Source organism: Panicum virgatum, chromosome 9N, assembly GCF_016808335.1.
Source record: "Panicum virgatum strain AP13 chromosome 9N, P.virgatum_v5, whole genome shotgun sequence".
Lineage (NCBI taxonomy): Eukaryota > Viridiplantae > Streptophyta > Magnoliopsida > Poales > Poaceae > Panicum > Panicum virgatum.
The window spans coordinates 63,783,956-63,914,376 of record NC_053153.1 but is presented as its reverse complement, the minus strand read 5'-3'; the positions used below and the strand labels follow the sequence as shown (position 1 = coordinate 63,914,376).

The following is a 130,421-nucleotide window of genomic DNA, read 5'->3' as shown; positions in this document are numbered from 1 at the left end:
CGCAGGATTTCTGTCACGTTCCAGAGTCATGTTACGGGTTCGGGCACGTTCCTAGTCTATCACTCTTCTACTGTACTCCTTCCATCCTAAAATATAAAATATCTTTTTATTCTAAGTAGTAAACCAAATTTGATTTAATTTATAAAGAATAATATTAACATCTAACACATCGAATAAATAAATTATGAATATATATTCTCATTTAACATTCTACACGTTATTTTTTCTATAAAATTAATTAACTTAGAACAATTTGATTTAGGATAAATCAAAGTATCTTACATTTCAAAACAGGTAGGAAGTAGTCATATTAAAAAAATGCTGCCCAAACGTAAACTTGGCGCTGAAAATTGAGCTCCGTTGTTGATGAGCGATCCCGGCATGGGTGGATTAGATAGAGCTGTGTTTGAAAATTGAGCTCGAATTTCTAGCTCGGAGCCAATAGGTTAGACTGATTCGAGATCTTGGAATTAGTGGCAAATGGCTCCAGCAACGCGGGTTCGGCACGAGCAGTTTTTGTTAGGTCGTGTCGCCTGTGATTTCTTGACCTGTTCTTCGTGAGCACAGCAGCCTGCTCGTGTTGTTAGATTGTCGGGTACCACAATTAGAGACACCCTAATTGGGGAACTCAGACCACTTCAAAACGCAAACACATGTTAAGGCAACTGGGCCCACGAAGGCCCACGGCCTCCTTCCAAATCTGGAAGAAAGAAAAGGACTCAAAGAAGCCCAGCATGTGGACCATTCGCACCCCTCTCAGGCCCGCCGGACAATCTCCGCCTCGCTCGAGGGTAGCGGATCTACCCTCGAGCGGGTCACTCATCTCCGCCTCGCTCGAGGGCTTCCCTCGGGAACCTCGACCGCGCAACGCGTCTCCGCCTCGCTCGAGGGTAGCGAATCTACCCTCGAGCGGGTCAGTCATCTCCGCCTCGCTCGAGGCCACCCCTCGGCACAAGGGACGAATGGCTCCGCCGCACAACCGCTCGCCATACGGAGGCATTGAATGCCCATCACTCCTCCACAGTGCTCAGGACAGGCGGCGTCAGGCCGCCATTCCCACAGTAGCTGTGACAGGAGTCCCATCCATCACCTCCGGTCACTGCTCCGCCATCCCGGACGCTGTGGCGGCACTGTGGAACCTGCGACGCGGGACAAGATAGGCTCGGCACTATTCCCGTCACTATTCTGCCAACTCCGGCCGTCCGGACTCTACCTCATCATACGTACGGCCCCGGGTCCACCTTCTGCTGGGGAGGAGGTCCGGTGTCGCCACGGACCCCTCGAAGAGGGATGCCCGTCACCCACGGCCGGAGCCCCGGACCCCCCTCGAGGGGTCCGAGACTTCCACGTGCCTCTCGGACCTCCTAATGTGCACGCCAGTACTCCGACCAGGGGGTCCGGGACCGCCGCGTGCCCCGCTACTGCTGGTGCACACAAGACTTTGACCTGCGGGGCCCGCAGAATGCCACCGCTGGAGCACGCCGGACCCTGACCTGCGGGGCCCACGAAATGCCGTCACGCCACTTGCAGGGGCTGGCAGAACGCCGGCGCGATCTCTGCAAGACCAAGGACGATATCCAGGACGACTGCCACGCCTGACGCCATGCCCACAGTGTACTTCCTACAGTATTTGGCCACTGTACCCCGTGATTCGGGGGAAAACGACGACTTCCACTCATGTACGCCGCGCCCTCCTTGTGACTATAAAAGGAGGAGGCGGGCTTCCTTTAGACTCTCTCGCTCTCTCGCTTCTGAGGACGTTCAGACACTTCTGGGGCTCAGCTACTACGGTCACCTACGTTCACAATCATCGCCATACCCGACTCCTCTTCTAGCAGAGACCTGGGAGTTTCCCTCCCTCTCTCGCCTCGCTTGTACCCCCTACTACAAGCACATCGGGTGCAAGATAATACAGTGCCCTCGCACACCCACTTCGCTGGACGTACGGCCCCGCGGCCGGAACCAGGATAAACCGTGCGTTACTGTGTTGTCTCTTGCATCATCATCTGGGACGAGGAAACATGCGGCATTCACTAGTTGGGATCCAGCCCCCGGGTCGGGACACCGACAGTTGGCGCGCCAGGTAGGGGGTCGCTGCGTGACATTTTTTCTCTCTTGTTCCCAATTTGATTTCCAGGGATGGCGGGCAGATCCAACCCATACCCTATGGGTGTTTCGGATCCGCTCCCAGCGGGACACATGATCCGGTTCGGGAGCCTCGAGTTCAGAGCAACCGGCAACGGTTACCTCATGTAGCTCCTCTCGCCCGGACGCAACCCCGTCACCCCGACTTCACCAGCCCGGCGCAACAGGCGCTCGGGTCAGCGTTCGCGAAAAGCACGCGCGGGGCGGCGTCATGCGGCACGCCACAGCTCCCCCACATGGGTCGAAGCTGGCATGTCGCAACTCAGCATCACAGCCGACGGGGCCACCGCTTCGTCATCACGTGCCTCGGCGTCATCTGCGCCGGCACCGTCACCTGCTGCAGCACCAGTGTCTCCCAGGGGGGGCTCGACCTCGCCGTCGCCCTTCCCTTTCGGGATGCGCAACGCTGCCACCCACGCGTCGTCAACCAGCGCTAACTTCACCAAGTATGAGGACCTGCCGGGTCATCATCTCCTGTCGATCCGCAGCCTCATCGCATCGTCTCCTGACGAATCCTACCCCGAGACGGCGAGCTCAATCGCCGACGACATCAACTTCTTCATGAACAACTTCACGGCCGAGGAGGCCGAGGACTACTCCGGGGTCCGCGACCCCGACGCTCTCTGCTCGTTCCAGCTGGCGACGGCTTACTGCCTCACCTGCTCCGAAGACTCAGTGAGGGGGATTACGATCCTGCCCGGGAGTGCTTCATGGTCCAGCTCGCGGACGGGCAAGACGACAACGCTCCGGGTGATGACGGGAACAGCGGGGCAGACGCGCAGGTGATCCAACCGGTGGTCCCGCCTGCAGCCCCCTCTTCTTCGTCAAGCTCGGCGGCGTGGCAAGCACAGCTGGCACAGCTCAAGGAGCTTCAAACCAAGCTCGACGAGCAGCGTCAGCAAACCCAGGAGCTGCGCACCGCACTCGAGCAGCAGCGTACCGCGCGTGGTGCACATGCCCAGGCGGCGGGACGTGTTGCCCGGGGGCGCATCCTGGCCAACGACAACGTCGACAAACCTCCGGAACTGAAGACGGCCGGCGAAAAACTCGTCGCTGCGGCCTATCTACTCCAAGCAATGCACCGAGCTCCCTAGCATCACCCACGTCGAGGTCATCAACGCTTTCCTCGAGGGTACAACGTGCAGGAACCTGGTGCACGAGCTTGCGAGAAGCCGACCCGTCAACACCAATGAGTTGTTCGACGCCGCGACCAACTACGCCGCCGGCGAGGAGGCTGTTGGTGCCATGTTCGACGACAAGTCGAGCAAGCGCAAGGACGATGCGCCCGCGGAGGGCAGCAACGTCAAGCCCAACGCCCCCGCCAAGAAACAGAAGCGGGGGAGGAAGGGAAAGAAGCCGGTCCCACCGAACCAGCGCGGGTCGGGGCAGGCAGAGGACTCTGAGGAGGCCTTCGCTGCCGCCCCGGACCGCCAAGGACCTCGAGGCCCCCCTCGAGGCGGTGGTGGCCAGTTCGACGACATGCTTAAGAAGCCGTGCCCTTACCACAAGGGTCCGGTCAATCATACTCTCGAGCAGTGCGAAATGCTCAAGAAATACTACAACCGCATCGCGCATCGCGACGAAGACAAGAAGAAGGATGCTGGCGACAAAGGTGGAGATGACAATTTCCCCCCAGTGGAGAACGCCTTCTTCATCTTTGGAGGGGCAACGACGAACATGACTTCTCGGCAACGCAAGCGTGAGCGCCGGGAAGTCTTCTCCGTCACCATGGCCATGCCATCCTACCTCGATTGGTCGAAGGATACCATCTCCTTTGACCGCGAGGACCACCCCGACTACGTCCCGCATCCGGGACGGTATCCGCTCGTTGTCGATCCCGTCATCGGCAACACCCGCTTCTCCAAGGTGCTCATGGACGGAGGCAGTAGACTCAACATCATGTACGCCCACACCTTGGAGCTCATGGGGATCGGACTGGACAAGCTTCGCCCCAGCAAGTCGCCATTCCATGGCGTTGCGCCGGGGAAGCGTGTCCAACCCCTCGGCCAGATCGATCTGCCTGTATGCTTCGGCTCGGCAGCCAACTTCCGCAAGGAGGTACTCACTTTTGAGGTGGTGGGGTTTCGAGGATCCTATCATGCCATCCTTGGACATCCTTGCTACGCCAAGTTCATGGCCATCCCCAACTACACCTAACTCAAGCTGAAGATGCCGGGTCCAAAGGGCGTCATCACCATCGGCTCTTCGTTCGAGCACGCCTACGACTGCGACGTTGAGCGCGCGGAGGCTCAAGCGGAGGACGAGGCCCTCGCAGCCACCCTCGACAAAATGGCAAGCGAGGCCTTGGACTCCACGCACCGACACGTCGGGAGCTTCGAACCCGCCGAGGGTATCAAGAAGGTGCCCCTTGACCCAAGCCACCCCGACGACAAGGCGTTGCAGATCAGCGCCACCCTCGACGGCAAATAGGAAGTGGTGCTCGTCGATTTTCTCCGCGTCAACGCTGACATCTTCGCGTGGAGCCCCTCGGATATGCCTGGCATACCGAGGGAGATCGCCGAGCACTCCCTTGATGTCCGACCCAACACTAAGCCGGTGAAGCAGCGTCTGCGACGCTTCGACGAGCTCAAGCGCCGGGCGATCGGCGAGGAGTTGCAGAAACTTCTAGCGGACGGATTCATCAAAGAGGTATTCCATCCCGAGTGGCTAGCTAATCCAGTATTAGTGAAGAAAAAGACTGGAAACTGGAGGATGTGTGTAGATTACACTAGTTTAAATAAGACACGTCCGAAGGTTCCCTTTCCTTTGCCACGAATTGATCAGATTGTAGATTCTACTGCGGGGTGTGAACTTTTGTCCTTCCTTGATGCTTACTCCGGTTACCACCAAATCAAGATGAAAGAGTCCGACCAGCTCGCGACTTCTTTTATCACACCTTTCGGCATGTACTGCTACGTTACGATGCCCTTTGGCCTCAGAAACGCCGGAGCCACATACCAGCAGTGTATGCTCCACGTTTTCGGAGACCATCTCGGGCGCAGCGTAGAGGCATATGTCGACGATATCGTTGTAAAATTCAGGAAGACGGATGACCTGGTTACCGATCTCTAGATCGCATTCGATTGCCTACGGGCCAAAGGGGTAAAACTCAACCCCGAGAAGTGCGTGTTCGGGGTGCCTCGAGCCATGCTCTTGGGTTTCATTGTCTCCCAGCGGGGCATCGAGCCCAACCCTGAAAAAGTCTCGGCCATCACTCGGATGGGACCGATCCAAGACCTAAAGGGGGTACAAAGGGTCATGGGATGCCTAGCGTCCCTCAGCCGGTTCATCTCGCATCTCGGCGAGAAAGGCTTACCCCTGTATCGACTCTTGAGGAAAACCGAGCGCTTCACGTGGACCCCCGAAGCCCAAGAAGCCCTCGAAAGGCTGAAGGCGTCGCTCACTCGCACCCCCATTCTCACACCACCCACGGACGGCGAGCACCTCTATCTGTACGTAGCTGCGACGACCCAAGTGGTCAGCGCGGTGATCGTGGTCGAAAGACAAGAGGAGGGCCATGCTCTGCCCGTCCAACGGCCGGTGTACTACATCAGCGAGGTGTTGTCTGAAACTAAGACACGCTATCCGCAGATTCAGAAGCTGCTCTACGCAATGGTTTTGGCTCGGCGCAAGCTGCGCCACTACTTCGAGGCCCATCCCGTCACCGTGGTCTCGTCTTTCCCTTTGGGAGAGATAGTCCGCAACCGGGAAGCCGAGGGTAGGATTGCCAAATGGTCCATGGAGCTGATGGGAGAAACTCTTACCTATGCCCCCCGCAAAGTGATCAAGTCCCAAATCTTGGCCGACTTCGTGGCTGAATGGACGGACATTCAGCTGCCCCCACCACAAATCCAGGGCGAATGCTGGACTATGTACTTCGACGGGTCGGTGATGAAAACCGGCGCCGGTGCCGGCCTCCTCTTCATCTCACCCCTCGGAGAACACATGCGATACGTGATACGCTTGCATTTCCCTGCGTCGAACAACATGGCGGAGTACGAGGCCCTCCTCAGTGGCCTCCGCATCGCCATCGAGCTCGGCGTCAAGCGCCTCGACATGCGCGGTGACTCTCAACTCGTCGTCGATCAAGTAATGAAGGAGTCTAGCTGTCACGACCCGAAGATGGAGGCATACTGCAATGCAGTCCGCTGCCTCGAAGACAAGTTCGACGGCCTAGAGCTCAACCATGTCCCACGCAAGTACAACGAGGATTCCGACGAATTAGCCAAGATCGCGTCGGGGCGGACCACCGTCCCCCCGAACATCTTCGCTCGCGACATCACCAAGCCCTCCGCCGAATTCAAGGATCCGGCGGAGCCGGGGCCCTCGTCCACCGGGTCCCCCGGCGGACGGGGTCGAGCCCATGAACATTGACTTCGAGACCACCTCTGCGGACGAGGCCGAGGCAATGGAAGTTGACGAGGCCCCCACTTCGCAAGATTGGCACGTCCAGTACCTCGACTGGATGATTCGAGGGATCCTACCCTCGAACCGCGCCCAGGCGCGGTGCCTCGCTAGGCGGGCCAAGTCCTTCGTTCTAATAGACAACGTGCTATACAAGCGCAGTCCCTCGGGCGTCATGCAGCGATGCATCCCCGCCCCCCGAGAGCAAGGAGCTGATCCGCGACATCCACGCCGGCATTTGCGGCCATCACGCTACGCCGCGCACCCTCGTGGGTAACGCGTTTCGGCAAGGTTTTTACTGGCCCACCGCGGTCGCCGACGCCACTGACGTCGTGCGGACCTGCGAGGGTTGCCAGTTCTACGCTCGAAAGATACACCTCCCGGCCCATGTTCTGCCGACCATCCCCATCACGTGGCCGTTTGCCGTGTGGGGACTGGACCTCGTCGGTCCGCTGCAGAAGGCGCCCGGGGGCTTCACCCACTTGCTGGTGGCAGTCAACAAATTCTCCAAGTGGATCGAGGCTCGACCCATCGGTAAGATCAAATCCGAGCAAGCAGTTCTATTCTTCACCGATATCATCTTCAGGTTCGGGGTCCCGAACTCGATCATTACCGACAACGGCACCCAGTTCACAGGCAAGAAGTTCTAGGCGTTCTGCGACAGTTTCCACATACGTGTGAACTGGTCGGCTGTGGCACACCCACAGACGAACGTACAAGTGGAGCGAGTCAATGGCATGATCCTCCAAGGTCTGAAGCCGAGAATCTTCAACAAGCTGAACAAATTTGGCCAGAGGTGGCTCACGGAGCTACCCTCGGCCATCTGGAGCCTGAGGACGACCCCAAGCAGAGCCACGGGCTTTACCCCGTTCCTCCTCGTCTATGGCGCCGAGGCCATACTCCCCACTGACTTGGAGTACGGGTCGCCAAGGCATACCAAGAGCAACAAAACCAGCGAGCTCGTGAAGACTCGCTGGATCAAGTGGACGAGGCTCGAGATATGGCACTCCCACACTCTGCGCGCTACCAGCAGTCCCTACGAAGGTATCAAGCGCAAAGGGTCCGGCGCCGAGACCTCAACGAAGGGGACTTGGTGCTTAGGCTTCGACAGGACAGCAGGGGCCGCCACAAGCTCTCACCACCATGGGAAGGACCGTACATAATCGCCGAGGTGCTCAAACCCGGCACGTACAAGCTGGCAAACGACAAAGGCGAAGTCCTCACCAACGCTTGGAACATACAACAGCTACGTCGCTTCTATCCTTAGAATTTCGAGCTATTTGTACATCGTTTGTACTCGCATTTTCAATTTCCCGAAATAATAAAGAAGTACGCTTTACTTGTTTATTTTTGGGAACCTTCCGGACCCTCGAAGGCTCGGATGCGCACGAACACTGAGGTACGCCTGGCTTTACCCTCGGCAAAGCCACGCCTCCCTTAGGGGCTACTACGGGGGGAACCCCCGAACGTCCCCAAAAATTTCCAATGTTTTTCGAAATATTTCCGTCTCGCCCCTAAGTTTCTCGAATCCTTGGAAAAAACGGGCACGAGGTGTAAGCAGCTACGGTACGGGGCCGGCCGAGTCATGGGGCCGCCTACGCCTCCAGGATACAGCACCCCCCTCACCACCCCACGCCTACGTTGCTTATGAACGCGAAATTCCTCGCAGACGTTTATCTAAGTCGCATACGAGAACATGGAAATAAAGTAAAGAAAACATAGGCTCGAACACAACAGGCCTGCATGGGCCACACAGTTGATTTAACGAAAATAAATCTCTTATATTCATAAGATGCGATTACAAAGCGCGACTATGATAAACACTAATCTATTACATGGGCTTCGAGGCCCAGATTTCCTACAGGCTACCATCCCCCCTTGCGGGTCTTCAGGGACGTCGAATTCAGCAATGGGAGGGATATCGGCTTCAAGCTTCTCGGCAAGGATCGTGGCGAACTCCTCCGCGGCTGCGTCGGCTTCGTCCATGATGGCCGACGCGGCGTCCGCATCAGCATCATCGGGAATGACGTACCCCGACGACACCCTCTGGAGATCCATGAGGTAGTGTGTCGAGGCCACGGCGAGGGCCCGCAGGACACCGAGATGGAAGGTGCTCTAGGCGTGTTCGGCAATCCGACCGCCCAGCGCGCGTAGGCGGCTGATCACCGAACTGCCCGAGACAGCACCCTCTCCCTCGAGCTCTTGACACACGCTCACGGCGGTTTGCTCCAGCTCAGCAAACTCCATTTGCGCCACCGTGAGTAAGGTGTGGACTGCTTCCTTCGCCGCGGACTCGTCCGCCACCTTCTGCCTCAGCTCTGGGCAAAGGAAATCAACGTAAGCTATGAAAGGAAACAAATCGACGAAAACTCGAAGGTACTCACCCGTGATGTTCTTCTGTGCCTCCTCCCTCTAGGCTCGGGCGGCCTCTTCGATCGAGGACAAGGAGGCTTCCTTCTCCCTAAGGGCGGCCCCCACGTTCTGGAGGGCAACCTCCTTCCCCTCGAGGGCCTCGCCCATTTCCCGGAGGGTCCCGGTGAGCGCAGCTATGGCCACCTCCTTGTGGAGGAGCTCGGTCTTTTGCTGCTCGAGCAATATCCCGAGGCGCTGTAGCTCGGCGCTCTGCGCCTCGGCTTCCCGAGCCTTCTCCCCGAGCGCCGTCCGGAGGCGTTGCAGCTCGGCAGCTTGCGCCTCGGCCTCCCGGGCCTTCTGCTCCGCTGCCGCCTTCTGGACGTCCCGCTCACCGGTAACCCGCGCCAGTTCCTCCTCCAGCGCCTGCTGACGCGCTCCCCGATCCGCCATTTTTGTGTTGGCTTCGATGTTCTTGAGCACCAGCTCGGCGTTGTGCTGCCCGAGCTGGCTCATCCGGGAGTACATCCGGGTCATCTCGGCGCTCTTTTCGCGCGAGATGTCCCTCAGCCACTGCAGGTGGGAGGGCGTGGGAAAAAACATGTTAAGGACGAATCGAATCCGAGCAATTTTCAGGGGAAAGCATTTACCTGGCTAACCTGGTAATCCGCCCCCTGATGAAGCTGGAACGCGCGTTCGAGAGCTTGTAGGATCTCGCGGCCGACGCCAAGCTGCGTGTTCCAGGCTTCCTCCTCCTCTTGCTCCTTGCGGAGGAACTCCGAGGGGAGCCCGGACGGGACGATCACCCCAAGATGACGCCCCTCGGACGTCCCCGCCTCGAGCACGTCCGCGCTGGCCGACGCGAAATCGGCAATATGCGCGGCGGCGCTAGCCGCAGCAGTGGGGTCGATGTCCATCGAGTCCCCGTACTCCTCGTTGCTGTCCGGCAGCTCCACCACCGCCACCCCGCTCCCTTGCGCCGTTGGAGCGGGCACTACCACGATGATACCCTCGTCCCGGGCCGCGGTGGGCTCCGAGATTGGGGCTCCTTCCACCACTGGCGCCTCTAGCACCGTCTCCTCTGCGACACCCTCGACCTCAGCCCTCAGGGGCTCGAGGACGTGGGCCTCCTCCTCCACATGGTCGGCGGGGCGCTCCTGCGCCCCCACCAGTTTCTCCTCCTGTATCCAGCCGGGCGGCGCTAGCCGCACTGCCCTGGCCGGCCTCAACTTCAATGACTGCCCGGGCGGCGCCGTCCGCGCCGCCCCGGCCGGTCTCCTCGGCGTCGTCAGCCTGAGCGGCTGCTTCAACACCGCTCTGGCCGGCGTCGCCATCCTCCTCCTGTGCTCGAGCTCGCTGGGCCGCCTGGGCCCCTCGAGCCACGGCCTCCCGCAGCTTCGCGGCCTCCACCACGAGGTCCACGGCAGGCAGGGGCTGCGGCGCTGTGTGCGGTGTGCTGCGTGCCCCGGTCTTGAGGGCCTTAGCTGGGGCAAGGTGCACCGCATCCTTGGCAACGGCCCCGGGGCTGGAAATCGAGGAACACAAGTTGAGAACAACAGGATCAGGAAATCGACCAAACACGCAACATAAACGAAACCCAAGTTTACTTACCCGGATCGAGCACTCATGCTCCGCTTCCTCATGGCGCTTCTTTGGGCCCGAGGCACCGTGCCGCCCCGAGGGCGCCCCCCTCGTGTCGGCCTGGTGACTCGAGGCTGCCAACACGGACAACTCCGCGCCCGCCGCAGCCTCGTCGCCACGGATCAGCACCTGGGGCGCGGGCGTCTCATCACCGACTGCCTGAGGCGACGACTCCCGCTCCGCACCCTCGAGGGATGGGCGCGCCGATGACTCTGCCATGGCCCTTGTCTCTTCCGGCGCCGCCGGCGCCCCTCGTCATCCTCCCACTGGTAGGTCGGCGGGGGGGGGGGGCTCGCACCCGCTGCCGTCCCGTCGCCCCCCAGAGCGTGGTCCTCGGCATCCGAGGTCTCCTCCTCCTCGTCCGTGGACTTAGGCGTGGCAGGCCGCGGCTTCCCCTCCAAGCGTGCAATCTTGCACGCCTTGTCGTGCCTCGCCTTTCTCTTCCTCTTCCTCTCGACCTTTGCCTCTGTCGCGTCCTTCCGCCTTTTCATCTTCTCCGCATGGAGGCGGTTGATTTGGCGTTCTTCCGGGACCGAGGGCTTCGAGGAGCCGCACCTCAACCCCTGCAAGGCATGCCCGAGTTAGAGTCAGGAAAGCGGCTACACAAAACACAGCGGATTCGAAATCAAAACTTACCAGAGAAATGTACCCCGTCTCGGGGCGCATCTTGATCCTCCAAAGATCCTCGAGATCGTGGGGGAAGTCCGCCACCGCATACTTTGCCCTCCGGGCGGCGGTGGTGCGGGAAAGCAGCTTGTACGACGTCCTCGAGCCTTCAACCTGGCTCCCGGGGGTGAGCTGGAAGATCGGCATGGCCCTTTCCACGAGAGGGGTCACCCTCTGCCGGTGGAAGTTTGCGATGACGGCCGCTGCCGTCAACCCCTTCTTCGCCAGGTGCGCCAGCGCATCGGTGAGGACTTCGAGCTTGTCTTGTTGCGCTGGGGGCGACACCCCCCAGTCCCACTTCGGCGGTCGCTCCCGGAGAACTCTGTTGGTGAACGCCGGGAGCGCGCCACGGTAGTTCCGAAGGTAGAACCACCCTCGGCTCCACCCGGCGTTGTTTGTCGTCATCCTGCTCGGGATGTAGAGGTTCTTCCGGGCGTGACGCACGTGGAACATCAGGCCACCAGCTCGCGCGAATCGCCTCTATTGGCCCCGCGCGCTCTCGACGAAGAGTTCGCTGCGGAACAGGTGGATCCAGAGATCCCAGTGCACCTCTATCCCAAGGTACCCCTCGCAGACGGCGACGAAGACCGCCGCTGCGAGATGGAGTTGGGGCTGAAGTTGTGCAGCTCCGCTCTGTAATAATCGCACAACGCCCGCATAAACCTGCTGACGGGGACGCTGAAGTCTCGCTCGTGAAGGCGCATGAAGCTCACGACGTAGCCCTGCGGGGGCTTCGGCTCGGTCTCCTCTGGCCGCGGGGAAATCCACGCCGGCGCCCCTGAGTCGGAGATCCGCGGCAGCAGCCGATCGGCGACCAATTGCTCCAGAACCGCCACGGTGGCGGAGGATTTCCCCCACGGCAATAGCTCCTGGATGTCCGACATCTCTGCGAGTCGAGGGGGGATGCGGAGTTGAAGGCTCCGAAATGGCTAAGGTGCTCTTTCTCTCTCTCTCTTTCTCTCTCTCTCTCTCCTTCCTCTTCCTCCTTTCGCTCTTGGCTGCGGGCTCAGGATGCAGGGGAGGCGGAGAAGGCAAAGCGAGATGAAGGCAAACAGCCAGGTGAGCCCAAACACCCCCTTTCTCTTCGTTTTTATTCAACGTGACGGGCGGAGCCGCAGCCACAGCCCGAATCTAATTTCGCTGTCGCTGACGGCTGGGCCCAACGACCGCGGAGTCTCCCACGCGCGCACGCAGCAATAACTGCGGCACGGTAACCGGCAGGCGCGGCGCGACTGTTGCGCATCCCATCCGTCAGCCGCCGCCCACGCCGCTTCGTCTGCCCGAGCCTGCCGCCTGAAAAGACGCGCCCGCACCGCACCGCACGAATCGGGCCACGTCGCCCACCACCAGCGGAAGACCCGCGCGCGTGTCTCGCGACTCTGCGTCGTTTTCGAATCAAGACGGAATACTCCTTCGGGGTCCCTTTACCCTCGAAGGAATCTCATTTCGCGGCCTTACTGATTAGGGGTTCGAAGCCTGGCCCTTCGGAGGTTCGACAGGCACCCCAGATCACTAGAGTCAGGGACTGCAGGGATGTGCCGTACAAGCCACCCTCGAACACGGAGTTCGAGACATCCTACGCAGTGTTCAAGGCCAGTCGAGGGTGCCTAGAAGGGGGATCCCATCGAGGGAGAGCATCGATCCCTCGGACCCTATCGAATGGGTCCAAGCCCCGCCTAGCGAACCCTCGCGAGCGCTTTATGAGACGTGTCCATGGACCACGAGCCGACCCTTATCGAACTGGGGCACGGACGTCCGCTTGAACAACCCGCTAACAGCTCACCGAAGCAGCCATAGCTCGCGGTCCGGGCATGGGTAGCATGGTGCGCTTCACCCCTCCTCCCTGCGGAAGGGCGACGAGGGTCATAATCAAAGTCGAGAGTTCCCCTGAACGCCTTCACACGGGCCTGGGCTCGGGGGCTCCTCGCACACCACGGTTCCGATCGTACCCTCGAATAAGTCAACGACCGTCAACTACGAAACTCCACGTGCGTAACCAAATCCTCCGCTATTTACGTGCGCTCTCCTGACGGTTAAGCTGAACGCCGGGTCGTTGTACCAGCACGGAGAATGCCGAGGGCGGCTGAAAGAGTGCCGTTGCCGGCTGAAAAAGACGCTGGACGACCATCCCGGTGAGACAACCCAGTGGGGCAACGTTTATAGACCTTGGACGAGCACAAATTCTCCTCCAAGGCCTCAGGGGCTACACCCGCGGGTGCGCTGACGCGCCCCCGCGAAGGAGACTTCACACATATTCGAGGACTGTAACCCTCTGTACGCCCCAATATCCTCGATCATACTTCCCGTAAAAAAGAAAGGGGATTTTATTGCTCAATGCAAATAAGGATTACAAAGGGTTACCGGCGCGAAGCCGTCGAAAGATACAAACACGTTGCCACCTACGTGGCAATTTTCCCTGTCTTGGGGAGAAGCGAGCAACGAAGAAAGGCACCGAGCCCCTGGCTGATGCAACGGCCAGGCTGCTAGGGATGCGACGAACAGCCCCCAGGCCGCACGGGTCCAACGGGATGCTCTCCTCGCAAGCTTTCTTCTAGCGTCTCCTCCACCGAAGACTACCCGGGGGGTCGAGCTGGCGGATAGCGCCCTCCGCACCGTCTCCCTGAGAGCAACCTTGTTGCCGGGGGGGGTGATGCGAAAAACAGCCGCCAGACTTGGCGCCAGCGCCACGGTCAGGCGTCTCCATCCCCCTTCAGGCTAGGGGACATCGCAGGAGCAGGACCCCACGGGCCCAATGCTCTTCTGCTGATCCCACTTAAGCTGAGGGATGGTGCGCACGCCCACTCCGGTCTTCCCCCACCGCTCGCAAGCATTCTTCTAGCGCCAAAGCCTAAAAAAGCCAGACCACCCCATCTGGGGGCCGGTCACGAAAGGCAAAGGAAAACATTACGAGGCTTAGGCAGTGTTGGAAGAAAGGGCAGGGAGGTTGGAAAAGAAAGGGAACCCTACGACCCCTATTTATAGCTGCGTCGGGCGCCAAGCTTCGGCCCTGCCGAAGGGCGGAGGCTTGGACCGCCCGTGATGGCACGGCGCTCCACAAGCAAAGGATGCCCTCGGTCACCGCGCCGAGACGCGACTGAACAAAATAAAGCGAAGCTGAGCCCCTAGACGCTAGGCGGCACAGCATCGGCCCAGGCCGACTGCCCTCGAACGGCGTGCCGCAAGGCAACCAGGGAATGCGGGGCCAAGGCCCTGAGTGCAGGACAGCACGACGAAAGCACCAGCTGCCAAGCAGCGGGCGCCATCGTCGCCCTGGCCCCCCCTCAGCGCGCGGGCACGTCTTGTCCTTGAAACAAACAAACAAAGAGGCGCGCGCCTCGAAGTACTCCCCCCGCGGGCGCACTACCCCGACCGGTGTGTTGTCACATCCGCCGGGCTGGCGCTCAGGCGCGTCTGGCGGGTGCGCGGCATTTGATTGATCACGTCAAGGGGGAAATCGCCGAATCACCCTTTGGTCGAATCCTTTGACTCGACCAAATCCTCGGGGGCTACTGTCGGGTACCACAATTAGGGACACCCTAATTGGGGAACTCTGACCGCTTCAAAACGCTAACACATGTTAAGGCAACTGGACCCACGAAGGCCCACGGCCTCCTTCCAAATCTGGAAGAAAGGAAAGGATTCAAAGAAGCCCAGCATGTGGACCATTCGCACCCCTCTCAGGCCCGCCGGACAATCTCCGCCTCGCTCGAGGGTAGCGGATCTACCCTCGAGCGGGTCACTCATCTCCGCCTCGCTCGAGGGCTCCCCTCAGGACCCTCGACCGCGCAACGCGTCTCCGCCTCGCTCGAGGGTAGCGAATCTACCCTCGAGCGGGTCAGTCATCTCCGCCTCGCTCGAGGCCACCCCTCGGCACAAGGGATGAACGGCTCCGCCGCCCAACCGTTCGCCGTACGGAGGCATCGAATGCCCATCACTCCTCCACAGTGCTCAGGACAGGTGGCGTCAGGCCGCCATTCCCACAGTAGCTGTGACAGGAGTCCCATCCATCACCTCCGGTCACTGCTCTGCCATCCCGGACGCTGTGGCGGCACTGTGGAACCTGCGACGCGGGACAAGATAGGCTCGGCACTATTCCCGTCACTATTCTGCCAACTCCGGCCGTCCGGACTCTACCTCATCATACGTACGGCCCCGGGCCCACCTTCCGCTGGGGAGGAGGTCCGGTGTCACCACGGACCCCTCGAAGAGGGATGCCCGTCACCCACGGCCGGAGCCCCGGACCCCCCTCGAGGGGTCCGGGACTTCCACGTGCCTCCCGGACCTCCTAATGTGCACGCCAGTACTCCGACCAGGGGGTCCGGGACTGCCGCGTGCCCCGCTACTGCTGGTGCACACAAGACTTTGACTTGCGGGGCCCGCAGAATGCCACCGCTGGAGCACGCCGGTCCCTAACCTGCCGAGCCCACGAAATGCCGTCACGCCACTTGCAGGGGCTGGCAGAACGCCGGCGCGATCTCCGCAAGACCAAGAACGATATCCGGGACGACTGCCACGCCTGACGCCATGCCCCACAGTGTACTTCCTACAGTATTCGGCCACTGTACCCCGCGATTCGGGGGAAAACGACGACTTCCACTCATGTACGCCGCCCCTCCTTGTGACTATAAAAGGAGGAGGCGGGCTTCCTTTAGACTCTCTCGCTTCTGAGGACGTTCGGACGCTTCTGGGCCTCAGCTACTGCGGCCACCTACGTTCACAATCATCGCCATACCCGACTCCTCTTCTAGCAGAGACCTGGAAGTTTCCCTCCCTCTCTCGCCTCGCTTGTACCCCTACTACAAGCACATCGGGTGCAAGATAATACAGTGCCCTCGCACACCCCCTTCGCTGGACGTACGGCCCCGCGGCCGGAACCAGGATAAACCGTGTGTTACTGTGTTGTCTCTTGCATCATCATCTGGGACGAGGAAACACGCGGCATTCACTAGTTGGGATCCGGCCCCCGGGTCGGGACACCGACATAGATCTTTCTCGCTTACTGTTACACAAGTTTTCCTATTTTGTTTTAAGAATGCAAGATTTTAACCATTCATATAATAAGCGTACCTGTTTCCTACAGAAGTCGTTCGATCAGTAACTTGAAAATGCAAATTTATGCGCATTCCAGGACGGTGATCTGGGCACTCCCGTGCACGTCTGCGACTTGCGACCATGCGAACCAGCTGATCGAAGGTGTCCATCAACGCATGTGCCCTTGTGCATACCATCTCGTAGTCACCCTCTTAATTTATGGCAATTTGAATAAAAAATCTGAACAAAAACGAGAAAGGCTGCAGTGAGCGTTGGCATCTTAGAGTTCAAGCACAAAGCCTACCCAAACTTTAATGCAAAACTACCCTAAACGTTCAAACAAATTGACAAAGAAAAACATATGTAATGTACATCACCGTACAAAATTAAGATAAAACCAAAGGAAAAATTGAGCAATGCCGTAGGATAATCTTTACGCTTTCCACCATGGCTCAGGGACCAGATAATAACCATCATAGTTTCCCACAAACGAAAAGGTTTAATCATCAGTGGCATTTTCATTTAAAAAAAAAGAAGTTTTACTTGTGTCGCTCATTACACACAAGATGGGCCGACAAACGTGAGATCCAGTGAGTGAAACGATAATCCTTCCACGGTTCTCCAGATCTTGTAGTATGTGCAAGCAGCCAACACCAAACTGTTCCAGTGTTCCGAAAACTTCTGATGCAGAACAGTACAAATTCCGGGCCACCTCAAACACAAACCACTTTATATGCACTGCGCCACCTTCTGATACAAATCCTGCGGCCAATTCCGGCTCATGTTGTTTGCTACTTGGTTTGCAATCTGCAAAATTAGAAATGGAAATGCAGTAGAAAGTGAGTATTGCATTTATGTATAGCTAGATGACATTTTAACGTCAAGTGTATCAGCAGAAGAAAATTTTTAAATATGCATAGTTTACACTTTCTTTAAAGCAATATAGTTAACACGACAAATGAACAATGTTGAAGGAAACATATGATACTGGAAAAAAAAAGTATCTATAACAATAGTAAGCATTGAGCAGTGCCATGCCCAGAATAACTTTCGGCAAATGACTCTTTCTGGCTGCTGCTGGTGGGGAGAATGTGTGTTTGCCATCAAGGAGAGTGCCCTATGAACTATTCCTACTTCACACAGTTCAATGCCACATTTTTTTAATCCTAGGAGTGTGCTTACATGTTTATGACCCTAGTCTGTTGACAAACGAATGGAACACAAGCAATACCTTGGACTTGACAGCACGCAAGGTCCCATCAGTGTCCCTAACATTGTCAATGCAATTCAGAGCAACCTTCAGGAGATCTGGTACGCAAGCTTGAACATAGGGTGATAAATTCCTGAAAATATCAACAATCACATTTGGAGACTGAGGATCCAAATGAAGGAAGGGGAGCCTGATGGTTTCCATCAAAGCATCTACAGTCTGTTCAGCTCGAGCTAGCCTATAAATATGGAGAATGGCTTCAAGCTGTCTCAGTACAGTTTGTTGCTCAGAAATGAGATCCTTGTCTTGAATGCTGCAAGCAAGTTTCCACAAGGCAAACAATTAAAATAAATTGGAACAGGACAAGAACTGGCATTCCACCTGTGCTAGGGTAAGAGAGGGAAATAACCTGGCTTCAGAAGAATATCTGGCTGTCTCCAAAATCTCATTGCCAGAATGGATTAGGGCTGTAGCCTGACTCTCACCATCTAACCTATTGTGTGCCATGGCACACACAGCATCAGACAGGCACTTGTTTATTATCTGAAGTGCCATGGCAAAAGATCCTACCCTTTTATGAATTTCCACTGCCTGTCATGCGAACGTGGACAAAATTGAATTAATGCAGATCAGTACAGCAAAAAATTTCCACTAAATTAATGCCTGTCATAATAGGTTGTATCTACTGGTTACTCTTTACACATCAATTTCCACATGAGGGAAAGAAACAGTAAGATATAGATAGTAATCAAAAGTGGAGTGCAGAAAATGGACACATCATATTCGATCAGCTAAGCATAATTTAGTTGTGTAGCTCTATAATACTTTAGCAACATGACAGCGCATGCATGCAAGAAACTAAAAAAATACATGACTGTAAACATAATTCATTCGAAGTTGATTGGCCATGTCTCCTGCATGGCAGCATTGAAGCAACATTAATTAGGATTATACACAAGCCATTCTATAGCAAGGCAATGGTGGGACTGATGAGTGATGAGTAGCTAGGATAAATCAGATGGTGTTCTGAGAAACCAAGGCTCAGTTTGGGATTCACGTGTGATGATTTGGAATGTGGTCTGTAACAAGGATGTTTAATAACACGATATATTTACGTCCAAGGCTAAAAAAAAGTTGCTTTCAACTACCTGTTCCATGATTAAACATTAGCAGAAAAAAATTATGTGCTTTTGAAAAGCTGCTACTATGCCAAGCAGCACTAAGGTTGATTCTTTCAATCAATACTAAGCAGGCAGACAAAAGATTTCAGAAGAAATATAATCTTATCATGAATATATAGCACTAATCTACAGAGCAATAAAGATGAATCAATTCTGCTGCCTTCTGCATATGTTATTTTCGAAGTGAGCGCACAAAATTAATTTGAAAGTACAAGAGAAAAATAAAAACACCAAGTTCCTAAAACAGTTTTACTTACTTTGTCATAGAGCCCTGCCTCTTGACATCGATGGGATGCTTCAAGTAAAAATTGCTGCCTGCTTCTCCAATCCATCATATATTTTTTTAGTCCCCCTTCTTCCCCCATTCCACTTGGACCTAGCAGAAGTTGTATACCACCTTCCCTTAGCAATATCTCCGTCAGGAGTTGCTTCAACATCAAACTTCGTTGTCGCTGCTGATCAGCATTCCCTTGACCAATCCATGATACCTCTCCTCCACCCATCGCAGCAGCAGCTTGCGCATAATACTGTAAGGCTAAATCAATATTGCCATTACGCAAGTACATTGAGCCATACTGCCGTATTATGCTGGCAGCCTCTGCACAAGCATCCATAACACCTATCTTCTGGCCTGATCCAACACCATCAGGGAGAACACCATGATCAGCTAAAGCAATTGAAATATGCACAGCATCAACATGGTATCCCTCCTCTCCAACTTCTTTGGACAGATAAAGAATTGCTGGAAGTAATTGGATGCTTAAGAACAGAACATAGGGGTAGATTAAGGGATCTTTTCCACTCTTCGTATAATATGATGGCTCAAATTTGTTCAAGTAACTTTGCAGATCATCCAGTGTATAAGGCACCAAGCCTTCATTCAAAACATTAGAAGATGCATTGTTGTGTTCCCGCAGAGCTGACAACTTAAACCACAAGAAATCCTCTATAGTGTTAAAAATTGTTGGCAGATCTTTTAGCAGCCTTTCAATTTGCCGTCGACAACCACAAATTATGGCATACAGTAGCAACTTCTTTCTATCAAAACCAGGACGTCCTGGTCGATCACCCATTCTTAGCATTTTATCACATTCCTCAGAAGCAGCCAGAGCAGTCTCTTGCGATACAGCACCATTAGTAGAAATCCAGTCTGCAAGCTGTGGAAGAATATATTTATCGGTAAGTCCCCTATCACGAACAATGATCCATCACAAATTCATGATTTAGAAAGCTTACCAGTGGGGCAAAGTTGTGGGCAGCACGAGATGATAAGGCAACTTGTCTTGCTTCATCATAATATCCGGTTCTCAAGCAGAAATAAATCTGCAAAGATGGCAATAAGTACAGGTTCAAATCAAAGATACGTGCACGGTAGTTCAAAAGTTCTACCAAATTGAACAGTGAAATTACATGGATTTTCAACTGAAGGATTAATTCAACAAAGCTAACAGACCCAAGCACAAGCCAATTTTTCTAGCAGCAGCCCTCTAAATTGAGCCTACAAGGTTGAATGTAAGACATTACATAAAGGAACCAGATGCACCTTATATTATAAACAAGAATTCACACTTAGATGAAGATTGCAGTAAGTCTAGAAATAACCCATTGACAACCGCTGTCGTTTTACATTAAGCTGCAGTTGTAGCTAAAATAACCTATCTAATTGTGGGATTCAACATGCCATTAAAATATTAAATGATGGGAATATTGATGTTAACTACAAAGTTTTTCTTTCAATTTTATAAGTGTGCAAACAAAACCAAACCTGTTGCCAGGTTGTATCCACTGGAGGCTGTCTGCGTAGGTCAGTTGCGTCAAAATCTAGCACACCTTGATCCCGCAGCCGTACCTGTCAGGTCATATGGTCATATGGACAAAAAATCCATTGGAGTGCAAATATTAGCACCAAACCAACTGCAACAGTACAGAATAACATTAAACTTGGAACCAACCCGCATGAACGCCCGAATCTTCTGAAGATTGCCAACAGATCCACCAAGAGCAGCCTAAAACAACAAATCAGAGCATGATTGATTATCAGGCAATGCAACAGGTGAAGCATTTGCATGAATAGAGAACAGAAAAAAAAAACAATCCAAAAATGGAAAACATGAGAACATCATATGGTAAAATGTAAATTATTATAAGAACTAATTGTGGTGGATACTTCATGGTTTAGATGTTGAAAGATGAACAAATAAAGTTTGAAGCAACTCATGATATCAGTAAGGCAATAAGAGAGTGAATTGTGCCTTAACTTCTGAGCATACATACCAAGCAAGTGATATGCTCATGATCCAGGACATCACTAAATACTGAAGTAAAGAAAATGCCATAAATTGCAATATTTCACAAGCTGAGTAGGCCATGCCAGGATCCAGAATTTATAACTAAACACCTAGTAAAAAATGTCCCATGGATATGCACTGTGGGTGTGCGAGCGGGCGCGTGCCAAATTTAGTTTTGTATGGAAAATCAACAGTAAAGCAGGATACCACAATAGTGAGAGCAAACTGAATAACTGCCATCGTCACTTACATATATGCACCAAAATCATCACTACAAACCTTACATTATTGCATTTGAACAGCAAACTAAAATTCCGTAAGAAAACAAACTTGTGAAGAAAGTAATCGGCACTGTTCGCCTAAACGGTCGTTTAGCCCGTTTACACACCGTTTAAACGCTAAACAGTGGCACACCGTTTCCGTTTAATCCGTTATTTTGACCGTTTAAACGGCCGTTTTGCCCGTTTAAACACCCGTTTTGCCCGAATAATGGGCTAAACGGAAGATGACTGACTGTTTACCGTTTAGGATAACACTGGTAATCGGCTAAAGAAAAAGAGAAATCAGAAATACTTACGAGAGCTGGATGGCTGTTGATGGTCTCAATTATGTACTTTTCATGACCCCACTCGAGATGGCGTCTTGCACCTATCACTAGTGACATTTTTCTTGAAACATTTCGATGAGTCAACCCTTCCCCAACTAATGCCTGAATTAGATAAACAGCAGAAATTAAGTAGCAGTATTTTAAGGAACAAATGCTACATGGTGGAAGTTGCCAGTGCACAATATTGTTCATCTTCCAAAAGTGTATTGAAATGTAAGTAAAGATGAACAAAAATGGTTTAAAATTATGAAGTAAACATTATTATTACCTGAATTAGATGCCACATTTTTTGCATCGTCACTGATTTTGTGCCAACAGCATCAACAGATAATGACTCATAAGCAGCCCTGAAAGCTGTAGCAGGCTAAGCAAAATACAACATTAACAAGCAGAAGTGGAATTAAGATGGTGCATCACAAGGATTTTTTTATGGTTTGATGATAACATCAAAGGTTATACAAGAGAAGAACTTGAGCTAGTAATCAAACTTTGATAAATTGGAGAATGAATTGCAGGTGGTACGATATTTCTAATCTAGAAACTCCTTACAGGTTATAGCTGATAATATGTTGAATCTTGAGTTCTTGACATAGATGTAAAGGGGCTTACATTAAAAGGTAGACTGCGTCCTCTAGCATCATTGAGGTCCCTCACAACCCCAGCATAAACTGAAGATTTATTTTCAATAATAGTTTTGTTAGGTATAGGCATGATCCCTGCAGAGGGCAGGCCTGATGAAGCCTGAGGACTCGAAGTTGATGGTGGCATCAAAGCAGGGCGAGCCAATCCACTGGTTGAGATATTAATGTTTCTCTTGGATAATGTAGAAAACAGGCTTAGACTCTGCAAGAAGTCTCTCTTCTCTTTCTGCCAGTCATCCTACAGCAGACATATAATACAGTTATAAAAATCAGGGGCACTAAGAAGCAGTCTAAAGTTAAATGACCAATGAAAAATGGGGAAAATGACAAAATGTTAACTCCCTGAATGGTGAAACTGAACCATTATTAACAAGAAATCAGGCCACAGAACCATTATAACCAAGGCAGCAAGGCTATTGCCAGAAAGGTAAAGTAAAAGCTGTCCAATCACAAATAAAATTCTAATCATCAAAAAACTTGAACTAATGAAACATACACCAATGATGACCCAGGAAAGTGTCATCTAGAAGGCATTTGCAGCAGCTACTAGCCCTGGTCAAACACAAATAGAGAACACAATAGAAGGAAGAAGCAAACCAACCTCAAGAACTTGCATCATGTAGTTGTTGAAACTCCTTAAATTGTCCTTTTGAGCTTCTTGGATGGACGAAACTATAGCAACTTCATGAAGCTGAAAACATATACTATGTTTATACTCCATGAAACTCAGGTGACTATAAACTAAGAGGAACATTTAAGTGCTCACCTGCTGCAGGTATTCCTCAACAGAGGTTGCTTCAGATGGGAAAACATCCTCAAAGGTTGTCTGCAAACATAATGTTTAGACAATAAATTTACAAGCATTAGCAGTCCAGCAAGTGATATTCAACAGCCACAGAAGCACATATAGGAACATCGCTGAAAATGGTACTAAGGTTTTATTCTGATCAATTAGGCATCTGTTTGGGGGAATTTGCCACATCAAGTGCCTACAAGTTAAAGCTAAAAACTTAAATTGGAATCAAATCATATTCTGTATGATAAGGGATGAAAGTTGAATATGACTTCTTATTGTAAAAAAAATGAGGGAATATGTGATATTCATTCTCAAACTAGTTCATTATCAGCATGTTTCACAAATAAACAAGATAACACTCCAGGATACTAGATAGCAGCTTCCTGCACAACTAGATAGCAATGTAAATGATAGTAATGCTTCTGTAAACTCCATCCACCATTCTGCTTCCAACAGACCTATCCTCTTAAACCACCTCAAGATGTTTTTTGAATCGCTACATTAAACTTGGCATATCAGTGTATGATACAGGGCCTTAAATGCACTGTTCCCAGCTCACTCAACACGCCCATCCATTACCTTGAGTTCGAATGACTTGAGGTCCCTGGCAAGCTGCTCCGCATTGATACCCTCGCGAGCCAGCAACCTGCAGAAGTACAAGCGAAACCCTAAGTCCCCCAAAAAAACTTCAGAAGCTGCAGTTGCAATCAGACGAAACAGAGACTGCACACGGAGGCTCCCAAGGCTAATCAAGTGGGCTCCAGAGATCTATCTACCTGGTGGCGGAAAGCGACTGAGACGGCGCCTCGGCGCGGACGGTTTTGGCCTTGAGCTTGGTGGAGAGCGCCTTGAGCTGGTCCAGGTTCCTCTGCGCGAGCCGGAAACGAACCCGTCAGGGGCGGAGGCAAACACGTGTAACCTGCGTCGGCGGCGAGCGAGGGAGAAGAAGCGGTGCGGGAGGAAAAGGAGCGCATCGTCCGGGCGCGCACCTGAAGAGGAGGGAAGTGCGGGGTGGGCGCGGCCTGCTCGAGGATCTTGGTGGAGGAGTGGAGGAGCCCTGTCCACCCTCCCATCTCCGTGTCACCCCCGCCTCCGCCGCCGCTACTGCCGACGCCGGCCATCGCCGCCGGGGGAGGAGGTTTCGCTCGTGGTTTCGGGGGCGGAGGCTTCCGGCGCGGCGCTGGAGCTTGTGGGGTTTTTGGAGTGCGGACTGCGGAGGAGGGGAGAAGCGGTGGCGTTCTGTGAAATGTCTGCTGGGCTGGGCTCACGCGTCTGTTTTTTTTTTCTTTTGCGACTGCTGGGCTGGGATGGGGTGATGGCGGGAGAGCGAGATGGATTGTTGGGTTTGACGTAAGCCCATTTTAGGCGTCTTTTTTATTTTAATATTTTTCAAAAACATTTTTTACAGAAATATATTTTCGATTTCACAATTTACAGTTTTATACCCCTACCGCCCGGCAGGGGGGCGGCAGGGACTTATATGTAAATAAAAATAATTTTTATTTTCGCGGAGGCCCTTGGCGGGAGCCTGCCGGGCGGCAGGCCCCTGTGGTCCTGAGCCCTACTCTCCCGGCAAACGGCCCCGGACCCGCACCACGTTTGGGGAGGGTCCGGTGACGCCACGTATCCCGGAGGAGGTAGCCCTCAGCCAAAACAGCTGGGGGCCCCGGACCTCCCAGGGAGTTTCGGACCCCCGTCGGGTCCCGGACCCCATATACTATCCGAAACCCTCAGCAGGGAGCAACCGACACCCCGCCTGTGGCAGGTCCGGAGCCGCCACATGTCAGTGAGTGCGGCCACGCGCGCAGGACCGCGTGGCTTCCCCTGGAAGACTCGTCTACCAACCGCATTCAATACGGTAGGCGGAGCAGAGCCCGAGGCGGTTTTTGCTCGGTTGCACGGTTGGTCGCGTGTTACCAAGGCGCACAGTGCAGTCGTTGGCGCCGCCCACGCCGCGTATGTCAGTCTACAATGCCAGTTGGACACGACGGCTCGGTTTCGCCCATTATGACGCCTACACGGTAGCCTCGACAGACTACGCCGCAAGCTACACTACCTCAACGGGCGCCTCGCCGATGGGACAGGAGCAGACCCCTCTCGGTCAGAGAGTCTACAAGACGATGAAGAGTATCCAGCAAGAGATTCTCTATCACTATACCACCATTAGTATCTATCTAGTATAATATACATCATTGTTGGGCCCACCTGTCGGGGTCCAACGCATGTGTACGCGTCCTCCTTGCTCTATAAAAGGGAGACGCCCGCTAGAGAAGAACTCAAGCCCGGCTGGGCAGAGGATAGACCCATTCATACTAAGAGCAATACATCACACAGTGGATGTAGGGTATTACGCCCCGGCGGCCCGAACCACTCTAAACCCGAGTGTTCTTGCGTTCTTGCCCCCAAGCTAGATAGGCCTAATCGCTTAGCGCTTTCCCAAGTACTCCCCCTCGGGGATTAGGCGGGTGCATTCCGCCACCCGGCTGTGGGTACCCTAAAAAGCCCACGATATTTGGCTCCGTCCGTGGGGATGGTGCAAGCGTTGGCTAGATCTCCAAGCTTCTGAGGCTGAGCTCATCCTCTGCAACGGCGACGAGAAGGTGAAGATAGGCATGGCGGCACCTACGCCGCATGCCACAGCACCAAGACGACGATGCCCTCGGTGTGGCGGCGCACGGCAGCGGCGCCTGCTGTGCGTCGCCACAGCGACACCTCAGAGCCGGCGTGGCGGCGCGCATTGGAAACAAACGATGTGCGTCACCCTACAATACCTCTGCGTCGGCTCAAGGTTTTCTCTCGAGCAACCACCAGGGTTCCCCTGCGGCGGCATGGCGTCGGCTCAAGGCTTTCTCTCAATATGAAGCCTGGAGCCGACCGCTGTGGCCCGGAGGAAGTCGACCGTCGTCTCCTCCCTCGCCAGGACCGAGTCTCTCTCGGTGCTGCTGCAGACAGGACCCCGCCACCAGGCGCGGGGGCCCAACGCCAGCACCAAGGTCGAGCCGGTGAACAACTGCCCTTCTCCACGCTCCGTGCTCATCCAACCGAGCACCCAGCTCATGACGAGCGGTCATCGGGCTGGCTTCCGACGACAGACGAAGACGGCTGGGCCACTCCCATTCAAAGCCAAAGAATTTGTCCTCATGCTATCTGAGCATGGGGACAATTCTTGTGCTGGGAAGAGCCCTGCGAGCTCCCGAGATGATGCTAGATGATGCTGTATAAGCACACCCAGGACGCCTTCGCCTCCGACGATCATGAAGAACCCCCAAGGTGGCTGTTCCACTTCGGCCGGGAAGTGCATGCCTTACGAATGGCAGCTGTAGGTTACTCCTAGATAGGGTAGAGAGAGTTTCTCCTTTGTAATAATGTGGTGCCTATGTGTGGTCCAGAGCGGTAGAGGTCCGCCCTTGTAAACCCGACCTCTGGCTTCATCGCACAAACAGGCGACACCAGCAAGTGGTCTAGAGCGGTAGAGGTCCGCCCTCGTAATCCCGACCTCTGATGTACACCACAATAACCACAGTAAAGGAGAATTGCTTTCTCTGTCTTATCTGAACTTTACCTTGATTACTCTTATCCGCTTTGGTTTAAACTGTGTTTTTCTTCCAAACGGAGTCCTTTCTTTAGTTACTAACGATCCAAGTTGAGTTGCTGGCTTGTGGTCAGGTGGGGACACCCCTTCTAGCTGAAAGGCAGGTCGGACCCCTAGGGACCTTCTTAGGAGAAGTGGTGCATGTATCCTGGGGTAGAGAAGCTCCGCGTAGCTTAGCCTGGTAATGTACCCTAAGCCTACGTACTTCACTGCTCTGTTACGAATCCCCTAGTATCCGAGATTGCTGTCCCTAGAGGTCCCGGGCTCCTTTCTAGTATAAGGCATGGTTTCCTACACCTTGCTGCAAGGTCCGGTGGCGTAATTCATGGGATCGTCAGCAATGACTCAAGTCCACTCCGGTGGCCCGCTCCGGCGGAGACCGCTCACCAAGATCGACTCAAGTCCACTCCGGTGGCCCGCTCCGCGCGGAGACCGCTCGCCACGGTCGACTCAAGTCCACTCCGGTGGTCCGCTCCGGCGGAGACCGCTCGCCACGGTCGCCTCAAGTCCACTCCGGTGGCCCTCTCCGGCGCAGACCGCTCGCCACGGTCGACTCAAGTCCACTCCGGTGGCCCGCTGCGGCGGAGACCGCTCGCCACGGTCGGCTCAAGTCCACTCCGGTGGCCCGCTCCGGCGGAGACCGCTAGCCACGGTCGACTCAAGTCCACTCCGGTGGCCCGCTCAAGCGGAGACCGCCCGCCACGGTCGCTCAAAAGTCCACTCCGGTGGCCCGATCCGGCGGAGACCGCCCGCCACGGTCGCCACTGCAAGGTCCGGGGAAGTTTCTCACCCCCTGAGCGGTCCGAGGTCCGTGTAGCCGCTTGGCTTGGTTCCATACCCCAAGCCTACACCTTCGCCGCCCTAAGGAAAGCGCTCTAGTACCTGAACCTGGCAACATGTGTTCCGGCCTCCAAGGGGTCCGGAGCACCCGCTCTTGACATGAGCACACCGACACAGCCAAGTTACGTGTAAACACATCACAATAGTGGCCCCACCCGCCGGTTCGTACCTCTCCCGAGGTGGGCCCGGGGGCCACTGTCGGTACCCCAGGACTGGGGTACCCCCTCTTGCTGTGTCTAGGCAAGAGTCTCATAGTTATCCTTAACTACGCCCTGACGGCCGAGCAGCCGGACCCCTGTGGTCCTGAGCCCTACTCTCCCGGCAAACGGCCCCGGACCCGCTCCCCGCTTGGGGAGGGTCCGGTGACGCCACGTATCCCGGAGGAGGTAGCCCTCAGCCAAAACAGCTGGGGGCCCCGGACCTCCCAGGGAGTTCCGGACCCCCGCCGGGTCCCGGACCCCATATACTATCCGGACCCCTCAGAGGGAGGAACCGACACCCCGCCTGGGGCAGGTCCGGAGCCGCCACATGTCAGTGAGTGCGGCCACGCGCGCAGGACCGCGTGGCTTCCCCTGGAAGACTCGTCTACCAACCGCATTCAATACGGTAGGCGGAGCAGAGCCCGAGGCGGTTTTTGCTCGGTTGCACTATTGGTCGCGTGTTACCAAGGCGCACAGTGCAGTCGCTGGCGCCGCCCACGCCGCGTATGTCAGTCTACAATGCCAGTTGGACACGACGGCTCAGGTTTCGCCCATTATGACGCCTACACGGTAGCCTCGACAGACTACGCCGCAAGCTACACTACCTCAACGGGCGCCTCGCCGATGGGACAGGAGCAGACCCCCCTCGGTCAGAGAGTCTACAAGACGATGAAGAGTATCCGGCAAGTGATTCTCTATCACTATACCACCATTAGTATCTATCTAGTATAATATACATCATTGTTGGGCCCACCTGTCGGGGTCCAACGCCTGTGTACGCATCCTCCTTGCTCTATAAAAGGGAGACGCCCGCTAGAGAAGGACTCAAGCCCGGCTAGGCAGAGGATAGACCCATTCATACTAAGAGCAATACATCACACAGTGGATGTAGGGTATTACGCTCCGGCGGCCCGAACCACTCTAAACCCGAGTGTTCTTGCGTTCTTACCCCCAAGCTAAATCGGCCTAATCGCTTAGCGCTTTCCCGAGTACTCCCCCTCGGGGATTAGGCGGGTGCATTCCGCCACCCGGCTGTGGGTACCCTAAAAAGCCCATGACAGGTGCCCAGGTGATATGTCGTCGGATTATGTTTCTTAGAATACGTTTGTTTTGTATACGTTTTGTACATAATGTACTTACCTTTGATCATTCTAGTTTTCAGGTTGAGTGAGGCTGGTCTTCTTACTATATGTCGTCTTGCTGAGAGTGGTTTAGTAAAGCTGGACAGGTCCCTATTGACGGCTCTGGTTGATAGATGGAGGCCTGAGACACACACCTTCCACCTCCCTTGTGGGGAGATGACACCGACCCTACAGGACGTTGCGATGCAGCTGGGTCTTCCTATCAGTGGGGATGCCGTAGGGCCTCGCGTTGTCCCGCCTACGTGGTTGGACGATCTAGAAGAGCGTTTTGCAAATATTGACATCGCGATTGAGGTAGAGGAGCACCCAAAAGCAACAGGGCCTGCCAAGTCATGGATCCTGCAGTTCTAGGTACATACCTTGTTTTGTTACGATTAATGTTAGAGTTATGCTTTTGACTAGTGCAGTTATGGTTTTATTTTATAATTGATCTCGTACTCATAAATGTTCATCTTTTCTATGCAGCCCGACAATTTGGCACATGATGCTGATGAGGATAGCGTCACTCGATCCCTTGAGGCATACCTGTTGTGGTTGTTTGGATACATAATGTTCAACAACTCACACGGGGCCTATGTGGATAGGGTGCTTGTGCCTTACGCACAGGAGATCGCAGAGGCAGATGTGGAGGAAATGCCTCAATACAGTTGGGGATCAGCAGTACTTGCAGCCACGTACCAGTGGCCTCTGCAAGGCATCGGTGCAAAATAAGCACAATGCAATTCTTACAGGATGTCCGATTCTGCTACAGCTTTGGTCGTACGAGAGGATAACAATTGGTCGACCACTCACCGTATGAGCTGGATATGTATGGTGACACCGAGGATGATAGGCCCACCATGGGGACTCTCTGGTACGCTCGTCAGGTACGGAAATGACTGCTACTCGTACTATTCTGTTGGCAATTCTGTTGCTTTGTTTGACCATCTTTGTATTTCTTATTGGTACATATTATTGTTAATTTTGTGCAGAAGAGTTGGGCCCACGTACAGTCTCGTCGGGCCTATCCTGAATTTGTGGCTGATTTTGATCAGTTGACACCTGAAGACGTCGTGTGGGAGCCCTACTCTGAGTTGGCTATAAACACTCGTGCACCGATCGGGATATCTTTGGTTTGCTTTCAGGACCAGGCCTTTTGGATGACAACTACAGCGTTGGTGTATGACGTTTACATTGAGGCTCACTGCCCGAACAGAGTCAGGAGACAGTTCGGTCAAAGGCAGTTGTATCCTGTGCCGTCAGCATTGAATCGGGTCGAACGTCATGACCACAGGTAACAATTCATATGTCATTTCAGTGACTATGCATTGTATAGTTAACTAATAATATTTGACTAAATTGTTTTCAATATTTAGTTTGTCGAGGACTGGTCAACCCTTCTCCAACATGTGGGTGACAAGGGTGCAGCCTTGGGTCGATGGCTGGGACCAGGCAGAGGAGAACGTGGCGCTTGCGACCCCTGCACACACGGAGGCTTCGTACAGGGCGTACCTGAGCTGGAACCAGCCTCAGACTCGTTGCCGCTTGATATATGCTGACATGCAACCACAGCCGCATGTTGCGACACCACAGGATGGCTACGCACGACATAGGGATGAGGCATTAGCTGGGACGGTGAGTCAAAGTTATCATCGTTTTTCAAATACTTTGGATTACAGTGTTAATGTCTTTCTTTTTCTTGCTTGCAGTTTGAAATGTGCAGGTTGATGGACGTAGATGCCAGGGCGAATTTGATGAGGATTCGAGCGGGATCTATGATGGATAGGAATGAGCAAGAGTCGGCCTGGACCCGAGTTTCACAAATAGCCCATTCCATGCTTGAAGCCTTTGGTAGCCGGACATCGTACGAGGACTCGTACGGTTCGTCTCAAGCCTCGACCTCGTTTCCTTGTGATCCCACACAGCAGCAGCCTTCCCAAGCACCTTATTGGTCTCAGCAGCATTATCCAGGTTCTTGAGGATACTTACTGACTTCCTACTTTGAAGCCAACAATTAATTTTCAGTCCATACAGGTGATGCACACCCACCTTATCAACCTCACGGAGGGACTCAGTTTAGTACCATGGCACCAGCTGTAGGGATGTCATTTCAACCAACACAGGCACCACCACGACCTTTCGGTAGACATATAGTCCATATCTTAATTTCAATTAATTGTGCTATGAAGTCTAATTCCTTTTGTATTTACATATAGTATCACAACAGTTATATGATGCTGGACCTTCTTCGTATTATCCTACGACGACAGCAGAAGAAACGCAAGGTAAATACCTATTATGTAGCCCGAATTTTCATGTGCTTTTTATTTCTATGAATATTTTAAATAATTTGAACGGTTTACAGGATCGCACCACCAGCTTCCTGATATGGGTCATTCTTCGTATCCACCACCAACAGGTACGTATGATGAATATGTACCCAAATATATGACTTATAAGACGATGATTAAGATATCTTAATTGCTATTGTATAGGGCCCACACAGGATACCTTTGAGGCGAACTTCGAAGATTGGAGTCGGTTATTTTCTACACCTAACCAGCAGGCCGGTCCTACCTTCCAGACACCTGTGGCCACCGGACGTCCAGGTAGAGACGTAGGGCCTCCAGAGCGACACACCTACTCTACAGACCACGTCCACGCTCAGCGTAAAAGAGGTCGACATGGCCGGGGTGGTTAGGAGGTGCTTCTAGCTGTTTCTGTATTTTTGTTATGGACATGTCGTCATGTTATACTTATTTCGTTCTTATGCATCACATATTTCGTTCTCATTTGCGTATGTGTATGAATTGATAACTTATACTTTTCATATTCATGTACTTTACTAATGGTTTTTATTTGTATCCAAAATATCTAAAACCACATCTAATAGCCCACTGCTGTAATTTTGGGGGGAGGGGGAGCCTGCCGCCCGGCAGGCTCCCGCCAAGAGCCTCCGTGCAAATAAAAATTATTTTTATTTACATATAAGTCCCTGCCGCCCCCTGCCGGGCGGTAGGGGTATAAAACTGTAAATTGTGAAATCGAAAATATATTTATATAAAATTTTTTTTTGAAAAATATAAAAATAAAAAAGAAGCCCCATTTTAGCCCAGTCGACCGGGAGAAGCTTGCAAGGGCTCGAATGTACTTTTCTTTTGTTTCAAGGATGGCTTTGTAAGTGTTGGGTTGTAAACCATCAGACTTTTTTGTGAAATATAAACCCGGTTTCTCAAAAAAAATGTCAAGCTCGTTTCAAAAAGGAAAAAAAATACAGGCGCAAAATTTTGCATTTTTCAATTAGTCTCGGTGCTTTGGTTAGAGAGAATGTGATAAAGTTTCGGATATTCAAAGTAGCTGCGTTGGGCTGTAACTTGGAGGACTGACTTGTATTTATTTACGTGTTGGTAGCCAATATTTGATTGGGTTCATGACCCTTAAGTTAAGGACTTTACTATTTCTTTATTTTTTTCAAAAAGCCCTTACATGAGTTATGAGAATAATTGTATAAAACTCGAGGTATGATGATCACATGATTTGATATTTCACGCATTCACTGTTTTTCAGGAGCACAACCTTTAAGGTGTCACTGTAATACTGTATATATTTTAGCTAAGCAGATTTTACAGATCAAAAGCCGAACAAATTGCAGCGAGTCACCAAAGTTCTAGAATTTTAACATCACCATTTTCACAACTATGCTCAAGCTGGTGTCATCTGCAAGATCAACCGACATGACGAATTTCAATTTTAATCTCCCCAGGTACATTACAGGTAGGTATTCAAACAAACTCAACGTAATCGATTCCAAATTCAATCTCCCACAAACAACGGCTGAAAATTTCCATTGAATTGATAAGAACCGATGATTATATAAGGTAAACAATGTTACAATGTAATGAGGGTGTACCAAAATGCTAGAGATCTAAAGCTTCCACTCAAATGAATCTAACATCAAACACAGCTGCTTCATGAGCAGGAAAGAGAACCTAATATACAGAAGTACCTACTTCAACTGCCTTCCCAGCCTATACAACGATGTCAAAAAATTCCTCACATGACAAGTAACCGAAACTAATTATCGTTGCATGCCTCGTTGCAAAACTGCGTGCAGGTACCACCATGGAGTTCTCCATATTGAAGTTTCTTTACCTACAAATGTCGATCCTTAGGATCTTACCGAGCACGGGCAGTGGCTGGTTGCTTCGATGAGTGCCCTGACTTGTGCTTCCGCTTTTGGTTCGCCATTACAGCAGGATCAGCCAATGGCCCAGACCAAGTGGGCACTGTTCCTTTCTCATAAGTGAACACAGTGCTGAAGGAAGACGGGTCTGGGGGTTCGTATAATGGGTCCATATGATTTGAAGAATCCAAAGGGACGCCAACCGCGCCATCTTGATGTGGGGGAGGGAACTTTTCACTCTTACTTTTAGCAGTTGCATGAGTGATGAACCTTCTTTTCTGTAAAAAGAAAAGGAATAAGCACAAGTCAGCAATACTGCAAAGTATTATGTTCTAGGATAGTATGGTTGCCTTTTTGGACCATGGCTAATAAAAAGCAGAGGACCTATCACGAGAAATAAAGTTAGTCTACTAGGATGTAGGATATAATTTACAAATGTAGAGTTTATGTGAAAGGACTCAGACTGGACAAGTGGTTGCACCACCTCAGAACATTGAACAACTCTATCCTAAGTTTATTTTATTAACCTCCAGGGAAACCAAGTCATAGAAACAAATTGTAATGAGTATAAGTTCATTCAACATACATCAATATTCACTTGAAGTTCAGCATTTGCCTCTGGAGCTGGAACTGCCTTAGGCCGATCACGTGTTCTTGTCTTGGATCCATCGCCATTAGCTCTACCACCAGCAGCTCTTAAACTGTTGATCAAGGTGGATGAGTGAGATAGCATCATAGTAGTGTCAGAAGTACTCAACTAACTCATACGAGACCATGAACAGGGTAGTGCAAGGATATTTGGCTAGTTGCAGATATTAAAACATGTAATCAGTGAAAACTCAGTCAGAAACAGGAAACAGTAGTTGTCTTTTGACTCAATTATGAGGTCTACAAAACATACTCGACAAGTTACCAGAAATCCAGGGCCTTTGGTGCCATTACAAACACTGCTGCTTTTAACGCAATTATGCCACTTAAATTTTGACCACAATTAGTACTTAAAGTTAACCAAAATGGCTTTTGACAATAAATACCTAATACTTTTGTAGCATAAACTAGTACTGTGGTTGTTTGTTTCAGCCACTAGACAAAGCTAGTGGTCGCAAAACCTTCTGATAATGTGCACGCATGTCTTTTTCTTCTTGATAGTAAGCACTCACAAAGCCTGGGACCCTACTCTAATATTATACTCATTAATTCTGAATACAAAATATCATATATGGATAATTCAAAATATCGAGCATGCAAATATGCATATTTAGAGGCAACTATAGATGGAAAAACTGTGGTTTCCGATTACAAGAAAACCAAAGAACAAATAGGCAGCCCTGGTCCATAACAGGTAATTGATCTAGCTCATTTATGATTTTGTGCTTATGTAAGGATAGCACCATTACCCCACAGATCATACATATAGGCTGCAGTTGCAATGCTTATTGTGTGCACTTGTATATCAGCAAAATTGTGTTACTGTACTATCAATGGAAATAAATCTATGGCACTGAAGATCATCATTCATAAAAACTGAAACAGGTGTCAAGGTGACAAACCGTCTGGCTTCTTCGTCTCTTCGTTTTGCATCTATTTCTTTGCTTGGAGGATATTTTGGGAGACTCGACGGTTCGCATGCAAAAGGTTCAGTTGTAAAGAACTGCATGCAGAGAAAGTTAACAGAAGGCATTAATACGCTACGCCAAAAATTATGCTACAAAAACCTAATGTGTGACAAGGATAGAAATCTGGATTGCTATCATATCAGGAGCTTGAAACCCCAACTACCTCAGCTACCCTATATTCATGTTGGATTATGGTGTTTCTGGAATAACCATATGATACTTTAGACCCAATAGAATCATGAGAATCTGAGTTTCCTCATATTGCACAAAGAATTGATCGAGTTGTTTTTGTGATATGCAATACAAAGCCAGCACATTAACAGAGGCTACGGATGCCTGCAAGTTCAGGTATTGAACCAAGATTTAGACCAACAGATACCATTATGCTGGCAAAAGGGATATTCTCATTTATTTGTTAAGAATTAAAATACTGAATTTATGAAAGTTAGTAATAACTTTAACGCAAATAGAATTTCAAATGTTTTGTACCAGCAAATAGGGATAGCCGGATAGGAACTTACATCACTTCTTAATGCAGCCGTCGCTGTTAACCGATCAGCTGGATCAATTGCAAGTAGTGTCTCAATCAACTGCAATGCTGATTGTGGAAAATCTTTAAACGTCTCCCTTATTTGCCTTTTGTATGGCTGCTGAGGCTTAAATATTGTCGCGTGAGGCAGCTTTGACTTTTTCCAATATTCTTCTGTTGGGGAGCCGCATAACTTAAAAATTTTATGCAGCTGTTCCACCTAAAAGAGTCAGGACTGACTAGATCAGTGAAACGTGAAAGATTAATGCAGTTACTACCCACCAGGTTGGGTGGTATGGACAACATTAAGTGCACAAACAGTGTTACAGGTCATAATTGATTCGGATGCAGAGATTGAATGCAACCGCAAACTGAAAGAAAGCATGGAAGTTCTCAAAATAAAGGGATACAAAACATAGGAAATGAATGTTGAGTCGTGGCAATAGAATCAGACTTTCAAGGTTGATTAGTGTTTTCACGAGAAGAGTGGCTGGGAAAAAAAATTCTATGCTGGCATGATTCAGTTAGAGGGGCTAGTTACATAGAAGAAACTAAAAGACAAGGAAATACAAAATGATTAAAAATGAAACTTCATACTGTGATTTCTTCTGAGCCCTCACAAGTCACAATACTATGATGAACAAGGTTGTTTTCAGTTTTCACCTAGGTCAGGATTCAGGAACAAGAAGCAAACATGTGGTCTAACCAGCTCAGTGCAGTCCCATTACCAATGGTGCCAGAACAGGCAAAAAATTGAAAACTTTCTCGAAATCTATGACAGAACTACACTCAGTCCTCAACTGAGCCCTAGTTTAGCTGGAATTCGACCAAATGCAAGACATATCCAATTGATATATTGGACAGTTAAAAGTATTATGCTAACCTCTGTTCGTCCTGGCATAATTGGCCTCCCAGCCAGCAACTCAGCCAGGATACACCCTGCGCTCCACAGGTCTACGCCCACACCGTAATCTGTCGCACCTAGAAGCAGCTCTGGCGGCCGGTACCATAGGGTCACCACCCGGCTCGTCATCGGCTGCTTACGGTCTGGGTCAAAGAATGATGCCAGACCAAAATCCGCAATCTTCAGCATGCCATTGTTGTCCAAAAGCAGGTTCGAACCCTTGATATCGCGGTGCAGCACCCCTCGGTCGTGGCAGTGCTCCAGACCCGACAGCAATTGATGTATATAGCACTTAACCTGCATTTTATTCATACGCTGTGAGTGCGTGGAGCCGATGGCACCAAAGGATGCAATGATGGTGCGGGGATCACGGAGCTGACCTGTGGCTCAGTGAACTTGATATCCGGGCTGGCGGCGAGGCCGGCCAGGTCGTGCTCCATGTACTCGAATACGAGGTAGAGGCTGCAGGACATGCGGGATGTGACGAGTCCGTGGAGCTTGACGACGTTGGGGTGGTCGAGGCGGCGGAGGATGAGGATCTCGCGCGCCATGAAGCGGACGCTCTCCGGCTCGAGGTTGTCGAAGCGCACCTTCTTGAGCGCCACGATCTTGCCGCTCACCGTGTCGCGCGCCTTGTACACGTTGCTGTACGTGCCCTGCCCGATCTGCCCAGCACGGCCCACGAAAAGATGCAAGCTTTCGTCGGTTCCATTACTAACGCCAATGGCGGCCGCCGGACGCCACAGAGCGGGGCGTGGTGGAATGAACGGGAGAGCGGGGGGCGAAAGCAAGCAAGCGCGCGTACCTTGTCGATCTTCTCGAAGGAGTCGGCGCGGCGCGGGGTCCAGCCGTCGATGGCCTCGCCGGCGACGGCGGAGAGCCAGGCGGGCCAGCCGGCGGCGACCTGCTCCCCGCGCGCCCTGTTGGCGAAGCTCCCGCCGACGGGGGCGGGGCGCGACGAGCGGGAGCGCCTCTGCCGCCGCGCCGGCTTCTCCGCGGGCTGCTCCGCCTTCCCGGCAGCCTCCTGCGGCGGCGCGGCGGGGGCCGGCTCTGGCGGCGGCGGCGGGCGGTCGGGGCTGGACGCGGAGGGGCGGCCGTGGACGCAGCCCATGCGGTGCGGGGTTGTTGGTCACCGGCGGCGGCGGCGGCGCATGGGGGTGGGGGCTGGGGAGTGAAGTGGAGGGGAGCGAGCGCGCGTGAGGACCGCACCGTCCGGGAGGGAGGGGGGACCGAGCTGGCTGTGCTGGGGGTTTTTACATTTTTACCATTATAACGAATTGTACACTCATTAGATTGTCATTCTTAAAATGCCACCTACATCTATAGCAGCGGTGAGAAATTTAACTTACATATTTGCCACTTCTGTGCATGTGGCAGCCACGGTGGCATACCACGTGAGCGCCGAGTCAGCAGGACCCCTACGCCGTGCTCCCGCCGTTACTGCGCGCTGGCCCAACCTGCTCATGCCCCGCGACGCCATCGCATCGAGTCGCTCGCTCCCCAGCTCCCCGAATCTGGCGACGCCATGGCCGGCACGTGCGCCCATGTCGAGTTCCTCTGCGCGCAGCCCGCCTCGGCGCTGGCGCTGGCCGCCGTGGGCCTACTCATGGCCGTCCGCGCCGCCATCCGCCTCGCGCTCTGGGTCTACGCCGGGTTCCTCCGCCCCGGCAAGCCCCTCCGCCGCCGCTACGGCGCCTGGGCCGTCGTCACCGGCGCCACCGATGGCATCAGCCGCGGCCGCACGAGGCCTCCTCCCTCGTGCTTCCTCTCCCCACGCCGGCTCCCTTCTCCCTCCCTCCATGGCCGGGGCTGGTGGGGCACGCGCGCGCGACGCGGCCGTGCTCGCCGCCGGCGTGGCGGCGGCCGCGGCCGTGCTCGCGCTCTGGAGCTCGGCGTCCATCCTCGAGTGCGGCGGGCGAGCGCGAGCATGGGAGGCGGGCAGGGATGACCGGAGCGAAGGCCCGCGCGATGGAGGTTTGGCTCCGGCTTCAGGCGGCGGAGCTCCCGGCGGCGGCCGGACCCGAGGGCGAGGGCGGCGAGCGAGCAGAGCACAGCGGGCGTTGCTGCGGGCGCGGGAATGGAGGGAGGCTAGCGCGGAGAAGAGCGCCCCAAGGGCGGGCTCCGGGACGGGCGCCGCGTGCGGGCTCTTCTCCAGCAGGAAGACGGCCGCGGCGAAGGCGTGCTTGAGGCCAAGCCGCTGGTGCGCGGTCGCCGCGCCGGCGAGGTGGGAGACGAGCACGGCGGCGGCTTGGGGCGAGGGCGGGCTGGAGGACGCGGCCAGGGACTTGAACACGATCCACGCGTCGTCCGAGCGGTCCTCGGCGACGACGGCGAGGAGGTCGGACTCGAGCGCGGCGGCGTCCGCGACGGGGAGCGTCTTTCTGGGGGCGGGTCATGGGCCGGGGGTGGAGGCGGCGGTGGCGGTTGGGGCCTCGGACGCGGCGCGAAAACGGGGTGCTGGAGGAAAGAGGAGGAGGAGAAGACCCGCGCGGCGAGGGGCAGAGGTAGCCGGCGCCGGAGGCGGAGTAGGGCGCGCATTTGGCAGCGGTGTTTTTGCTGTCGAGGTGTTCTGTCGGAGGGTCGGGCGTACCCAGGTGGGAGTCGGGCCCAGCGTGCAGTAACGGCGGGAGCACGACGTTGGCACACTGCTGACTCGGCGCTCGCGTGGCCTGCTGCCGTGGCTACCACATCAGCAAATATGGTAAACAAGTAACTTAAACTTCTCTCCGCTGGTATAGATGTAGGTGTCATTCTAAGAGTGATAATCTGATGAGCGCCATCCGTTATAATGGTAAAAATGTAAAAACCCCGCTGTGCTTTGCTGTGCTCCGGAGGGAGGGTTTGACTCCGCAGCCGATGGGTCTCTCTCGTCTCACGCTCTCCGGTTTGTCTCGGTGCCCGGATCATGTCACGCATGGATGTGGATGTGCTCATGCCATGTGACGGCGATATGGCGATACCCATACGCTCTCCGGTTTGTCTCGGTGCCCGGATCATGTCACGCATGAACGGGACCACACTTTTTGCCTGCAACGGAAGGATCACCTTTTACCCGTATTTTACTTGCTTAAAAAATGGCTCATTGGTTTTGATGGGTTGGACTTTGGTTTGGTAGCTTATCTATGTGCTCCATGCGTGGCTTTTTTTTTTTGTGACTTACTCCATGCATGGCTTTGTCCGTGATCTTAGCTTGACTTTTCATTCACTCTGTTTTTTTTTACAAAGCAAGCTTATGCTTTTTTAGGTTAAGACTGTGATAAATAATTACTACTTTGTTATGATTATGGAGAAGAGTTTTTAATATGGATCCAATAATTTCAATTTCATATCATATATACTTCTATTCCAAAATGCAAGAATTCCTAGCTTTATCAATCCAATCATCTTCCCTTTAATTAAGCTTATGGAAAAGATGACAAGATGACAACATTTACGGTATCAAGTTGGTACCACTGGATCCACACGAAATAAGTTTTCTATTTAATTCAAAGAAAACTTAACTAAGGCGAAATAAGGAGTGTTTCTGTTTTTGAACAGGGACAGCGGCGGATCCAACAGCCGGGCTGGGGGCTCCAGCCCCCCTAGAGCAGCAAATCTTTCATGCAAATCACTGTAGCAAGATCCTAAAATCACCATTAAATTTTCATGCAAATCAATATCTATATTGTTTTAGCCCTCCCTTGTCCCCCATCCTGCATCCGCCACTGAACAGGGAATACTAGTAAAGGAGTTTTGTAATTAGGCTTGGCCAGACAAAATGAAATGGCAAAATAGTCATTTTCATCCTTAAAACTTTCTCTCGAGACTCAGTTTCATCCTTCAACTATCAAAACGGACGTTTCAGTCCTCAAACTTCTCCCAATAGTTTAATTTCATCCTTCGTTCTACATATATGCCTTGTTGGCATGCCCCATCAGCATCCAGCCATCCATGGTTCCAAGTGGGTTTGAGTTAACCTTTTACCTCCTTTTATTTCCCTACTATATTGCATTATATTTATTATGAACAACCATCTTTCAACATTATAAGGGATATTGATATGTTTTCTTCGGATGTTCAAGAAAACAATCCCATCAATTTTGTTTTAGATCCTCTTTCCAGCACAACCGATGCTATCATTTGCATCCTTTTCCAACAGTTGACAGCAAAACACCTCACCTCTCTTAGACCTTTAACAAAGTAACCATCAATCTCAATCACTTTGACATATCCATTTACAAATTAGATTAAGGGATTAAAATGAGCCTCAGTGAAAAGTTGGAGGACGTAATGGCTATTCTGCCAAATGAAATAAGTTTCGTTAGTTTTAAACAGAAAAGAGTACTTTGGAGTGGCATAGAGAGGCTTCCCAAGAGGCCTGCTACCAGTTCCCAAAAAAAAGGGGGGCCTGGTACCACTACCACCTTTCATTTGCTTGCAAGAGCGATTGCTTGCTCGGTGAAGCGTCTCCTCATAAGAGAAAATTTAAATGTGATATAATATTAGTTTTAGGAGGCTAATAACACATTTATTACATCAGATGGTACATCACCGTACAACTCTACGCGGTAATGGGCAATGAAGCGCCACTATCGCGAGGATAACAACTAAAACTCACACAACGACATTAACTACGAAGAGGTCATTAGAGTCTTGCGCCATACGGAGCTTCCTGCGGGTGACCCTATCCACAAGCAAGGTTGGGTGCAGGACGGAACCTCTACTCAATGTCTTCGGGAACATAGTCTAGATCTTCCTCTGTAAAAATTAAGAATGGGGTGAGTACAAACGTACTCAGCAAGTCCAATCACACCCACGGAGGGGGTGTAAACAGAATATCATGCACAGGGTAAATCAAGGGTAAGTCTAGTGTTTAATTTGCGGAAATCTAATCTTTATGCATGGGTTTATTTGAAAGAAAGGAGTTTTCAAAAGCTCATTATCTTGCACTGAGTAACACGTAGGGTTGATCCACACACGATCCTAATTTTAAATTGCTACCGGTATCCTCGTCCGCCGTAGCACACGGCACAGTTGCTGGACACTTTTCCAAAACAACTCACGCCAATCCATCCCTTCCCAGAAGAAACACTAGTTGTGTGACCAAATCGTAACTCGCCCAGTACCGTGGGCACGGCTATTCGAATAGGTTTTAACTCTGCAGATGTGTGCAACTTTACCCACAAGTGGGGTACCACAGCACGATCACCTTAGTGTCGGTGCAGATCCCAACAAAACCATTACCCACCTTAGCTAGACCTGACTAGCCACCACGGGATTCACCAAGGGGCCACTGACCTATCACTGAGGTTTAACCAGGGCATAAGTCACACAGAGCTTATCCCTTCTCCTTGATCACCCGTTGCTCTCAGCTCTCCTAATGGCTATCAGACTAACTAGTGGGATTTATGCTAAGCCGTTGCCCATACAACGGTCGAGTGATTTGCACGATAGTGGAGTTAGGCAAGATGACACACCAACTCGGTCCTTAATTGTGACAAGATGGATATCTCCCTTCCTCGCTCAACCACACATGTACGAGCACACCATTCGGCAATTCACACAGAAATGTCATCCATCCCGTCTAAACCCATCTTTCGAAAATTCCACATTTTCCCTTCCCACACACACTCACACATTTTCTTTTTATAAAACAAGTGGTACCGAGTTCAAGGTCCTAAGCGTTATAGCAGCGATTAACGTCCAAACAAATCACATTCAGACATTAATCTAGGTGGTCAAGGGATGGTTATAACAAATCAAACGGTGGCTATCCAACCATGTTTTCAGCAGACAAAACATATACAGTTTTATAAAATAGGCCAATAGGTTGTGTTTATAAAAACTGGGACAAAACATGCATCAAAGAGCGGGATTGAACTTGCCGTTCTCAAAGCCTTCCGGGAATTCCTGATCGAGGTACTGTCCTTCGGGTTCGGGGTCGCGAAACTGGTCCTCGTTCACTTGCTCGCAGTACTGCTCATCGACGGGTTCTCCTTGTTCACACCGTGATCTACGACGCACACAAGCAAGCACACAATCAAGAAAAAGAAATAAAGGTTTTATCGCTGAGCTCGAATCGGAAATAATTAAGATATGGAGATAGAAGTAATATTTCTGGGCGGTTTTCTAATGGCATGGCCAAAATTATATTAAGAAGGGCGTGGTAAAGTTTCAGGTCGATCGGAGATTGTTTGGCGCATGAAATGATAGGTTACAGGGAGGTTTAGGGGTTAAACCGGGATCAGGGGCCTATTTGTAAATATTTTTGAGAGGGAAAGGGCTTGATTGCAATTTTGGAAAATATTTGGGCTACTCTGGAAAAGGCAGGGGCATATTTATAAGTAGGTTTATATGGTGGAAGGGTTTGTTTTGGAATATAAGAATAGGAAGGGTCTCTTTTGTAAAAGAGCTAGAGAGGTGGGAGGACTCTTTAGAAAATAGGAGGGGCAGCGGGTTATGGGCAAAATTGCCCCTTTCTCCCCCCCCCCCCCCCCCTCTTCCAGCAGAACAGGGGAGGAGGCTGGCGCGCCGGCGCCGGCCCTGGGCCGACGGCCTGGGAGCTCGTCGTCGCTCGGGGAGTGGGGGAAAAGGGATAGGGCGACACGGGGAGTTGATTCCCAGCCGCAGCTCGAGCGGGGGTGGCCCGTGGGAGCTTGGCCACGGCGGCGGGCGCGCGGCGACCGTGGAGGCGGCGCTGCAAGGCTCGACGGCGGCCCGGAGCTGGGGGGGAAAGGGGGAGGGGACCTCGGGGATTCTATTGCGCCCCTTACCTTGGGCAGAGGTGGCGCAAGGAGGCGGCTCCGCGGTGGCCGGCGGGGCTCGGCGGCTATGGCGGGCGGTGGCGGCGTTGGGAGCTCGGGGAGGAGGCGGGCGGTGGCTGAGGTGGCTGTCGTGCTCGGAGGCGAGATGGAGGGCCCTTTTATAGGCGTGGCAAGGCGGTGGAGCGGTGGCCGCGTTGGTGGCGGCTGGCGAGCTCGGCGGAGCGCCTTTAATGGCGTGGGGGCGGGCTGCTGTGCTCATCGGTGTCGCGGAGCGGTGGCGCGGGCGGCGAGGCGGCCACAGGTCAGGCAACGAGGAGGCGGTGCTGTGCAGGGGCGAGCGGCGCGACGAGTTCTCCGGGCACGCGGAGCGCGTGGGGGCGGCCGGCGGCGAAGGCGGGGCACGCACGTGGCTATGCTTGCTGGCGGACGCGGGAGCTCGGGCGTCGAGGTAGGCGAGCGGCGCGGCGGCTCAGCGAGGCGGGGTGGCAGGGGACGGCCGGTGTCGAGCGGCGGGTGGCTCGGCCGCGTGGTGCGCGTGGGGCGCGTGCCGCGCGTGGGGTCAGCCGGGAGCAGGGGTGCGCGCGTGCGCGTGGACAGGAGCGGGGAGCGGCCGGGGTGAGGGCGGTGGGCGGCGAGCGGCGCGTGTCGCGCGGGCGGGAGCGCGGCAGAGGAGAGGAAGGAGAGAGAGGGAGGGAAAAGAAAAGGAAAAGGAAAAAGAAAAAATGGAGAAAAAGAAAAGAGAGAGAGACGGCGGAAATCGCGGCGGCGACTGCGGCCGGACGCGCACGCGTACCGGTCGGGCGTGACGCGCGGGACGAGAGCTAACAGGGAGACGGGACAGCGATGGATTCGGATGTCGGGACCGGTTTTTCCGGAGATCGGACGGGAAAGGTCTAAGCTCAACGATAAAAAAGTTTTGAGAATTATTTTTAGCGCGCGATTTATTTTGGTAAATTTTTCGGGATGTCACACTCGGCAAAAAAAAAAATCGCTTGCCATGGCTATCAGCTGATCTGAGCGGATCATCGCTTTGACCACGAGCATCCGTCTCCCTTTCTTGACGCGAAACCAGGAGCATCTAGTTACCTCACCGTTCGTTCGTTGCTGTCACCGGATCTTTGCTTTTCCCGGCGGACAGCAACCAGCTGATGCAACCTTGTTCGGACCAACTGCCGCTGTGCTGCACCAGGGAAAAGGCACCGTTCTGAGCTGGTCCTGGGGTACGGAGCAGGGATTCCTGCGAAATTAATCTCAAAAGAGTGTACCGCACGAATTATTCACGTAATCAACAATGGTGTCGGGTTTAATGGTGTAGTGGATGGTTGTTTTCCAACTTTTCTTTGGTTGATGATTCCAATCGACCGCACGTTGGAGTTTAGCTAGATGGTTTTCGAACACCAAAACGATATAATTTGAGATGGAGGGAGTATGTGTTTAATAGCACATGAAATACAATGTTCTACTCCGATGGAACAAGGGTGGCAGATAACTACCGGTCAAGCAGCTGGGGACCAAAGGTTCTCGCATACAGCTTATTCCTCCAGCCTTCAAGCCATGTAATAGAAAACCTTCGCCTCCCCAGCATACTACCAACGTTCAGATCTGATGGGGTGCGCAAACGCTCTGTACAAGCACAGTAGCGTCAAGTAAGGATCTTTCAACAGCCCAGTTGGCAACCTACCATCCTCTGTTCAGAAAGGGTAAACAGTAACAGTGATTTACGTGGCCGCGACAGCAAAAATTCAATTTTCATCAATCGTCTTGATCTGGCAAGTACTTGAATACAAGCTGGGTTCCAAAAAAAAACTAATCTCAACATGGTTACTAGCCTGTAATATTCATTCTACAAAACAGGGAGTCCCAGCCTTCGTCTTCTTGGCTCTCCCTTACCAATAAATACCTCACTCATCATCGGCGTGCTTTTTCTTCTTTTTCTTCTTATCTTTCTTGCCCGGCTCCTCGGTTTGCATTGCAACATCCTCACCATCTGCGTCAGATTTCTTCTTTTTTTTCTTCTTCTCTCCTTCTGCAGCGGCCACAGCAGGCTCCTCCTCGCTCTCCTTAGATTTCTTTTTCTTCTCACCATCAGCGTCAGCCGCAGGAGTCTCCTCAGTTTCCTTGGACTTCTTCTTTTTCTTCCTTTCCTGGTCACCATCCTCCTCGATTGCTTCTGCTGTAGGCTTTGTTGGCGGTGCAGCCTCCGCATCATGATGTTTCCTCTTCTTTGAAGCCAATTCTGACTTCTTTGGTGTCTCTTCAGTGGATTGCCCCAGTACAACATCCGCAGCAGCGTTGTAGGTCTAAATCAAACGCACATCAGTCAAAAATGAGTTCCCACAAAAAAAAGAACATACTTCAACAAAAAGGGTGTTCAGATAAGGATACTTCAAGTAAAACCCATGGGATCTTATTTCGCTAACTAGATGAAGCATCAGGTACTAGAACAGTCAATACTTGCCCAAACTATTGCCCGAAGCATTTACAAAGTTGGAAGTGAAGAGTGAGCAACAATGTTTTTCCCAGCCATTCCATTATGCAAAAGGAATCATAATATTTTTCAAGAAACACAAACATGACACTGCTTACCTTAGCAGGGGTGATTAAAGCCCCAGCACCCTTCTTCCTGTCCTTTTCATACGCTTCTATCTTGGGCTTTCCCTTAGCGGAACCAGCAGATTTCCCAAATTCTGTTTTCTCAAGAACTTGAAGCCGTGTCTCAAGCTGTTCAATTGTCACATGTCAGAAGACAATTTATTGTTCTTAAAGACAATTTATTGTTCTTATTATAGAGACTTAAATTGTTTCCGCAGTGCAGATACCTTGAGTCGACTCTCCGTGCCAATGGAGTTGTCCTCACCATCACCAAGGGCATCATACCGGATGGCAAGAGCAGTTTTCGCAGCGAGAGAACGAGATATCTTTCCCTTGTGCTTTTGAGATGCCTTGCCAATTAAGGATGCATGGTAGATGAGGCCGTACTTTGGTGTAGAATGCTTCGTCTTTAGAGCTCTAAATAAAGCCTGGAGAGAAATACAACCTTCAGTGGCTTAGTGGAGAAAACAATTCTGGAAGATAACATAAAAAAATAGTCCACATTCATGGCATCAATTGATGTCACTACAAATTAGGTAACATAAAAAAAAGAGGCCAAGCATTCGTGCATCTTACTTATCTCCTGTGTGTTGACACAAATATAGAAGAACAGGATCACATATAGAAAACGGACAAGAAATGAAAAAAAAGTTTTGGAAAAACAATAGAAAAGTACACACCTTCTCTGCACCAAGTATCTGAATTGTGCTGCCAGGCTGCTTGGCTAAATTTAGCAAACTGCCACCATGCGCAATAAGGCGAGCACCAACTAATTCACCCACCAGTGCGGTCAGATTTGGAGCAATAGTGTTCATCCTGCTTTTTAAATACTCGTACAGCTGCGCTCTGTACTCAGAAAGAGCCAATACTTGATCACATAGCTCTCTGATATTTAACAGGTCAAGGTCATTAACTTCTGTTCCCATGGATATTACTGCTGCCTCCTTTAGCTGTGTTTCTACATCTTCATCTGACAGTATCTGTAAACAGCATAGCTTATTTCTAAGCACATTCCCTCGTAGACATGTAAATAACATTTATAAAATGTCAATAACTAACCTCAGAGAAATCAAGCTTGACTGCATTAGCTCTGTTGCCCATCATCTTCACAACTTTTGCATACTGTATATTATCTGTGACTATCTTAGTGAGCTCTGGAAAGTGCCAACCATACCATTCACGAACCCTCATGGCATACGTGTTAAGCTCTTTGTCAAGATCATCCAATAAGCCAATGGCCTGAATGATCATGGTATCAACCTGTGGAACAAAAACAATGCTGGTCATCTCACTTAAACGAGTCAAAATGGGTAATTTACAAACACAAACCCTAACTAGCCAACACACAAGATGTCAAATATTATGAATGTTGCAAGATAAATTAGATAAATAGCAGCATCAGAGTGCAACAAAAGGGCAAAATGCACAAATACAGTATGTTTATGTGAAGCAACAAGTGATGGAATAATGAAAAGGCAGAAATTTAGGCCATGTTCACGAAAATTTTTGGATTTTGGTACTGTACCACTTTCATTGTTATTTGGCAATTAATGTCCAATCATGGACTAATTAGGCTTAAGATTCATCTCGTCATTTACAGTTAAATGTGTAATTAGTTATTTTTTCAACTGCATTTAATGCTCCATGCATGTGTCCTAAGATTCGATGTGATGGGAACTGTAGAAAATTTTTTGGGAACTAAACATGCCCCTAGCAAAAAGCGAAATAGCAATGACATCAGACTCACCTTCTCAGGACTGAACTTCAGCTTATACCTAGACAGGCTGTGTGACAGTCCCAAGCTCATCGGACCAAGGTCTTGTGCACCCAACCCAGTTATAAGCTCAGTGAGCTGATTTCTCAGCCCTCTCATCAGCTCCATCACAGCACTGTTGTGAAGGCAGTCAATTTTCTGCAAGAACGTAAAACTACTGTAAGGAGTGCCAGTCACTCTACAAACATATAAAACCCATGAAGTGCCACTGACCAGCTTTTCCTTTATAGCATTGCCAAGCTTAGAATCAGCAACAGCTAATGTTTCACCCTCACAATGCTTCTGCAAGAACTTGCGCAGACTCTTGCTAGGCTTGCTATCAATAATTAGGGTCGCAGCAGAGAGAGCATCAGATGTGTTCTCAAACTTGTTGAAAGCCTTCAGCTCAACCACCTACACAAAGTTCATTATTTCCAGTCAGAAAAGATAACTAAATGTACAGAAGCAAAGCATATAACTGTAAGACAATATCATAATTATCATAAAAGCTGATAAAATATTTCGCATTTTGAACAAAAAGATCTTTGTGTTGGTAGGTGCACGGAAAAACGATCTTCTGGGGATGCTGTTAGTGGTGATCTGCACCATTACCACCTTCACCCATGAATATAACTTGTATCAGCAGGAAATTTATTGACCGAGGGAGAAAGGCTGGAATACAAGAACTATCAGGCAATTTCCGGTCTAAAGTTTATATGTTCAAAATAGCTAACAAAAAATGCATTGTGGAACGTATTCAGCTAGCAACCCATATTGCTCGCATTCTGCTGGCAAGTCCGCAGTCTTCAACACTTCCACTGGGGTAAAAGAGTTACATTGACATCATTAATTTAAAAACACACGCGCAGAATAATGTGCTAGATCATGCAGTGGAACTTCATAAAAGGAAAACTCTTTTGTCCTTTGAATGTTAACAGAATCACATACCCTTCTCGCCGATTCCGATGTCGTGAACTCCTTCCATAGATCCTACAAGCACGAACACAGGACATAGCACATTAGCACGTTGAATTCAATAAACAAGCGCGAAACAGGCCAAATTTAACGAGTCCAATGAAAACCAAACTTAGAAATTGAAGCAGCGGCAGCAGCGACCACTCACCTCGACCTTGTCTAGCTTCCCCTCGTCGAGCACCTTGAAGAGGGCGAACCCCGCGGGGGTCTCGAACAGCACCAACATCTCGTTAGCAGCCGACTATCTCCGCTGAAACAAACCAAATAAGCCCCCGCCCTTGACCTGCATCAAACACGCGCCCACGGAACCAAAATCAGACCGGGAAACGCACGCGTGAACCCAATCGGGCAGCTGAGGCGCCAGAATACGTCGAACCTAGGGGAGATTGGGCGTTGGAGAGGGCAAGGCGAAGAGGGGTGCGCCGGCCGGCGAGACGGAGAGGGGGTGGCGCAGGTGGGGAAAGGAGAGGCAGCCGCCGCAGGCCCGCAGGGGTTTTAGCGCTAGGGTTTGGAGTGGGAGAAACTTATACTAGGGAGGAGGAAAGGGCTCGATGTCCCATCTCGCCGTTGGTTCGGCGGGACCGGGGTGTTCGGCCGTTGGATGGACTGTCTGGGGTTTTAGGTCAGTGGTTGGAGTTAACGAGACCATGTTCTGTCAACTTTTTGCATCCCAGCAACTCAATTTTGAAAATTAGATTAGAATTTTTAGGAGTTTCAGAACAGACTAAGGATCACGGGAAAAGGTACCTATAGACTTGGCAAATGCTACTAGTAATCATTTTGCAAGTCTAATTGCACGCATGCAAATTTTCATGACTGATTAAATGTAGGTGCTGATGATTACCGATTGACAAGAAGACTATAAATGATCAAATTCGTAGAAAAATTTTAAGCACTGCAAATACTCGCATTCGTGGACATGTAAACTATTGTATAATAAGAATAACTGTTTATATTTAATGTGAAAATACTATAACTCAGTTAACTTTGTTCATCTCATTCTCTGTTACATTATTTTGATTAATTAAAACTAGGGTTATCATATTAGTTGTACCAAATAGATAGTTTTTTTAAAAAAAACATAGTGAATGCATTAACGCTCAAATTAACATTTGCACACATATTCCTAAGGACACTCGAATACCTTATCCTTTTAACAACTAGGGTCACCAAGGAAGCGATGGTGTAGTGTTAGTAAGAGCGGTGGGCGAACGAGCCTCTAGTTGACTTGGTTAGATGGCTCTAGTAGTACTTCTCAGGTTGTGAGTTCGACTTCTAATGGGAGCGAATCTCAGTCTGAGGTTTAAAAAAATCCTCATTGGCTAGAAAATCCAGGGTTCGGGAGGTTTTCTCGGGCGGAAAGCAGAAGTCGCTTCTTTTTAATAAAAAAACGGCGGGTGTCATAACTCCTCCAATCGAGTTTTTACTTTTTAGTAAGAGCGGTGGACTTGGCGACCAGAGCAGAGAACCACCAAGAGGCAAGAGCCGGTGGTGTGGACGAGAGGAGCACCTAGAACGGAGAAGAAAAGTGATACGTAGGAATTAGGAGGAATGATGTCTGTCGATTGGAGCCAAGAGGTACAGCGCATACCTAAAGAAGTCCTGCCTCAGCGAGGCTACCTACTTCCTATGAGGCCGCGATGGATACATGCATATACTTCCTTTTGCTTGCAAGAGCGATTGCTTGGGCTGCTCCGCACAAACCATTGCTTGCCATGGCTATCAGCTGAGACGAGCGGGCCATTGTTTGTTGACGCACCAGGAGCATCTATATCTGACCGTTTGCTTTCCCACGGACAGAAAGACCAAACTGCCGCTGTGCTGCACCAGAAAAAGCCAGATGAGTTCCAACACCGTATGTCCGTATGACAAAGGGAACCGCGGGTTGCATTTCCTGTTCCAGCGTTGCCATCGCATGGCCTGGTCCAGTCCTGAAAAAAGTCCAACCTCAATGCCTTTTGTTTCTGGCCTGACACGATAAACATGGTGGTTTAGATTTAATGATCAACACAAAGAAAATATTAGACAGTGAAGCCCCCTCTTCCATTAGTATAAAATTCAGGGTTTTAACTGATCACAAGACAGGACAAACGAAACAAAGGAGAAAAATGAACTATCATCGAGCAGCAGAAGACTCGAGGCTCTTCCTGCAAATCTAGTATACACTAGGTAAATTGCGCGCTACGCTACGCTCATTTGAAAATATAGAGCAAAATAATTGATGCGTTGATGGTTACGTATGCGTTGATTATTACGTATAGGCCGAATTCATGTCCCGCGTCGGGCTTTCTCTCTCCAGGACACGAATGGGCTGATTGTTGCGTATGGGCCGAATCCATGCCCTGCGTCGGGCTTCCTCTCTCCAGGACACGTGTCGCAGCCACAACGTCCAGGCACTCTCATCCCTCCCTTTCCATGGCGTATAAGAGTAAGAGTATGTTCCAGTCTTGCAGGGATGCCAGGTAATAGAAACGTGCATCTCTCCAGCATGCCACCAGCGCGATCATAACTGATGGGGTGCACAAACAGTGTATGTCTCAGCTGCCTAATTACCAATCTCAGTTCTGAAAGGATCAACAATAATGGTAACTTATGCGACTGCACCAGCAAAAATTAATCTTCTTCAACGGTCCAGATCGAGTACTTGGGTTCAAAAAAAAAAACTAAACTCAACCTGGTTACTAGCATGTAATATCCATTCTACAGAACAGCGAGCCCCAACCTTCATCACCATGGCTCTCCCGTCACCAAGTGAAATCCTCACTCATCATCAGCATGCTTTTTCTTCTTTTTCTTCTTATCTTTCTTACCAGACTCCTCAGTTTGCACTGTGTCAGATTTCTTCTTTTTCTTCTTCCCGCCTTCAGCAGTTGACACAGCAGGCTCCTCCTCTTTCTCCTTAGACTTCTTTTTCTTTTTCTTCTCACCATCAGCATCAGCCACAGGTGTCTCCTCAGTTTCCTTAGACTTCTTTTTCTTCCTCTCCAGGTCACCATCCTCCTGGATTGCTTCAGCAGCAGGCTCTGTTGGCGGGGCAGTCTCCGCATCATGATGTTTCCTCTTCTTTGAAGCCAATTCAGACTTCTTCGGTGTTTCTTCAGTGGATTTGCCTAGAAAAACATCAGCAGCAGGATTGTATGCCTAAAACAAAATCAAAACATCAGTCAGAATGAGATCCACCCTAAAAAGGAACAAATTCCACCAAAAACGGGTGCTCACAAAAGAATGCTTCAAGAAAAACCCATGGGATCTTTTTTTCACTAAATAGATGAAGCATCAGGTACTAGAACAGTCTATAGTTACGGAAATACTGTTCTTTCAATGCTTTTAAGTATTGATGACAAAGTTGGCAGTGAAGTGAGCAACAATATTGCCCCTGCCCCATTATAAAAAATATTTCTTATAATATTTTTCAAGAAACACAACAATGACACTGCTTACCTTAGCAGGAGTAATTAAAGCCCCAGCACCCTTCTTCCTGTCCTTTTCATACGCTTCTATCTTGGGCTTTCCTTTTGCGGAACCAGCAGATTTCCCAAATTCTGTTTTCTCAAGAACTTGAAGCCGTGTCTCAAGCTGTTCAATTGTCACATGTCAGAAGACAATTTATTGTTTGAATTTAGAAACTAAAATTCTTTCCGCAGTGCAGATACCTTGAGTCGACTCTCCGTGCCAATGGAGTTGTCCTCACCATCACCAAGGGCATCATACCGGATGGCAAGAGCAGTTTTCGCAGCGAGAGAACGAGAGATCTTTCCCTTGTGCTTTTGAGATGCCTTGCCAATTAAGGATGCATGGTAGATGAGGCCGTACTTAGGTGTAGAATGCTTTGTCTTTAGAGCTCTGAATAAAGCCTGGAGAGAAATACAACCTTCAGTGGCTTATTGGAGAAACAAATTCTAGAAGATAACATAAAAAAATAGTCCACATTCATGGCATCAATTGATGTCACTACAAATTAGGTAACATAAAAAAAAAGAGGCCAAGCCTTCGTGCATCTTACTTCTCTCCTGTGTGTTGACACACATATAGAAGAACAGGATCACATAAAGAAAACAGACAAGAAATGAAAAAAAATGTTTTGGAAAAACAATAGAAAAGTACACACCTTCTCTGCACCAAGTATCTGAATTGTGCTGCCAGGCTGCTTGGCTAAATTTAGCAAACTGCCACCATGCGCAATAAGGCGAGCACCAACTAATTCACCCACCAGTGCGGTCAGATTTGGAGCAATAGTGTTCATCCTGCTTTTTAAATACTCGTACAGCTGCGCTCTGTACTCAGAAAGAGCCAATACTTGATCACATAGCTCTCTGATATTTAACAGGTCAAGGTCATTAACTTCTGTTCCCATGGATATTACTGCTGCCTCCTTTAGCTGTGTTTCTACATCTTCATCTGACAGTATCTGTAAACAGCATAGCTTATTTCTAAGCACATTCCCTCGTAGACATGTAAATAACATTTATAAAATGTCAATAACTAACCTCAGAGAAATCAAGCTTGACTGCATTAGCTCTGTTGCCCATCATCTTCACAACTTTTGCATACTGTATATTATCTGTGACTATCTTAGTGAGCTCTGGAAAGTGCCAACCATACCATTCACGAACCCTCATGGCATACGTGTTAAGCTCTTTGTCAAGATCATCCAATAAGCCAATGGCCTGAATGATCATGGTATCAACCTGTGGAGCAAAAACAATGCTGGTCATCTCACTTAAACGAATTAAAATGGGTAATTTACAAATACAAATCCTAACTAGCCAACACACAAGATGTCCAATATTATGAATGTTGCAATATAAGTTAGATATATAGCAGCATCAGAGTGCAACAGAAGTGAAAAATGCACAAATACAGTATTGGAGCTGAATAAATATGTTTATGTGAAGCAACAAGTGATGAGATAATGAAAAGGCAGAAATTTAGAAGAAAAAAAACGAAATAGCAATGGCATCAAACTCACCTTCTCAGGGCTGAACTTCAGCTTATACCTAGACAGGCTGTGTGACAATCCCAAGCTCATCGGACCAAGGTCTTGTGCACCCAACCCAGTTATAAGCTCAGTGAGCTGATTTCTCAGCCCTCTCATCAGCTCCATCACAGCAATGTTGTGAAGGCAGTCAATTTTCTGCAAGAACGTAAAGCTACTGTGACGAGTGCCAGTCACTCTACAAACATACAAAACCCAAGAAGTGCCACTGACCAGCTTTTCTTTTATAGCATTGCCAAGCTTAGAATCAGCAACAGCTAATGTTTCACCCTCACAGTGCTTCTGCAAGAACTTGCGCAGACCCTTGCTAGGCTTGCTATCAATAATTAGGGTCGCAGCAGAGAGAGCGTCAGATGTGTTCTCAAACTTGTTGAAAGCCTTCAGCTCAACCACCTACACGAAGTTCATTATCACTAGTTAGAAAAGACTACTGAATGTAAAGAAACAAAGAATATAACTAAGGACACGATACCAGAACTATCATAAAAGCCTGTTAAAGGTGATATGCATCATTACCACTTTCACCCATTATATGCATTTGACATATCTCAGCAGGAAATAGTATTTCCCCTAGCGGGAAAGGGTATGAATACATGTATTTTCTAGGCACTTTGCAGCTTTAAGTTGATGTGTTCAAAATAGCTAAACAAAAAGAATTGCTAGCTACCCATGTATGTAAGCTATGTCCGATTCTACTGGCGAAGTCCACAGTGCTCCGCCAGGGTAAATTACATTGACATCATTGATTTAAAAAGGCACACGCAGAATGTCATAAACTGCTAGGTCCTGCAGTGGGATTTCGTAGAACCAAAACTCGTTTGCCCTTTCAAGGTTAACAGAATCACATACCCTTCTTGCCGAGTCCGATGTTGTGAACTCCTTCCATAGATCCTACAAGCACGAACACAGGACATACCACGGTGAGTTCAATAAACAAGCGCGCAGCAGGCCAAATTTAACAAACCCAAACAAAACCAAAACTTAGTAAGTGAAACAGTGGCAGCAGGCAGCAGCAACCACTCACCTCGACCTTGTCCAGCTTCCCCTCATCGAGCACCTTGAAGAGGGCGAACCCCGCGGGGGTCTCGAATAGCACCAACATATCCTCCTCGAATCAGTAGCCCACGACTATGTTGTAACAAACCAAATACCCCCCTCCCCCTGCAGCAAACGCACGCCGACAGAACCAAATCAGGCCGAGGAACGCAAGCGTGAACCCAATCGGGCTGCTGAGGCGCCTGAAGCGGTCGAACCTGGGGGATATTCGGCGTTGGAGAGGGCGAGGCGAAGAGGGGTTTCGCCTGCGGCGGCCGGCGAGACGGAGAGGGGGCGGGGGGAAGAGGAGAGGGGGAGAGGTAAGCCGCCGCAAGGGTTTTAGCGCTAGGGCTTGGAGAAATTTATACAGGGCAGGTGGAAGGGATTCGGTGTTCCATCTCGCCGTTGGCTCAGCTGGGCCTGGTGCTCGGCCGTTGGATACCCGGATGGATTGTTTGGGGTTTTAGGTCGTGGTTGGAGTTGACAAGACAGTTTCTGTCAACGTTTTGCATTTCAATCAAGATTTTAAATCACCGGCTAAGATGTTTAGCAGCGGAGCTGCTGTTACGGTGTTTAGCGGGTTATAGCCGGAATTTAACGGACTATAGCCGGCTTTAGCGGACTAAATGCCATAGCGGCCATCCTTTCAAGAAGCTATAGCTGTCTATAGCAGAAGTTATAGCCGGCTATTTAAAACTTTGATTCCAACAACTCCGATTTTAAAAATTCCTATAGAAAAAACTCTAATCTCAAAAATTAGATTAGCAATTGTGTGGGTTGAATTGTAATTAGAACTTCCATGAAATTCAACTTTAAATCAATATCAACATTCTTTCTACTTTACATATTTCAGGTATTGGTGATCTGAGACTTCGGCCTAATGGAATCTGTACCTTTGTGCTACATTCAAGATTACAATTAGGAGAAGCTTGAGTTGACCTCAAGTTTTCGCTCAATCAGCATAACCATTCTCGGCCATTTAGTACTCGATGATTACAATACGTGAACATAAGCTCTAGTTGAACTCGAGTAAGCTCGGTACTCAAGTCTAGCCCAACTACATGATTGGTATATGTTGTGTTCGCTTAGCTGTGGCTGGTGGTTAGTGTTGATTTATTATGAGAGAATAGTACTATTGACTGATTAGTAACTGGTGGCTGGTGCTGATTTAGTATGGAAAAACAATTCTGCTAGTTGGTTGACTGACAAGTCAAACGAACAGAGCCTATAAGCTTAGGCACAGTCCCCAACTTGACTCAGTTTACCATATGCTCGAGCTTGAACAAGTCACAGCGTGATTCGGTGTGTTTTGGTTTTGACCCAGCTCAGTTGTGTAAATTCAGCGCGGAAGCGTAGGATTTTGGAACATGACGGCTGGATTTTTGACCTACTACGTACGCCTAACGCATAACGACAGCCCACGCAAATCAGCCACAGGTTCTGGGCTACAGCCCACACACATGTGTGTGCCGCCTCGCGCCCCATTTCATTACCCTTTGCCAAGGCCCAAGGCCCACGGGATGAAGGAACAAAAGGGTGGGAGGGGGAGTAACGCATCACTGCTGACGTCATCTAGCCCCCGACAGTCACCAGACTCCCGCTCCGAGCCGTCCCATCCCCACCAACGGCCGCATCTCCCGCCCAGATCTTCTCGCCGGACAGGTGCACCTCCCCATATTTCCCGTCCCGTCCCGTCCCGTCCCGTCCCTGTCGAACCATGGCGAAGCTGCTGCTCCGCGCCTCCTGTCCTCTTCCCTTCCCCTCCCGGCGGGCAACGCAAACGCAAACGCAAACGCAAACGCAGCGCCCCCGTCTCCTCTCCGAAAGCGACCGCTCCCCCGCCGCCGCTCGCCCGGCCGGCCAACTGGCGGACGGGCCCCGCCCCCGAAAAAAAAAGGAGAGGTGCTCGCGGCAAAGGCGTCCCACGAGCCGCGCGCCCGTCCGTGCGGGGTCACTCGCCGCCGGTCACGTACGCCCCAGATCACGGGACACCTGTCCAGCGCCGACGGCCCCCCGGGCGCTCGCCCCGCGCCTTCGCGGGGAGTCCGTCGCCGAGCAGCCAAGTAGCAGCGCGCAGCAAGAAGGGCCGAGGCGACTAGGCGAACCCCCTCGCTCTCTCGTGTCCCGTCGTCGTCGTCGTCGTCGCCTCCTTTTCCCACCCGTCCCTTTCCGCATTAACGGCGCTCACGCTTCCCGCTCCAGTCCAGCCTCCGCCCCTCCTTCTTATCCCCCAAGCAAAGCCGGCCAGGGCAGAGGGAGGCGAAACGGGCCCCGTCTCTCCCCGCGGACCGCATCTCAATTCTCATCCTCCTGCTCAGTCCTGCGATCCAGTGAGCAGCACCTGCCATCGCCAGCTACCAACGGGATGGGTGAGGAGGAGCAGCGGAAGCACATGGTGGGTTCCGAGCTAGACCAGGAGCTGGAGCCGCGGCAAGGAGAGGAGGAGAAGGTGAAGGAGGAGGCCAAGAAATCCGCGCCTGGGGACGCGGAGGCCGGCGACGGCGCCGCCGCGGAGGCGGCGAGCTGCGACTACTGCGGCGCCGCGGCGGCGGCGGTCTACTGCCGCGCCGACGCCGCCAGGCTCTGCCTGCCGTGCGACCGCCACGTGCACGGCGCCAACGGGGTCTGCTCCCGCCACGCCCGCGCCCCGCTCTGTGCCGATTGCCGTGCCGCCGGGGCCGTCTTCCGCCACGCCTCCTCCGCGGCCTTCCTCTGCTCCAATTGCGACTTTGGGAGGCACCGGGACGGCAGCGGCGGCGAGCCGGCGTTCCACGACCGCTGCGCGGTGCAGCCCTACTCCGGGTGCCCGCCGGCGACCGAGCTCGCGGCGCTTCTCGGGGTGCCCCTCTTCGACAAGCCGGCCGCCGAAGACGGTGGTTGGTGGAACATCTGGGAGGAGCCGCAGGTGCTCAGCTTGGAGGATCTGATCGTGCCCACCACTCCCTGCCATGGCTTCCAGCCTCTCCTCACACCATCATCTCCCAAGGTACTGCTCTCACCTTTGGAGAAAGAAATCGGATTTGTCTCATCCTGCTTCGATTCATCTGATCTGAACTCTCTATTGGTTATTCTCTGAACAAGAACCGGAGCATCTCCGCAGACGAAAACATGAACGAGGAGATCCTCCGGCAGCTGGGTGAGCTTGCAGAGTCAGACGGAGGGGTGCAGGCAGCAGCAGGTCACGAGGAGGCAGAGCAAGCTGGAGATCAGTTCCCTTCATGGACACCGCCACCACAGTATACTACTGGGCATGGCAATTTTGGAGCAGAGAACAGCCATGAGGTCGCCGCGACCATGCCTACTCCTGGCTTTGAGGTTTGATCCGTGGACTTGAATTTCTATTAAGAGGATGATCACCCCCTGGTTTTTCAAACTATGGATGTAGTCAGGATACTTGACTCCTGACAACGCATTGAACGATAGCATCATTCCAGAACTTACACCTAGATACAATATTGCCTGGAAGCATTTGCATTTGAATGGCATAAATTGTATATCACATATTCAACATCATGTATGCTTAAAGCGTGCTTTCCATTATGTCATACCTATCTCGATGAAGAATATATTCTGAAAGTGCAAAAGTGCCATGATTTTAGCATACATCTCTCGGGAGTAATGAAGTCATCATCTCATTCTAGTTAAGATATTTGTGATGACTATTTACCCATGCTGTTCAAAAACTATGGATGAAGTCAGCACTTGTATTCTGAAGTTATGAAAAATTGTATTGGTCACAGAACATGTGATTTCTTTTCAGTGGGCAAAAACATTCGCCACAGCATCAACTGAAAACTTATGCCAATGCAAGATAGTGTCTGAAGCATTTCCTATTGAAATTGCACAAACAATATAACAAATATCCTGCATCATATGCTTAACACGCTTTCCACTGAGTCTAGCTATCTTGAGGAGGGATATATTCTGAGGTTCCTTGTGGTAGCAACTCAACACAACTCTTGGAATCAGAATCAAGTCATTGTAGTTAAGAATATTGCAATTCGATCTTTATAGCCAGAATTTGCTAGTGGTATATTGATATGGTTCTTGTGGTTGTCTTTTCTCTTTTCTGTTTTCTTTTAAACGACCAGTTTCTTTTTCTGGCTATCACATCAGAAGATGCGATTGCTGAACCGGCACAATAACTTGATACTGCCACGGTGCCATACCTCGATCTACTAACATGCTGTAGTAAAACTTGGTCATGAAAAAGACAAGTAGGTCTAATTCTCCGGTGCAACAGCTAAGAACTCTGAAAAACACAAACTACTTCTGCACTTGTTCAGTTGTTCTTATTGGTCATTCTTTTGTTTTGCACACATTGCTTGCTTATTTGGACATCAACTAATAAGTTGGTTTTATCTGGCTCGTAGAATGGCAGTTGGAACACCAATGATTATCATGTCCTAAATGATGCCTGCAAGGTCGAGCTCGCATGTGATCCAGCTCCAGTCAGCTCATCTGAAGCTTGCTTGTCATCATTTGTTCCATTGTCGGAAATCTGCCCCAACATGAGCAATAGTAGCAGTATGGAGGAGAACCACCAGACTAATCCTGGCCTTGGCACACCTACGCAAGCTTTCCCCAAAAGAACCGGCTTTGATGTTGTGCCCTGCCCTGATAGGGGCTCGGTCATCTCGCGCTATAAGGAGAAGAGGAAGACAAGAAGGTGAAATATGGATATGTCATGACATGATTATTGCTTTTCCTGACGTTTTCTTGGTAAAGACCACTTTGTAGTTGTGTGTCTTCTTATGTACATAACAGTGTTGCAACGGAACTCTTGCAGATTCGACAGGCAGGTTCGGTATGAATCACGCAAAGTTCGTGCTGATGGCAGGCTCAGGATCAAGGGGCGTTTTGCAAAGGCAAACCAGACATAAAATTTAAGGAGCAAACTGATTAGCAGTGAAGATAATACAAAATCTGCCATAGTTTTGTTTGCCTTCAGTTCCATAGCTGATAGCTCGTAGCCTCATACACAGTTTGAATGTTGTCTGTATATTGCCGTCATGTGGATACACTTATTTGAAAAGAGATCCAGTCCCTGTAAATAGTCCTACACCCACGAATTCTAAGATTTTGTCATGCTGGAGATATCATGCACACGAAAGAATAGCATTGTTATGTTTGTTTTGGTACGGTTACTATGCAATTTGTATTTCAAATGCAAAAACTTCCTTTCACTGAGGAGCAATCACCAACAATGTAACAATTCAAAACAAAAAGATGCTAATATGATGTTTCAAGAAAAGATGTTAATTGGGTGGTGGAATCTATTAACACGAACAACTCATTTTGTGTGTTGTGGATTCCTTTGAACAATCTAGCACTGGTGAATTATGTTTTCAGTGTTTACTGCTTCGATGGAAAACAGTGGACAAAACATACTGTGCGCAGAACCAGAAAGATTTGCAACAGCAAAATTTCTCTCCCTTCCAATCAGACAATGCATTGACTATGGTTGTTAGAGGAGTCAAAGGCCTATTGGGCCTTAGCCCATTAGGGTTAATTAGTCGCTTGCTTAGGGGTCAAGTAAACCTCTTTATATAAAGAGAGGAGATGTATCAATCTAATCAAGCAAGAGATTAGAAGGAGATCCCTTCTCTCTTGCCGGCCGAGGGCGAAGCCCCGCGGCCGGCGTTCCCGGCGCCCCCAACCCTAGCTGCCGCTCTCTCGCCCTCGCATCCGCCACCTCGAGAACAGTATCAGCGGTACTGTAGCACCGTGGGTACTGTGGCACGGCAGCAGCCGCCCCTTCTTCCTCCGCAATCCTCTCAATCCCACCACGCTCATAACAATGGTACACTCAAATTGCTGGTTGTGTTTGCATCAACAGCAAGTCAAAAAACCTCACCTCTCTACACTGTCGCCCCAGAATTTACAAGCCCCTTGCCCCGGAAACCGGCAATGGAAAAGGCCCTAGAAGATAGTCTGCTCGCCGAGCTCCTGCCCAGCCATCCCCTCCCTTATCACTCTTTCGAAGAACTGCTCGAGCGTGTCCTTGCCGTAGCTCGGCGTCTTCTCGTCGCTGTACTCCTCGGTCTCGGGGTCCAGCAACAGCATGCTCTCCGAAGCATAGTATCTGCCAATCTTGCCGAACTCCGCTGCGTCTACCAGCCCCGGGAAAAGCTTGGCCAATCCGTCGAGCACCCAGATGACGCCATCCATGATCTGGATCGGCACCTTGATGAACTTGGGCTCGCGCCCGAGCAGCCGAAACAGCATCTCCCCCTGCTCCAGCGGAGTGAGCGCCTTCCCCGGCCCGCCGATGGGCAGCACCTGGTTGATCTTGTCCTCGTCGTAGATGCAGTCGGCGATGAAGGCGGCGAGGTCCTCCTCGCTGATGGGCTTGCAGGCGCAGAGCTTGCCGTCACCGAACATGACGTACGGCTGCCCGTTCTTGACGATGTCGACCTGGCCGCCGAGGCTCTTGAAGAAGGCCGTGGGGCGGACGATGCTGTAGGTGAAGGCGGGGTCCCGCGCGGCCTCCGCGGCGAGCTCCTCCTCGAACTTGAGCTTGGCGCGCTGGAACTCGAGGAGCGGCTTCTGGACGCAGATGGCGGAGAGGAGCACGAAGTGGGAGGCCCCCAGCCCGCGCGCGGCCTGGAGCGTGTGCAGCGTGGCGCGGTAGTCGACGCGCCACGAGTCCTGCACCCCGCCGCCGCGGCTGGCGAGGCAGCAGACGGCGGCGTGGACGGGCCCGCGCGCGGAGAGGTCCGCGAGCAGGGCGGCCGGGTCGGTGACGTCGGAGAAGACGACCTGGGCCGGGGCCAGGTCCGCGACGACGTCCTCGGGGGAGTTGCGGCCGCGGATGCCGCTCCGGGCCCGCGCCACGGCGAGCACGCGGTGGCCCCGGCGGAGGAGCTCCCGGACCACGTAGCGGCCGATGTAGCCCGTGGCGCCCGTGACGAGGACCGTGGTCTCGGAGGGTGGCAGCGCGCGGAAGGGCTGCGCCGCCGGGGCCAGCGCGGGCGGCGCGGCCCCGGAGGAGGCGAGGAGCGGGCCCCGGCAGCGGCGTCGAGAGGCGGGGGTGGCGGTGCTGGGGAAGGAGAGGAAGCTTGGACTGGGTGTGGAGCGGGTGGATGCCGGGGTGGCGGTAGTGTTGGTGGGGAGCCGGGAGGGGAGGAGGAGGGCGGCCATGCCTGTGGCGGCGGAGGTGTTCGGCGAAATGAGGGAGGCCGGTGCGCGGCCTGGAGCCGTGGGGGACGCCGGTGGGCGGCGGCGGATTGGGAGGGTAGCGTCGAGTGCGTGAGCTGGGCAGCGTTTGTGGCGGTGGCGGGGGTTGGAGGGATTCCGGTGGTGGGATTCTGGCCTGGGAACACGGCGAGGAGAGCAGGCAGTGGATGGATGGATGGATCAGATCACATCAGTCCATGATCTTTTTCGACCAGCAGCAGCTGCAGCAGTTCGGTGGGGGCAAACTACAAACGCAGCTTTCGGCAGCTAGCTCCAGCTCTAGGCCAAAGTATTTTTTTCTCGGCAGCACTCCGGCCACCAACCAGCTCAACAGTATTTTTTTCTCATACTATTCTAGCTATTTTTTTCTCATACTATTCTAGCTCCAGCCTCCAACTTCAATCTGCCGAACGCAGTGAAAGCAGGAGAACTGGCTGGCGCCTGGCGCTGGCGGCAGTGTGACGCTGGGCTCAAAATCTTTCTCTCAGCCCACGGTGCAAAATCCCACGGAGAACGCCACCAGAGAATGCAGCCCGTCAAGGCCCAGCGTCTGGATGACTGAAATTTCCTCAACCCATGGGCCTATCTAGAATCTCAAAAAGATCTTGCTCGCAGAGCCCAGCCTCCAGGAGGTTAAAGCGGAACGCAGTCCCATCCGCAGAAGAAACCCTAGCGTCCGCGAGCGAACACCGAACACGCCGCCGCCTGTTTCTTCCACTGCTTCTTCGCCTGCTGCCGCTTCTCCTTCTCTGGGTCTCGTCTCCGAGTTTCTTGTGGGGATTTCGATACCTTCCGCACCACCCGGGAAATTATTCCTTTCCATTTCGTTTCTTCCCCTTTTTCTCGGTTTGTTCGCGTACCATGAAGTCCGTAAAAGCCTCGCGTGATCCGTGAGCGGCTGCTGTGCTGTGATTTTCTTGCAAGAAATCGTCTGGTTTTGGATTGATCTGGCTATCTTTGTTCTTGCCGTTTTTTCTTAGCAAAAAAAAAAAAGTTTCTGTGTAGGTTTTCCGCGCAGGTTACTAATCGAGTCGATATGAGTACGCGTTGCCGGTGATGACAGCGTATGGCATGAGCTTCGGTAACTATTTTGCGCTTCGGGTAATCTCTTACCCGAGTTACCGACAGCGAAGATTAATGTGCCAAAATGCTAATCTGAGGCCAAACATCGATCCATTTATTTTTAACTGGGAACCCTTTTAACTACACATTGTTCGTTTTGGTCTCGCCTGGAATGGATCTTTTTCTTACAATCTCATCATGTTAATTTGAACATCGGGGCATGGATCGGAGTTCCGGACCCATCGCCGTGCAGCATCAGTTGAATATTTTTCTTACAATCTCATCATCTATACCTTTGAACGTTCAAAGTGATTAGATGACATGACTGAAGATTGAAGAAGTGAAGAGTGCTGGTGAAACCGTTCTTCATCCTTATCGAACCATCAAGAACAGATCTCACTTCTCACAGCACTGCAGACATGTACTCTACTAATCTATATGGATTTAAAGCATTTGACTGTAATAAGTTGTACAAATGAGACATGTAGTATATGTGAAATGTTTTCCCAACATAAAACGAGTACCGTAGTGACACTTCTAAAAAGGGCTGGAAACGAGCCGAGCTGAGCTCGGCTTGGTTCGGCTCGGCAAGTGAACGAGCCGAGCTCGGCTCGGCTCGCTATTTTTGCGAGTCAGAAAATCAGGCTCGGCTCGGCTCGGTGGTGGCTCGCGAGCCAGCTCCCGAGTCACACTAAACAATGTGAACTAAACTCAAAATAAATTAATTTACTTGTTTTTGAATGATAACAATAATTACGTGGCATATATTTCTTATGTACATACAAATTATTATGTTATGTGTATAAATATTAATTTATACCACTAATGATGAAGAATTAATTCATCAATCATCGTGAAATTATTCTTAAACTGTATTGGGTCGAGCTCGCGAGCCTGACGAGCCGGCTCGGCTCGGCTCGCGATTTTTGCGAGCCAAAAAATCTGGCTCGGCTCGGCTCGTTTGAGGCTCGCGAGCTGCTCCGAGCCGTTCCGAGCCCGAGCCGAGCTACGAGCCACGAGCTATTTTTCCAGCCCTAGTTCTAAACGAAGTTTTCTAAATAAAGATGCAATATGATTGAGGTATAACAAGCAACCATCCTGCTCCAAGCATTATTCGTACAACAGAATGCGGCTCCCTTCTTCTAGCTCGGCCCTACAAAGAGCCTGTTCGGCTGGTCTAGATTTGGTTTGTTACGGTTTATTTCTTCTCACATAATACTATTTAATATATTAGTTGAATACTATTCATTCTGCCAGTCGATTGAGCTTTGAAGATGGCGATTAAGCTTGGACCATCGGAAGACAGTCCATGAGAGCTCTATCGGCCGCTGCTGCTTTCAAGCATCATCCATCAAGGGCCCTGTTTGTTTCCGCGTCCAGGAGACGCGCTTGCTGGGGACGCGCGGCACGGAGAAGCGAGCCAGAAGTCGCTTTCCGCTTTTCACCGGCCGCAGTACAAATTTCGCGTTTTGCTACCGCTGCGTTTGACAGAAGCGAGAAAAACGCCGGGCGTTTGGCGGGATTTTTTCGTCGGCTCGCTTCTCTCCGTCGAGAATCCGATTATAAGCGGTCCCAAACAGGCCAAAGATATGCTGCCCGACTAACATCAAAGAGACTAGCAACACTTGCCTAGCTGTGAGCACAACAAAAACAATTGAGGGAACACGATATGCTGTGCCTAGAGAGACTAGCAACAAAGAGAGAAAAAATAATATTGGAAAGAAAGCGATATACAAGCTTGAAAAGGAAAATTAAAGAAACGCCACATGCCTACCAGCTCAACCATTATACAATTTTCCCTAGCGAAATTTCGAAGCTCTAGCTCAAACATACCATAAACTTGCAATCAAGGGCGAATCCAGCGGTGGATCTGGGGAGGCTCGAGCTCCTCCTACCGCTGGAAATCTCATGGAGCCCCTCCTAAGCCCCCTACAAATTTGAGGAGAAAAAATAAAGAAAGGGGATGCGAGAGGTGGAAGAAGAAGAGAGCCCTTCTGGAGCTCAATCACTGCTTGCAGTATGCTTTAATTCAACTGTTTCATCAGGTCACATCTACTCCGCTATATAGTCTGTCATCCTACGCATAACTTCACCAAGAAAGGCTCCTCTTCTAAATTTCGTTTCTAAATGCATGGAGCATTAAATACAGTTGAAAAAATAACTAATTACTATGGTTTTTACAGTGTCGCCTAGGCGTCGACTAGTCGTCGCTGCGAGCTCCCAATTGGCACGTCCTGCACGCCACAACCTTCCTGCCTATGGCGTCGCCTCGCGCAGCAAGTCGTCGCCAAGGCGTCGGACGGACGCCGCAAGAGCGGGAGGCGGATGCATGCGGGAAAAGAAAAACCCGCCGGTGCCTTGCGCGCGCAGGGGAAACATCAATTGTGCATGCGCAGGAAGGGAGAGGGAGCGGCGCGCACAGGAAATCGCGTGGGTATACTCCCGCACGGGCACGCCCCCTAGCTGCAGCGCCAATTGAGAGAGAGGAAATGAGGAGAGGGGGAAGAGAAGAGGGCGGCGGTGGGACATGGAATCCGGCAGGGCGCCGCCTCCATCCAGTCGCTCCCGCTTGCACGCCTCATCTCCTGGTACTCCACGCTTCCACGGCCTTCGATTTGCGCTCCGACCGTCGTCGATTGAAGCCTTCGCCTGCAGATTCGTGGCTTCTTCCTCTGCTCTGCCTAGCTTCAACCCCGCGCGTGCCTGCTCCCCAATCCGAGGCTCCAGCCCCTTCTCGTCCAATGGATCTGCAACTTCTTCCTCTTCCCCAACCAATCCGGGCGGACTCCCTTCACTCCTCCACCCACGAGCTCCTGGTTCTTCTTGCGTCTCTCTGATGGTGTGCCCCCTCCCGCAACTGCATCACACAGACACAGGTTCCTTTTCCTCTGCTCTGCTCTGCTGTAGTGCCCGATTGGTGCTCTGCTCTGCTCCTGATTCCTCTGCTCAGTTGGTGCTCTGCTTTGCTCTGCTGCAATGGTGTTACTCTGATATAGGCAGTGTTTGGTTTGGGGTGTAAAAAATTTCATGAAAACTTTTTGCACCTTTGACCACTAATTTAGAATATTAAATAAAGTCTAATTACAAAATCACCCCCACAACCCTCCGTGTAAATTGCGAGACGAATCTAATGAGAAGGTCTTTGACTGCGTGATTAGAGAATGATTACGGTAGCATCACTGTAGCAAATCATCAATTAATTACCGTCATTAGATTCGTCTCGAAAAGTTACATCCATCCCTGAAAAGATTTTGCAAATAGACTTCATTTAGTACTCCATGTGGGCATTCGTCATTTTGTGTAATTCTGATTTAACAGCTAACCAAAGACGACTAAGTAGATTAGCTTTGTGTGAATGTGTGGTGTGTACCTGTCTGCCTATGCGTGTGCTTGTTGTTCAGTTAAAAATGCATAATCGCTTAGGTTTGTGCTGCTCAATTCTAAATGAGGACATGTGTATGGCATCGCCTCGCCGCGCGCCTTATTCGCCTAGGCATCCTGAAGGGGGTGGGTCGCCTCGCCTCGTCTTACCGCCGTAAAAACAATGCTAATTACACTGTCTAACTAATTAGCACGACCTGAATCTTTTAAGTTTAATTAGTCCATAATTAGACATGATTTGTCAAGTAACAACAAAATGTGCTACAGTATCAAACTCAAACTTTTTCACCAACTAAACACACCCTATGTTTGCCACCAGCTAATCCATTTTGTTGCTCTTTTTCGCGATCGTGCCTTAGCACGTTTTTCATTAAGAGGGATAATCCATTTTGTTGCTCTTGCTGATCATTTCCTGGTCTCCATTTCGAGCCATATCATAGCAAGAGCGACGTCTTGGTTCCGAACCAAAACCAGATAGGACAATCTTTCTCACCGATGCAGCTGCTGTCTACCTTGCGATCGCCCGTGCCGGGCTGCCGGGCCGGCCACGTCCATGTGCCATCCATACCTCTTTCAGATCGGTTGGTGGATCGACGCCCTGATCAGACTGGTGGCCACAATCGCACCAACCTGGCAACCTCCTCGCACGTCAGCGGCATGGAGCCGAAAGCCCGATCCCCCGTTACAAACCGCGACGGGGAAGCCGTGGAACGCACCCCGAATCCGCGCGACTCGCCGGGAGCCGGGGGCCATGGAACGCGCTTCTGTTCGGCCTTCGGCGCCGCCCACAGGCGCCAGGCCACAGCCACGGTCCACGCCGCCGCGTCAGCGACACGCCCCCCACCGACTCCTTCCCACACGCCAGCCACATCCACTGCCACCGTCCGGAGCCCCCAATCCCACCGGCCGTCGGCGATCGGCGTGGCGCCTCCGCGTTCCAATCCTACACATCTTATCCACAAGCTCGCCCGCCGGCCGCCGAATGACGGAAACGCCCCCCCGCGCCGTCCCCACGCGCCGAGGACAAGTGCCGGATCCACCTGGCCCCACTCGTCTTTTCGAACGGGAGGCCCACCGTCACCGGGCGATCAAACTGGGCGGCGCGGGGAGGTAGAACGGATAGGCCCCACCGGCCAGCGACGGGGTAAATGCGAGCGGCGCTGGAAAATCCGGGCGATAAACTCCGAGCAGGCGAGCACCTGGCCACTCGCATTATTGCGGCCGCTGGCTGCGCCGCCCGCTGCTCACCTCGAACCTCACCCATAAATACGCGCGCGCGAAAAAAATGAGGGTGAAAAATCAGTGCGAGCACACACCAAGCAAATCGAGGAAAGTGCAAAGTGCAGCTGACGTGGTGAGCAGCGGCAGCAGCAGCAATCCATGGAGGCCGTGCTGATGCAGCGGGCGGCGGCGAGGTGGCGGTGCGTAGGGGAGGCAGCGACGGGTGGCGCCGGCCAGCAGCCGGCCGGCGTTGTCCGGCTCGGCGCGGCGCGGCGTGCACCCGGTGGGGCCGTCCGGGCCAGCAGGCTGGGTCCCGTGCGGGCGCACGTCTCGGAGGAGCGGAGCAGGGAGGCTGCCGCGGTGGCGGAGGGCGAGGGCGAGGGCGCGGTGGGGCTGTTCGTGGGCCTCCCCGCGGACGTGGTGGTCTCGGACGGGCGCGGGGTGAGTCGCCCGAGGGCCGTCTCGGCGGCGCTGCGCGCGCTCAGGCTGCTCGGCGTGGACGGCGTGGAGCTGCCGGTGTCCTGGGCCGCCGTGCAGCCGGGGTCCGGGGGCTGGTTCGAGTGGGCCGGGTACCGCGCCGTCGCCTCCATGGTCCGCGACGCGGGGCTCGACCTCCGCGTCTCGCTCCGCACCGACGGCGACGCGCTGCCCGAGTGGGTGGCCGACGCCGCGGCCGCCGACCCCGACGTCCTCTTCACCGACCGCAACGGGCGCCGCCGCGAGGGGTGCCTCTCCTTCGCCGTCGACGAGCTCCCGGTGCTCGTCGGCAAGTCCCCGCTCGAGGCCTACGAGGCCTTCTTCCGCAGCTTCGCTGACGAGTTCGAGGACCTGCTGGGGTCTACCATTGCGGTAAGACGAATCCATGAAAAGAACACATTTCCTCTTCCTTCCAATTTGTGCCTAATTATTTGACTAATTGTTTCCTTGGTTCGTGTAGGGTGTGACTGTGAGCCTGGGTCCCAACGGCGAGCTCCGGTACCCGTCGTACCCGCCGGGGAGCAACGGCGCCGACGGCTACTCCGGCACCGGCGAGTTCCAGTGCTACGACAAGTACACGCTGGCCCGGCTGAAGCGTCACGCCGAGTCGTCCGGGCAGCCGCTGTGGGGCCTGTCAGGCCCGCACGACGGGCCGCGGTACGACGAGTCGCCGGAGTCGTCGGCCTTCTTCAGGGAGCCGGGGGGCTCGTGGAAGAGCGCGTACGGGGAGTTCTTCCTGTCCTGGTACGCCGGCGAGCTCCTGGCGCACGGCGACCGCGTCCTGGCCGCGGCGTCCCGGGCGTTCGGCGGCAAGCCCGTGGAGCTGTCCGCCAGGGTGCCGCTCCTGCGCGGGTCGCGCCCCGCGGAGGCCGCCGCGGGGCTCCACGGCGGGTACGGCCCGGTGGCCGAGATGTTCGCGCGGCACGGGTGCACGGTGATCGCGTGCGGCGTGGAGGCGCGGCTCGACGCCCCCGCGGAGGAGGTCCTGGCGCGGGTCGAGGCCGCCTGCGCGGAGCACGGCGCGCGCCTCGCCGCGGAGAGCGCGCCGCTCGCCGTGGCGCGCGACGGCGCTGGGTCCGCGGGCGTCTGGCTGTCCGCCGGGCGCACCCGGCCGCGCCAGTTCACGTACCAGCGGATGGGCGCCGACTTCTTCTCGCCGGGCCACTGGCCGCTGTTCGTGCAGTTCGTTCGCGCGCTGGAGTGCCCCGAGGAGGCCCACGCGGACGACCTTCCCGGCGGCGAGCGGCTCACCGTGCCGTCCGCCTCCGCCGCGCCGGAAGGTGCCAGGGCAGTGCAGACCGTGTGAATGGACACGGCATTATCGCAACTCCTCGATGTACAATTGTACAAATGCAGTATAGCACTACTGCAATAGTAGTCCTATTTCAGTACAGTGCTCCATTCAGTAGGATTAAGCAGTAAGTACATTTTGGCAGCGAGATGAGATGAGTTGATCCTTTGTATCAGTGGGAACCAAGAGCGGGAGTGTATCACTATATTGTACTCCAGTTGTATATCCTTTGTATCAGTTTGTATCTGGGCCTGTTTGGATGGGCCAAACTAGCATCTATCAGCATTCATACCCTTAGCTAGCTCGTGCTAAAGTTTAGTATTAGTATTTGAATTCAAACACCCACCAAGTCTGAATTGTATTATGATCGTGATGATAATGATGCATTGTTGATGCGTAAGAAGTTTGTATCTCGTGATGTTACCTCAAGAATCGTGATTGACGCACAATGGGCAAGGCAATGCAATGCAGATTGAACGGTGAAAGTTGTAAACTGAACATCTGAAAGTGTGCACTGAAGCAAGTCGTCGGCTGAACGAGGCGTTTTCAGGCTGTTAGCGTTTTTTTTTCTGATAAAAGGCTGTTAGAGTATTGGGTTGCCCTCCAAGATCTGCATTGCATAATAAATTTGTCGAGAAGACAGCGTTCTGAGACCTGAAAACGAACATTAAACCCAAGAACTGGTACTACAATATGATATGTTTATCACTTAAACTGAAAGCCTCTTGCTCACAAACTCATCATGTCACCGATGGCCACACAAGCACAAGCCGTTTTCCACACTAGACTTACTCGCCAACGCCGGCAAAGAATGGACACATGGAAATTATAAGAGGAAAAATAAGCTAGGCGGCAGAACAAGCCGGGACCAACCAACGAGGCTTAACTATTTACACAGCGACTCATGATCAATCTTGGACGACTTCTTCAGGAGGTACGGTATTTCCCAACCCTCCTGCTTCAGCATCAAGCATGAAAGTATGCAGTCCTGCTTTTCATCTTCCTTCTGCCATCTTTGTCCGGCAACTGCAGGTAGAAGAGGATGAAAGCTTGTTAGTACAGGTGGAGAGGGCAAATGTTTGATTGCCATAGCAAATCTGCCCCTAATAACTTTTTCTGGCTGCAGAAGGAATAATAGGAATCGTTAGATGCGAACCTACTTCAACATTAATAGGAATTCAGGCAATTTAGTCTGAAGTATGAACACTAATGTAGTAATGTATCTGATGATTCCTACTTTTTATTCTTATTATTCCTTCAGAAGCAAATGCTACAGACAGATATATTAGTATTCATGCTTCAGACTAAATAGATGCTGGAAAGTAGTAACTACGGAGACCTTCACTTTCAACATTGGAAACTGCATGTTGATTAGTTTCTTTATTGAGTCAACTGATGTATAATGGAGATCACCTATAAACTCAAGGGACAAATGGTATGGTAAGCCTCTGCTTTGATTCTAAAAATATCAACTCTAAAGTTCAACCAGATATGGGCAGACTCAAGAAGGTCAGACATCCCTAACAGCAAAGCTAAAAGATTTGGTCAAGGCTCTCTATCACTAGTCTAATGGCCCGAGAGTTGTTCAGTTCTGGGACTGATTTGGTCAAGGCTCACTATCCATAATACATACCAATGGCAAGTGAGTAGCAACACTGGCATAGTAAGGACAACAAAGAAAGAAATAATCACCTTTCCTCATTCGCAGGCTATTTTGGTATCGAAACTGCTCAGGCAAATTGCAAAAGCTTGAAATGCAGATATTGGATAACGGTAGTCCATGGTGAACAAGTCCTTTCCAATCTTTCCAAACTGGAGAATCACCTTGTCATTCTCCTGGCTACCTGATCCGTTGTCATCTGAAGCCACCAGCTGAAAGTTTTTCACCGAGGCAACAGTGACCCGACCACGGAAATTCAGGCACCAACACTGCAGTTGTTCATGCCACCTGGGAGACTTATTCTTCAGCACCAGCCTATCTTCCTTCTGAGTGGATGATTGCGAAGCTGTGTCTATCCGAGCTGATTTAGATCTGAAGAATGGAATTGATGGGAAAGAATCAAGGCTGCCAAGAGGAAATTCAGTCTGTGTTGGAGCTTTCCCTCCTTCCTCAACGGCTGATGCAGGAATTGAATCCATAACACAGTTCATCCTTCTTGGACCTCTGCAACAGGCAAAAAACAGGACAGTTAACGTATTGTCAATTCAGGTGTTTTTATCAAAGGAGGTGATATGGCTTTTGCATAGATTTTTAACCATGAAATGGAACTAATACATAATTAGCTTCTACAATTGCTACATGCAACAGTTTAATCAGTGAGGCCATTGACACACCAAGGCAGTTACAGTTTTCACAACCAAATTCTTTGCACCCCAGATTCACATATAATGAATTTTTTCCTAGCCATGTGTGGACAACAATGTTTACCAAACAACATCCATATTTTATTTATTGCGATAAGACTACCAATGTCAATACCTGGATCCCAGAACATTCAGCTCATACGAAATATGTGACACAGGATAATTCCCAGCAGGAATTCTGGGGAAGACCTGGTTAAAACCAATCACACGTGCAGAACGACTCTTTGAGACCACTGCTCCATCATATGGTGGATGAGCATCATAGACGGTGAACTTTGTTCCAAGAAAGTTTGATCTGTTCAAAAGAGACTTGGTTAATAGACCTTTAGCTATGTTTTGCTCAATGAAAATAATTCAGGCAATTGAGTCTGAAGTATGAATATTAGTTGATCTGTATGTAGCATCAAGAAAGATGGATAGTGTTTTCAATCGTCTTCACAAGCATGATTGGTGACAGCAAAGTGTGTATAATTTATATAGCATCTAAGAACAGTTGACTTTAGGGGTTTGCACATACAAAATATAGCAAAAGAAAACAAACAGTTGATACTTAAACACCTATAGTATAACTAAAAGGCATAGCTTATGTGTAATATATTAAAAGTTAAACATATATTAGAGCTCTGATGTATTCTGACATAATGTCTCAAAAGATGACCTTAGCTTGCCAATGTAGGTGCTGCTTCCCTTTGACATATCAACCTTGTCAAGAGAAATTAGGTAGTCTGTACATGTGGGCTTCCGGCACTTGCGTGCAGCAAGTAAAAACTTTCCATCATCTGCCAATGCTGCAAGAGAATAGTTCTGAACTTACTAACAAAATTCCATTCTTCGTGGATATAGCTCTAGTCTAGATGGTTTGCCCAACAAAAGGAGGATGGATAAAAAATCATACCTTCTGTCAGTCCAATATACAGATAATATGTCTGAGTAGTCCGGTTCCTCCTGATGAAACATTTAAGAGTGCCATCCCTTGGGCCAGGCTGAGTGTCATGGTGATAACAGTACAAGTCAGAATATTTTGTTTTCAGACTTTTAATTGTAAGCAGATTCATCAAAATGTGAAGAATTCCAAATGAAATGAAAGGAAACAAAATATGATGCATTTACTATAGGCTAAACTCATCAAAGACCGCAATAACAGGGAAAGGGATCATCCAGTATATTTAATCATGGCTGATTTCTCACATGACCTTGATACATAACTTGTTATGACCAAGTTTATTTTCTCAACAACCATCCCTAATCTCAAAACACAGAATTCATTTAAGTACGGTTATGTAGCCATCCGATGTTAGAAGCTCCTGTGAAAGAGATGGTTCATTCCTTAAGAGTGCAGTAACAACCATTCAAAAAACGTAAGCAATGATTCGACAAAGGCATGATGGAGCACCCATGATGCGCAATCAATGATTCGACTAAGGCATGATCAGCAGATATATATATCGCCATCCTTAACCGCTAGACCAAACTAATTCACACATTGGTGACTGGAAGAAGGCCAATACTAATGAGTACCCTTAGAACACTGATCCTAGAGCAATTTTTACGGTCCTTTGGATACCAAAACTATACCTAGGAACCGAAAAATAATACCTCAGCTACCAAAATTCTATGTTATAATCGACTGTCTCGAAGGACCATAGAAAAGCTCTTGATCCTTAACTTCCTAAGCATCATCAAGATGGTAATGGAACAAAACGCACAAACACAAAAGTAGCATCAGCAGTTATCATCTAGCATGACCGACGAGGATGATCGAGACCGCAGACCTGCTTGAGCGAGATGGGGAACGTGAGTTTCCCTGACACCTCCGGGACGCGCACGGCCTCCTTCATGATGCCCCTCCAGGTCCGGCAGACGCCGGCGCATGACACGACGTCCTTGCGTGCGGGCCACCAGCTCTCCGACGCCTCGATCCTCACCAGCACCTCCCGCAGGAGCTCGGGGGGCAGCTGCGACCAGCAGCTCTGATCCATGGCCTCCGACGGCTCCGCGGCAGCCGCCCGCGACGCGTTCCCGGCGGACCGGTGGGACCGGGACCGCAGGGTGTGCCGCGAGATGCTCCCGAACTCGTTCTTCATGTCCTGAATCAGGCTCCTGAAAGACATCGTTCTTCTCCGGCGCTGTCCCTCACCAAATCAGGCCCAAGAATCTGTCTGTGGACACACCAAGAATCCAGCTCCAGCTGACGCCACCAAATCTCACATCTATGAGCAGCAATAATGGCAAATCTAGTCACATATATGTCATGAGCATTCAGGATAAATATCCAGAAAGAAAAGTGAGGTGAATCATGTAACAAGATTCATCATCTAGGAAAAGAGCAGAAACATAAAGCACTGATTCACCAGAAACAGAGCAGAAACAAGATTCACCAGAAACAGAGCAGGAACTAACCTCAGTTCATGGCTCCTTGAGTGCAGCTGACCCCCATGGCGTCGCCCATCCAGGAATCCTTCTATTTAACCCAACAAGACACCGATTTGAGCTGGAGCCAAGCAAGAGTCACCGGGTGCCCAAAATCCAGCTCAATAAAGTACTGTCTGGAGCAAGAGGCACCCAAATTCAACTCGCCAAGAAACCGCCGGCAGGAAGAAACCACAAACACCACCTTCCCTCCAATTGGCCTAAATATAGTCCAGAATTGACCTGCAAATAATTGTGCAGAGATTCTTATCCTTAGTTTGTGGAGAAGGAGGAGCAAGAATTTCAACAAAAAGGAAAACAAAGGAGTCACCTTTTGCGGATTGGGATGAGTGGTAGGTGCCTGGATTTTTTTTTCTGGTGTGGTAGTATAGGAACAGGTGGGGAAACGAAACCGTAACTTTGTTTATCAATGGAGAAATGGAATTGGGAAACAGATGGGGTTAGGGTTCCTCCTCCAGCTGCTGAATTTGTCTGGGTCTGGGTGGCTGAAAATGATGGGTGGGCACCCATATACTACCTACCGACCCATCCATTCAACTAGGCGCCTTTCATTCACATCCAATTAATCAATTCATCATTAGCACACTAATAAATTTGTGTGTGTGCATGAGTGCAGTTGATTGCCCTTGCCTAAAAGTAATGGAAATTTGGAGCAAGGACAGAACATACTTTGACACGCTGTCCCATGTCACTTTCAGACTCATTGGAGACCTTTGTCAGCAAGACCAGGGAATGGGTCTTCCCCCAATCCAATCTTTTCCCTAATCAGAATAGAGCTTGGAGCCTTGGAGTGTTTGGCACATGACTGAACTGTATTCCCCTCACAGCAGGGTGAGTGTGGTTCAAGCACAAGAAAGGAAGATTTGATTTCTCTGGGCACCCCATGCCAGTTAGGCGGTGTGAGGGAAGTGTTGCTGTCATGCTGCACCTAACTGTCTACCTGCATGCAGGCCCTGTTTCTGTTAACATTGGCCCTGTTTGGTTTAGGTTAGCACAAGTAGCACAAAAATTTTGACTAATAATTAAGGGTACTAAATAAAGATAATTTACAAAACTAACTCCACAGCCGTGTTCTACTTCGCGAGACGAACCTAATGAGGTCTTTGACCGCACGATTTGAAGATGGTTACTGTAGCATCACTGTAGCCAATCATCAATTAATTACTATCATTAGATTCGTCGTGAAAAGTTACACCCATCCATGAAAAGGTTTTGTAAATAAACTTCGTTTAGTACTTCATGCATTGAAGATTCTTTTTTCGGGAAATGTGTGATAGTAGTACTACATATGAACCAAACAGGGCCATTCAGCAAATTCTTGTCTGGCCAGGATGTGAGGTGAAATGTTGCTGTCAGTCACCCTGAATGACTTTGCACCTGGTGAATTGATAGGACGGGAGGTTATCTACCTATCTGCACTTATCAGGTGAAATTACAATGGGGTTATGTTTCCCTGAGACCCTGACGCTTGTTTTTAAGCATTCATTCTTCCCCATTGCATTGCTGGTGGCGCTTGAGCGGCCGGTACCAAACGGCGGAAGTGGTCGGGAGCATCATGCGTCCTCACAAGTGTTCGTCGTTGTGGGTGGCAAAACACCACTCCAAAAATCATGTAGCCATCTCTGTTTTCTCTGAAAGGGCGTCAGTATTATGATGGTTTGTAGTTGGATGGTAAATAGGCTTTAATTTTTAGTTTAGATAATCTAAAGCTTGGATTGTAAAAGAACCGAACTCTAATCTTATATAATTTTAAACTAAAAATATTAAAATCAAGTTAGATTGCGAAAAGAGTATTAGAATCATGATCTACTTGTAGTTATAGTAACTGTTGACGTCTTTTACGGATCAACACACGAATGCACTAGATCGTGCGGCGCGAGGAAGAGCTGGATACAGCTCTGCGTGGAGCGGTCAGACCGGTCGCCGGGGTGAAATCGGCGACGGCCGACGAACGCTAGCCCGGGAGGGACCCCGTCAGGGCAGGCGCACGTAGGGTTGTTTTAGGATCGGCAGGCCACCTATAACATCTTCAGACATTGCGGAGACGAAGAAAGAACAACAGATGGAGGTTGGAAAAACTAGGGTTTGGTAAAGAGGATAAAAAATAGGGTTTGTATTGATTTTGATCGATTGTATATCCACAATCGGTTGTGACCATTTATATTTATAAGGTGGGATGAATTTATCCCGCAAAGAATCTTTTTACAGATCTAAATCTATTAAAAACTCTAATTACAGTCGGAATCCTCCTATACCGGTTGGATCTACAGGTCAGACCGGTCGGTCCCCTGCCGGGCAGGCTACAGCACCAGACCGGTCAGACCGCTTAGTCAGACCGGTTGATGCCAATTTTGACTGTCAACATATGCCCCCATATTTTTTTGGTAAAGCTTGCTTGCAAAAAAAATTCTTCTGAGCCAAAATTGTCTAAGGGCGATGATTAACATTACATCGGCCATTTTTTGTGCTAAGAGCGATAAGTAATTATCGGTCATAACTTGCTCTAATCAAATCGATGTTGAAACAACTTGTTTGGGCCGCCACATCATCTTTATTGTTGCCGATGTCTTTGGCACGACCTCCACCTGTTGCTCCATTGCCTCCTTCTTGTGCATATGTTGCAGCCTTCGCTTCTGAGTATGAGATAAGCCTGAGGGACACCACCTCGGCTATAAATACTTTGAGTTTTGCTTCTTGCTCTTCTCATCTTCCTTGTTGTAATCAACATCTTGCTTGACCAGATTATTGCTAGCAACAATCGGTCTTTGTAGTAATGCATGATTTGGATACATAGGAGAATATTGAATATAATATGACTGTATATGCATCCTACTATAATTCATGTGTATATAAAAGTAAGGATACCAGCAATATCATGGAGCAATCGGTCCGCTAGATGAAGTATAATTACCTTGACTGGATTGCTCTTGATGTTTCGACGATGATTCTGCAACCTTGACTTCGTTTGATTGCCCCTTCTGTCTCTGAGCACTCCCTTCCTTCTCATATTTAGCCAAGAGTTTTTTAAAACTCGGTCTTGTCTTGATTTTGGAGGAGTTCCCAGATTTACTGGGCGCACCGGTCAGACCGCCGTTGTGGCCGGTCAGACCGGTCGACTGGTTGTCGGCCTTCTTCTTCTTGTCTTGCCCCCCCCCGAGTGTTTTTGTGGCTTGAGGGGTCCTCTGTGTCAGCTTTTTTTAGGTCTGTCATCACCAATGATTATATTTTCCCCCTTCGTTGATTCGGCTTGATTCCACTGAATTAGAACTTTGGGATTATTCAATTCCAACATATGCATCAGGAAAGGATTATGATCAATCTGTATATTAAGAATAACCAATCGTCCTTCATTAATAGCCGATTGAATCTGTCTATTGTAGAAATATGGGGTAGCAAAAACAAAAAAATTTCTACCACATAAACCAGGATTACTGCAGTTATAGATCATGAGATTACCACTAGACGCGCGGTTGCGGAACTTCTGTAGCACGTCGGTGTAGTGCAAATGGAAGCCGGCAGTGCAGTTGCATAAACCTCCTCACGAACGGCTCGTCCTTGTGCAGCAAGCACAGCACCTCCACGAAGTCCACACGTACGGGAAGAAGCTTCGCACTCCAGATTGCTAGATCCGCGAGAACGAACTAGGGCTAGATGCAAAAGGAACGTGAACAGTATCCGCCCCGCTTTTGTATTTATAGCTCCTTTGGGCACCCCTTAGGTGGGCTTCCATGGGCCCCACCTTAGGCATCCCCTAATGGGCTAACTGAAACCCATTAGTGCATCTAAGTCCAGTCTAATTTGGATCTCATCCTCATTAGGCTTCTGGGCTTTAAGTGTGTGACCCTATGGGTTTACGCGTGAACAGACATGGCCCAGTACTCCTACTGTCAAATAGTTAATAGCAGTCTCTAGCAAGACGTGTCAACTCCTAAGCACGCGCGAATCATGTCTGTCGAGCCGTCACAATCTTATATCTGCTGTTCTCTTTGCCTCACGATATTTGATCTTGCTTGAAGCCGACCACTCTTTCTCGATCCTGTGATTCGGAATACTTGGTTAACTCTTAACCCCAGCATGGCCATGCATTTCCTGATCCGAATCACTCGAGGGGCCCAGAGATATCTCTCTTGTAGAGAGGGGCAAATCCCATCTTGACCGACTATGTCTCACGGCATACTTCTTGACAAACCCGAAAGCCACCTTTATGACTACCCTGTTACGGTGCAGCATTTGATGGCTCCTAAGTAAGTCGATTCACATCTTGAGTACATACGACGATCTCAAGTCTTAGGACACAGCGTACATATTGTGTAATGAGAAGTCATCATCTCGTGTTGGGTCAGTTTAGTCTCATGTCTCACATGAGCCCACATTATTAGTTTGACATCCCCATGTCCATGACTTGTGAACCGTAGTTAATCAACTAATACATGTGCTAGTCTAATATTCATGTGTGTCCTTACATGAACTCCGACTAGGAACATTTTAGAATATTCATACAAGTATAGAGTTTCATAAATACTTCACATAAGCATTAATCAATACAAGTTGTCATCCATGAATATTCAAGGTACAATTTATTAACCATGAATACAAGGAAATATGATTGTCTCTAGGACATATTTCCAACATCTATGTAATATATTGTAATCATTAGTAGTATGTGAAAAAGTATTATGGAGCTTACAATATGCTCGCCGCTTTAACTCTTCAAGCGGCGGTATAGTATGTGACATCTTGATGTATCCAAGCCTATATAACTCATCAAATATTCTTTCACACATGGATATATCAAAAGTAAAATTTTCATCTTGCCGATTTTTGTGAATCGGCTTAAGAGCAGAACAAGTAAACGGTTTGGCTTGAGATGACCAAGCAAACTCGGCAGCATATACATCATTAGACTCATCGTCCGAACAATCTGAAGTACAATCTAAAGCATGCACACTAGAACGATGATGCCTATGGGATTCTTTGGATTCTTTGCTTCGGCTTTCTATAGCCAAAGTTCTTTGATGCACCTGAGTAACAGTAAAAAAATTATATCCCTCTAATCTTTTTTTAATATGAGAGTGCAAGCCATTAAAAGCCAAATTAGCTAGATCTTTTTCTGCAATATTCACACTAAAGCATCAGTTTTTTATCACAGAATCGCCTTATGTAATCATTGACATATTCATCACGCGATTGTCTAACCGATATTAAGTGAGATAATTTAAGCTCATCATGCCCACAGAAAAAGTGCTCATGGAACTTCTGCTCTAATTGTTCCCATGAGCCAATAGAATTAGGTGCCAAAGAAGAAAACCATGGAAAAGCGGTTCCAGTTAAAGATAAAAAAAAACAAGCACACTTTCAACTCGTTTATTGAACCAGCTTCTCCTAATTGGGCAAGATACTGACTAATATGCTCAAAAGTACTCCTAGTATCTTCTCAACTGAATTTAACAAATTCAAGCAACCTAAAACCAGCAGGATATGCAACCAAATCAAATAAAGTAGGATACGACTTTTGGTATGTGCGAGTTTTGCTTCTAACATCCACTCCAAAACTTTCTCTAAGCAGATTAGCCAAATTATTATTATAATCAACAAGCGCTTTGTCAAAATTACTCGAAGAATTTGGCTGCGTGGATGTAGATACTTCACGCTGGTTTGAAACAAACTGACCGGATGGACTGGTCGGACCGGTCGGTACGACCGGTCGGGCCGGTAGAGGGGAATCGGTCTGACCGGACTGGTAAATCGGTCTGACCGGTCTCTGCCGGTTTTGCCAATGTTGTACTATCGGTCGAACATCTCGTCGGAGATAGGACCGATGTGTGGCACTGAGTTCCTAGGGAGTTCTGGTGGTATGTATGAAACAATCTCGTTTGTTCGGCTAATGTTGGCCGAACAAAAAATACTCATAATGGGATCAGTGTACGTAGGTGTCACAGTTTGACCACTGAAATAATTCATCGGCATCCCATATTGAGGTTAACTCGTAGGAGATGTTGCCGATGATTGAGGAACATAAAATTCAGAAGTAGAAACAGATGGAGGTTCATCGGCTGTCTCTGGTTTCTTACCAGCCGATTCCCTTTCCATAGAGCTAAGCCAATTAACGCAATAAACATCACGCTCAGCTAGTAATTTCTGAATTTGTTCCATAGTAACACCAGAAGGTGGAGCAGTTGCAGCAGGTGTTACCTCAGTAGATGCATCTGTGGAGGTAGAAGCGAAGTCGATCTCCTTGATCTTGGTGACCTTGCCTCGTCGATCGACCTTGATGCTCGCAAGCGCCGCTAGTAGATCTTCTTCATCACGCTTCTTCTTGCGCTCCTCTAGCACCAGACGGATGTCCTCGGGAAGATGCTCGTATGTTGCAGGGATGATGTTGTCCTTGTCGATTTCTGCATTGGAGCTCATCTTCTTCGGGGTAGATTAGATCGGTTTTGATAACCAAGATCTTTCTTCTTTAGCGGAGTCGCCAAAAAGTATGTTGACGTCTTTTACGGATCAACACACGAACGCACTAGATCGTGCGGCGCGAGGAAGAGCTCGATGCAGCTCCTTCTGCGTGGAGCGGTCAGACAGGTCTAAGGGAACAGTCAGACCGGTCGCTGGGGTGAAATCGGCGACGGCCGACGAATGCTAGTCCGGGAGGGACCCCGTCAGGGTAGGCGCACGTAGGGTTGTTTTATGATCGCCAGGCCACCTAGAATGCCTTCAGATGTCGCGGAGACGAAGGAAGAACAGCAGATGGAGGTTGGAAAAGCTAGGGTTTGATAAAGAGGATAAAAAGTAGAGTTTGTATTGATTTTGATTGATTGGATATCCTCAATCGGCCGTGACCCTTTATATTTATAGGGTGAGATGGACTTCTTCCGCAAGAAATCCTTTTACAGATATAAATCTATTAAAAACTCTAATTACAGTCGGACTCCTTCTAAATCGGTCAGACCGGTCGGACCTACCGGTCAGATCAGTCGGTCCCCTGCCGGGCAAGCTACAGCACCAAACCGGTCTGACCGCTTAGTCAGACCGATCAGACCGAATAATGCCAATTTTGACTGTCAACAATAACTGTCCTACAATAGCAATCAGGGCCACGAGACAAGTTTTTTTTTTCCCTCTCGTTTCTCTAGATTGCTCCAGCAACAACCAAGGTAAAAAAAAAGGGCTGAACGAACCAGGCAATCACTGGCCGTGTTTAGTTGGTGAAAAAGTTTTTTTTTCAGCACGACGAAAATCTGAAAAATTCAGCATAAACTGGGAGTGTTTAGTTGGTGAAAAAGTTTGGATTTAGATACTGTAGCACGTTTTATTGTTACTTGACAATTAATGTTCAATTATGAATTAATTAATATTATTAGATTCATCTCGTATAAATCAGTTAGACTATATAATTAATTATTTTTTCAACTGTATTTAGTGTTTTATATATATATTTAAAAATTTGATGTGACAATTACTATTAAAAAACTTTAGAAACTAAACGCTGCCTAAAGCTTTCTTTGAGACGGTGCTTGCAGGGTTGAGGCAGGGACACGTGAGTGTCGCGGGACGAGACGACCGGACGAGGGAGAGAGAGACGGGGGCCAGGCACCAACCGGTACAGAGCCGGCAGCGACAGGCGGCCAACGCTGTCTTGCCCGGCCTACGACTGCGGGCGCCGCCGGTGAGGAGTGAGGACCATCGACCACGGCCATGGCAGGCACGCAGGGCTGTCGAATCCAATGGCTGCCAACAATCAACGCGGCGGCCCGTGGCGCCGATCCCAGCTGGGACAGACTAGCACCTAAGTATTACCGATACGCGATACGCCAATACCAATACAGAGTATGGCGATACGGTGATACGACAATTTCATAAGAATATGCCAATACGGCAAGTATATATATTTTTAAAAATTTAAATTACTTGGCAATTCTATAAAACGAAATAATAAATATTATGTTTTCAAAGGGCCAACATACGTAGCAAATGTTCAAGTTCAACCAGAAATAGCTAAATGATTAGTTCAATCTGGATGGGTCTACGTTGGTGGGCTCCCGATGCTCTTTCAAATGAGGTGTTATTGGCCCAAAAATATCGGACGGAGTATCGGAAAGTATCGAACAGAGTATCGAAAATTAATTTTTTATTTTTAAATCATAATTTTCTGATACTTCCTGATACACGTATCGGGCCGTATCGCCGTATCGCGCCGTATCGGATACGGTATGGCACCCATTTTGAAGTATGGATGGTTCATAGACTAGCACGGCCGCACGGGTAGGGTATGGTGACCTTCTCGCGACGTGGGTGGGAACCAAGGTTTTAAATCTCCGGCTATAGCTTCCGCTATCTCCAGCTATAGCTGTTTGAGGGAAATTTAGCTAAGTTTTTTCATGTACAATTTAGCTCTTAGCTACCGCTATAGCCCGCTATAACTGACTATAGCCCATTTTTGGACATCAATAGCTAAATGGCTTAGCCCGCTATTTAAAACATTGGTGGGAACTGGGAAGCAAAGCTTGTTTGCTACCATGTTGATGACTAACCACTCCGTGCCTCAGGTCCTAATCTGGCTCCAATAATTGATAATTATTAGCCGTGGGAAAAGAAAAAAAAAAGGAGTCCGATGAGAAAGGATGGCAGGAAGACAGAGAAAGAGGCCAAATCATTTGCGTTGCCAACCTGGGCGCCCGTTTTGCTGCTGACCCGTGACGACACTGCAGTTTCCGGCGAACGGATATGGATAGACAGACTCGTGCATCGGATCAGTACAGCGGCGCTGGAACTCTGGATAATGGAGAGAAGAAGAGAGCGCTGGAACGTCTGGGTACAGTACAGCGGGGAAGAGAGCGCTGGAACGTCTGGCCGATGTGCGCGCCCGGCAGGCGGCAGCTCACCCGGTCCGCTCCGCCTGTGCCTGTCCGCGTCCATCCCGAATAGATATCTATCGACACGCGTGCGTGTCGTCGTCCCGAAAAATTTCCCCTTTTCCCCGCGAGATATCAGATATGCAAAGCAGAGGGGACAGCAAGTTTGCTTCTTCTTCAACAATTTGGACCATAATATTTGGATGGGCCAATTTTAAAGTTCAGCTCATGCCATTTCAAGACACAGCTAATGAAAACAGTTGGTCCATAAAATGCCCGTCCCCGCCCCCTCACGGCCTCACCCAACCCAATCCACCTTCCTCCCTTTTCTAAGGTGGTGGGGGGGGGGGGGGGGGGGGGGATTTTGATCTTTTCTTTTTCCAAATTGCTGGTTTCCATTAGCTCTATTATTCCAGCTAAAGTTCAGACACCTTTTTAAAGTCTGACTAAAATTTGGCCCAACCAATAATGTCATGTTTAGATGGAACAGTGCTGGAATTTAACACTTTCACTCATTAGCACTTATATTTAAATAGAACCTTAGCTAGTCTACAGTCTACACCATTCTACGGCAGTACCACCTTTATTTCTTTTCCTTCTTTTTTCCTAACAAGAAAGAGACAACCATAAGCAGGTGCGTTGCTATTTCAAAGAATCATGCCATTAGCTTTTCCAAGCTAGAGGGCCAGGGCCTTTAAGAATCCAAGCGTCATCGATCACTGGTTGGAGATTCCTCCTCCACTATTCTCTCTCTTTTCTCTTTTCATTTCTAAAGAGTTTTTTAAAATTTTTTTGGAATAGATGATGTACAATTTGACCAGGTGAAAAGGAAGGAATCTCATGAATATCCATAGTCATTTTTCTGAGGAGATATGGTCGTCCAGCTGATTTAATTTGTATATACAAAATTATCAACAAAAAGTAATGCACACGGTACCGTTGTTTTCCCAATTCATACTCAATTTTCCCGGCAATTATATTCATCACGCGCGCTACTGCATATAGAGCTGTCGTAGAAGCCGAGTGCCGGCCGCCGCCGCCGCTCGCGCATGCGCTGGAGAGGGGTGGGAGGTGGAGCGGGAAGGAGGGAGGGGGTAGAGTGGCCGCTGGCGAGGTTGGAGGAGCGGCCGACGGCAAGATCGCCGGCGGCCAAAGTGGTGGTCGAGGTGGCGGAGTTTAGGGTTTGGAGTTGGGGGAGGGGGGGGGGGTCCAATGGCCGGTAGCCCTAAAGAAGAAAGTCTGCAGCGGTGGAGGCGAGGCGGCGCTCCCGGCCGATGGGCGGTGGCTGCCGGAGGGGGTGAGGAAGAGATTGGGAAGGATGGGTGGGCTGTGGGCTGGTGGCGGTGGGTGGTGAGCAGCGCGGCGCCAGAACCGCCGATCGGGATGGAGGATGTGGGACGGGGCAGAGGAGGAAGAAGATTGCAGCTGCGACGGGATGAATCCCAATAGCATATGCAACGAATATAGATGCCCTTATTTTCTCGGTTTTGTGGATAGAAAGGGGCACCCAGTGGTACAGGACTCCTTGGAGATAGAGATGATAAATGGAGTGTGGTCTGTGGATCAGTATAGCCCTCGAGCACACCGAGGAATTCGATGGAGCTACGGGGGCGGCGCCTCATGCAAGGCTCCCTTGCAGCTCCGGCACGGAAGACTTTTGAAGTCGACATCGTCTCCATGGCCTGACGGTACCACCAAAGGCACCGCAAACGACCTGATGATGAGCTCAAAGGAGGAGGTGCTTCTACGAAATCCCACATTGACACGTTCTGATGATTTCGTAGAGGTCGGGTGAGAAAACCTTGTACACAATCGTAATGTCGCCTACGAATTATTTCAGTCAGTTCAATTTTTAGCAGGTACTAAACGTGTTGTGGTGCTTGTGAGGGTGATGATATCATGCGTTTGCTGCATCATGCATTGCGTTGCAACGACATGATGTCATCAGCCCGTATCACCTCTAGCTTGGTCTCATTGAGTCATTGCCATCAAAATACATGCACAGTTTTACCATGGACAGATGATGATGATTGTGTGTGTGTGTGTGTGTCTTAATGGCAGTTATGCCAAGCCTGCACACACACAAGTACTTTTTCAGGATGTTATTTGTAGGTAGTTTCTATTCAAGAAGTTATCTGTAGGCTAGTGATTTGCACACTCACCGACTCACGGGTTCGCTGCTGTTGTGTGCATGTGCATACGTATGCACACACCACACAGTGTAAATATTTGTGGTAGAGTCAGATTTGTTGTAAAACAACCGGACTGCATATAGAAGGAAAGGAGGACTAGAAGTCTTAGTTCATGTCCGGTTGCTTGTGGGCTCTTACCAAAACTCTAGTCATATGTCGGAGTATATATACGAGGGAGACCTTCATTGTAAATTATCGATACGAGGAATAAAGAAAAGCTCCACCTACATTATATCTTGTCTACTTGTGTTCTTGTGCTTATCGTGAGGCGTGAGAGGGAGAAGATCCAACCGTTGACGACGTGTTTTACAACACGTTATCAGCACGACCGCTCTTCATCGACTACACGTGCCGAAGGAGTCGTCATCAAGCTCGACGCCGGCAATCTCGCCGTTGTCCACGCCATCGGCTACTTCGACGACGTCGACTACATCAACGTCACCAGCGATCGGATCTGCTCCGATTCGTCATCACGCAGGCAGGTCCCCCGGCCTTGCCGAACTGTCCTACGCGATAGGCTTCGAATCCGTTCGTTGAATAAAGCAGCACGGTATGAATTTTTTTAGTAGATTAGATCTGTGAATCCAAGCATTGAATTGGAAGATTTAATTTGCTAAACTTAATAAGTCGTATACTTAAATTGATCTCCATGATCCACACGGACACGGGACATGTTGCTGACTTTGTGTCAATAATATATAAGGGCATGAAAAAAGGGTGGAATTTTGTTTGTGCAGTGCCACGTGCATGATGGCTGGCAGCCAAAACGATCTTGTCATTGCCTTAGGCATGATAGTTCAGAACAAAGATCATGAAGATCACTCGCGCACAAGCATCTCGCAGATACACCATTATGCAAATCCTCGGCTTGTAGCACAGCTCATAGCCTGAAGTCAAGTGCAGCTTGAACCCGGCACAGAAGGGCAGTCTTGCAGACGCCACCATCGTCCAAACCTCCAAGGCTGAACCTAACGGACAAAATGCCGAACTCGCTCTAATCAAACTCACATGCAGCTGAGCTTCCCAAATTCACCCCGACCCCGGTGATTGCGCCTGCACGCGCATACTTGCCATCGCCGCCTAAAGCATCATCTGCCCGAATTTTATCTCTCGCCTGCAGCCGAACTGCAGTTCCATAAGGCTCGTAGCCATACGCTGCACGAAGCAGAGCAGCCGGTGCCATCCAAACAAATGTGCCTGCACTAGTGCTAGCTCATAGTAGAGATACAGCCCTGCATTGCACCGTCGGTCTATTATCATGAAATCGTGATGCTAATTCCGACCGCCTACGGAAAGCGCATGCATGCGCACGTGCATACTGCCTTGCAAGGCTGCAAGCATCAAATGGCTCCCATCGTCGGCCTGCAGCCGCATTCTTGGGATTCGTTTGCCTTCAAGCGACAGAGCGCATGCCTCTTTCCGCATCCCACGTCACCCGACGCTGCACGCAGGTGAGAGGGAGATAGGCAGAGGAGACGATTTTTGTGACATGCGTTGTACCAGGCCAAGCAGCCTGTAATAGGCAACCACAGCAAACAATCCATGAAGGAGAGCTCACAAATATAAAATAGTGTAGTCAAGCACTCAAGCTTATTTAGCGCATTACACCCTGAAGGCAAATGAATTGGAGATCATTATAAATATTACGACAAACCCCATGGCATTTTTGTTTTTGAAGTTTTTTTAGAAGAAAAACACCTCAGGATAATCCGTCTTGAAGACAGATTAGTTACACTCACATTCTGTAATTTGAGATATTCATGCAATCTTGAGGAACCTTAGACATAATACCCCTGAGAGTATTATTTTATATGTTCTCCTAGCAATTGTATGAATGAGATAAATATTTTGCTAGAAAAGTTTTGGAAAATATCTATCGAATAGATTAACCAATCATAATTAATTTTGCATTTACTTCATGCATTTAAACACATGAAGTGTGCTTGTAGCAATTGCATAAATAATGTAGAACGTGACATGAAATCTATTATTTCTCGAAGAAATATAATATTGGTTTGAAGCCTACACCATATAATTTCTAGAAGAGATGCTATATAACTCTGAAAGTTATTTTAGCTTATTGGTCCATAACACATTTATTTTCCAATATGGCATTATGATTTACTAGCAGTAAACTCTTGAGAAGCAAATTAATTATTTGAGCTAGACATAACATGAAGTTATGCGAACTTAATATGTTTTCTTGAAGAAATATATTGTTTGTCATGTAGATATTTTTGCAATTAGAGAAGAATATGCATAAGCTCAATATAAAAAAATATTTATGCAATCAGAAGATGCATAAGCCATAGAAGTGGAAGGAAATAAAATACATTCCAGAAGTGATGTTAGTCTCAGGGGGAGACGCAATGAGACAAAAAAGTTTCATACTCACCCCTTAAACCATAATTAAATAGATTTTTTGACATAAGTTGCATTATTAATTATATTCACGAAGAATTTGGTTATACTCATGAAGAGTAGGCTATTATCGTTTGCTTTAAAACATGAAGTATAGCATTAATTTAAGTATCTTTCCCAGACTAGAAGGGCAAATTCAAGAGATGGTGTTTCTTACCTCTGCATAGGTTTTCTCACCTTATCTTTTGTCCACATGCTTGTAGCATATTTTACCTGTAGTAATCAGTTTAATCTTATGGAATAACTAAAGAATTACATGCTGGATATCGTAAATAATTGTTTTATATTGCCTATTAAATATTCATCTAAAATGATATTTTCCACAAATCCTCAAGTAACCATGAAGGTTAGTGTGCACTACTACCTCGTAGGTAGAATGGAAATAGAATTTTCCAAAAAGCACATGACCAGTAATATACACGCTTCTTAATTTAAACTGAAGGATTTAATCTGGCGATGAACTGATATATTACTCAACTATGTATTGAATACATAAGCCCTATAACTTGAAGTTTATTCTACTCACCACATTATGTACATTGAATAGTACAACTAATATATGAATTTCATACCATATTATATATATACTAGTAGTATATTTAATTCTATGAAACTTTTCCATAGATCATGCCTGAAGCTTAACATTTCCTGAAGTACAATTATGGTATGAAAAGCGGGAGAAATTTGGTCTATATAGGTCTATGAAGAATGTGGATAAAGTATTTTTTTAAAATTAATAAGCATATCCCTAATCCTGTAAGATTGTTGGTTCAGAGCCTCATCCTGTTAGATTGTTGGGACAATCAACATGCAAGTTGGCGCATAACCATAGTCACTGCAATGACTAAGCATGTAGCTCTGCACATACTTTTGTAGTCCATATACCATTGTGTCACTTAGAATGACCAATTAATAGTTTTTTCACTCCAATGTAAGGACCAGCATGTCATTACATTGACTAGGAACCCTTGCATGGGTATCACATTAAAATTCCGCTCTACACTGGCTTGTAGCCATCGTGTTATTTTTGTATTTGCACTAACTTGCATTAATAAAGTAGTATTAATGTTACTACATTAATAAAGTCTAGCTCACTGCATATAACAAATAACCCCTATATTTAAAAGATGTGTGTGTGATTATTATTTTATTTCACCATCTTAGCATACATAAATGGGCATTAACTTGAAGTTGGAGAAATATGGATATGAATTTCCATTATATTGTGCCTATGGGGATAGTTTTGAAGTATGCTACTAATGAAGATCTAATATCGGCATTAGGGGGGAGAGAAAGCCCATATGAATGCCTTATATTGGAAGCAAGAATATTCTTCATAAAATATTCCTGGAAGCTTGAAGTGGGAATATAAACACGCACTAAATCATATTCGCATGAAGCGGAGTATAATGCCAGAAAAATAAAACTGTGAGGAAGCCCATGGAGGGTGCCACCTGATGTGGTAAACACTTAGAGTGAAACTACCTGAAGGACTTGACCCCAGTGAGAATATGCACATAATGAATACTCACGGGACATCGGAAATTAGGAGAAATAGCATGAAGTTATTAACAAGAAGTTAAAAGCTATGTGTGATATATCCCGAGTATTTAATAATATACTCACCATGGCAAATGACTTGGTCATTAATTTAAAATCTACGGGGATGCCTGTTGGTTTTAGATAACATGAATTTGTCAAACAATTTACAGAGAATCTCCACATATTCCGAAAAGAAAAGACCTTTATGGTTAAATACCTCACAAACCAAGAAATGATCATCATGAAGATGAGTACCTAACACTATAAAGCGCGCGCAATATTTTGTGTTGGGATGAGCAGATAATTATCCTGAAGATATGGTAGAATTGAATGAATGTAGACAACACTACCTCTAGAGTTGCAAATGTTTCTCTAAACGAGAACATGGATCCAAGACTAAAGTCCATGGCAGAGTTGCATGAAGCACTCATATCGGGTCAATGAAAGAAAGCAATTGAGGTTGGACCATGAAGAAAGTATTTGAACCTAGAAGTTCAAACTATACGAGTCATTGTGAAATAATGATATGGTGAAATGCAATGGTTATATGTCTTTCAAAAGACTAGTAAACTCCCATTATGTATGAATAAATATTCTGCGACATATCTGGCAAATGGCATGAATGAAAAGAAATATTACACAGTTAATCATTGGATTATGAAAATCCATGAGAAAGGATCCGTGAAGAACTCATTTTCCTCGTAGGAATAAAATAGCAAGAAATATTATTAAATCTCATACTAAATATTAAAATGTTTAAGGTAGATAATATTCTTGAATGAACATTTAAAGTCTCAAGAAGAGCATATTCTAGAAGAAATAGATTGTGTAAATCACTTCTATCTATCATGAGAAAATTTCTCATAGAAGAGAAATATTATTCTTGAAGAATTGAAGATTCCTGAAGAAAATAGTCAATGAATGACTTATCAGTTAATTACTGAATAAACACCAATAATTCTGAAGATACAAGCGAAGCCTCGTATAGACCCGAATGATTAAGAATGAAATGAGGAATAAAATGGCTTTGAATGTGCCATACAAGCACCTGCATGTGCCCATATAGCTGTTAGCTAGCACTGAATTGTAACTTTGTAAGTATCCTCAAATACCATAGAAGGTATATTGGTGACCGGCAAATTGAATCATCCCCTTCAAATGCCAAATGTAGACCGATTATCTATAGTGGAAAAAGGCTAAATGAAGATCTACTGAATAGATCATTATCTAGACTTTGCATACACTAAAGAAGTAAGGATTGAGTTGCTGATGTAGTATTCAATTTCAAACACTGAGTTTTGAAAGAGTAATACCTAGAAGGTATATAAATTTGCAACTCATTATCCCCATATTCTTATGAAAGGATAAAATATTTATTTGTATTGCATAATTACATAAGTGGTTATTACTGCTGGAAGCATTGCTCCTAATCGTAGTCTAGAAGTCTCTGAAAGACTAAATGTATTGTATTAATTAAATATTATTACTCATACGCAATTATTTTTGAACACCGAAGTTCAAAGTATATCGCTATGAGGGGGAGTATATTTTTCATTGAGTATTACTTTGAAGGAATCAACTTAATAATTAATTTTTGATTTACCATGAAGGTGTACCACTTGATTGTTTAAGATCTTGTAGATCATTATTGCAAGAACCATGAGGTTCATGCATAATCTTGAAGATTGATCCCTATTCATGAAGAATAGTAAATATAGAATTATATGTAACTAATAAGGTTTATTGTTGTGCTCTTTTTCCTTTTGTGTGTTTTTACTTGAAGGTTTCTCACATAAGGTTTTTAACGAGGCAACATATGCAATACAATTGTGGTTGATATGCACTCTTTTCTCCAATGACCATTATTTCCACTGGGTTTTCGGATGGAGTTTTTAACAAGGCATATGCTTTTGCGATAATCGCCCAAACAGGAGTGTTGTAAAACAACCGGACTGCACATAGAAGAAAAGGAGGACTAGAAGTCCTAGTCCATATCCGGTTGCTTGTGGGCTCTTAGGCCTTCTCCAACGGTTGACTACGTCGCCAGCTGATTCGGATTCTAGAGAAACAAAGAAAACATCCGCGCCAGCGAGTGTTTCGTCGCTAGCTCATGGCGCGGCAATCGAGTTACCGATGGGACCATGCAGAAATCGAGGTGGGCAGCTCCTCCCCGCCAGGCCTGGCTCTGGGCCTAGGCGGGAGGGGTGACCGCCTAGGGCCCACGGCCTAGGAGGGCCCAAAATCAAATATGTATATTCACACGGTTTTTTCTTTTTTATATTTTAAAAAATTAAATTTCAAAAATATATGTCCGTTTTGGAAAATTTCAAAAATATACCCCGGTCGCCCTATGGGGGGGCGACAGGGCTCAAATGTAAATTTTTTCTTCTTCAAATTTGCAACAAAGTCCCTGGAGAAAAAAAAGAGGGGGCCTGTCGTCCCCCCAACGGGCGACAGGCCCCTGTCGCCCACCCCAGGGGCGACAGGCCCCTGTCGCCCACCCCAGGGGCGACAGGGGCCTGTCGCCCGTTGGGGGGGGCGACAGGGGCCTTCCCCTCTATTTAAGCCCTGGCCGCCATTCGCCGCCATTCCCCGTCATTTAAGCCTAAAAATTCAGGAAAAAAGAGAGAGGTGAGGAGAAGAAAAGCGGCGAAGCTCTGCCGAATTGCGTACTCCTGATCTACAGGTAACTTCCGTATGAATCCATTGATATTGTATAACAATTTAATTTAATTAGTGGATTAGCTGAATTAGATTTGGTGCTTTAGAACACTGGTTTAGTATTACAATTTGAGTACTATTACAGACTTTTTCAAATAAAATAATTATACATTAGAATAGAATTATGACAGTACTTTATTGATATTGCAGCATAAGGCAATGGCTGCCTCAAATTGTGGAGGATTTTCATGGACCGAAGAAAAATCTAGTATAATACTTGATATCATGACCCATCTTGTTATCAGTAAGAAGTTGGATCCGTTAGCGGATGGTACGATAGAGATGGTGTTGTCCAAAGTAGTAGAGTTTAAAGATTTCACATTATTTCGAGGTATTACGACGCAAGATGTAATGGGACACCTGCTAGAACGTCGGAAGATATACATGAGAGTATGTGAACTAGCAAATCATCCTAATATCATTGGATTCTTACAAAGTTCTTGTTAGATATGGATGCGGCCAGAGGTGTATGAGATGCACATTAAGGTAACTCTCATTCAGTTCTAATCCTGTCTTCATTTCGAATCCATATTTATGAAACAGTAACATTGTTTTTTAATTATATGCTAGGATTACCCCGAGGACACGGAGTTGATTAACAAAACGATACCAAATTTTCGTAAATTGGTATGTATCTTCGGTGGTGGACTTATGCCGCAAACTAGACGAAGGAGGCGGATAAGATCTTCGGGTGATAGTACTTGGTCTGCGCAAGAACAGATGCCCGGAGGTTCGTCGAGTCATGCTTCAGCACCTCAACCACCAACTTGTGTTAACTGGGATGACGACATGGATGACTTCATGCCCCCCAAACCATGGCCTCCAACACATGATGTTCCTCCCCCTGTACATGAACCTAGAATCAGAAAGGAGACAAAGGGAAATGCAAGAGGTTCGTCAAGTCATGTTGCACCACCTGCAGCACAAACTTGTGTTAACTGGGATGACGACATGGATGACTTCATGCCCCCCAAACCATGGCCTCCAACACATGATGTTCCTCCCCCTGTACATGAACGTAGATCCAGAAAAGAGAGAAAGGGAAAGCAAGAGGTTCGTCGAGCCATACTACACCACCTGCAGCACCACCATCTGTCAACTGGGATGACGACCTAGATGATTTCATGCCATGATCTATAACATATGATGTTCATCGGTTTAAGATGTATTCGCATTTAGTATTGTTAATGTTATATTATGCTTGTATGTATGTCTCGTACCTAACTTGCATTCACTGGACATGTACATAATGTCGAGTTTGAATCGTACTTAGTCGTAATGGAGCATCGAAGTATAAACATACCATCTATTGTATGTAATGGAAAATACGAGAGTGATCAGTGACGAACGTTGAAGTGTATAAATAAGCGGTCCACAGCTATCACACATGCAGTGGCATGTCAGAACCCGTTACAAACTACGGTAAACAGATTCCGGACTAACCTAACATGCCTTAGGTAATTTAAAAAAAAAATAGAACAAACACAACGATGCAGCATGTCACTAGTACTAGGGAAGTCCTAGTAGCCGTACCCCCACGTAGCAAACTGCGTTGAGCCTTCTGCGCAGTATCCACCCATTGCAGGTGGTGCAGGCGGTGGTGCCGGAGGCGCAGGGCCCTTCTTCTTGTGACAAGGGCAGTTGCAGTAAGGAATAGTGCATGGTTCATCCTGTGAACCGGCTGCATTGCTGGTATCATCAACTTCGTCGTCTTTGTTACCCTCGCTCACTTCCTCATAATGGTTCCCATTGCATTCCAGATCAAAGATTTTATCTGGAGGTACTCGACGAACTCCTGAACAGAATCAATTGGTGCGGGATCTACCCACCTAGTAAAACCACAGTTTTCTGGAGCGTCAGAAGACTGCAAAACAAATTTCATGTAAGGTGTCTCATTGAAGATAAAAAATGAAACAACCGAGTATTACCCATGCGTGTGGACATTTAAAGAAACGCCGACCGCCATCCATCCCGTCGGTGCACATCTGCACTAAGCAGTCCGCACCATGTCTGCATTTTGGCCACGGTTCTCTACGGTTATCGTATTGTCGAAGAGGAGTTTCATTGGTAAATTCACTCTTGTGCTGTGGCGGAAACTCAAACACTGGTTTCGGATAGGAATCAGGTCCAAGAGGCCCTCCCATATTATGGGGTCTCCCTTTCTTCCCCCTTTTCCTTTCCCAAAACCATAGTAATTCTTCCCGCTAGACCCACCTCCAGACATTGGGTATACAATGAGGTTTGGTGTTTGAGTTGTGCTGGGAGTTCACAAACTTGGGAGTATTTATAGGCGCACAAAGGTCTGATACCCGGAGTGTGGAGTGTAAATGCACCTAAAAAACCTACATGACAACACAGTGAAGAGGCTAGCTGACCTAACACTGAAAAGGCTAGATTCGATGCTCGAAATGACTACTCGATGCATCTCTGTGCATGTAGACTCACAGCACTGCATTGCTGCCGCTCGGTCAATCGCGCCTAGATGCCGCCTTCCCCACTACACGCCACAGACCTTCGCTGTAGACTGACAGGTCCGTCGTCCTCGCCAGAGAGACTGCTTTGAAGGTGAGCTGTTGTGGTTGCCGTCTTGTCACATCTATTTGAAATGGTGGAAGAGCACTGCTATTTGAAACCCGTGATCGCCGTGCTGAGCAGTGGCAACCTGTGATCTCGTACTCGCAGCTAGATACACTATGGTTCCTATTTTGAGCTATTCGAGCGTGTAGTCGTCATCATCGTCGGCGGGTGAGGTCTCCGGATGCTTTTTAGTATTCTAGTGACATGAAAATGTGTGCTTTTTAGCAGCAGACCCCGATGTATTTCTTAGTTCTTAATTCTTATCGTTATATTAATAAAATGTGTGTTTTTTAGTATTCTAGTGACATGAAAAGCTCCTAAAATATTAAGGACAAGTTCAAAGATTTCATAGACTCCCGGCTACAACTACAAATTAATGGTAAAGGCTACAACACACAAAGTTAAGCTCTCAACTTAAAACATAAATAACTAATTGCAGTGGCATGTGCACGCGACAAGATAACTTCTTGTTGCATCTAAACCTACCATGCCTTATGGAATGTAAAATGCCGGGATTACATGGTACTACTCTACTGAGTGCACCTAGGATATTTGCCCTTCCTAATTGCTTCGGCCCGGCTTCCTTCGCACGGTGTGCCCTCTCTCGCTTTCTCTCCCTGTCAGCTTCACGTTCGGCCGCCGCCTTACGATCCACCTCCTCAATCCTCTTGCGGATCTCTTCTTGCTCTTTCTTGCGCTTCTCCTCTTGCTGTTCCTCGTGCTTCATTCGGCGCCAACGTTCTGCAGTCCACCTTGCTTTTTGTTCCACAATATCCTTTGCCTGCTGCGACTGCACGGTGTCGAACCACTGCATAAAATCACAAAGAGGCGGAGGAGACTTTGTCCAACACAAGTTAGAATCATAACTCAATGTTAGGTCACAGAGAAAAATAGCGTATGTTCTCCTGCTACCTTGGCCCGGTCTTTGCTGTATCGCTTAGGTGGATCATATTCGTAGTTCTCACACATAAAGAATCTCATGCCGTAGTCATCGATCTCCTAAAACCTCAGATTGCATGAACTTGCATAAGGAACCGCAGAAGCACATTGGCACATCAATTCCTTCGGGTACAGTGGCTTTACACTTGCTCCACGGAATGTAGGTTGATCCTGACGAAGACATTGGCGCTATTGTGTGGTGCGCCAAATAAAAAAACAATGATTTAAGCAATGCACATATCATATACCAAATCGATGCGTGAAAATATAGGTACTGTCATAATTCTATTGTCTTATACTGCAATATCAATAAGGTACTGTCATAATTCTATTCTAATGTATAATTATTTTATTTGAAAAAGTATGTAATAGTACTCAAATTGTAATACTAAACCAGTGTTCTAAAGTACCAAATCTAATTCAGCTAATCCACTCATTAAATTAAATTGTTATACAATATCAACGAATTTATACGGAAGTTACCGGTAGATCACAAGTGCGGAATTCGGCAGAGCTTCGCCGCTTCCCTTCTCCTTACCCCTCTCTTTTTTCTGGATTTTTAGTGGATTTTTTGAGGTCAAATGAGGAGGGAATGAGGGGGAGGCCTTATATAGGGAGGGCTGACCCGGTCGCCCTCGGGGGGGGGGGGGGGGCGACAGGCCCCCCCAGTCGCCCGCGGGAGGGGCGACCGGACCCCTGGCGCCTGTAGGCTGGGCCCACTGGGTCGGTCGCCCCTGGGGTGGGCGACAGGGGCCTGTCGCCCGTTGGGGGGGCGACAGGCCCCCTCTTTTTTTTCTCCAGGGACTTTGTTGCAAATTTGAAGAAGAAAAAAATTACATTTGAGCTCTGTCGCCCCCCCCCATAGGGCGACCGGGGTATATTTTTGAAATTTTCCAAAACGGACATATATTTTTGAAATTTTAATTTTTTTAAATATAAAAAAGAAAAAACCGCTATATTCACCACCGATACATATCAGAAGAGGCCCAGCAGGCTGCAGGGACTCGATTGCTCGGCTCGGCAGTTAACACAGGAAAGAACTGACGTCGCACGTCCGTCGTCTCGTCGCCTCGTTGCAGGCTTCGCACCTGCCCTTTTTTGCTGTCGCCGCCGCCCGCCCGGCCGGCGTCCGGCTACTGGTTCGTGGCGTCTTCCGTCTGGTGTCTCGTGATCGTCTACTGCTGGCCTGCCCCTGCACTAGTGACTCATCCCCGCTACCGCAGCAGCATTTTGCAACCAGCAACAACCAACAACAAATCGATGAGTAAATCTAGTAATTTGTTACTTCGTGACTATGTTGGATAATTAGATTTTTAGGTTTAAACTTCTAATTTCACTCTTTATTTTCCTTTATAATTTAGTTGTTAGAATGTTACCTAAGAATTATTTGTCGGGATCTCAGAAAAGGTCAAGAAAGATGAGCAGCTCGTTGAATCACAAAGGAGTGCTTTGCACAAGTTTTTCAACCTTCAAGTAATGCTGATTTAAATGAAGATAAAGGGCAAGAATCTTAAATGTGTTGGAATTATGGGCTTGGCCCATTTATTCTATTCAATGCAATAAAAGAATTCAAAACACACTATTAAATGCTAGGGAATCAATTGCTTAATTCCGTATCGGAAATTGAGGAGGATCTCAACCGACTTAAAGGGTGGACCCTGTGTACACCACTTGTGAAGACGGTAAGAGGAGGTCGGTGAACCACACGCGCGCGCTCGCTCGCCGGGCCGAGGGCGTGGCGTGGCGAGGCGCGCAGGTGCGGTGCGGTGCGATTTACATGTGGATGATGACACAGAATAAAACCTTTGCGGTTAATGAGATTCCTGTGATTCAATTGCACCAGTAATTGCTGCTCATCAAAGCTCATTATAATGTCCAGGTTCGTTGAATCTGAGGCACATCCACGCCTATATAAACCACCCCCTCCTCTACTCATCCTCACACCATCAGCACATGCTTCAGGTACTTATATAAACCACCCCCTCCTCCACTCATCCTCACACCATCAGCACTTTCTTCAAGTACTCCTGCTTAGGAGACCTCTCCCTTCTCTCTCTGTTGCTTTCTGTCATTCCCATCGCTAGCGCTGCACGCACAACTTTAGCGAGAGCAGGCCTCCGGAACCTCTGCTCGCTGAAGGTCCTGCACGGGATAGCGGGCAATCAGGTTTTTGGGGAGCGTTTTGACGCGACTGCTCGCTCCCTGAATGACTACTTTGTCTACATCCCGGCGTGAACGACTACTTCGTCTACTTCCCGGTGACCGTTCGTGGGACTGCACTACGAACATCTTCCTGCATCGACGTCGTTCGGCTACATCAGGTAAGGCCAGTCGAATAGAATGTCTAGCTGGTAACGGCGCACCCGGTGCCTCCGACACTGGTCCCGCCTTGGGGTACACTCTAAACCTATTCTAGTTTAATATTTTGTTCATGCTTATTAGTGAGAATAACATGAACACAAGAACATATTTTGTTCAAACGTTATCACTCTTTTATGCCATGAAATTGCTAGTAATTTTTAGAATTAAAATATACCAAAAATTGCCAAGTTATCTAACAAATTGTACCTGTGATGATAGCTTCAGCAGAAAGAAGTTTCTCAAAATTGAAACTCCTGAACAAGTGTCTAAGGTCAACTATGTTAAAGGAAGATTAAATGGCTTGCTATGTGCAACATTGAGATCGTCATCTTGGATATCATTGATCATGATACTATCATTAATGTTTTTGCATCAAGAAATACCCGGAGGAGTTTTTTCGTGAAGGACTAAAGTATTTGAGGTAACTATACTTGCATTTTTTTTCTATTTTTTTAGTTTGTGCCATCGATAATGTTCTTCAAAAATTAAATATATATTATTGGTACTACTATTTTTATCATGTTATAAATAAAAAAATATTTAGCCTAAAGGCCCGTAGCTTCTGATTCGCTCAAGGCCCTCCAAATCTTAGAGCCGGCCCTGCTCCCCGCGACCCCGCCTCCAGTCCAAGGCAAGCGACTGCGGAACTGTGTGACTCGTCGCCGGCGAACTCAGCTCCTGCGCCGCTGCGCGTGCAGCGGCAAGCGGCGGAGAACTGCTGCTGCGCCGGGAGCGGGTCGCGGTGGAGTGGTCGGAGAGAGCTCTGCGCAGAGCATGTTGAGGCCAAGGCGACACTCGAGCAGACGGTGGCGGCCACGCGGCCGGCGGCGGAGCATGAGCAGGTGGAGGCGGGTGCGAGGCCGGCGGCGGAGAGTGTGGCACGGCCATGCATGAGTGCGTGGCCAGCGGCGGAGCTACAGTCAAAACGGTGGAGGAGCCAGCGTCGGAGGCATGAGGGAGGCCGGCGGCGGAGCCTACAGGACCACGCTCGAACCGGCAGAGACGACCGGCACGCACCAGGCTACCAGCCGGAGAGGCGGGCGTGCAGCCGGCGGCCAAGCATGGCCTGCGACCCAGCGTGGTGCAGAGTGTGGTTTTTCCATAGCTGCCGGCCCGGGCAGGTAAGGTTGCAGCCGTTCATTGTGCGCCAAGGATCGTGCTGCGGGATGGGGGTCCCAGTTGGTGAGCTCGTGAGGTATTCTAGCCAGGCAAAACTTTGGGAACCAGGCATAGTCCGAGGCCGTTTTTACTTTGGATTTCAGTCTATCCACCTGCCAATCACTACCATCTCCGCCATTATTGGTAGACCGGCAACTCTGAGCTCCATCCAAATTGGAGCATGCGGGTATTGATCCGAGCTCAAGCCTCCAATCAATGGCGGAAAGGGAGATGACCAGAATGGGGAGCCTCCAATCAAGGTATGGATCTCAGATATCTCTTTTTGCAATACCCGATCTGCTTTGCTTTTAGATCTTGGCATTGCGAGCTGAAGATGATTATGTCGTTTTAGATTCAAGAACTGGTGGGGTTTTGATGGAGCATGTGGCAGCTCTTACCCTTCATCATGTCTTCTTTTTTCAACTTTCAAAACTGGGATCCAATTGGTACATTTTGTTGGAGTAGTTGAGGATTAGTTTTTTGGCTGCAGCGTCCTGATTGGTTTGGAGGATTTGTCACTGATCCATTTCTAATTTGAATAAATGTTGGAACTAGGTCATCCTTCTCCAATCTCCAGTAAGATTCCAAGATCTTTTGATGTGCGCGAGGAATGGAGTGCTGAATCTTTCAGTATGCAATGAGGCGTTAAATATTACAGGCAACGATGCGACGGGAAGAAATACTAGCAAATATGATGCCATCATTGACGTTTGTGGTGGAACTAAAAGAGAGGATGGTGCTGGTGTTGATGGTTATTCAAGCAAATGCAATTTTGTTTCAGCAAATACCTAAGAACTCAAAGAGCTAACTGCAGGCAATGTGCCATGTTTTCAAAAAACAATCCAGTTTTTTGGGCAATGTTTGTTTTTTGGCAGTTATGCATAGTCAGGTTTTGGTCAATGCTAGTAAGAACGGCAAGGAAGAAGATGCAGTTCAAATGGTTTTTCAGATATAAATTGCAGATGAGAATATTTTGATTTCAGACAATGAGTTTGATGTTTCCTAATATATCTTTGGGTCAATCCATGAATGGATTTGATGTTTCTTAATATATTATAATCTGCCTCAATGTGACTGCTTTTATTGGTCGTTTCTGCTCAATGCCAAAATTGTATTGGTGTTTCTGCTGAACCAAAGATAATGTATTGGTGTTTCTTTTGAATGACAAAACTTTAGGGATAACTTAAACAATCTCCACTACCGGAAACGGCTAATATGCCGTGTGCCAAATAGTTTGCCGTGTACTAAAAGACGGGCACACGGCAAACACACGGCAAACACACGGCAAACACCACTTTGCCGTGTGCCCAAAATAAAACACACGGCAAACACCACGCACACGGCAAAATTGACTCTTTGCCGTGTGCTAGCCCCAGGAACACACGGCAAAAACCAAACACACGGCATATTACTATCTTTGCCGTGTGCCGATCTCAAAACACACGGCAAACCTCGTGCACGTGCCACTCACGTGCGGAGGTGGCGAACGGAGGTGGACGGACGGGCCACGGAGGTTGATGGCGCTCAACTTCGCCGTGTGCCGCAGCTTGGCACACGGCAAACAAGACACTTCGCCGTGTGCTTTTTTTTGGCACACGGCAAACAGTTTGAAAATTTTGAATTTTCAAACTCGAAATTTTTTCTACACTGCAGAGATATTGCTTGGTACTCTGTATTAAAGTTTGGTATTTTTGTCGTAATGTTCACTATATATAAAAATTGTGTATCTGTTAAACGAATTTTTCGGATGAGTCAAATTTTGAACTGCAAGTACATAAAATAATAGAAGAAATTTTTTGGAAAAATGATATTCGTGTTTCTGAGTGCGCAGTAAGACCTCACGTTGTAGTTGACATTGTCATTTCGAAAATGGTGTTCACAAAAAGTTCTCGTGAATGTAGAATCAAATAGTTGTAAAATTTTAAAAAATTCAAATGAAGTCTGAAAATTATGAGATTTGTTGATTTCTTATGCTATCATACATAGAATCTATGGTAAAAAATTGAGGGAGTTCCGCACGTGTTTGTCACGTACGCTGCTTATAAACTCAAACTTTCCCGAAGAAGATCTAGGTAACGGAGAAAGACGCGGTCAAGTTTGTAGGGGCAAACACGTTCAAATTTGAATTTGGTTTCTACACTTTTTATATAGGCAATAGAGAACAAAAATGACTTCATGTTAATTTTTTGCATTTTTTGGATCTGTTTGATAATTTTAACATATTAACTGCATTTATACAACTTTAATTGATATAAATTGAATTTGAACTATTAGTACATGAAATAATGATTTAACATGAGTGAAAAAATTATATTCATGTTCTTTAGTGAACTTTAAGGTCGTGTTTTCAATTTCAAAACAAATTTCGAAAATGATATTGAAAAATTTAAAAGAATACAAGTTTCATTTACATGAAATATAGAAATGTCGTGTTCGCCGTGTGCCTGGCATTTGGCACACGGCGAACTCATTACTTCGCCGTGTGCCGTAGATCTGGCACACGGCGAACCACCCACTCCCTTACCGTTTCGAACTCCCTCTCCCGTATCCACTCCTCACTCCTCACTCCTCACCCACTCCCGACCCGCGCCCACGCCCCTGCGCCGCCCGGTCCGCACACCGCCGGACCCTGCCCACGCCGCCGCCGGACCCCCCGCCCGCGCCGCGCCCACCCCGATGTCGCGGCCCACCCCGCACTCGCTCGCCCACGCCCCTGCGCCGCCCGATCTTGGGGCCGCCGGACCCCCGCCCGCGCCGCACCCACCCCGCGCTCGCCCGCCCACGCCCGCCGCCGGACCCCCACCTGACCATGTTCGCCGTGTGCCTATCCAGGTGGCACACGGTGAAGTCTTCTGTCACGCCGTTAGGCTGTCCTCACGACGTCAATACTTTTTTTGCCGTGTATCCTTGGATACACACGGCGAATGTGTTTGCCGTGTGTCCGGTAAATGGCACACGGCAAACTAGGCTTTTGTCGTGCCTAGCGCTGCCGTCGGGGGTTCGCCGTCGGTCACCGACGGCGAAAACTTCGCCGTGTGCCTAATAAGCCTTTGCCGTGTGCTTGGTGCACACGGCGAAATAGCCAATTCCGGTAGTGCTCGTGCCGGTCTTACCACTACTTAATTTATGTCTTATTTGATCAAAAGCAGCATGGTTGCAAAATTATATGTAGCATGCTTACATACCATCTTGGCTTACCATATGTTGCTTTACCAACCCGTTCAAAAATAAGTCAACATAAGTAAAACTAACTTCCGCACCCTTCCAAAACAATTTGAATAGAAACAGGAGGTAACATGTGTCCAAGCAGGAGGGCCGCAAAATTATATGCAACATACTCACATAGACACGTACCATCTCTTTTTGAACTAAAACACATACCATCTTGGCTTGTATAGGATGTGATGTAGTTGTACCATCATCGTCTAATTCTACAGCATAAGCAAAGCCTGAATCCTACACTATTACGAGACACAAGCTGGACAGACCAGCGCCCATGTTCTGATGTTGGTTGGAAAGTATAGATAAGCAAACAAAATGTAACCCAAAAAATCGGTTATCCATTACAAAAACAATAGGAATTTTATTAGCTGCAAGTCACTACATGTTCGAGGCTGGTATTACCTGGACATACAAAATACAATCTGCTGTGAATCAGCTACAACTCATTGATGCTACGCTATTGTGTTAGTGATACACACATTTTTTGTCAGGAATTCTGACACCACTTCTTGTTTGTCCTTCTTGCTTACCTTCTTCCCTGACTGCTTCAACTTCTCCCTAATTGGCCTCCATGCTTTGTTTTCACATCTGGAGGCCTCGACTCAATAATTCTAAATCACCTGAATAGCATATACGTAGCATTGGTGATTGGTGTACACTTGTGCATGTACCTCCATCGGTCAAGCACAAAGTATTCAAGGGTTAAGATTATACCCAGGGAAGCTGATAGTACTTACCATTATATCTTTAAATAGCATAAGGTAAAGTTCAATTCAATATATGCCATTTCAAGCATTCTTCAGAAGGCTATCTGATCGCCAGTAGGTCGCTTGCAACTGCATACATGATAAATGTGTTTTGTTGCAAACTTTTGAGCCTATCATAATGGAAATAGCTATAGGAGGAGGAGGAGGAGGCCGGCTCCAGCATGTGACAGAACCGCCAAATTAAAACTCAAATTAAGCATAATGACCATCATCTGAACACATCAAGCGCATTAGTTTAACGGTTTAATTTGACAGCGCTTTCTCGACCGACGTTCCGATCGAAACAAACATCAGTAGTCTCCCACGAAGGCGAGCACAGGCAGTACAAACATGCCGAGTACATATAAATACAACTACAATACAGAGTAGAGTACATTAAGTTTTACAAACCTGATTTAATTACATAAATAATATACAAGTGCAACTGCAGTTTAAAACAAAGTCCGTTATAGGAAACCTGACGTCTATAATACATGAAGCGCAGTGTCGAATCACACACTCAGCCCACGGGTGTGTGATTCGGTAACTAGCAAGGACTAAGCATCTGGTCCGGCAATTTCCCAGCCATCCGCGTCACGACAGATGAACTTGGCGCAGCAAGGACAGAAATCTACATCTGTAGGACCTGAAACGAATGTTGCAACAACCCTGAGTATTCTAATACTCAGCAAGACTTACCCGACTATGTGTATACATAGCCCATTATCTAGACATGCAATGCTTTCTGGCTATGGATTATTGGCAGAAAAGCGTCTAAGGGTGGATCCTTACTTTCAATATTTTAGCTCACATTCTATATAAATTAATATCCTCTAGGCATTTGCAGAACCCCTTCTAAAACAAACATAATAGAAGATCAATTAGTAATCTCAACATTTTCTTCAACATATACATTAATATTCCATCTCATTACTACGATGCGGTGCTGCGATCAAGGTACTCATATCCGAGAGCGACTGACGGCGAATCGATCCAATTTAACCTTGCAAGGTGGACCTAACCAACACGGCACGTATTTGCCCCGTTGGACAATACGAACCAACAATTTCCCTTCCCGCCTCGAACTACAGAACCGCCCTACCTGCATATAGTCAACCGAGCCCTACGAGAGACCACGAAAAGTAAACATATGCATCTCAATTCTCCGCGGCCACTCGACTGCCCTAAGGGGTGGGTAGAAGTTTTGTACTTTCGAAACAAGGAAGTACTAGGCTTACCGGTTTCGACTACCTCCTACTCCCAGTATGCGGTTAGTACAATTCAAATCGATCAATAGGGCCAGACAACGGATGGTCCTTAACCGACACAGATGGGGCTAGATAGTTCCTGCCCGGTCTCCAATTCCTTTCCTTTCCTCCATACTCCAACATTCCATATAATCAAATCATAGAGACATCCTATATCTCGCGAGTAACAGGAAATTACTCGACTTCTACCGATTCCTATTTTTAGCATGGCAAGGCTACCGACCTACACATACTATTATTTCGACGAATGGAACCTAGGGATCATGCAACTAGGGTTTCATTCAACGCCTGGAAACTTAATGCATAATCAAGTAAATATATAACATTTCATAAGTTAAAATAATAGGTTATGCTCTGGGGCTTACCTTCGAGCTGCTGCTCTACACTAGGATCAACCGGGCCTTGGGCCGCGTTCTCCTGATTCTCCTGCTGGGCTTGCTCCGGCTGCTCCTGTGGTTCCGCGATCACCTCGTACACTATTTTCTCCATCGCAGTTTCTATATGTATGTACATGAAATAATGAGTAAATGCAAGCACGACTTAATAATCATAAAAGAAATATTAAACAAATTAAAAATTTACATAAAATGACACTGATACGGTGATATTTAACTTAAACAATAGGCGCTAGGAACAATTAGAGGGCCAAATTATCAATTAGAGCATGATTTACTATAAAACAAAACATGACTAGCAAAGACATTATTACTTGTCTCTCATAATTTGTATAAAATTTTACATGTCAAAGTATTACTATTCCTATTCACATATTTTAGTTTGGATACATTTTATATTCATATACTAAACTAGGTCCTATGAATATGAAAATTTTACGGTGGATCACTCATGCTTAAAGCAAAAATTTCACAATTTTTAGATTAACAGATCTATAGATATTAATTAAACAAGACTAAGAGCAATCTAATTTTTAATAGGGGCAAACATGACATTTCGCCATCATGGATATTTTTACTTTGTAGATCTGGATCTAACAAACCTAACAAAAATTATTTCATAATTTTTGCATTTTTCTTTGATTTTATACAAATTTCTCAAACTACAGCCGGAATTAACAACAAAATCAGAAAAGAAAAAAAGAAAATAAATCCCCCTCCCTAATTCCCTCCCCTGACCAGCGGGCCCCACTGGTCAGTGGGAGGGGCGGCCTGCCCAGCCCGGCCACGCACGCGCCGTGGCGTGCGGCAGCGCGCGGGCGCAAGGCAGGGGGGCCCCGCGATGGCGGCGGCCCGCGCGGCGGCGCGGCAGCAGCGGCCCGGTGGGTCCTGCACGCGCACGCCCCCAGGCGGCGGGGGGGCCGGCAACGGCGGCGTGAAGCAGGGGAGGCGGCGGCGCAGCTCGTCCCGGCGGCGGTGGGGCCAGGCGGCGGCGGGGCAGCGCGGGGCGAGCGTCAGCACGGCCAGGCGGCTCCGGTGCGCGCGCAAGCGTGGTGTGGGGCGGCGTGAGTGCAGCCCGTGGCGGCAAGCAGCTCGGCCGGCGTTGGCATGGCGTGGAACGAGCGCGGAAACCTCGTGAACGCGAGGGAACGCGGAGAGCACGAGCATCAGTGCCTCACCTAGAGTCGATTCGAGCTGCTGGGCGAAGAAAACGGGGACCGGAGGTGGGAGTTCGACGTTGATGTGGAGCTCGGGTGGCTCTAATGGCTGGCGGCCGGGGAATCTCCGATTCCCGGTGAAGTGGGTGTCAAGGCTGGGATTGGAGGAGTTGTAGGGGTAGCTAGCTAGGTGATTAACCCATGGTTGCGGTGGATTGGAAGCTCGTAGAAGGAAACTCGCGATTTGGGGCCGGAACAACGAGCTGCTCGAGCTCAATCGTGGTGAGCAGAGGAAGAAGAGAGTGAGCGCGAGAGAGGAAGAAGGAAGGGAAGATGGCGAACTCGGGAAGAGGGCGTGTACGACTTGGCGACGTCGCTGGCGGCCGGGCGACGCGGCAAGGTTCTCCGACGGCCAGCACACGGGGTGGAGGAGCTTCGGGAGGACTCCTCATCCCATACCGAGCTCTGTTGAGCACAGGAAGGAGAGAGCAGGGAGTGACAGGTGGGTCCCACATGTAAGCTTTAAATTTGGATAGAATTTATTCAAACCTTTGTGAATTTGCAACTTTGTTTGGAATTCGAAAATCGAATTGTTACACAGCCCCACCGCGCCGCGGGAGCGGAAGCCGTGGATGGTGATGGCCGCGCAGAGGTAGAGCAGGACCAGCGCGAGGAGCGACGTGGCGACGACGAGCGTGGCGGTGAGCGCGCCGCTCTTGACGTGGTGCTTTGGTGGCTGAGGGGCCGCGTGGTGGCCGGCCTGGCGGCAATCGGGCGGCGATGGTAGCACGGTGGTGGCGAGGAGGAGGAGATGCCGTTTGGGGATCCGAGGAAGGGGAAAGAAATGACATCTGGGGCCCACGGTGGGTCTGATTTCATGCCTGGGACGCGAGGCAGAAAATAGAAGCTGAAGGCATAGCATCGGGCAGCGACACAAATCTCGAAAAACCAATCCAAAGGCAGCAAAACTACCTGCCTGGGCCGGCACCGGTGGAAAACATTCACCCATGGTGCAGGCGTGGAGCTTGAGGATAATATGCAGGAAGGGAGAGAAAGATGAGCATGTGGGTCCCACAAAACATTGGAAAGTGGATCAAAAGCAGGATTGTTGGAGAGAGTAGCTCTTGTGCTGATCTGGAGTGTCTTAGAGCTAGTAACTAGCTGCAACCGATGGAGGTCTTACCAAAACTCTAGTCAGAGGTCGGAGTATATATACGAGGGAGATCTTCATTGTAAATTATCAATACGATGAATAAAAAAAAGCTTCACTTATATTGTATGTTATCTACATGTGTTCTTGTGCTTATCGTGAGAGGTGAGAGGCGTGAGAGGGAGAAGATGCAACCGTTGACAACCTGTTTTACAACAAGACTAAACCGGAGGTGCTCGGTGAGGACCAAAGAAAAAAGAAAAGGAAAAAACTGCCGGTTCACGACTGGGCTGGTTCCGTTCCATGTGGGCCTTCACAATTTGCAATAGTTGCAGCCAGTGGTCAGTACAAAAAATATGGGCCCATTCCCGTGGCACTCGCCGGCCAGCGTGCATTAATCAATAGATGATGTGCAATTTTGGAGTAGTTCCCTCCACTATACCCTTCACAACTGCATACGTCATATTCGTAGTACTGAACCGTGTTACGAGAGATTGGCTTTCGACCTTGCATTTCTCCAAAGACGGAATGCCCTTGATTCTGAAGGCTCCTTTACTGAGTTTTCTATGTCCTGCCCTCCATGATCCTTGATTTTCAGGTCTATCTCTTCTCAACAAAGTCCATTTTATTCCGTTGTTTTACCACAGCCGGGCCTATTTCACAAACCACAACGGCACACCACTATCTTTTTTTTTTAGATTAAGTCACACCACTATCTTACTGCTCGACCTCCGTCCGCCCCTTCATCCAAACCCTAACCCTTCCGCCTCCACAAGTACAATTTATATAGCATTAAAACTAGGACTACTGAAGCTGGCAGAAAATATATTGATTCAATATACCGTTTCTGAAATTTCGCGGCAAATTTCTGGTGAAGACGAGTGCCAGAATAATTTTTACTCCCGCAAAAAATAATTAGTAATTATTACTAGTAGACCAGTATCTTATTGGCAGACGTCGTTGCGGAATAGCAACGCAACTTGACTGCTCTGTCAGGCTTAGGGTTGGCAACGGGTACCCGAAACCCGATGGGTTTTTGCTCCATTAGGGCACGGGTTTGGGTCAATTTTTCGACCCGTGGGTCTGCTAATGGGTAAAAAATTAGACCCATCGGGTTTACGGGTATGGGTCTGGGAACATTGAACCCGAACCCGTAAACCCGTGGGTTTTTTTCACCCGGTCCACAAATCAGATCTCTTATTCTGGCCCAAAACGGCCCAAGTAGCCCAGCCCAATATAGATGGTATAAAATATCACAGCCACCCTCAAACCCTAATCCTATTCCCCACCCCCAGCAGCCACACGCCCCAAGCGGCCAAGCCCCTTGCAGCGCCCGCCGGCGCATCGCCAGGATTGGCCATGCGGCGCCGCTCGGCCGCCCGCCCTCCGCTCCTCATCGCTGCTTGCTGTATGGTGCTTCTCTCTCTCTGATACACTCTCGATCTCTCTCTCTCTGACTCTCGATCTCTCTCTCTCTGACTCTGTCTCTCTCGATCTGGTACATACGCAGGAGCTTTCAATTTAATTGGTTCGAGTCATGTGGTGTTGTTCTTTTGGGGGAACCTTCAAGCAGCAAGTAACAAATCAAGAGCCCTAGATGCAAGCCTGCAAAGAACTATTGATGGCCCTCTCTCCTTTTGATTGAACTGTGATTTGTCAATAGCAAATTGTAATGAACTTGTAGACTTGTAATACTACTTGCATGCTAATCTCTTTTGCTTGCTGCTGATAATATATGGGCATATGGCTTGTGATTCTTGTGATTCTGTGAATGTGCGGCTGCCATATCGTGGTGGGGAACCTACTATTATCGGGCACGGGTCACCCGTGGGTCGCCCGTGACCCGAGCGGGCACGGGTTTGGGCAAAAACCTGAGCCCGTGACGGGTCACGGGTTTCTTCGCGGGCGGGTTTTATGTTCGCGGGCACGGGTTTGGGTTGACAAAATCCAGCGGATTTGTGCCCGATGCCAACCCTAGTCAGGCTGCGCCTACAAATCCATCGCACGCGCCACACGCGCCCATCCTCCCAGTCCTCACCCCCAGCATCCAACTACCCCCAGTCAAGCCGCCCCGCCCCGCCCCGCCTGGGAACCTTCCAGAAGCGCAAGACTCCAAGGCCGTCGCCCTCCCACCCGTTCCTCGCCGCGGGGGTCGCCTGAGGTAACGCTACTTCACCAAAACCCCAGGATTCTCGGGGTTCGGTCGCCTCACTGTGCTGCCGCTTCGCATAATCTACTCTGGTCTCCGGTTCCTCAGCAGCTGCGGTTGGATCTCAGATCGGTGGTGCGGTTCCTCTTTCAATTTGGGGGTTTTCCCCTTTGCGCTCCCGTTAGCTTCTGATTTGATCGTGGAGTAAGATCTTACATGTCATCGGTCAATCTCTGTGCGTGTGATCGATCCCATCTAGGTGCCACAAGTGGGGCTCGATTTGTTTCAGTTTTGTTGTAATTTGTTCTTATGATTAAACACTTTGAGGGCGATAGATATGTGTTATGCTAGTTCCCTTCGTTGGAGCTTGTTGTTTGCCCTGCGATGAGTAGTCAGGCGCTCATGCTGTCTAGGATAGGATTTAGTATCACATATTCAGTTCGTGTGCTGGCATGACGCTGTTTTTGCTGGCCTTAGGGGCATGTGTACTAATATGTGTAGATTACATACTTGGAAGAGAGTTTATGTGATGGATACGACTGTTGTGGAAGTGTTTTTTTTTTCTGTTTCTAGTTTGGATGAACGTATCATCAAGAAGTCTTCAGTTTAACAAAAAATTATAATCACAAAAATTGGATACTTGTATCCCGTTATAGTATGTTTGGGGACGATAGGAGTAGCATGGTGACCAGCCGAAATCACATCTACCTTTATGATTATATTTTGAAGTTCTGCTTTGAGAATCTGATGTCGTGTGTTCTAATTCCACCCGTTGGTGCAAGGTGTGGTTATCCTGAAGTTGTGTTTCTTCTTGTGTAACAAATCTTAGTCCCCCCCCCCCCCCCCCATTTTTGGTTGTCTTAAATGAGCGTACTGATCTGTGTGGTTTCTAGTATATTTGGAAATAGGCACTTGCAATATAGTGCCTCATAGACCCTCTTGGTGTACATGTTTTTGAAAGCTAAACTAGACAATTGTGCCAAATGTCTTGATACTGCAAATGTTGCCGTAGTTAATGTCTGCTGCTCAACGTATTCAATCTCTACTAATATCTCTACTAATATGATAGCCTCTATGATGTACTTGCATACCTCACTGCTTGCTTGAAGCTCAGGCTACTTTTACCTGTACTGAAATGCCTTTTTACTGGTGGAGTCGTTGCAGATCACATAAACAATGGTGAAGGCTGTTGCTGTGCTTGGTAGCAGCGAGGGTGTCAAGGGCACCATCAACTTCACCCAAGAGGGTGATAGTAAGTCCTTACATATTCTGTGATCTATTTTATTCAATTGAATTGCAGTCTTCGCTTTGTTGATGCTAAATGGTTCAATCTATTGTTAGGCCCCACCACTGTCACTGGAAGTGTCTCTGGCCTCAAGCCTGGCCTCCATGGGTTCCATGTGCATGCACTTGGTGACACAACAAATGGCTGCATGTCAACTGGTATCTATGCTTTTCTTACTTTGGCTTTGCTTATGTTGTAGACTGTTGAATTTTCTACTTATTGGTAAACTCGTGTCCTAATTCAGGACCGCATTACAACCCTGCGGGCAAGGAGCATGGAGCACCAGAAGATGAGAACCGCCATGCTGGTGACCTCGGAAATATCACGGTCGGAGATGACGGTAAAGATCTATTGCCCTTCCTTTTTCCTGATCTGTTACGTAACCATGTAGAGGGTACTTGGCTACTTGAGCTAAGGAAACTGATTTATTTCTGTGGTCCTGTAGATGTAGTCCTGGAACTCCGTTCACAATTTCACATGCTTATGTATATGATGATGTACTATTCTTGTCACTGAGTTTATTTCTCTGCTGTCAGGTGTTACTAACTTCACTATTACTGACAGCCAGGTAATTAGACATTTCTTCAGCATATGCCCTTATGATTCCTGTCACCCAAGCTTTCTCCTTATCTTTAACATCGATGGTGATTTTTTTGGCAGATCCCACTGACTGGGCCAAACTCAATCATTGGCAGAGCTGTTGTTGTTCATGCTGATCCTGATGATCTTGGAAAGGGTAATGCTGCTACTTCATGTTTACGCTTGTGCCTTTTATGTGCACATGTAGTCCATTTTGAGTTAAGGTTCTGTCTATTAGAACAATTGTTCTTATTTCAGATAGATGTACAAACAATCACTATAGATTTCTGTATATTAAACGCCGTGTAAGAGTATCTCTAATTATCTTATTATTAAACGCCCGAGAAAAAAAATGTAGTCATTGCTATGCTTGTACGGTCCTGATTACCTGAAAACCCCAGTGCCTTTGGCATTTCTCAGTCAGGAAGGAATTTATAGTGTCTTACTTGAGTCGTTATTTGGCTGTCCTGTGATCTATTGATCTTGTTTGGAGTGTGTATGTTATGCCTGATAAACTGTTTCTGGTATGGTGCTTATTACTGTTCAATACACATCTGTTCATTTAGACATCTCGTTTTGTGTTCTTTCAGATTGTGTTGCCTTGTCTTTAATTTCCAAACTGACAGCCTCCTTTTGTGGGTTTTATTCAGTGCCATTAAATGAGTTTAAACTTTAAAGACTTGGTTTTGTGTTCATGTTCAGGTGGGCACGAGCTGAGCAAGAGCACTGGAAACGCTGGTGGCCGTGTCGCCTGCGGTACGTTCACTGGTTCCCCGGCCCCATTGCTTCCTAAAGCATCTTGTCGTTTGTCACAACAAATAGCAAATGCTTCCTTTTATACTCCACGGATTTCTCACTGCATTATCGCGTCATGGTTTCCAGGGATCATCGGACTCCAGGGCTGAGAGTGATCACCAGACTCGAGTGCCGAAAGCGTCGTCGTCGTCGCCCCCCGCCGTCACCACTGGACCAGCCTAAGCATCCTTTGGATACGTGAAATAAGAGCGCCTGATCTATGATCGGCGTGTTTGTGTTCGCTCCTGTAGCACCTACCGATGAACTGAATGAAACCTGTGTTGGTCTAACGCTGTTTCACCTGGACCTGTGTTTCATACATGTCACTTTATGAACGTCCAGACAGACCGATATGTGGAAATAAGAAGGCACTTGTTGTGGAACTCGACGGTGTGGCGCCATCGTGCGGTGCAGACGGCAGCTCCTGATTGTTGCCTGGCTTGCTGGTGATATGGGCACCTTGCACAGTTGTAGCATCTGTTTTTTTCCTTTTCACGAAGAGGAGGATCACCCGGTGTTGTGCCTTCGTTTTGGCGGGCAGCTTATTTGAACGGGAGGGCGTGCTCGCTCTCGGTTCACCCTCTCGTGATGCCCAGCGCGGTGCGTAGGCTCCTCGCTGTTGTATGCAGACTGCAGAGCGGACCTGGCACGTGAGGGAATGCGGAAACGCAATACCATTTATATAAAAAAAAAGTAAAAAACAGGAGGGGGCAATCCGAGAATCGAACTCGGGACCTCTCGCACCCAAAGCGAGAATCAGACCACTAGACCAAATGCCCTGTTTGATGGAAAGGAAACGATTAACAAATAATTAACGGTAATCCCTTCCCTTCCGCCGATTTGCCGAGTTCATTTCCGCTTCTTCCTTTCACGACAGCCCTCGCCGCAGCCAATCACCAATCAGGCATCCACCTGGCGTTGACAAGTTGAGCACGGCGCAACGCCTCCACGCGTGGGCTTGGATTCCCTACTCCCTTGGCTACTTCCCTCCCAAGATCAACGACGCAGCCAGGAGCCAAGAAGAAGTCTCAGGCAACAACAAAAAATAAAAAAATACACGGCGCGCCATCGCGGCATCACCACGCACGCCTTTTTCAAAGAGACCGCATCGCGCTCAAGCGGTCAAGCGAGCGTGGTGCTCTAGCAAAGACGCAACAGGTACAGCCGCCCTAGCAGCTGAACCGAGAGACCGAGACGGCAGCACGCAGGCACGTGCCACGGCAACGGCAGAATCCCATGCGGCCCGAGCCCGCCCGGCCCGGCGCGCGCGGCGCGTCACCTCCCCGGCCCTTCTTCTAGAAGCCATGCGCGCGCGTATCCGTTGCGCGCTGCGCTATGCTGGGCTAGCGGCGCCCTTTCTTGCTCGCGTCACGTCGCGGCAATGCGGGCACCCGCCACGTCAGCGTCGGTCACTCCTCGTTCGCGCGCCGCGCCGTTCCTCGGTTCCTCCTCGCCCGCTTCTGCCTCTGCTTGGCTGCTTGCCATCCGTCTGCCGAGCGACGTGCCAGATTCCCTAGTGACGGTGGCACATTCCTCTCTCCTTCCACTAGCCCGCCCTCCCTTCCAAAAAAAAAAACGCCCTCGTGCCGAACGCTAGCGCCGGTGCGCTTCTAGAAGGAGGAGGCCGCTGCGCTGCCTGTGCCCGTCGGCGTCAGCTGTTTCCTTCGCGCCGCACGCAATGATGGATGGGCCTGGTTAATTATCCATCAAACTAACGGTGCCATGTGTGCTAACCTGTCAGTGCTGCCAACTGCGTGCGTGCATCGACCAGCGCCCGACCCCCGCGCGCGCGTCGGGTGGGGGTGTCGTATTCGTATCTGATCCGGCGGGCGGGGCCCGGATGGGAGGCCAGCGGAGCACCGCCGGGAGGTTATCCAAGTAGCAAGGTTTTGCTGATTCTGCGTTTTCAAACTAAATACTTTGAAGAACTAAACTGATGGACGTTCAATCAGCACAGCAGCTACCATGAAAGTGCACGTCGGCGTGCAAGAGTGAAAAACCAAAGCAAGCCATCGATACGCCATGGCCCCTATGAAAGCTAGCAGCCAGGAACGGGTCGTCGCTTCCTTCCTTGGCTGATCTGTCAGAAACGAGATCATCTGTACTCTGTAGGCTGCCTCCGCAGTCCGCACGTCGACGCGCACCGGTCGCCATCGGCCGCTCGCCCCCGGCCCTTTCCCTCGCCAAACCCAATCCCTTCTTCTTGATCGACTCCATCCTCCTCCGCTAGCTCCATATATATTTCCACGGCCAAAAGCCGGAACTCATCTTGCCTCGCTTCCTCTCCCGACTCCCGGCCGGGTAATCTAGCTTCTCCGAATAAGATAAGAGCCTCTGACTGGTCGATGGCCGCCGTGCAGCCGCAAGCGGCCCCGCGCCGGCATCCGGCGCCGCCGCCGCCGGTCCCGGCACCGTCGCAGGCGCCGCAGCCCCCGTGCAAGAGGGGCCGCGCCGACACAGTTGCGGTCGCCCACGGCCAGTACGGCAGGAAGCAGGAGAGGGTGGCGGAGTCGTGCTGCCCGTCGGAGCGGGAGCGGGAGCAGGAGCTGGTGCTGCTCGACGACGACAGCGGCGACGAGGACGGCGGCTGCGGCAGCTTCGTCGTCGGTGGCAGTGGGGCACAGGACAACGACGAGGACGAGGTCCAGGGGAGCGGGAGCGTCGTCGTGTGGTGGCGCCGTCAGGAGAGCAACTGCTCCCTCTGGGCGAGCGGGAGCGAACAGCGCGCCGGCGAGCGCGACGGTGACGAGGACCCCAAGGTGGCGGCGGCCAGGCGGCAGGAGGAGGATCGCAAGTTCTGGGAGGCGTGCCTGGCGTCGGGCTACCCCTGACCCCGACGAGGAAAGCAGCGGCCGAAAGCTCCGGCACGGCCAGATCGGATCAGCGGCCACGCCTTCTTCATGTAGCGTGCAACTGCAACCTCATGGAACCAAGATGCTCAGACAGCGGCATAGGAACTAAGTCAACTAACCTCCCTGCCCATGTTGTTCATACGTCGTGCGTGCACTTGCAAGTTTGCAGCTGCAGTAACAGGCCTAGCTTAGTGATTCTTTCATTCAGAAAAGTGTAATAGCGTGTGCACTCTGTATCTGTTTCTTGTCCCTCACTTTGTGTTAATATTAGCGGTGCAAGACAGGCGCTACAAAAAACAAAATGGACACCAGACGTGTAGTTAAAATATTGTGGCTAACATATTCTTGTCACTCCAGGGTGGAAATAAAATACTCGCATCTTCTTTCAGGCTCTCCGCACTCGTCACTCTCCAAATTCACTCTCTAAAAATAATATTCTATCCTGGTCATCGAGATTCTCTACTCTACATTCAGTTTCTCCGCGCTCGTTCACTCTCTATATTTCTACTCCATACCAACTACCAAGGCGTGGGGCCCACGTGTCATAATTTTTTTTCTACCCCCTCTCCCCCGGCCTCACTCTCTCTATCTCCCTCCCTCCCTCCTCTCTCCCTCCGCCACCGCGCCCCTCCTCCCCCGGCCACCGCCGCCGGCCACCACCTCCTCCGGCGGTGCGGTGGAGCCAGGGACCCGTCCAAGGCGGCGGGCCTCCTTCCTCGCCGCGCCCTCCTCCCTCCCTCTCCCATGGCAGGGAGAAGCTACGGGCCGGCGAGGCCATGCGCCGCCTCCCCTGCTCTCCCCTCCCCTGCTCGCGCGGGGATGGCGGCGCGCGCGGCACGACCGGCCTCCTCCCCCTCCCCTGCTCGCGCGGCTCGGCAGCGGCCCTCCCCGGCGGGCGGGCACCGCCGGGGCGGGCCTGCGCGGCGGCGGCGTGGCCCCTGGGCAGCCGAGCTCCGGGCGCGCGCGGCGTGGCCAGCAGCGCCGGCCGCGGCGGCCTTCCTCCCTCCGTCGCGGTTCACGCGGGGCGCTCGCGGCCGCCGTGTCGCCGCCATGTCGCGCGGGCGGGGCCGGACGGAGACGCTCGCGGCTGCCCCCTTCGAGCTCGCGGCGGGGCCCCATGGCTCCTCCCTCGCCGCGCGGGTCCACGGCGGCAGCGCTCCTCCGCCCTCCTCCCTCTCCGCGTGGCGAGGCCCCTGCTCTGAGGCCCGGCGGCGCCCACGGACCGGGGCTCGCGCCGGCGACCCACGCGACCTCTCCGGCTGCGGGGCGGGGCGAGCCTCCCCGCCGGCGGCCCTCGCGTGTGGCGAGCAGAGAGAGGCCGCCCGCTCCTGCCCCGGCCCCGGCGCGTCCTCTACCAGCGCCGGCCGAGCCCCTCCCCGTGCGCGCGGCTGCGCGAGCTCCTTCTCCCAAGCTCGGCCTCTTCCTTCCCTCTCCTCGCCGGCGTCGGTGCCGACGCCCTTGCCTCCTCGCGGCCTCCCATGCCGGCCGCTCATGCCGGCTCCCCTGCTCCGGCAGAGCAGCTCCAGCTCAGGCCTCAGGGCCGGCCGCTCCGTAGCAGGCCCGCGCGCGTGCGGGAGCCAGGGCGGAGCGTGGCGCCTCCCTTCCTGCTCCGCCCCGTCGCCGTCGCCGTCTTCCCTCTCTCTCCGCGCGCACGGCCGAGGAAGACGAGGTGGTTGGAGCGAGCGCCGGGGCCCGCGCCACGTAGCCGATGGCGCACGTCCTGCACCGCGCTGAGAATAGCGATGAAAAATTGGCTCTCTATTTTACCGTCCGGTTTACAGAGCCCCGCTGCAGCGATTTCTTGCGCTAAAGCGCACTGCAAAGGGGATAGAGATTGCTATAGAGTGCCCACTGCGGGCAGCCTCAGGTGACATGAACTGTGCATCAACTGTTTCTAGAATTTTTTTTCCCAGCGGGGAACAAGTACACCTCGTGCGTTTGTTAACCAGCGTTCAGTACAAGCGAAAGCAAAGCACCGTGCTGAGTTGCTTGAGCGCCTCAAAAGGAATTTAAGGAGCTGCTTTCCTCTCGGGGCCCAATTAAATCGCTTTTAGCGATGTTCATGCTCCCTCCTGCGCCCATGGCAGACGTCGAGACCAAAGGATCAACTACCCATTTCGATGTCGGTCACCGGCCGGGGAGGGTTCTGATGCGTCTCTCTCAGTTGGAGACACTGTCCGATTCATTTCGTACCCTAACAACTTGAATGATATGAACTGGCAACTAGAAAATCTGTGGATGCAGTAAGAAAGTCAAAGACAGTCAAATCAGCCCCCACCAACAAATGCGCATCACGGAAGATTGCCGAGGACCAAATCGGAAGTTATATCATGACAGGATAAATGAAGTCATATTGTTTTCAGAGTCATACATGAAAGGATACGATAGTAAATTAAAATTGTGTAACAGGGGCTATTTTGGTGTAGCCGACATGGTTATTCACCTTTATATTTCTGTTTGTAAAGAAGTGTCATTGTCACCCAAATTTTGTGATGGTTTTGTTCGATGGCTTACCCATTCAGTTGGGCCTCGTTCTCTGCATTTTTCCTCCCGCCCCCTTCCTGGTTCGTTCCTGGAAATGGAACCCCACTACCTGCAACAATGTCACTGATACCCCTAAAAAAACAATGTCACTGACAGTTGCTTGGATGACTTTACCAACCAATAGGGTCAAGTTGTCACAAGCACACCTGTAAAGCAACACATTCTGGGTAGATTTCAACCAATTGTCCCACCACATTTGGTATCCAAGAAAGAAGGCATATTGGACTATATGTTAGCCTAACTTGACCCCGACTAAAGGCGCTTAAGCCCATGCCATTATCCCAGACAAAGTTTTGTATCTGAAAGGGAGAGCTCTGCATCACGTCATTGATGGAGCATCAATCCAGCTTAAATAATGAAGTGTACCAATGGATTCTAAGGGCACATTACAATTTGGATAAAAACCTACCATGATTTGGACAGCTTTTGATGAAATGGAGGGACACTTCAATAATTCCATTCCATCAGTCTTCTGCTTCTATATGAAGGGTCCCAGCCTCGCAGGTATCAGCAAATCTTCAGAGCTTCTAACACTGATTGGCAACCATTTCACATCGAGATCAGAAAAGCGTATAGCAAAAAATCAGTAGACTTTAGTCACATCAATTATTGTGATTGTACAAGATAAAGGAGCATAAAATCATGAGTACGGGTGAAGATAAGATCAGAAATATGGAAGGTACCATACAACGTACAGAACATGCCATACCCATCCATATGCATTCTACAAACTCAGTGATGACATCCACATGTTTAGTTTCTGCCCCACAGCAAATATCAGCTGGAGAATAATCTAATGCTTAGTAAGATATAGAGGCAACTTATTCATTAAACAGAAGTTTTCAGACTATTGCTACTTCTTGAATTTCCCAAAAAAAAGGGAAAAAGTCTATCACCTGTCAAACTAGTATTTACAATTTTTCAACACATAACACAGCAAACTGGATCAATAACATGAGACCCCTTTGTGTTTTAAATATTGAAGACCTCAGTCCGGCACAATATTTCTCAACAAAAACGCAAAACCTTTATTTGATCTGCGCATGATTATACAAAGCAACAAAAGGGATGCAATGCAACTAAGGGCCCACCATCATTACGGCTTTGACCACAAATACACCCCTCTGCTGCGTTATACACATATTTACATCCATTAGGTGATAACCAAAGACTGCCATCCAGGGTTCTTGATGCTGAGGATCATTTGGAAAATGGTGATCCAAGTTGTTGCCGCATGAACTTCAACACCTGGGTGAGAAATATTCCATCTCTACAATAGGGGCCAGTATAGAAGTGATGCAACGACCCACCAGTGGGAAGATAACCTGGGTGCAAATGCTGCATCATGTTATTGCAGATGCGTTAGACAACCTCCAGAATGATAAGTTTTGAATAAGAAAAGACCAGATAATACAGACAGAAGGAAACAAATTTAAAGATACAGATTGCAACTATTCAAAAAAAATCAGATCTGTCAGGAAAGCACACAACAAAGTCCCCAATACTGCACTTTCATATGTACCTTCAGTAATTACGAAAGAGAGTGGGAGCTTTTGCCCTTTAGCAAAGCTATGGCAACTGTTTCTTTTTTTTCCTGTTCTCTGTCAGGAAAGCATACAATATCATGTTAAAGACAAACGCCCTTCATTCTAATTTATAGTTCACTTTAACTCTGTCCTAAGTCAAACATCTCTATTTTTGACCAAGTTTAAAGAACAAAGCAGAAAATTTACAACACCCAATTAGTTTCATTAAATCCACCATGAAATATGTCTGGGTAGTGCATTTGTTTGGTACTAAAGATGTTAATGTGTTTTCCTAAAAACTTGGCAGTTTGACTTAGGACAAAGCTAAAGTGAACTATAATCTGGAATGCAGAAAGTAAATTGTAACCCCAAGCTAGTAGTTGATAATTTTCTTGTACTATGACGATAGAGAGACATTCCCGCAAGCTTATAAACTAAAAATAGCTAGCCGCCTAGCCCTCAAACGTTTCTATATGATCAGGTATTTCAAGTAACAGTTAGTTCTTTAAGTTCTAGCATCTAAACATAAGTCAATTAGATGTTCTGTTATCAGTCTTCAATTGTCCAGTAAGGTTCCACTAAGAAGACAGAAGTATACAAATAACCGTAACATGTACTGTGTTTATCATTCTCATCAAGATATCAGGAACTCAGATTTGCCACTAACCCATTTCAGATTAACACAAATATTAATGTCCGTTTCTCTGCAACTCAGCATAAGTGTAAAATCAACATAATATCAGTAGTCATTTCACTATTACTCCACAAAAGTGCTATTTTTTCTATATATTTCTATGCCAGTTTGTTAGTAAGTAAAATGGTACTGATAACTAAAAATAACTGCATAGCCACAACCAGTACTGTTCTGGCGGTCAACAATCATGCTACATGCATAACCTATAGGGATTTTCTATGTGAAAAAGCCTTACGATTTCCAACAAATAATCAAAGTTCAAACCAACTAATAAATATTTCCGAACATTAAATAGACATGTAACCTACTTAAAGGTCCCAAACATTTGATTTAAGTGTGTTATTAAAATCTAAAAGCTTGTGGAATAAAAAAGTAGTAAGTCAAGAGTGCCACAAAACATACGCATTCAAAATACGATTTTGTCAACAGAGCATCCTTAGACACTACCCAGGATCATCTGGACTACATTTAAAGTCAGTATCAGTATTCAGTACTTTTAGATCGATGATCTAAGAATTCTTGTTACAACTTATGAAAAACATCCAGGCAAATGATTTGCCTCAAATAGATATATAATTTAAGAGACGCCATGGAAAATCATTAGAAGAACAACTCACAGATAGACGCTGCAGGTGATATCGATGAGAATTTGTTGGGAGGCTTCAAGGTTCTCATACTGGGTGGCATTGCAGGAAAAACAACAGCAGGAAGTGAAGATGATGAAATCCCTGGATGAAATGATGGTGGATCTACATATGGGCCTGAAGCTTCATAACTACTATCTGGAGAAGCTGCAGGCACAATATGGCGTAACAGAGGACCCCTGATGGGAGATGAATGGTGCTTAGCAGTGCTATGTTCTTTCTTCCGTGTACATGTAGAACCACAGGTCAGAAAAGTAGGTGCACTGTGAAGAGGAGCAGGAGCAGGGGGGAAATGCTGTAAACTCTGATGACTATTATCGTGGTGGTGATGATGGTGGTGGTGGATGTGGTGGTGATGGTGATGGTGGTCGCCGTGATTGTGATCCTGGTGGATTGAGGGAGGTTGATTATAAGGTTGAGGAGCTGGATTTGGCGAATGAGCGTTGCCTGAGTTGTTCAGCGAATGCTGAAGGTAGGATGACAGACTAATCTGCTTAACTCGTCCAAACACAGTGTGGTTCAAACCCAAGTTTCCTGAAGAGGAATTTCTTAATGTTTGGGCTAATTGTTTTAATCTTTGCAAGGATGGTGGTTTGTTATCTGCTCCTACAGCAAGGAGAACAGATGCTTGAACAATGGTAGGAGGTGCAACAGTTGAACCATACAGATTTGTCAATGTAACATATAGGATCTGCATTTAGAAGGGAAAGAGTTACTCAAGAATAAAAGACGCATTTGTGATATAGTACAAAGATTTAAAAAAGTTTGAACAAAAGAACTTTTTAAAGCCGTAAGCACAATATGTAAAGGTTGGTGATTGAATGGATTTCAACTCATTAAAGATCGGTACAATGCAGCCCTAGGGGATATAATTTATCTGTCAACTAGCAAGACCAATAAACTAAGAAAACATGTCTTTCACTAACTGTAAAACTTCTTGCATTAATCAACAACCACAGAAATTTTATCAGTGACAACTGAAACATTCATGACAAGACTACTTTTCAATCACTCAAGTGAGAGCTGGACTCAAATTATTAGATATGTATGTATAGCTTAACCAACCATATGTTGCAGTTGACTTGTGGCTCAAGTATGTACATGACTATATATATGAAATTCACACCCCCCCCCCAATTATGGGTGTGAGGTGTTCCTAATCTCTCTACATGGTATCAGAGCTGTTTTGCTTTTTGTCATTTTATGGCTACACTAAATCCAGATATGTACAGCTAAAACATGTTAAAGTTTTACATTAGTTTATGATTCATTAAATTGCTACAGTTTTGTAATAACTCAAATATTGATTTTCTGCTCTTTCATGCACCATATATGCCAGCAGCATAGCAAGATATGCATCAAAGCGATATTCACCAATAAAACTGATTTTGAATGACCAACTGACTTTAATGGAAATATATCTCCAGTATCCACATGATTCATCAGTAACACTTTTAACAAAAAGAATTAGAACTCGAGTAGCACAAACCTCATGTTCATTGAGAGATAACCCAGATTTCATCTGGGCCTTCAGTTCACTCAGTTTGTCTTGTACCACATCAATGGGAAAGTTCAATGAGAAATTAAATAACCCATCAGGCTTCTGAGGAACAAAAGCAGTCTGTGGAGGTATAATCGTTATACCACCAGGAAACCTCAAGATCTCAAAAGAAGAAGAATTCCCAAATAGAGATGGTGTCAAATAAAGAATAGACTGCCGTATAACCAAGGACACCAAAGATGACCGCAGTATGCTTAACTCTGTTGGTGATAAGGTGAAATTACTAGGATAGGGCCAAACACCAAATGTCACAGTAGTCCAGGTTGATTCACCAATTGGATCCAAGGAAAGTACAGATACCTGGAGAAACAGAAGAGCAAATAAATAGACTGACACATGGACAATTGCTATGGATAATAAATGAAGTAAAACATACCGCAGAATTGTTGATGCCAATCTCTTCAAAAATATCATACTCAAGTTTTGATTTGTTTCCACCAAGCTCAGAAATCATTCTTTGCAGCCTGAAGCTTGCAACCACATCAGCTGTAAACATATAAGAGAATTGAAACGAAAAAATGTGCAATGAAGGAAATGTAATGCAAGAATGCATCAGAACATCTGAACAAGCATAACATGGTTTCCACAAAAAATGAGAACTATGTACAGGGGATGCGCACGACAACTCCCAGTCTCAGCTACTAGCTTATAGGGTACTTGTGGTGACGTAGAGTAAATTTGAGAAATCAGAATATTATCATGCACTACAATTGCCAGGTATAACATATTTGGAGTTTGGATAGGTGGATTGTGAACTGTTCAGATTACATTTGTAACTTTTGGCAGGTACGTACGTCGATATTCATGACAAAAATTCCTGGACGACAATTTGCCAATGTAGTTTACCAAATCTTGCAACATATTACTAGTAGAGCTATAACTTCTAAGTGATGTTTCTTGGCAAAGAACTAGTTTATTATCTAAACAGCTTCGCACCTCAATCAGCTGACCACAAATTTGACAGTCTACAAAGTTAGCAAGTGGTCCTATTCAAATATGAATCAGCATCAACTGCAGGTCAGGACAGCACACCAACAATCCCCAGCAGGCCAACCATAATTTTGGAGGAAAACAATCTGGCAATGGTTCCACAAGCAACACAATCGTTAAAAAATGGTCCAATCTTGACTAATTAAATGGAGCACACACTTCTCAATCAAACAAACCATATCGACTACCATTGCTGACATCAACAGAGTTCCTAGATGGCTAGGTCAGCCTGTTGAAGCACGAACACTCCAAATAACCGCATAAAATTTTGAATATCCCCCTAGTTCCACAATACACTCAAACTAAAGCCAGGAGTGTAAAATTCTCTTCAGCCCTGCTAAACGATGAGTAAAACAAGTCTGATAGGGACGCCCCAATTCTAGACGAAGCTGCAAGCCATCGAGCTCAGCATTACAAGCTCAACTCACTGGAACCCCAGTGGAAACCCAAAGTTAAGCACGCCTGGCCAGAGGAATCAACCTGCATTCCGCATCAGAAAACCCAACAGCTCTACAACCTCATCACCAAACGCGAGCGCGACTCAACTTGCAGCACCAAACGCACGAAGAGAACACCATGCTGCTCACCTCCGCGCCAGGGGTCCGCGCGCGCCTCCTCGCCCCTCCGCCGCCGAGCTGCGAACGGTGGCAGCCAGAACAGCGCCGACAGCATGACGGCGGCGCCGAGCAGAACCGCGGCCGCGCAGCGCCACCACCGGCGCCGCCCGCTCCCCTCCTCCCCAGCCGCTACCTCCCCGCCGCCTCCTCCTCCTCCTCCGACCCCAGCAGAGTCCGGCGGGTCCCCCGCCGCCTTCCCCATCACCCGGCAGATCCGCTCACCGCGCCACCCCCGCCGCCGCGGCCATTCGCATTGCAGGCCCGGCCAACGGGCGGTTAGGGTTCGCTCCCGCCCTGCTCTGCCTCCGCAAGCGCTCCTCCAATGGGGAGAGGAAGAAGGGATGGGGGTGGGGTGGATGCGTGCGCGAGCGCGCGGGAGAAAAGACAGCGAGGAGGCGGAGGGCACTACCGCCGAAGCGCCGCGGCAGCGAGCGAGCGCTCGAGTACTGCCGCGAGTTAAATCCGGGAGCGGCTCCCGCAGCTACCGCCCGGGAGAGAAGCGGTTCCACTGAACGGTGGGGGCACGAGGGCGTCGGGCCCGCGCGTCGGCGAGGCGTTGCTCGGCGAGCGGAGACGGCGGGGGAGGGAGAGGGAGTGCCCGGGCGGAGAGGCTAGCTTGGCAGCCAGGTTGGTGGGAACGTGACGGCGGTTGATGACGACAACGGGGGGACGGGTGGCGCCCGGGCGTTGAACGTTGTTGACCTGCGCCGCGCGGCGCGGGTCCTGTGGACCGGCCGCGGGGGCGCCGCGGCGAGTGCGCATGAATGCGATCACGTGCGCGGTTTGATTTTCCTCCGTCTCGCGGCGCGGCGTCGTCGACCCTTGACGGTCTGTTGTGGTCGTGCTGCCGATGCGATCCGGGGGCAAGGGCAAGCCTCGCCTGCTTCTGCTTGCCGGTTGCCGCACATCATCTTCCGCTCCTCGAGCTATCGACAGCCCGAGTCCGCGCAGGCGCAGCTCACCGTTGAATTTTTTTTCCAGCTTGTTCTATCATCAGATGCTACATTTTTATCAAGATGAATAGTCCAATGTCACGACCAGAAGCATATATTCAAATATGGTTATTTTGCGCCTTATTCTTTTCCCTCTCACTCGGTCACTCCTCACTCCTCATAGTAGTATGTAGCAAAACCGAGACAAGCGGTTGAGGTGAGCTGCTGCTGCTTTTGAGCTACTCCCAGGCTGACGCGGAGGCCCAGCATATCTTGTCCAGGCCCACGCTAATGGGGACGGGCCGGCCGCCTGTTTGTCGGGACATCAGCGACGGCCCTTTTGCAAAGGACAGGGCAAATAATCCGCGACGAGCCCCCTCAAAAAAAAACATAGGCGTGTTTTCTTTTGGCTATTTAGACTAGAGCTATTTAGCTCCACAAAATAGCACTCCAATAAAATAAATTCTTATATGTTTAGATTCAAGAGCTATTTAGTTTTTTTAAATAAAGACAGGAGCTCTGCCGCTCAATTAAGACGATAGAAAAAAGTATTTATAAGAAATGTTAGCACAACGGGAAGCCAAAGGACTTCCGAAGGCTAACCAACCCACGCGACCGGTTGAGCACAACACGACGCATTGTCATATGTCATTGTTGCTGAGCATGGAAGCAAAGCCGCAGCAGCTCCGACTTCCCATGGCAAACCACCCACGAATCACGCACCGATGGTTCCGAAGCAAGCGGCCACAACCGGTTATTGTTGCCAAGCTCAATTGGGAAGAGCAGCTCCGACTTCCGGCCGTAAACCACGCCTCATCCCAGCGGATGAAGACCCCAGCAGAGACCCAGACTACGGCGGAGGAGGGAGGTTGCCACGCGTCATCGTTGCCGAGCCGCGTCCCCTACACAGCAGCTCCGACTTCACGTTGCAAAACCCACCTCCACGCGTCGACCGGACGCCGAGAAACGAGAGCATCCGCCCAGGAGACTTCAAGGCCAAGGCGAAGTCCAAAAACGACGCCTTCAACAAGGGAGCGACAACAACGCCGCCGCCGCCGTCGCACGTCCATAATGGACCGGGTTTTCACCCATGGACGTCGACACTAGGGGGATACACGACGCCCCCAGCAGGGAAAGCGGCGCCAATGGCATCGCCGTCGCCAAGACTTTCGCCCAAGACCCCACTAGCGCCTATGCCGAGCCAAGAAGCCGGACCCCTCGCCATCCAATACCTTCAAATGCCGCTGTCCCGCTGTGGCAGAACCGCCTAAATTATCCCGGCTCAAGTGCGTAAACCATCACCATAAAGGCAACATTAGCTTAAACGCACTTCAAACGGAACAATTTTTGGTCTGTCGGGTAACGTCCCGATACAACCACCGATTCTTGGATCGAACAAGCATACCCCGCACGAAGGCGAGTCCAGAGATATTACAACCAAAATTTTTACAACACAGGCATAGTAATGATTACAAACCAGTTGAAAACCTTATTACAAAGCCAACTTAAGTAAAGCAGTTATACAAGTTATGATTATAAGTGCAGAGTCTAAACAGCGGAAGATGAAACACGATAATTACAATACGTCGCAAAAGTATACCAAGCTAGCCCAAGTATGGTATCACTCGTCATAGTCATTGCCGGCCGAAGACGTATCCCATTCTACGGACCAGCCAGGAGGCAAAGTGCAAGGATAGGTTAAGCTAGCGATCTGATCCTCAAAACTCATACCTGAAAAAGAGTTTCAACAGCAAGGCTGAGTATTCTAATACTCAGCAAGACTTAACCGACAACGGGTATAAGTAGCCCACCTTAGCTAGACTATGCAAGGCTTTGTAAGGCTCTGGTTTTCCTTTGCTGAAAAGCAATAAAGAGTAGGTCCTTACTTTCAAGTTTTAGCTTCAAGATTCTAGTTGATTAACCATTCTATGTAAGCATCTACTATCCAATCATGGTGGAACTTCTAAGCAAACATCAAAATTAATAAGAATATTGTTGCTCTTATTACTCTGTGTGGCAAAGAGATCAAGCAGTCTCATTTCATCGTGAGAGGCGGACGATTCTGAATCGAAATTCAACCTTGCAAGGAAAACCTAACACACACGTTTGGAACACCGTCGGGTCGTTTCCAAACAACCGTTTGCCTTTCTTTCCGGCTCATGGATAGGAACACTCTCCCCGACTACAGGGCTCCAAGGTCCACCCGTGCCCGGTCCACCCTTGTCCCTAGAAGTCGTAGTGTTGCGCAACATAAAATAAAACCTATCTCTAAGAGAGAGTGTCAGGTATATCCACTCCCCGGTCCAATCGGTTACTAGGCTTACCGCGTACCATATTTACGGCATGTGGCTAGTACGTTCAAAAACTTAACCAGCGCTACCACACACCGCGACCTTAGCAAGTTTATTAACACAGACGGGGTCTCATATAAGGTCATGATATCGAACACAACCCCGTCCGTCGTCCTTATATTGATAACAGAAAGTAAACAGGCAATTCCTATAAAGCTCGCGAGTGACAGGCAATCACTCGACTTTTACCGGTCCTATAAGCTTAGCAATTATTCGAACTCAGGTCTAGTGTTCAGTACATAGGTTCCTAGGCTCATGCATCTAGGGTTTCAATTCAACTCCTATGAACTGTAAATGCACAAGTAAAATAATACAGTACATGATATTAATTTGAAGAATAGGTTATGTCCGGGGCTTGCCTTCTCGGTAGTTGCTAACTATTTCAGCGCTAGGCTCTTCTGAACTTTGGTTCGGGGCTTCAGTTAGTTCCGCGGTGTTTACTTGAGCGTCGAGATCACCTCCGTCAGACTCCGGAATTAGCTCGTACGTCCCGTCCGATAAGGCAGCGTGTCTATATGCAATGCAAGAACAACATTATAAACAAACATGGGCAATCATTTATAGAGTAGTTAAATAACAAATTTAACTACACAAGGCATCATGATCAACAGCACAAAAGAAGTTAACTAACTTCATAAAATGAGTGGTGGTGATTTCCTACACGATTAAATCATGGTTTGTAAACAAATCAACAACTCAGAGTACAGATAGTAATAAAATCTACCAAAATTACACTAAACAGAACATGAACAAAGCAATCTACCCTACAAAAATCATATCAAGACATGTAACCATTTAATCACAATAAATCATTAATGCAGGCAACACCTAGTACAAGCTTGAATTATACAGATCAAAATAGATCAAAACAGAAGCTCAAAATTTAACAGGAGATCTACACAGGGATGATTTATCTACTGTGAATTTTTCATGATTTTATCTACATGGAATTAATTCTGAGAAAATAAACAAAACAAACATCAGTTTAGCAAGATTCAATTTTAGCTCCTGTTCTAGTCATGAACTAAGGCTCAAACTTCCTGATCAAACTAATATACTCCATATAAACACTAAGGAATATTTTCAGGATTTAACAAGAACAGAAACTATTTATCATAAATAAAGTATACTAAACAAAGTTTAAATCAAAGAAAAAGCTACACAAGAGAACTGATCATGAAATTTTTATAGCAAAGCTAGTGTAACAAGAGTAAACTACCACAAAAATTTGAGAGCAAGACCAGCTTTCAAGCATTAGATAAGAAAAAGATTAAATAACTAGTATTTATAAACCTAGTAACACAAATCAAAATCTACAGCAAAAACTTGCAACTAAAGCCTAACATATTATGGTTCTACTGCATAGAGCTCTTCAAGAGGATTCCAAAACATCAAGATTTGCTATTTTACGAATTTTCTATGAATTGATATTGAATTTCAAAGATCACAGCAAACTATTACAAAGAAGCCCCTAAAGGCACTATTCAACTGAGTCTCTGACTAATCAAAGAACACCCTGGGTTTTCTTTTCTTTCAACTCGGGGTCCTTGGCCCGGTTTGGGAAGGGAAACAGGGGAGGGAGCGCCGGATCCCGGCGGCGTGTGTCGCCGGCGGCGAGGGGAAGGGGGCCAGGGAGATAGAGGGGACCACGGCGCATCTGTAGAGGGTTTTGGGTGGGACGGAGGTGGACTGCAGCGGCGGCTCGACGTGTGCCGGCGGTCGGTGGCGGAGAGGACTTGACGGCGAGGGGGTTCCGGTGGTCGAGGGTGGAAGAGAAGGGGCTGGGGAGCTACGCGGGGTCGAGGCGAAGCTATATGTGGGGTCTATTTGGGCGGAGCGGCTGTGGAGGCGCGGCTCGACGGCGGGCTTAAGGCTCGCCGGCGTTCGGTGGAGCGGTGGCGGCGTTCCGGGGTGTCTGGGCAGGGAAAGAGCGAGAGGGCGAGGGAAACGGAATGAAGAGTCTTTCCTGGAGCCGAGGCGCGCGCGAGTAAAAGGCGAAATCGGGGTTCTCTCCTGGGCTATCCACGGCGGCGTTCGCGGTGGCGGCCGCCTGGACTCGTCGGGGTGGCGTGGCGAAGGGAGGGGGCACCAGCGCGATGGCAAAGGGCGGTGGGGAGTTTCTGGGCGATGCGTGGAAGCCACGAGGAGCAGGAGGTGGCGCGGGGAGGCGGCCCAGAGCGGCGGCGGGTGGCGTGGCGCTGTCGGCGGTGAGAAGCAGAGAAACAGAGAGGGGAAGAAGACAGGGACCTAAACACAATTTCCAAAATTTCAGGGACCTAAATGTAAAACAAGGATAACTTTTAAACTAAAGCTCAAATGGAAAAGTGCCCAACATGAAAGTTGTTCAATTTTTCAAGAGCTACAACTTTGATGTTGTGCAAAAATTTATTTGACCAAAGGACAGAGAGCTAAATTTGAAAACACAAGAGGGATTTTAAATTCTAGGAAATTTGCCTTTTTCAATGCAAATTCACTTCAAAATTAGACTTAAGAACAAAATTGGATGCCATGCAATAAATGCACTGAAATTTTGCACAAACACCCTCCATAAAAGCTATAAACACAAATAACTTTATAAAGGACCTCGCATAAAATCATAATTACACCTATAACCTTTCATAATTACAAAAAGACCCTTTTTAAGTAATTCAAGCACATGATGCATGATTTGGTTCTAATTACCCTAAATTGGCTATTTAAAAACCTGGGCCGTTACACCGCAGCCCCATGAATGCCTCATCAGAGGGCGACGACGCGCCGGCTGCACGCGGCAGCCGCACAGCTGCATCGACAGCCACCCTCTCCGACCAGGCCCGCACATGGGCCAGACCTGCCTCCGCCGCTCGCGTGACACCGCCGCACGTCGAGGCCATCGCCGACCGTAGCCGCCGGCACAAGCACCAGCAGCCGTCGCTGACGGCCCTGACCACAGCCACGGGCGCCGCCACACCACCATGGGCACCGCCCCCCGCCTTGAGAGCGCCAGCCCCGGCCGCCAGGGCACCCGTCCCCTGCTCCCAGCGTTTGGCCGCCGCCGCCGCCACTGCCATCGGACGGATCCCGGCCAGATGCACAAGGGCAGCAGCACCGGTCCCGCTGCCAGGCCACGGGAGGCCAGAACCGGAGCGCCAGCGCCCCAAACGAACCCCGCGCCCGGCCTGCCTCCGAGCCCCAGCGTCGTCCCCGGCGTCGGGCCACCGGATCCGGCCATGGAGGCCCCAGCGTCGTCCCTGGCGTCGGGCCACCGGATCCAGCCATGGAGGCCCCAGATCTGGTCGCCGGAGCCACCAGCAGCGCCACCGCCTGTCCGGCGGCGAGCTCCCTGCGGCACCTCCTGTGGCCGCGCCCGTGAGGTGAAGGGGAGGAGAAGAGCTGCCCCCCCCCCCGCCGCCCTCCTCGCAGGCCGCGCGGACTTCCGGCGGCCGGCTCCGGCGGCGGCGTGGCATGGGAGGGGTGGGAAAGGGGCCGCCGGCGGTGGGTGCTTGAGCGTCCGCCCGAGTCGCCCTATGCGAGGGCGACGCGGGGGCGTTTCCTCCTATTTAGTTTTTTAAAATACCTTTACCCATTACATCCCTTGACGCGGTGGGCCTATCTCTCTTCATGCGGTGGGCCCCTCCTGAAATAGCTCAAATAACCACCTTTTGGATGTAATAGTTTTTTGAGATAGAATATTTACAAATAGCCAAGAATTAACCCTCATGTTTGAAAATATTGAGCTATTTTGAGTTAAAAAAAGATGGGCTAGAAATAATCCCTAAGATCCAACATACCATTAATCCACGACGAGTAGTATGGGCCATGCCGACGGCCATTGTGTTGTGCCTTCAGTGCGTAGGAATGGTTTACATCCCTTTTTTACTTTTTTTGGGTGTTGAGTTAAGTAGAATTGCGATAAGGAATGATCGTGTTTCTTTGCATCACCCGAAAAAAGAATAGCCACTAGTAGGAGTAATGCCACTAACTGGTTAATTAGTTTCCTTGTGCCTCATTTATTCCTAGTTGACACTAACACACCTATCACGTTATCCCCCCTCCCGACGCGTATAATTGACAACTTTTCAGAGGTCTGTAAAATCCACATAATTGGAGGTGTTTATTGCCATCCAACCTGGATAAATATGTGCAAAACGCCCCTTCCCCAACCCCCATCGCGCGAGTCTGCACTAGGGTTTTTGCCGCCGCCGCCGCTCTGCCCCCCGCATCCCCTCCCACCCACCGAGACGCCAAGATGACGGCGCAGACCGCCGAGGAGCTCGCCGACCAGATCACCGCCGAGGAGCTCGCCGCCCAGATCGAGCAGCAGAAGCTCGAGGAGCAGAAGACCGAGGTGAGATTTCCCACATCCTCCCCCCTCCCTAATGGTACGAATCCGGAAACTGGAATCAGTGTTGCGTAGGTTGGGGAGGCGGTCATCCAGTAGATCCGCGAGCCTGAAGTAGATTGGATTTTCGTAGATTGTTCTTGTTGCATCATGTAAAGTTGCATTTGTTGTAGTATTATTAGGGCGGATGGAAATGGTTGCTGCGGCTAGTCTTGGTCTAGTTGGTCGTTTACTGAGCGCTGAGCGGTTTGATATTCATTTGCATGAGGCCGCCTGATCCTTTTAATCCCGCCTGTTTGCGTGATTTGATCTGCTATCTGTTCCCGTGATACCGCTGTGCATCATCTATTCTGATTTGTATGGCACCTGATTGGTTTCTCTTTTGAATGTCGCGGACAGGCAGATGAGGTTGTGGTTGAGGATGAGGAGGATGACGATGA

The 130,421-nt window shown here is 49.1% G+C and overlaps 14 protein-coding genes, 1 long non-coding RNA gene and 1 other non-coding gene across 20 annotated transcripts in view; 7 read left to right on the top strand and 9 right to left on the bottom strand.

Annotated features, from left to right (window-relative positions):
• Positions 1–16,658: 16,658 nt before the first annotated feature.
• LOC120692310 (nuclear pore complex protein NUP93A-like) lies at positions 16,659–24,175 on the bottom strand. The gene is made up of 15 exons (XM_039975578.1): positions 23,949–24,175; positions 23,736–23,827; positions 23,539–23,605; positions 22,930–22,989; positions 22,765–22,854; positions 22,132–22,401; positions 21,791–21,886; positions 21,493–21,624; positions 20,580–20,633; positions 20,393–20,476; positions 19,864–19,950; positions 18,885–19,784; positions 17,856–18,037; positions 17,468–17,759; positions 16,659–17,043 (listed from the first exon to the last, which is right to left on the bottom strand). The coding sequence occupies exons 1-15, from the start codon at positions 24,078–24,080 to the stop codon at positions 16,966–16,968; spliced, it is 2,616 nt and encodes an 871-aa protein (XP_039831512.1). The 5' UTR covers positions 24,081–24,175; the 3' UTR covers positions 16,659–16,965.
• An 8,356-nt stretch (positions 24,176–32,531) lies between these two features.
• Positions 32,532–37,169, bottom strand: LOC120691878 (probable serine/threonine-protein kinase At1g54610). Of its 2 annotated transcripts, none has more exons than XM_039975080.1 (7): positions 36,750–37,169; positions 36,325–36,609; positions 35,924–36,241; positions 35,033–35,260; positions 34,446–34,546; positions 33,512–33,596; positions 32,532–33,173 (listed from the first exon to the last, which is right to left on the bottom strand). In XM_039975080.1, exons 1-7 carry the CDS (start codon positions 37,053–37,055, stop codon positions 32,889–32,891), a joined length of 1,608 nt encoding a protein of 535 aa, XP_039831014.1. In that variant the 5' UTR covers positions 37,056–37,169; the 3' UTR covers positions 32,532–32,888. The 2 variants fall into 2 exon arrangements, with proteins under 2 accessions (XP_039831014.1, XP_039831013.1); XM_039975079.1 differs by having other exon boundaries at positions 33,482–33,596; positions 36,750–37,164.
• A 7,232-nt stretch (positions 37,170–44,401) lies between these two features.
• On the bottom strand, positions 44,402–48,539 carry LOC120693489 (probable nucleolar protein 5-2). The gene is made up of 10 exons (XM_039976933.1): positions 48,384–48,539; positions 48,156–48,290; positions 47,981–48,022; positions 47,267–47,446; positions 47,027–47,191; positions 46,339–46,539; positions 45,960–46,259; positions 45,507–45,707; positions 45,274–45,408; positions 44,402–44,987 (listed from the first exon to the last, which is right to left on the bottom strand). Exons 2-10 carry the CDS (start codon positions 48,231–48,233, stop codon positions 44,589–44,591), a joined length of 1,701 nt encoding a protein of 566 aa, XP_039832867.1. The 5' UTR covers positions 48,234–48,290; positions 48,384–48,539; the 3' UTR covers positions 44,402–44,588.
• Positions 48,540–50,540: 2,001 nt separating this feature from the next.
• On the bottom strand, positions 50,541–54,402 carry LOC120693488 (probable nucleolar protein 5-2). Its single transcript, XM_039976931.1, has 10 exons — positions 54,257–54,402; positions 54,028–54,164; positions 53,853–53,894; positions 53,217–53,396; positions 52,977–53,141; positions 52,495–52,695; positions 52,116–52,415; positions 51,661–51,861; positions 51,449–51,583; positions 50,541–51,148 (listed from the first exon to the last, which is right to left on the bottom strand). Exons 2-10 carry the CDS (start codon positions 54,103–54,105, stop codon positions 50,768–50,770), a joined length of 1,683 nt encoding a protein of 560 aa, XP_039832865.1. The 5' UTR covers positions 54,106–54,164; positions 54,257–54,402; the 3' UTR covers positions 50,541–50,767.
• A 1,836-nt stretch (positions 54,403–56,238) lies between these two features.
• Positions 56,239–59,185, top strand: LOC120687908 (zinc finger protein CONSTANS-LIKE 13-like). The gene is made up of 4 exons (XM_039969998.1): positions 56,239–57,024; positions 57,120–57,353; positions 58,412–58,707; positions 58,828–59,185. Exons 1-4 carry the CDS (start codon positions 56,404–56,406, stop codon positions 58,919–58,921), a joined length of 1,245 nt encoding a protein of 414 aa, XP_039825932.1. The 5' UTR covers positions 56,239–56,403; the 3' UTR covers positions 58,922–59,185.
• Positions 59,186–59,830: 645 nt separating this feature from the next.
• Positions 59,831–61,402, bottom strand: LOC120687909 (divinyl chlorophyllide a 8-vinyl-reductase, chloroplastic). The gene has a single exon (XM_039969999.1). The coding sequence runs from the start codon at positions 61,179–61,181 to the stop codon at positions 59,961–59,963; it is 1,221 nt and encodes a 406-aa protein (XP_039825933.1). The 5' UTR covers positions 61,182–61,402; the 3' UTR covers positions 59,831–59,960.
• Positions 61,403–66,881: 5,479 nt separating this feature from the next.
• LOC120687913 (inactive beta-amylase 9-like) lies at positions 66,882–69,013 on the top strand. The gene is made up of 2 exons (XM_039970004.1): positions 66,882–67,730; positions 67,819–69,013. Exons 1-2 carry the CDS (start codon positions 67,041–67,043, stop codon positions 68,662–68,664), a joined length of 1,536 nt encoding a protein of 511 aa, XP_039825938.1. The 5' UTR covers positions 66,882–67,040; the 3' UTR covers positions 68,665–69,013.
• A 281-nt stretch (positions 69,014–69,294) lies between these two features.
• Positions 69,295–74,181, bottom strand: LOC120687914 (tubby-like F-box protein 6). 2 transcript variants are annotated; one of them, XM_039970005.1, is made up of 8 exons: positions 73,754–74,181; positions 73,414–73,665; positions 72,786–73,223; positions 71,909–71,996; positions 71,672–71,801; positions 71,129–71,308; positions 70,342–70,813; positions 69,295–69,675 (listed from the first exon to the last, which is right to left on the bottom strand). In XM_039970005.1, exons 3-7 carry the CDS (start codon positions 73,122–73,124, stop codon positions 70,348–70,350), a joined length of 1,203 nt encoding a protein of 400 aa, XP_039825939.1. In that variant the 5' UTR covers positions 73,125–73,223; positions 73,414–73,665; positions 73,754–74,181; the 3' UTR covers positions 69,295–69,675; positions 70,342–70,347. The 2 variants fall into 2 exon arrangements, with proteins under 2 accessions (XP_039825939.1, XP_039825940.1); XM_039970006.1 differs by having other exon boundaries at positions 69,298–69,769.
• Positions 74,182–98,235: 24,054 nt separating this feature from the next.
• On the top strand, positions 98,236–99,272 carry LOC120691301. The gene is made up of 3 exons (XM_039974345.1): positions 98,236–98,463; positions 98,556–98,649; positions 98,759–99,272. The coding sequence occupies exons 1-3, from the start codon at positions 98,420–98,422 to the stop codon at positions 98,993–98,995; spliced, it is 375 nt and encodes a 124-aa protein (XP_039830279.1). The 5' UTR covers positions 98,236–98,419; the 3' UTR covers positions 98,996–99,272.
• A 2,474-nt stretch (positions 99,273–101,746) lies between these two features.
• On the bottom strand, positions 101,747–102,318 carry LOC120689704. The gene is made up of 2 exons (XR_005681396.1): positions 102,163–102,318; positions 101,747–102,045 (listed from the first exon to the last, which is right to left on the bottom strand). It is a non-coding gene; the product is annotated as an uncharacterized LOC120689704 (long non-coding RNA).
• A 5,821-nt stretch (positions 102,319–108,139) lies between these two features.
• LOC120689703 (superoxide dismutase [Cu-Zn] 4A-like) lies at positions 108,140–111,332 on the top strand. 2 transcript variants are annotated; one of them, XM_039972085.1, is made up of 8 exons: positions 108,140–108,302; positions 109,455–109,542; positions 109,632–109,733; positions 109,820–109,915; positions 110,112–110,143; positions 110,236–110,311; positions 110,857–110,910; positions 111,037–111,332. In XM_039972085.1, exons 2-8 carry the CDS (start codon positions 109,467–109,469, stop codon positions 111,057–111,059), a joined length of 459 nt encoding a protein of 152 aa, XP_039828019.1. In that variant the 5' UTR covers positions 108,140–108,302; positions 109,455–109,466; the 3' UTR covers positions 111,060–111,332. The 2 variants fall into 2 exon arrangements, with proteins under 2 accessions (XP_039828019.1, XP_039828020.1); XM_039972086.1 differs by having other exon boundaries at positions 108,169–108,425.
• A 324-nt stretch (positions 111,333–111,656) lies between these two features.
• Positions 111,657–111,728, bottom strand: TRNAP-UGG. Its single transcript has one exon. It is a non-coding gene; the product is annotated as a tRNA-Pro (tRNA).
• Positions 111,729–112,883: 1,155 nt separating this feature from the next.
• LOC120693281 lies at positions 112,884–114,191 on the top strand. The gene has a single exon (XM_039976702.1). The coding sequence runs from the start codon at positions 113,295–113,297 to the stop codon at positions 113,778–113,780; it is 486 nt and encodes a 161-aa protein (XP_039832636.1). The 5' UTR covers positions 112,884–113,294; the 3' UTR covers positions 113,781–114,191.
• Positions 114,192–117,156: 2,965 nt separating this feature from the next.
• Positions 117,157–122,822, bottom strand: LOC120690210. Of its 2 annotated transcripts, XR_005681653.1 has the most exons (6): positions 122,348–122,822; positions 121,147–121,256; positions 120,699–121,070; positions 119,183–119,900; positions 117,868–117,946; positions 117,157–117,683 (listed from the first exon to the last, which is right to left on the bottom strand). XR_005681653.1 is itself a non-coding variant. In XM_039972786.1 (5 exons), exons 1-5 carry the CDS (start codon positions 122,577–122,579, stop codon positions 117,616–117,618), a joined length of 1,500 nt encoding a protein of 499 aa, XP_039828720.1. In that variant the 5' UTR covers positions 122,580–122,817; the 3' UTR covers positions 117,157–117,615. The 2 variants fall into 2 exon arrangements, 1 of the variants encoding a protein (XP_039828720.1); XM_039972786.1 differs by lacking the exon at positions 117,868–117,946 and having other exon boundaries at positions 122,348–122,817.
• A 5,565-nt stretch (positions 122,823–128,387) lies between these two features.
• LOC120689248 (atherin-like) lies at positions 128,388–129,017 on the top strand. The gene has a single exon (XM_039971560.1). It carries the CDS (start codon positions 128,388–128,390, stop codon positions 129,015–129,017), a length of 630 nt encoding a protein of 209 aa, XP_039827494.1.
• Positions 129,018–129,786: 769 nt separating this feature from the next.
• The window catches only part of LOC120691149 (nascent polypeptide-associated complex subunit alpha-like protein 1), a 2,461-nt gene continuing 1,826 nt past the window's right edge, over positions 129,787–130,421 (top strand). The window contains exons 1-2 of the mRNA XM_039974140.1: positions 129,787–129,987; positions 130,381–130,421. The exon at positions 130,381–130,421 is cut by the window's right edge and continues 35 nt beyond it. Coding sequence (XP_039830074.1) covers positions 129,889–129,987; positions 130,381–130,421 — 140 coding nt within the window. The 5' untranslated portion in view covers positions 129,787–129,888. The remainder of the gene's footprint in view (positions 129,988–130,380) is intronic.

Bases quoted from the DNA above. Each gene is read 5' to 3' on its own strand.
- LOC120690210 (XM_039972786.1), bottom strand. From the start codon at position 122,579: ATGGGGAAGGCGGCGGGGGACCCGCCGGACTCTGCTGGGGTCGGAGGA. The intron at 119,901-120,698 runs GTTTGTGCTACT...TTCTAAATGCAG, and splicing joins TATCTCTCAATGAACATGAG to ATCCTATATGTTACATTGAC. The intron at 117,684-119,182 runs GTGAGTTGTTCT...AACATGATGCAG, and splicing joins ATCACCTGCAGCGTCTATCT to CATTTGCACCCAGGTTATCT.
- LOC120687909 (XM_039969999.1), bottom strand. From the start codon at position 61,181: ATGGCCGCCCTCCTCCTCCCCTCCCGGCTCCCCACCAACACTACCGCC.
- LOC120687914 (XM_039970005.1), bottom strand. From the start codon at position 73,124: ATGTCTTTCAGGAGCCTGATTCAGGACATGAAGAACGAGTTCGGGAGC. The intron at 71,997-72,785 runs GTCTGCGGTCTC...CATGACACTCAG, and splicing joins TCCCCATCTCGCTCAAGCAG to CCTGGCCCAAGGGATGGCAC. The intron at 70,814-71,128 runs GTATTGACATTG...TGCCTGTTGCAG, and splicing joins CTGAATGTTCTGGGATCCAG to AGGTCCAAGAAGGATGAACT.
- LOC120687913 (XM_039970004.1), top strand. From the start codon at position 67,041: ATGGAGGCCGTGCTGATGCAGCGGGCGGCGGCGAGGTGGCGGTGCGTA. The intron at 67,731-67,818 runs GTAAGACGAATC...TGGTTCGTGTAG, and splicing joins TGCTGGGGTCTACCATTGCG to GGTGTGACTGTGAGCCTGGG.
- LOC120691878 (XM_039975079.1), bottom strand. From the start codon at position 37,055: ATGGGCTGCGTCCACGGCCGCCCCTCCGCGTCCAGCCCCGACCGCCCG. The intron at 36,242-36,324 runs GTCAGCTCCGTG...AATAAAATGCAG, and splicing joins TCAAGTTCACTGAGCCACAG to GTTAAGTGCTATATACATCA. The intron at 34,547-35,032 runs GTAAGTTCCTAT...CTCTGCATGCAG, and splicing joins CGGCTGCATTAAGAAGTGAT to TTCTTTACAACTGAACCTTT.
- LOC120689248 (XM_039971560.1), top strand. From the start codon at position 128,388: ATGAATGCCTCATCAGAGGGCGACGACGCGCCGGCTGCACGCGGCAGC.
- LOC120687908 (XM_039969998.1), top strand. From the start codon at position 56,404: ATGGGTGAGGAGGAGCAGCGGAAGCACATGGTGGGTTCCGAGCTAGAC. The intron at 57,025-57,119 runs GTACTGCTCTCA...TCTCTGAACAAG, and splicing joins TCACACCATCATCTCCCAAG to AACCGGAGCATCTCCGCAGA. The intron at 57,354-58,411 runs GTTTGATCCGTG...TCTGGCTCGTAG, and splicing joins TGCCTACTCCTGGCTTTGAG to AATGGCAGTTGGAACACCAA.
- LOC120693281 (XM_039976702.1), top strand. From the start codon at position 113,295: ATGGCCGCCGTGCAGCCGCAAGCGGCCCCGCGCCGGCATCCGGCGCCG.
- LOC120693489 (XM_039976933.1), bottom strand. From the start codon at position 48,233: ATGTTGGTGCTGTTCGAGACCCCCGCGGGGTTCGCCCTCTTCAAGGTG. The intron at 47,447-47,980 runs GTATGTGATTCT...AACTTTGTGTAG, and splicing joins CATCGGAATCGGCGAGAAGG to GTGGTTGAGCTGAAGGCTTT. The intron at 44,988-45,273 runs GTAAGCAGTGTC...CGTTTGATTTAG, and splicing joins CTTTAATCACCCCTGCTAAG to ACCTACAACGCTGCTGCGGA.
- LOC120689703 (XM_039972085.1), top strand. From the start codon at position 109,467: ATGGTGAAGGCTGTTGCTGTGCTTGGTAGCAGCGAGGGTGTCAAGGGC. The intron at 109,734-109,819 runs GTATCTATGCTT...GTCCTAATTCAG, and splicing joins AAATGGCTGCATGTCAACTG to GACCGCATTACAACCCTGCG. The intron at 110,144-110,235 runs GTAATTAGACAT...TTTTTTTGGCAG, and splicing joins TCACTATTACTGACAGCCAG to ATCCCACTGACTGGGCCAAA.
- LOC120691301 (XM_039974345.1), top strand. From the start codon at position 98,420: ATGGCGGAAAGGGAGATGACCAGAATGGGGAGCCTCCAATCAAG. The intron at 98,464-98,555 runs GTATGGATCTCA...ATGTCGTTTTAG, and splicing joins ATGGGGAGCCTCCAATCAAG to ATTCAAGAACTGGTGGGGTT. The intron at 98,650-98,758 runs GTACATTTTGTT...TGTTGGAACTAG, and splicing joins TCAAAACTGGGATCCAATTG to GTCATCCTTCTCCAATCTCC.
- LOC120693488 (XM_039976931.1), bottom strand. From the start codon at position 54,105: ATGTTGGTGCTATTCGAGACCCCCGCGGGGTTCGCCCTCTTCAAGGTG. The intron at 51,862-52,115 runs GTGTGTACTTTT...ATTTCTCTCCAG, and splicing joins AGATACTTGGTGCAGAGAAG to GCTTTATTCAGAGCTCTAAA. The intron at 51,149-51,448 runs GTAAGCAGTGTC...ATTTTGTTTTAG, and splicing joins CTTTAATTACTCCTGCTAAG to GCATACAATCCTGCTGCTGA.
- LOC120692310 (XM_039975578.1), bottom strand. From the start codon at position 24,080: ATGGCCGGCGTCGGCAGTAGCGGCGGCGGAGGCGGGGGTGACACGGAG. The intron at 23,828-23,948 runs GTGCGCGCCCGG...CGGCTCGCGCAG, and splicing joins CGCACTTCCCTCCTCTTCAG to AGGAACCTGGACCAGCTCAA. The intron at 20,477-20,579 runs GTTGGTTCCAAG...ATGACCTGACAG, and splicing joins AGATTCGGGCGTTCATGCGG to GTACGGCTGCGGGATCAAGG.